General features: G+C 41.4%; 5 protein-coding genes across 6 annotated transcripts; 3 read left to right on the top strand and 2 right to left on the bottom strand.

The window, feature by feature from the left end:
* The first annotated feature begins 16,414 nt into the window (after positions 1 to 16,414).
* PRR5L (proline rich 5 like) lies at positions 16,415 to 44,413 on the top strand. The gene is made up of 8 exons (XM_054275425.1): positions 16,415 to 16,736; positions 18,085 to 18,165; positions 21,560 to 21,608; positions 30,448 to 30,505; positions 33,463 to 33,554; positions 36,866 to 37,006; positions 38,657 to 38,783; positions 42,419 to 44,413. Exons 1-8 carry the CDS (start codon positions 16,567 to 16,569, stop codon positions 42,742 to 42,744), a joined length of 1,044 nt encoding a protein of 347 aa, XP_054131400.1. The 5' UTR covers positions 16,415 to 16,566; the 3' UTR covers positions 42,745 to 44,413.
* A 12,605-nt stretch (positions 44,414 to 57,018) lies between these two features.
* On the bottom strand, positions 57,019 to 67,723 carry TRAF6 (TNF receptor associated factor 6). Its single transcript, XM_054275419.1, has 6 exons — positions 67,428 to 67,723; positions 62,907 to 63,057; positions 62,127 to 62,285; positions 61,093 to 61,164; positions 59,672 to 59,749; positions 57,019 to 58,310 (listed from the first exon to the last, which is right to left on the bottom strand). The coding sequence occupies exons 1-6, from the start codon at positions 67,721 to 67,723 to the stop codon at positions 57,432 to 57,434; spliced, it is 1,635 nt and encodes a 544-aa protein (XP_054131394.1). The 3' UTR covers positions 57,019 to 57,431.
* Positions 67,724 to 82,724: 15,001 nt separating this feature from the next.
* Positions 82,725 to 85,847, top strand: RAG1 (recombination activating 1). The gene has a single exon (XM_054275417.1). The coding sequence runs from the start codon at positions 82,725 to 82,727 to the stop codon at positions 85,845 to 85,847; it is 3,123 nt and encodes a 1,040-aa protein (XP_054131392.1).
* An 8,021-nt stretch (positions 85,848 to 93,868) lies between these two features.
* On the bottom strand, positions 93,869 to 95,473 carry RAG2 (recombination activating 2). The gene has a single exon (XM_054275420.1). It carries the CDS (start codon positions 95,471 to 95,473, stop codon positions 93,869 to 93,871), a length of 1,605 nt encoding a protein of 534 aa, XP_054131395.1.
* Positions 95,474 to 99,726: 4,253 nt separating this feature from the next.
* On the top strand, positions 99,727 to 135,804 carry IFTAP (intraflagellar transport associated protein). Of its 2 annotated transcripts, none has more exons than XM_054275422.1 (7): positions 99,727 to 100,050; positions 106,916 to 107,071; positions 118,764 to 118,921; positions 120,449 to 120,520; positions 121,449 to 121,503; positions 127,668 to 127,795; positions 134,310 to 135,804. In XM_054275422.1, the coding sequence occupies exons 1-7, from the start codon at positions 100,041 to 100,043 to the stop codon at positions 134,469 to 134,471; spliced, it is 741 nt and encodes a 246-aa protein (XP_054131397.1). In that variant the 5' UTR covers positions 99,727 to 100,040; the 3' UTR covers positions 134,472 to 135,804. The 2 variants fall into 2 exon arrangements, with proteins under 2 accessions (XP_054131397.1, XP_054131398.1); XM_054275423.1 differs by having other exon boundaries at positions 99,731 to 100,061; positions 127,665 to 127,795.
* The last annotated feature ends 8,051 nt before the right edge of the window (positions 135,805 to 143,855 follow it).

Raw genomic sequence — 143,855 nt, forward strand, 5'->3', positions numbered from 1 at the left:
CTTGTTTCCTCCTAGTTTCTCCCTCCTCACAATAAAAATGCTCTCACTTCTGTAAACCAAAATAGCTGTCTCCCACAACTGTGTTTATTTTTTTGCAGCGTTGTGTCGTACACACCGTGCACAGCTGTATTTAGTTCTTTCAACTCACATGACAGGGTCTCTAAATCAATCCTCATCACTTCTGCTTTTTAAAAAATAATTCATTTATGTTTACTGATGTCTTTTTGATGAGAAGATAGTCAGGACTGAATGCAGTATTCCAAAGAGTTTCCACAACACTACCAGTAACAGAGGCTTTTGTTACAGTTTCTGTTTATGAACTCTACCATCCCATTGTTTTCTTGTTTCTGGTTTTTTTTCCCCTCCCATCATCTCAAATTATGGGCCTGTCTAATTTACTGTCTGCTTTCCTGCTATTTTAGGTCTCTCTCAGCATTACAGCTTCTGAGAAATCATCTTCTCAATGAGTATTTGTGAGTTGAATTATTTTTTGACAGATGTAGTAGTATCCCCTGTGGAACTACATTTTGTTTCCTGAGTATCATTTATGCCAGAGCTTTGACTTGTAAAATTAATAGAATAGCATACCCTCAACCCCACAGCTTAGAGGTGTTTCCTTTCCTCCCCTTCCATCCCTAAGCTTGAAATCATAAAAATGAACATTAAATGGCAACTAAAGAAAAAATGTTTTTTTATTCTCTTTGAAAGAGTTGTTTAAGCTTCATGGCATCACTGATACATGAAATTTTCTCACTACAGTCCCAAGAGAAATATGAATTGCTTTGTTAAATGATTTCCAGTGCCACTGAGGATTACCAGACATGTCCTCACTGTCTGAGATGTGATTGGAGGTTGCTGCTCCCAGCTTATCCCCATTTGTCTGCCCCATACTGCTTGCAAGAATCTGCAAGGCAACTTCAAATGTAGCTATTGCCTAATCCTTTGTTGCCAAAATCATCTACTTTAGCTGAAGTAATTGGTTTTTTTTGCTGGCCCCTCCTCCCCACCACATATCGGACAGATGCAGGACCTGCTGTCCTTGCAGATGGAAAGGGCAAGAGATGCTTGTGGATAGGATAAGAATAAAATGTAGGTTGATGACTTCTTAGCCTGTTTTAGCTGCAACCCTCAGCTATTTGAAATTAGTGCCAGGATTGGTAATGCTCTTCAGAAATGATGACTCTCCTCACTGCCCTCCTCACAGACTACTCCGTGCGTCTTTTCCCAGGACTCTTTTCTGGGAAGCACATGATGCTGAGGACCTGCTGGATCACACAGCCAAAGCGAAGGCGATACATTGTGGGCTCATCCCATCATCAAGTGCATTATAAGCAAACCAATAAAAGGTCACATCTGTTAGTCACAACTCTTGTGGTTAGGCTCCTATTGAACAGCAGGCTGTGTGACAGCAGGGCGTGTGTGTGCTCAGTCCCGCTGTACAGCGTGCTGCAGAGAGGATGTGCGGTGTTAAGGCAGAGTGGCAAAACCAAAATTAAGGCTGTAGCTATTTTCCACATGGCTGTTCATTATAGAAATGTCTGTGGCAACATTGTTGATGCTGTCAGTTTGCCTGCTGTTCAGTTCTCTGAGACGATGCTGTAGGACGAGGCTGTAGAAGAGCCCGTTCCTCTCACAGAAGGCACACAGCAGTGCATCTGCACCACACATTGTCTTTGGGGAGGGAACAGACACCTGTGAATTAGCACTTGTCTGTGTAAGGCAAAGAGTTTTCTTTGAAAACCATATTCTTCTCTTCTTGCTCAAACCACAGCTAAAAGGGGAAAAGGAGCAATTCAATTTTCTCATCTGTCAACCTGAACACAAGTCTTTTGTCTTCAGATCCCTTTTACTGCTACCTTATTCCACTTGGGTAAGCTGTAGGGCAGGATTTACCTTATCTAATTTTGAAAGCTAGGTGTGTTTTGCATGGACTCAGATAGCTAAAGTTAGGTAAAATTAATCCCATCTAATTATTTTATCTCTTTCTGCTGGGCTAATATTTCTAGTTGTCTTTTTTTGCCTGCCCTTGCCATATATTAAAGTCTTCCCAGTAGCTGTGCTCCTGCATAACATATCTGGAGGCCTTCACTCTCAGAGACAAAGACTATTTTCTTTCCACAGAATCCTCACTTCGTCCTAATGAGGAAATTAAAGAGGACCTCCCCTTTCCTTCTGGTGTGGTGGCAGGGGTCTCTTCAGCTCTTTCCTTCCTCTCCTCCCACAAATGAGAGTCCAGCCGTACATCAGGATGGTCACAGTAAATCTGTGCTGTGGCAGTGATGTCCCTCAGTGGTAGTCCAGAAGCTAGAACCACATGGGTACGACAATGACCTTTTCTTTCAAAAACCTTATGCAGGAATTTGTCCCACACCTGAAATGTCTTGTCAAATTTCGATTCATAAGTATGTGAGTAAAAGTTTGGGGAAGGATGCCAGCTTGTAGGATAGTGTTTTGGTTTTTTTTAGAAAACCTGGGAATTTCTCTTAAATGGAGCATGCCACCTGAACAAATGTCAGGTCACCAGACCCTTCACCTGAAAATTCCTTAGGATTTTTGCTGGCCCATGGCAAACAGCTGAAGTACAGGAAGTCCGATCCTTGCTTTGCAGCCCATCTACCCACAGTGATGGTCACTGCCCAGCTGAACCATGAGTCACAGCTTGGGATCACCACTCAAACTCCACTTCAGCAATGCTCTCTCTGAAAAATAACTAACTGTTGGCTTGAAAAGCAGGTGCACAATGAATGACAATATGCACTTTTAATTATTCATAGATTAACCGATTTTATATTCTGGGTAGGTATCAACTCTCATCATGGGACACATGAGTCTGGGACAGGAAATATGTTTTTGTATGTGTTCATAAGCTTGCAGTAAAGTCTTGTCTGCAATCTCTAGGTAATGATTTCATGTTCGTAATAGTAAACCCTAACTAGTAGAAGCACTGGGCAGCAGGTAAGGCTCGCAGTACCCCAGTGAGCCTTTGTTTTAAAGATCTGGAGACAGAAAAAAAGAGACGTGAGAATACCTCTCCTACAAACACATATGGCAGCTGTTCTTATCTAAGCTTACTATGGATATTGACACAACTTAAAAGTGTTAAAGGATCCCAGCATACTGGTTTCGGAGTAGCATCAGCTTTTTCCATTCTGAGACCAGATGCAACTCAGTTGTAAAGTTACAATTTGAATTCTCTTAACAAGGAGTGCATCAGGTTACCAAGCTTCACCAGTATAGTGCATAATTCACAAAACGCTCTTAAACAGTTTAAGAAAATTTCACTATTTTACCAGTTTGGTTTGTCTCCTTTAAGCACTTAAAAGTCTCAAGTGTTTTCAATTAATGAGTAGCTCTCCAAAAGTCAGCGTAACTATTTGACTTACATCTTCCATGCGACTGCTCCCTGATTGCAACTAATTGCGGCTTTTAATGTCTTTAAGGACCCCGAATTACACGTGGTTTTGTTCAGCAGTTTCCTGTCTGATACCTGCTGTAGGCTGTGACAGCAGAACAGAGCAAACTGCACGGCGCTGCGGCTGCCAGAGGAACCTTGAATCATGAGATCAAAATAAAATAAACCCCAACTTTAACCGGCACATCCCTTCCCCCGTGCTACCCGACCCGTTGTTTTGGCTGGGTGCGCCCCGAGCCGGACCAGCGTCTCCCGGCCGAGCCGGGGCCGGGAGCGCCCCGCGGGACCCGCGCCGGCCGCCCGTCCCCAGCAAGGGCCTCCCGAGCTCCTCCATCCTCCCCATTGCCTTTCTTTCGCTCAAGGTCAGAAGAACTTAAACTTCCTGACTCCGTGGGACGGGAGGGGTACCCCCGGGCGGAGCGGGCCGGGAGCCGGGGAAGGCAGGAGGGCTGGCCCCGCTCCGCCCGGCCCGGCCCGGCCGGCTCTTGTCTCGGCGGGGAGGAGCCAGCCCGGGGCAGGCGGCAGCAGCAAGGGCTGGCCGGCCGCCAGGGAGTGTAAAATCCTGGCCGGTGGGTGGCAAATTTCGCCAGATCGCGGCGAGGAGACAGTGCGTCCGTGCGTCCGTCCGTGCGGGCAGCGGCAGCCCGGCAGCCCGGCCCGGGGTGAGTGCGAGCCGCGAGCTCGGGCGCCGGCCCCGCTCGGCCGGGGGGCTCGGGCCGGCGGCGGTGCCGCGGGGGAGGGATGTTTGCCGGGGGGCGGCTGCGGAAGGGAGCGGGCTGGGCCGGCTCCCCGCGCTCCGCCGTGCCTCCGGAGCGCAGTGCAGGCAGGAGACCTGGGTAAGTTCTCCATTTAAAAATATTAAAAATAGACCCTCCGGCTCCATAGCGCTGCCGAGTGAGTCATTTCCAAACCAAATGTCTTAGTCTAACCCTTCCCCCCAGGAGATGCAATAATTCTGAAACCGGGTGGAGGGAAAGAGATTCTTCTCCCGTCTCTCTCTAAATAAATTGAATTAGCGCATTGAGACAAAAGCCAAAAGAGTAGCTGGCCACCTGTTTAACAAAGTGAAGCGTAGCTCCATCCCTTTCTCTCTTCCCTTGTACCTCTGCCGTGCTGTCGCCGCCCATTTTTCCCCAACGTGCACTCGCAGCCCCTCTGCTCTAGGAATATTTACAGTGCTTTCCAATTTCGTGGGCATAATCTACTTTCCAGTTCCTTCCACTGCCAAACACATTCACTGCCGCCGTCTTCTCCACGGGACATCAGCCACAGCCTCGCATCATTCCAGCAGTCCCCCAGTCAGTGCAGCTCCTGGCTGTCTATGCTGAAGAGAGTAGTCCAAAGCACAGCTATTTTTTTCCGCCTTTTCCAGTCATATGATGATTTGTTCATGTAAGTGAGCTGTCTTGACTAGAGGGATGTTTCATTTGTCAAAAACAAGCGCTGAGCGTTTTTATAGGCAATGCTGCAATTTTGTGGTGTGAAAGACCTGGGTTATGCAGAACTCGCTGGTACCTGGATCAGCATGCAGGACCTGTTCACATCTTGCCTGTAGTGCTTTCTCTGTGTGCATATTTCATGTATATACCCACAGATCGTATTTCATGGTGAGGCAGCATGCACAAAACACAGGAACTGGCACACAGGTTGCATATTTCTTTTTCTTAAACAGATGCCACAGTCCAGCTGTGCAGTAGCTCCCGACCGTATAGCTCTAAATCAGAGGAGATGACACTGTGGTCTACTAATGAACTGACTGTCCTGAAAACCCCCTAGCTGCAAGTAAAATCCTATCCTCTTACCTCTGTGAAGAACTTTGTTAGCAAAAATTTTGACAACAAAAAATGACCTGCAGTTGAAAATCTGTGCAGTAAATTATGTTGGCTGTTTTACAGCCATGACAAGGATGTTAGATTTGAGAACGTGATCTGTGGCAGCAACCCAAAACTTAATGGCATGTCTGTGTAGGAGAATTGTGATGTAAAAGCACTGGCATTCTTTTTTTGCTGCTTAGATTAAAGTTCTCCTATTAAAGCTACGTATACCTTTTACAGCCAAGAGAGACCATTGTGATTGATGGACCTGTCACAAAGGTGAAGAGTGCTAAGAAATTCCTGCAGAAGGCATGCACCTTTTCTCTTAGCTGTAACATAGAAGAGATTCATTAACTTAGGGGTGCTACTGAAGCACTGAACTTAAAAAATGAAAGGATATTATCTTGTGCTCCAAAACACAAGAAGAAGTAGACTTCAAATCTCAAGTGAATGCAAATTTCACAGCAATCGAGGACGAGGTATGCTCTTCATGCACAATTCATTAGCATTCAGAATGGCATTCTTGCTAAGATACAGCATCTGAGGGAGCAAAGTTCTTGGGCTTGGGTCAAAAAACATGTGCATTTTGATGAAGCCAGGAAGAAACTTTTCCAGAGGTGGATTATTCTTGGTCGTCCATGAAGGGGGTATCCTAAATCTCTGGCTGAAGTAGCTGTGATGTCAGCTATTGTGTGCTGCACTGGGTTCTGCATGGATGGCACTGGCAAGCTGGAGTGACAGGGGTGGGCAGGGAAGTACGAGTGCACTCAGGCCCTTATTGGGAGTCTTTTTTGATATGTCAGCTTAATAGTAATATCTCCTTTTGGCAGTTTTACAGCACAGTTAAGGTGACAGTTTCGCATTTGTCTTCCACCTTCAAGATAAAATTCTTTGTAATAACTTCATGCAGTGTGTTTATGGTTGTCTGATATCACCTGAAACTCCGATAAGGCTTTCAACGTTCGCTTTCAAAGTTCAGCTGGAACACAGGTAGTGTTTACTGAGTCCTTACTCCCTTTTGGTGGAATTTCAATTCCTTAAATTTCCGGCAACCAAAGACAGAATAGGTGAGATATTTAACCTTCTCTTTGATGTAGCTTCCGTTCTTATGAAAAGAGTGGAGGGATGGGACTTGCATGCATCAGCAAGGATTTAAAAGTAGCACACACATAAGTACTAGAATTTTATCCTTCTTGTAACTCATATTCAGTGGGTTCAGTTTTCATGTGACTTTTTTAGGCACCTGTAGTATTTGTGGATTTTTTTGCCCATAATGTATGGCCTTTTGTACTCATTGTTTCTACTGATGTGAGTTCAAGCATAAATATACACTGACTAAATATGTGCTGTGTTCCAGGGCCTATTCAGTAGAGCATAACAACCTGTTTTTACTGCACAAGATGAGTTTAAGTGCAGCTCAGAAGATGGACTGAGGATTTTAGCAAAACCCCAGTTACACTACAGCTGGCTGAGGATGGGCTGGGATGTATAAGCAGCTGCTTAACTGCCACGTTTTGTAGCCCCAGGGTTAAAAATGAGGGGCATACTTAGGTTTTTAATAACAACAACAGGAATTTGAAAACAAAAATCAAACAAAAAGGAGTAAGAATGAAGTGCAAGAAAGCACAAAGATAATAGATACTCAGTCTAGTTGCAGTAGAGATAGTTCTGAAGTCATTTTGGTGGCTGACTTATTGTTTGATTAAAGTATATCTTGCATGCTTCTGATTAACATTCCTAGAAAATTAAACATGTCATGGCATTTAGAGTGATAATGACCTTTTTGCTTCTGAAATGACCTTTTTCGCTCACTCCATACTTTTGCCTGGCATACAATCATAGAAACATAGGATTAGAAACACTGGATTAGAAGGGGCCTTAAAGATGATCTAGTTCCAAGCCCCAGGCATGGGCAAGTATGCCTTACAGTAGACCAAGTTGCTCAGAGCGCTATGCAACCTGGCCTTGAACAATTCCAGCTTCTCTAGGCAACCTGTTCAGTGTTTCATCACCCTCACAGTACAAAGTTTCTTCCTAATGTCTAATCTAAAGCTATTTTCTTTAAAGCCGTTCCCCCTTCACCTATCACTGCAGGCCCTTGAGCACAGTTCCTCTCCAGCTCTCTTGTAAGGCCACCTTTAAGTTCTGGAAGGTGCTCTAGCTCTCCCTGGAGCCGTCTCTTCCCCAGGATGAACACCCCCAACTCTCCCTCATTGGTCCACTGCTCTGATCATCTTCATGGCCCTCCTCTGGATTCCTTCCAACAGGTTCTTATTGTGCTGGGGCTCCAGAGCTGGATGCAGCACTCCAGGAGGGTCTCAGGAGAACAGAGTGGAGCGGGAGAATCCCCCCCACCGGCCTGCAGGCCACGCTGCTTTGGGTGCAGCCCAGGATGTGGTTGTCTTTCCGGGCTGCAGCTGCACATTGCTGGTCATGTCAAGCTTCTGGTTCACCAGCACCCCCGAGTCCTTCTCCTCAGGGCTGCTCTCAATCCATCCCTGGCCCAGCCTGTATTTGTACCTGGGGTTGCTTTGACCCAGGTGTAGAACTCTGCACTTTGCCTTGTTCAACTTCATGCTCAGGATCTAAACCTGTCTAGGTCCCACTGGATGGCATCCCTTCCCTCCCTGTGGTGTTGATTGCACCACAGGCTTGGTGTCATCAGTGAAGTTGCTGAGGATGTGCCCAGTGCTGCTGTCCTTGTCACTGACAAAGATGTAAAACAGTGCCTGTCCCAGGACTGACCCCTGCTCTCCATTTGGATAATGAGCCATTCACTGCAACTCCTTGAGTGTGGCCACCTTTAAGAAAGCATCCTGTGGCTTGTCTGTTCCTCTCTTGGGAATTCCCTTAGGAATTTGTTTGTGAATTTCACCACATTTGACCAAGGAAGGAATGGTCTAAAAGGTCAAATGGTCTAAATGGTCAAAGTTTGTCTGAGATTTGTGAAAATATTTTTAGAGCCTGTGCTGAAGGAATGGCTCTTCACTTCCCACGTGGGTGAAATTCAGAAGGGAGAGCAATGCTAAGTTAGTTTCTGGGTTTGAAAACATATTTGTCAATTCAGTCCAAGGGCCTTTTCTACAGAAAGAGTTTGATAGCTTACTCATACTTGTGTCATTCAAGTGATACATTCTTGGGCTGTTTTCCTCCAGTAGGGGTGCATTTACTAGGGCATCTGTTGAATGCAGGAATACTGCCAGTGGAAGGAAACAACTGTGTGTGTTTCATCTTCCTTGTTTTCATATGTGTTCCCATTTAGCTGTATTCCTTGAAAATCACCTGCTAATCAAATTAGTTTAAGACTGGTAGGAACAGCATGAGGGGGCCTGAGATCCTTGGAGCACTGCTTTGCTATTAAATCAGCTGTGTTTTTTTGAGTGTTAACAGCTTGAGTAAAGCCTTGCTATAGAATTGGAGATGAAGCAGTGGTGATTTTACATTTGCCATGTGTTGGTGGGTGAAGCTCAAAAAACAGTTGCAGGTAAGTTTGGTGCTGTGGATTTCGATAGCACCGCAGTGATCCATTTTGAAAGGGTGGTTGCTCCAACTGTCACAGATGCAACTTAAAATACCCTAAAGCTTTCAGTTGATCAGAAAATGATGATAGATCTTATCTTTCCCCCTTCTTATCCATTCCTCCTCTCTGCTGGATTGTTTTTTCATTGTACCAAAGGGGTAAGTGTATTTTTTCATTCTCACACCACTCCAACAGTTTTATTTTTCTGAGCCTGTGTGGCATTTTTGCTTCTTGCCTTTCATAGCTAGGTTTTGGTGTCGTAATTGCTCATTAGGGAGATACAATTTATTTTAACCAGATTAAATAATCTGTTAGTGCATTTAATTCAAATTTGTCTCTACCTTCATTCTGGTCAGCTAAATGATTCTAATGAGCTCTTATTCTCACCCAGGCACGTCAGAGTGTTTTGCAACCATATTGTGCCTTTTAATAGCCATAAAAATTTGCTCCAATTTTTGAATGATGTAAGTCCTAGGAATTAAAAAGTTTGTTTGAAATAACAGAGAACACCTATGGTAGAAAGCAAAATGACTTTGTTGTCTTAGATGCTACTCCTATATAAGATATTTATTTTTCTGTGTGTTCTTTACTCTGTGCAGATCTCTTTAGTTCACATTGAACTGGCTTGCTCTGTGTTATTATTGATTTCTTACATTTTTAAATGAGTAGTTGTACTATCATGTATATAGGTGTGAAGTAGCAGTCTTGCTTTGAACTGGCTGTAAACTCCAAGGGGACTGCAGGGGTCTCTCTGCTACAGAGAAGGTTCTCAGACCATGGTGGGATATGCATAAAGGTTTTTTTCCCCTCCTCATATATTTACTCTCACTCTTAAGCAGAGTTTCACTTTGAGTTTCAGGTTTGATTTAACCTCAGAAACTCAGAGCACAACTGAGTGAATACCACTGAATTTCTTTATAAATGGTTCTGTTATCAAAGCCAAGTTAGATCTGTTTGTGAAGTTGTTTGAGATGTATGGTGAATGAAGGCATGGTGTGGGTCAGATTGGAAGAAGGAATATGCAAAAGGTGGGGATGGAAAAGAGGCATGCTGTTGTCTCTGTTGTGGAGATGGGTGTGTACTAGGAAGATAAGGAAGGGGAGATCTTGTTTTGGGTAGCCAGTGTTTTGTGCCAGTAAAATTGTTGATTATATGATTGCATACCAGAGTGTGAACTTTGTATCAAGAGGGCTGTTTTCCCCAGTTCTATTGATGTCACTTTGACAACATATTTAAGCTCAATAGTTAAAATCTGTCCATTTTAATTACAGATATATGAGGCTAGTGGAACAGCTCAGGACTATTTATGGGACATCAAGTTGCTGCCTTTCTGGTGGTGAAGCCAGGAAGAAAAATAAAAGACACCTTTTGGTATTCAATCAGCTTAGGAAGGGAGAGGTAAGGAGAGGTAGATCAGATTCATCCTTTTCTCTCCAACCCTGTCAAATAATTTGAAAGGTTCATTAAAGCAGCTTAGAGGGATATTTTTGTTTGATGAATAGGATCCTGGCTTGCAAGGTTGAAGACCAGGCTAAGTCACTTCACTGGCTTAGCAACTTTTATTTCCTCAGCCAGAAAATTGAGCTAATTATTTTTACTCTTATTAGCATGCCTCCAACAGCTCTTGATGAAAGGAGTGATTTGCAGGACTGAGTGGCCCATCTGCCTGGGGCTGAGCCTCCCTGGGATCCCTTAGGGTTTTCCCATGGTGCAGGGAGGGGTGATGATTTTTGGGATTCAGAAACAAATGCCATTAATTTATGGGTGGAAGAAGCTGTCTGTTAAAGTTAGTGACTTGGATCAATCCTATTGATGAGAGTGAAAGACCTGAAGGCTGGTCTCACACTCTTCCACTTACCTTTCTGAACTGGGAATGTCTCCTAGCATGGGCTGTGCTCCTGGTGCTGGCATGAGCACACCTGGACATAAACTTTTCCCTATTTGAGGAGCTGCTCACAAGGCAAATTGTCACCACTTTTCCATGCTGATTCAGGACTTGCTTCAAATCACATTAAGATCAATATTTAGTTCAATTCCTGTTGTTTTATGGGCTGTAGATTAAGCACAAAACTTTTCATGGGTCAGATGGCCAAAGATGTGAAGGCATGAAAGCATGAGGGTGTTGGAAGGAGTGTGTCTTGAAACTGGACCCTAGACTGCTTGAACATTTTTGAAACTCTTTCAATAGCTTCTGAGGTGTATCTAAGACATAGCTTCTGATCATTGTTGACCAGAAATAACCTCTGTTAGTTATTGAGTGAATCTCAATTTTATCATCTTCTCTCCTAAAAAGTAGGAGAGATGATGATCAAACCTTGTTTAAGAAACTGAGCAATTGGGAGCTATAAGAGGAGCTGAATGTGCTGTTAATGTAGCATTGGCAAATACTGCCTGTGTAAGAATATAAATGAAGTTCATGCATGTGCCATGTGTAATTATGATGAGCTACAAGGCTCCAAGTTACAGGTTGTGATCTGCTTTTCCACTTCTCATTGTGGCTGCATAGCAGGTAAATGAGGGATTTTTGTCAGAAGTGGTGTCTTCAGATCTTGTCAGTGGAACTCTCATCAAGGGTTTTGCCAATCACATACTTTGTTAAAGATTTATTGGGCTGGAAGAAGAATCAGCTAACAAGAATCTGGTTAGCTTTCTGCATACTTTTTGTGTCTGAGGCAGGATGGGACTGCTCATTAAGCACTGTAGGCTCAGTACAGTGGGGCATTTTTCTAAAGATTATGTGTCTTCTACACTCAAAATGATTACAAAACACTTAAGTGCATGTTGCAGTGTCCAGTTTGTGTATTTTATGATCACAGGTCATCAATGTCACAACTGCATGAAGCATATAAAAGGCAAATATAAGCAAGTGTGTATTTTTCTTCATGAAGGGGCTATTTTTAACACTAAAAATAATTAAATGGCAAAACATCAGTTATGTCAGGATAACCCATCATTCTCTATTGCTTTGTTTCGTTCTCCACTATTTCTTTCCCTCCTGTTTTAAAGTTACTTTTGGACCTGTGGCTTTTTGGTGTGAATTTGTTGTGGAGTAATATTGGTGAAAGTTTTCTTCTAAGAAGCAAAAACAGTTGTAGATTTTTCTGCCATGTCACTTCTGTTAGCAGTTGTTGCTCTGAGTTTCACAGAGAAGACATCAGAGGAATTTTAAAAGGTCCGTTCTGTTAAATCTCAGTTACTATGGGCCTTTTGTTTGTTTTGCCCAAGATTATCATGAAGATTCATAATTTGGAAACCTGGGTGCCAATTTTTACTTTGGGTTCTTCTTTCTTTAGTAGAGAGGGATGTTGAAGTAGGGGTGGCTCCTGATCTTGCTTTTCTTCCAGACAGTCAGATATATTATGGTCTGTTGGGAGGGAAAGGTCAGTTCATGAAATCATTTTATAATGATTTCTCTGTTGTTTTTCATGGCTAACAGAAAACAAATAATAAAAGTTTCCGAGCTTCATGACTGTACTGTTTTTATAAATGTCCACATCTATGTGTGTTGGAAAAGGATTTGTCTCGATGCTCAGTTATTTTCTTTGAAGATTCATATTAATCCTAAAAGTGTTTACTCAGATGTGATGAATTACAAGTGGATGAAATTACATTGTTGTCAGATTGACTCAGGGTCCTGCTGTGCTGCCTCAGTTGGGGACATTGACTTTCATCTTTGCAGAGTTAGCTCCCTTGGAGACCTGAGTTTTACACAGATGACATTTCTGCCGTGTTAGAGCTCTAGAGGGTTTTGGTAGCTGGACTTTGAGATGATAATCAAGGGTAAGGAAAACAAAAGAACTGGGGGATAGGACATCTGGAAGGGAAGGAAGAGCAATACCTATCTCTCTGACTTAGTCATGACAAGTGTCTTGCCAAAAAAGGCGTGCAGGGTCACTAAGCAAGATGGAGAGTGGGGAATGTTTTAGGACATATCAGCTGGCAAACAGTCTGAAATCCCCTGATGCCATGTAAAGCATTATCCCAGCAGCTGAACCACGTGGCAGTGAGAAATTATGTGGTGTGGCTGTATGTTTATGCAGCCACTGCACTTCAGTCTCTGACTCTTAATGTCTTTTATAGTTGATGGAGAGAATGTTGCTTGGTGCCTGGAACATGCTGCATCCTGGTGTCTCCTATCATTCTGTGTAAAAGGGGAAAAGTAATTGCTTCTCTGTAAAGCTTTTTCAAGTTCTGTGACTGCTAATAGGATTGTGATTATTAGAAGTTGTTTTATTTTGTAGCCTTCTAAACCACTTTAATCCCAGCAAGAAGAAAATGCATATGTGAAGGAGTTTATAGTGAAAGCCTCTAGAAGAACAGTGTGTTTCTGAACATTTCTGCATAATTCTATGAGAGTTTTCACAGCAAGATGAAATTGTTCCTTGCTCAGCATTTTGCTAAATGCTGTTTGTTCCCAATAGCTCAAATAGCCTGAATACCATGAGGGCTTCTCACTAACCTATAACTATGTTAATGCCTTTCTTGCCACAGGGGTAGTTTCTCCCAGTAAAAAGCCAAAAAATTGCACACTGCAGAATGCACACCAAAGATATTGCCAAGAAACTGCTGCTGCAAACTCCCTGTGAAAATGAAGCATTACTTACAAGGCTTCCTTGCTTTGGGGAAAACATTCAGTGGAAGCTAGTTGCTGTGACAGGAAAATCTGGAGTGATGGAAGTGTTTGGTTGGGTTCAGGTGCTTAGTTGTACCTTCAGGTAGGTGCACAGCATCTGCAGAGTACATGCTACAAAAGTCAGTTTTTTAGTAAACACTCTGTTACTTTGAGCTTTTTGTGCCTCTGAAAACAGTTTAAATGGGCTGTGGGCATGGGGAGAGAATGGTCCTTCTCACAGACTGGCATTTCCAGTTCTGGTAACACCAAGGTAGTTATGTTTGGACACCATTTAGGGTTAGCCTGCCTTCAGAGTAAGAGTTTGGTGTGCCTGCCATTTAATAGTTACTGGGTTTAGATAAGATAGGAGAGATTTGAGTCTTTGAGTCCTGAAGAAATAAGACCATGAATCAAGTCCTAAAGCCGAAGATCTTGCTTTAAATTCCCAATGAGATTCTAAAGTAAGGTTGACTTGACAGTAACACAGATTGCAGGCTGGGTTGGGAAAGGAAGGGTTGGGGTGTCTTATCTGCTCTTCCCAGGCAAGAGCTTGTTTTTATCTGTCCTGGTGACTTTTAACAGAGATTAAGGAAAACAGCATGTATGTTTCAATGAGTTTAAGCACATTCTCTAGGCAAGTAGTGCTCAGGAAATTCATCATGGGGCCCAGTGTAATGCCATGGTTCTGTAATGCAATGGTTCTGCTGTGTGGAATCAGTCTTGTAAATCCCTAGCCCAAGCTCAGAAGAGACCTTCCTCATCGTGCTGTTTTACTGTTTGCACAGAACAGGCCAAAGAATTTCCTACCCATACCTGAATTTATATATGTTAAGGCACAGAGGTTGTTACATTGTTTTACATTTCTGAATTTAAGCTTTCCCCTTGCAACTTAATTTAATTCAAATGAATGTGAATGCATCCTATAAAATGATTTCATTGTTGGGGAGAAGGGTGCTTGCATGCCTTTGTGGCACCTGGGGCAGTGGTAAGAGGAGGCTTGTGGGTTAGCACATCTTAACCACTGCTTTCTAGCCCTGTTAAATGCCTGCTAGAAATAATGCTTATATTGCATTTTATACCTCTGAAAGTGAAAGGTGTCTCTGCCTGTGGCAGGGGGGCTGGAACCAGATGGTCTCTAAGGTCTCTTCCAACCCAAATAATTTTGTGTTTCTATGTTTAAAGATTGTTAAGTGAGAATTTTTACAGTGCTGCCGGGAGAAGTGATCTGTCACTCATTCAGCTCCTCATGCTGTCAGCTTTGGAACTTGTAGACAAACATTGGCAGGAGCTCTTGTTTTGCAACAGAAGCAGCCTCTATACTTGGGCTTTGCCTTGTGGCCGCCCTTTGGTCTGCTATGAAAAGAACCTGCCTCGGCTCTCCAAGGTGCTGTAGCTTTTCCTCTGGTGCTTTCTGATGTGGTTACAGTTGTCAATGGAGAAATTGCTGGCAGATTGAAAATGTCTGGGCAATGTCAAATAAACTGGTGCTGCAAAATGCACACAAAAGATCCTGCTGATGTGGTTGTACTAGTTTACATTTAGTCTTACTATCTAAAAGTTATGACTTTGTTTTTGTTTTTATTTTAATTGTAACAGAGCAGGCAAAGAATCAACTGACTCCTGCCCTTTCAAGCAACAACAGTTAGGGCTAAGCTTATGTCACAAAAGACTGTCTGGGCTTTGTCGTCTCTGAAGACAGCCAGGAGCTATCTAAAGGCAGGAAAAAGTTGCACTTGTACCCATGTTCCAGTTCCTTAGAGATCTCTGCAAACTGTATTTAGCTTGTGAGGGTAAAACAATGGTATTTATTTCTTGAGTAGCACCAAGAATGATAGTACTGTGTGTTGCAGTGCCTAAAAAGTGGAGTGTTTTCTCCATTAGCTTCCTCATTGGCAGGGCATGGGGTGTCCATGGCACAGCAAAGGCCTTGCAAAGGCTTCATGGTGATTGATCAGAATCTGCCAAGGCTGTGCAGGACTGGGGTAGCAAAGTGAGCTCAGCATAAAATGGGGCTGGCCAGGTGGGAAGAAAGCTGTTTTCTTATATGTAAGAGTTAATTATAGTTTGGGCAGTGGAAAGATTTTCCTGGGGCTGCACACCAGTCAAATTAGTGCAGACACATAGCATTGTTTTTGTCTGACCATCTCTCTTTTCACCTCGTGCTGTAGATGTAGTAGAAAAGAGGTTTTGCTTTACATCTTTCATCTGCAGTTCAGTTACACAACTCTATTGTTTGTTTCTTTTCCCCTCTGCTCTCCTGTGTCCCACATCTCATTCTCAAAACTGCCAACTACATCTATTGCTTGTATTCATCTAAAGTGGGAGGATTTCAAAGTACAGAAGCTTTGCCAAAGTTTTTTTTGTGGCTTTTATTCAAGCTCGCTTCTTCTATTTCTGTGGTTTACTTGGGGCTACACAGTCATCTACACGGAGATGGTGATCAGAGTGGAAAATACGGGCATTTCGTAATTGGCCTAGCAATTACTTCTCATGCTGTAGAAAAACCAGAAACATAAAAGCCCTGCTCATGCTCAAAATATCTGCATGTTAGAACTCTTTTGAAGAAGCTCCTTATTATATTCTTGTTGTAGTGAACTGATAGCAAGTGGGTTTATTCCCTTGCACAACACTTCTCAAAAAAAAGCACTGTGTTAGTCTATTCATCTTTTTTTCTGTTGTTCAGCTTTTGTACCTCTCTAATTGAATAGTTTTCTCTTTCTCCAGTTCTACTATTTTATATACAAGCTGAGTGGCTAACTGTATTTAAAGGTATTTTCAAGTGCCTCTGGCAGAAGAGTTGAGGCCTCTTGCAGCTCTGCTAATTGAAGCTAAAAGAGAGACCATGCTTGCATTTCTGACTGGCCCTTTTGGGTCATTGTTTAAGGGGCAAGATGGGAAATAGGGCTCTTGAAGAACTCTGGAATTCCAGAGTCTTTCCAAAGCTGCTGTTAATGGCACAGGATATTTTCATCTCTCCCTTCTGTTCCTTACTCTTTTCTTTTCTCTTTGCATTGCAGGACTGCTTCAGTTCCTTCATCATGCAGCGCATGTCACAGCCTGGCACGGTGGGGAATTGCTAGTCCAGGGCTGACCCTTCGGTTTTGGCTGAGTCCTTGGGCTTGACGACTCATGGACATTGCTGAGATTGATGCTTGAACCTTGGAGAGAAGAGCCTTTCTGATGGTCCTGCTCCGCTGCACCTGACCCTATGAAAGGAGGGTTCACCGTAGCTCTGTCCTTGGCGCTGCAGTTCCACAGGATGGGCTCGTTCAGAAGGCCCCGGCCGCGCTTCATGAGCTCCCCTGTGCTCAGCGATCTGCCTCGCTTCCAGGCCGCCCGGCAGGCCATGCAGCTCAGCTCCAACTCTGCCTGGAACAGGTCAGCAGCACCCCCCTGCCTGGGCTCTCGCCCTGCAGCAGCTCCTCAGCGAGGGTTACGTGTATCTTACGCTTGTGCCTCACACCATTTAAGACTAAGCTCATCTGTTTTTAAGCATGCACAAATTTTTGGCATGTCCAGGCTTTGCTGGCATTGAAAGCATCTGTGGAGATGAAAAATTTAGACCTACTAGTGCTCAGTTGTTTTTCAGCCATACTGTCCTGAAAAGCAAAATTGCTTTTTGTAAACAGTTGCATCTTTTATGTACCATTTAGGAAAACATAATCCTAGTACTGTAATAAATGCCAGTTTATTAATTCACAAAGGCATGTATATTATGAAGCTTTTATCACAGTCAAGTTCCTCTGACAACTACTAAGTTCGTGGCTTCAATCAGCATTTCCTACTGATAGCTAAATCTTGTCTGCTGTGTGTGTCATGCAGCAATGGCAACTGGAAAAACAGTGTGAAAGGTAAAGAGTCCTGTGTCTTGATCTGCTGTAATGGTTTGCTGCTACCAGAAATGGGTGTTCCCACCTTCCCGTCTGCCACATGGCACCAGCTCTGTGCTCTGCAGACTGTTCTTGCTTGCTGACCTAGCTCAGTTTACCAATGTCACAGAAAAGTAGCCTGGCAAAAACACTGCAGTTTTGTGCCATGATAGTGAGCTGAGGTCTGTGAAGCATGCAGATGCCATAACTAGCCCACAGAAAGGAATGTCTGCTTAGTGAATGACATATGCCCTTGTTAGCCACGGCAAGATTTAGAACTGCTAAACCTTCTTGTCTGCTGTCACTTTATTACTTCTTCTGTGCTGATGAGAGAATTAGAAGATACTCCAGCAGCATCTTACAAGCATTAACAGTGCTCAAACTGGGATCTGACTGAGGTGATGCTGGCTGCAGAACATCTCCAGCATGGCCAGGGTCTTGCCAGATGCTGCAGTGTGGGTGGCTCATGGCAGGATCACTGGATAACGCAGTGTGATGTGTTTGGCAGATATGACCAAAAATCCTATGTCTCCTCATAGCAACTAGCCTGCAGCACCCAGCAAAGATCCCCCAAACTGTTGTGTTCAAGAGACATCTGGCACGAGCAGGACCCATGTGACAACTTTCCCTTGCTTACCCTATGCAGAACTTGAGGTTGGTCCTGCTCTGTCTCCCAGGGCAGATGTAGGTAATTAAAAGTAACAATTTCAAGGTGAGAAAGAGTGGAACTATTTCAGGGCAATTATCTCCACCTGGTTGTAATCTCTCTGCTTTTGGTGCCTTGTTCATGGTGTGCTGTGTGGTAAATCACACTGTTAGTCATGGATGTTGTCCTGTCTCATTTCTGTTTTTGGCAGTGTACAAACAGCAGTGATAAATGTGTTCAAAGGGGGAGGATTGCAGAACAATGAACTTTACACTCTCAATGAAAATATCAGGTAGGTTGCTGAAATGCATGAAAGTGGATTTTTGTTGCTGCTTGCTTGGTATTAGCTGGGATCTGTTGCCTTCAGAACCACAGTTAAAAGGTATTGGTGGGAGGAGAAGGGATGAAAGCAAATTTAAGCACATCTTTGGGATTTCTGGCTAAGTTACTTCTTTCTTGCTATCGAGTGACATGAATGGCATGGGATAATTTGGATAATTTTTCTCCAGCTTGTGTACTTTGATAAGGACAGGTTGTGTATTGGCTTGGATTATAAGGATTTTGTTCCCTCCTAGGAGCTCTACCTCTTTTGAATGTGTTTTATACATAATAATATTGGCATCTCTTTTCTTAAACCAAACTTCTCAGAACTGTGGAGTGTTTAAAGCAAACCCACAGCATTTTGTTTAAAGGCTTAATCTTCACATGATAATTGCAGAGCAAAACCTGAAAATATGAACAATAAAGATAAAAACAACTAAAAACCTAGCTAACATTTTTTGTCAGTGATGCTAGTGATGGTTAAAAGTATCGTTTTCTTTTAAAAGCATGTTTCATGATTATCTGTGGTTTCATTCTGATTAGTTGGAAAGTTTGATTAGCAATAGATAGGACTGTGGAGTAGATAAAGAACTATTTATTCTTGCCTTGGTTTCCAAGTGCTGCTGAGAGAAGTATTGTCAGGGCTAATGGATGTAGGTTCCTCCTCCTCTGTTTACCAGTGCATCCATATTAATTCATCAAGAGTGCTGTCACACATGTCTCTACTACTTCTTTTGTATGCCCTCCCCTCATTCCTATTGCATTTTTTTGAGCTCCAAAAGATTCAAATGACAGTTTGAGCTAAGTATGTACTAAACAGCAGTCTAAACTACCCCTTTCCCCACTTTCAAAATAAATGCAGCTATCAGGGCAGGAGACTCTGTCCAATTTGGTCTAGTCCCAAACCCAAAAAGTTTAATATAATTCCTTTTGAGAGTTGAGCAAGGGCAGCATCTTGCACTTTAATGATATTTTACTGTGTTCAGGTCAGAAGTCTTCAAGTTAGGTTTAAGCACTTGGAGCAGTCTTAATTCTCCACAGGATGAGTATTTGTGGACAAGAAAATAAAACCAGATGTCATAAGGCTTGGGAAATACCTAAAGCCCCAGCTTGTTAGCAGACTTGGGGAGTGGCTTTGGGCTTTGTGACTCGTCTGTTGCCCATGGCAGTGGCTGCATCCTGCTTTCCCCTGAAGTGCAAGCAGGTGCTCATTCCCACCCTTCCAGGGAGGCAGAACTGCTGTGGGGTCTGGGCTTGGCCCCAGAGGCTGGACCATGCTCTCTTCATGCTGGTTGCTGAAGCGAGCGCAGAGTGGTGAAAACCAGGCAAAGAACAGGAAATTCTTTATGTACTATGTGTGCTTTGAGGGCAGTGCTCATGGTGGGAGGGGAAATGCCCTTTTTCACAGACATGCACTGCCAGGCTGTACTTGGAAGCACTCACCTTGAATTACATGATTAATGTTCCTGCAGGTGCCCTGAGCATTGGTTACATCTCCAAATGTCACTCTTTAAATAGACCATTTCAGATCCACATTAATGCCCATCTAAGGAGCAAAGGACAGGCCTCTGCATGTGTCTGCATGAACACCTGCAGCCTCACACCTGTGGTTCTGGATGGAGCTCCCAGCACAGGGTGAGCTCTGTGCACAAGGGGAATCCCTAGCTTGACACTGGAGAAAAGCCAGACCTCTGAGACAGACGACTCTTGTGGGCCATGAAGTTGAGCTGGTGCATTTTCCTTGCCCCTGTTTGTAGTTCTCCACTCAGCTCCTGGGCTGTAGTTTGCAAATGCAGTGAGAGGCTCTCGGGTTCTGCAGTGTTTCATCATTTGGCAGAGGGGAAACATGGGACAGTTTTAAAGGAGGATGGTAATGACAGGACCAGGAGATGAGCAGGTGGTAACATTTTGTTCTGGATGGCTGCCACCTAGATTTTATCTTGCTGTGATTTGATACCATCTCACTGGCAAATTTTAATTTTTTTTTACCTGCTCTGAAAGTCAGTTGTCACAGCAAGAGGAAATGTAATAAATGCCTTTGGTAAATAGAATTTCTGTAAGTGGGAGATGACCTGGCCATGCTTAGGAAGAGACCCCTCCCTTGATTTTTTTCCTAAGGTGCAAGTGTCTGGTTGCTGGTCTTACCTGCATGAAGCCAAATCCCACTGGGCTTGTCAGGTCAGGTGGAGAGCCTGCTGGATTGGCTGAAGCCAGTGGAAAAGCTTCTGACAAATCAGTCCCCAAAGACTTACCTGATTTATTGATCTCATAGATATAGACATGGGCTTTGATTTGGGCGCGTGAATACAAACACTCAGAGAGAGAAAGAGTAAAGGCATATTGGCATGCAAATAAATGCAGAAGCATTGTAAAGTGGTTAGAGAGGAAGGCTGTCAAATTTGACTTTGAACAGAGATGAGGTAAAGTGGCATAGTTTGGTGGTAAAAACCCAGCCTAAGAACTGGATGGTTGCTGATTCAAATGCTGTTTTCAAGAACTCTTGACTGTACTTTACATTGGTAAAAAGCAACACTACTAGAACAGAAAATAAATTGCAGTGTTTGGCATTGGAAAATGTTGGGCAGCCTTTAAATTTTAGGCAGAATTTACTGCTACAGAATTTATTCTCAATCACTGAAAGCTTAAAGTGCAAATGCACTGAATATCCCGAGTTGTTTTTTTGATACTGCCTCTGATGTAAAACAATCCTGATTTTTATATATTTTTTTTAAAAACACAAATATGTATTAGAATTTAAAGCTTTTATCGTGGCCTAATTTAAAAGCCAACAATTTTCATCAGAAAGACTTCTTTAGAGTGGTGTTTGCCTGTATGTATTTAAAACACGTCTTGTTAAGTTTCTAGAATTTCTTCCTTGGAAAATATGCCTTGTTTCTTATTGTTTGAAATGTGGCAGTTAAAATGTGGGTGCAGCTTCTGTTTCATTTCTCCTCTCCTTCTACTTCCAAAAGAAAAGGAAGTACAATATTAGGGAGATATGCTGTCTTCAATGACATGAAAGGCATCTTTGTTTAAACAAGAAAGCAGAAAAAATTATGGATTTCAATCTAAATAACTCCAGATTTTCTTCCCAGCTTTCTGTTCATTCAGGGAGGTGATTTCTTTTTTCGCTTGTTCTAGGTGTATGGTTTATAATATCGAAGACTTCAGAGAAACTGTTTAATTCCTTTATAATTTGAGAATAGCCTTTGTAAAATACATATGTAAGAGAAAACTGTGTCCAAAAGGACCCATTCCCGTACATTGCTATATCTTTGGTATGCCTGGTAGTAAAGTGCAGATATAGCTGTAAGAAATGACCAGCAGTGGCTGCTACTTCATGGCTCCATTCCTTCTGTCTACAGACGGCTGCTGAAGAGTGAACTTGGATCCTTCATCACAGATTACTTTCAGGTATTGCATGACTTGCTTGCTTTATTTTGAAGTCTGCTCCCTTCAGCTTTTTAGCCTATAACAAAACTAGGATCCCTTTTTACATGTGTGTAGCCTACAAGTTTTGTTTTTGTTTTACTGAGGAAGATGATGGAGGTACTGGACTTTTAAGATGTGGGCCATATAGCCCTGGGAGTAAATATTTTTATCAATGTGAGTGTAGAATTAAGGATAATCTTCCTTTGCACTTAAGAAATGCTGCTAGTAGCCTGCCAAGATCAACAAGGAATTCACTTGAAGTTTTTAAAGAAGATGGGATGCCTTTTCTGGAGTGTAGAAAAATCAAAAGGTTTTCTGCAACAGGGGCCAGCAAAGGGAAAGAGGAGAGATAATGACAACTGCCTGGAGGCAGGAGGGGGCAAAGAGAAGGAAGTTTCTATCAGCAGGAAATCAACCTGGGTGCTGTTTGCCTTTTAGTCCCACAAATATAAACGCAGTTTCTGAAAAAGGAAAATGTGCAAGATGAAGTAACCATGACAGACCTGAACAATCACAAATGTGAATAAGTGTTGCTGTGTTTTATTGACACTGGTCAGATAGGCAGAGGTTCTTATGTAACCGTGTGAAAGCCTGCTGGATGATTTTTAGAAGGTACTGATGGTTTTCAGTGTTTTAATTTGTTCAGTTTAATTTGTTGACTGTTAAAAAAAAAAAAAGGGCTGCTGGAAACAAGAGGGTTTTCTTCCCTTTGAGTAAGGGAGAGAAAATTTCTGTACTTTCTGAAGCAGCTGATGCTGCTGTGTGCGTGCTAACAGCTTGAAAGAGGAAAAAGACTAGTGTTGTTTCCTATCAGATTACGTGATTTATTAGATTACATGCCTTTAAAAAATCCCCCTGCTGTGCTATCAAGTGAGAAGAAAACTCCTGCCCCAGGGGCAGTTGTGTTTCACTTCCCCAGCCCCTCTGTGCACAAGTTGTTTACTGCAGAGGCAGCTGCTGGCAGCACAAGGCAGGATGTTTCCTAGACCCTGAGTGGGGTGGCAGCCACCAGCACTCACATTTAATTTCTGGGGTATTTTTGCTCAGTGTCAAAAGGAGCTACTTGGCATCTGTCAGACTTAGCCTGAGGTAAAACTCTTGGTGCAGGCAAGTTGTGGGACAAAGTGTGAGATAAAGGCTATTGTTGGAAGTGAGGTTTTTCCCTCTGTGAGGTAAGATGCAGATTTATTTCTGATTCTAGACTAATGGTGTATGGCCATGATAAAAGTTACCACTCCCTCCTGAATGTCTTTCCTCAGAAATCCGTTTTCCTGAGAAATCCTAGGGCCACGGAGTGGGGAAAGACTGTTCATGTGCCAAAGAAGGGCTGACAGCATTATTTCATTTGTCTGTGGGTTCTGTTTCACTGCTGATGCCAGCTGAATTATGGCAGTACCGCTGCCACCAAGATGAGCGGAGTTGAATCAAGCTGCTGATTTGGCTGAAAAATAACCTTGAAAGAAAAAAACCAATGTTTCCAACTACTTCCTTTGACGTGTTGTGGTCATCACCTCTGACATGGGGGAGGTGCTGGGAGTGGGTCGCCAGGATGCGGAGCGGAGTGGAAGTGCATCTTTTGGCAGTGACTTCCTCTGACATCTGTTAAAGCCCACTGAAAACTATACCAAGAAGCACGTTTTCTGTCCTCCTGCACTGAAATGGACCCTGAAGAATATGCTCTCTGTGTAGCCAGGCAGTTTTAAATATCCTAGCAGCAATTAGAGCAACTAACGAGATCATGTAATATTTAGATGTGATGAACTGACTTGAACGTTTTCCATATCTTATGCCGTGGCACTTATAACTGGAGCCACTAAGAGGAACTTTAAAATCACATTTGTTTTAAGAGTTGGGGATTTTACATTATGTAAATTTTATACACTCACACATGCACATTTTTATAAGCATTGAATATTCAAGACTAAAATGGAACAGAGCTTTTATAGTGAGACAAAGCTACCTTTGTGATCAACTTGACTTAATTACTCACAAGTCCTTTTCATCAGCACTCATGCAAATTAACAGTTTTTAGCTCCTGAAATTGCTAAAGGAATGTTTAGGAAATGGTTGGAGTTTACGCAGTCTTTTTCTGCTACCAAGCCATCATCATACCAGAGTTAATGAGTCTGTTTTGTCTTTGAAAGAGAAATATAATTCCCATAAGGGCTGCAGTGCAAACTCAGATGTTTCATTCTGAAGGAAAGTTGTGTTTATAAATCTGCCGCTTTAGCAATCCTACTGTATATACAACCCCTCTCCTTGGATTGAAGCCTGAGGGAAAATGCCAGATAGTTGGGACTTGCAGCATTTGCTGCAGATCTTGCTAAAGCAGTGCTTCATGCTCAGGTTTTTCAGGACTGACTTTGCCCATGAACTGATTCTAGAATTTCCTGAAGAGGGGCATTTGTACCTACATCTCTGCTCAATAACCCAGCAGGGCACCATTTGCTCTCACTGCTGGGTTACTTTGTTGGTGGTCAGCAGAACTGCAATAGGTGGAAATCTTATGACCATGGAAGGTAAGAGGCTGGGATTTGGAGGAACAGGGTGTACTGGCAATTGGGATTTCTCTGGTGGAGCTGTGTGATTTTTCAGATAAGCTCCCTTCATTTTCTTACTGTCTGGCCCTTGTTTTGGTGGAGAAAAAATTTTAAATATAAAATCAGCAAGCGTTGATAAATTGATGCATTATCTGCCTCATTCTTCAACAGCCTGAAACAAAACCTCTGGAAGGGATGAATCGTGTCTTTTCACTCTGTATGGGCATGTTAATCTTGAAACTCATGGGGGACAAAATGGAAATGCATTTGTGTCTATTAACTCCAAACCGTCTCCTCCCAAGGCAGAGAGACCTGTTCCCTTCCCAGGCACTGTATCCTCTCCCAGAACCCATAGGCTGCAAATGCAGAAAGTCAAATGTCCAGAGCTGATGCCTGATGCCCACTCCCCGAGCTGGCAGAGCTGGTAGGTGAGGAATGGCAAGTGGACTATGTTTCCTCATATCTAATCCAATAAGATTTTTGATGTCTCAAAACCAGAGGCAAGGTGTTACATAATTTCCAGCCCGCTGCAGTGGAGAGGCGCCCGCAAGTCCTGACTCAGAATTAGACGCAGCTTGCTGTTCGTGCGAAGCTGCAGCGTGTGAGAGCGCACACTGCTGAGGTGTCAAGCAAAGTCCAGGCAGCAAGAGGATAATAAATAGCTGAAAAGCAAGTGGTGTCAGCAATGAGGCGAGCCTGGGTCCAAACCAAAACTGGTTTTATCTCTGCCTTTAGAGCAGTCAGTAGTGGTGCTGGTGAACCTTTCTGTGGTCAGAGTTTCTCTCGCTGTAGGCTCCACAGCTGTGCACGGTGGCTGCAGTGATAGGGGGAAACCTGCTCTCGTCCCTCTCTTGTGGCACCATAAAGATTTTTTTTAAGGTCCCCACTGCATGTTTTCCTGGAACTCCAGCCTGGAGAGATGACTCCAGCATCTCTCACGATGTTTGCTTGCTCCTTTGAAAGGCTGCTTTGTGAAGCGTAGCTAATAGCTGAAAAGGCCATGTGGCTGCTTAGCTAAAGAGAAAAATACAGGGGGTGTGATGCATCCTTCCTTGATGACAGGTTTCTGTGTCTACCTGTTTCACAGCAAGGCAAGGAAATAATTGTGTAGGCTATTGCAGAGATGGTTACTTCTGGATACAGCACCAGGAGTAACCATCTAGCCAAGTGCTGTCTTGTGCCTGCTGCCACGGCCTGCAGCAGGTCAGCTGCTGCACAAGGAACAGAATTCACACTTGTGTGATTTGCAGAGCTCAGCTGTGTGTCTGCTATACTCTTTTGGGTCAAGCTGGTCTTTATTGTTGTATTTGTCTGGGAACCTCTGTTCTTGCAGGTCTGCTAATTATTTCTGCTTCATCTGGCACTTTCTGGAGCAGCTTTGATGGAGCAGCTCCAGAGGCTCTATGGCAACTGCCCAGGTTCGTTATCGTGGATGGAATCCCCCGGCAGCTCAGCACTAGGCCTGGGTGGCAGCAGGGACGCCTCCTTTCAGGCCCCAGCACTCTGTAGGTGTGTGCGAGTCCTTCCAAAGGGAGCCAGGTTGCTCCCACTCAGAGCATGGCCAGGATGCCATGGCCTGGCTGAGCAGGATCCCCCCTGGAGCAGGGATAATCAGGGTGAATTCAGGGGCCCTGGCTGTGGGGTTTTCCCAGAGCTGCTCCCTGCCTCGCTGTGGTCTGGATCGTAGCAGTGCTGCCTACTTGGTCTGCCTGCTCTGCTCCACTTCTTACCCTCCTTGCCTCACTTTCATCTCTTCAAGTGGGCTTTCTTTTTTATCTGTTGTGAACAAAACCAGCTCTAGGAAGAGTCATTTTAGGATGTGATTTCATATTTATCTTGCAGTTTCTCCCCTATGTGGGATCGAAGTGATCTCTCTGCTTCTGTCAGTATTTCCCCTCTTGTTAAAGAAAAAAAGATGGGGGTGGGAGGATGCTCTAGATATGAGATACTGCAGCTCACACAAATTTGTATTTTGTGAAACACTGCCAAGAATTAGGTTTGTGTGCAGCTGGCAATAACTTTGTAGAAAATACTTGCCAAGTAAGTTTGAGTGATGCTTCTCTCAAATTTACATCAGATTATCCACAAAGCAGTGGCTATGTGCTTGTAGAGCCTGTAAAAGTGTGGTTTAGCACTAGAACACAAAGCCTCAGCTGCCTGTAAAACAGGGTGCATTTAAGAAATGCAGTAGTATTCTGTAGAAAAATTTTTTTTCCACCCAGCAAAATGAGGTCAATTAATTTGAGTATGTTCTGGATCAGTTTACTTCTGTTTCAAGCTTATGTTGTTTGATAAACTAATATTAATTTGTTAATATGAAGGTGGCTTTTGAAAGGCATACTAGCCATGTTTGGCTTGGAGACATTAAGGGAAAGCAGAATTTATCCGTAATTACATGGACGTTTGTGTAAGCCTTTTTCCCTCAAAGGTAATGACTGACTTGTTATTAGCAGGGGGATTCATTTGTACTTTGCTGTACTGCAGACATGGCATTCAGGCAAGATGTGAAGTTGCCTGGGATGGCTTGAGCCTCCTTGATGATTTCTGTGGAGCTGCAGCCAAAGCTGCTCGGCTGTTTTCCACCAGGCTTCTGCTTGCATGTAGCACTCACAGCAGAGCAAGCTGTGCTGGTGGCGGGGCTGTCACCCCAAATCCTTCCTGTTGGCTCTGTCTGGGGGCTGGCACCACACCCATGGTGCTGACTGCGTGCTTCTGACAGGCAGCGTCTGATCTGCCTCAGGCACAGTCCGAGGGCACCGTTCTGCCCAGGGTGTGCTGGGGCTGTGCACAGGAGGGGCCCCGCTGGGAATGCCCAGATCCTGCCGTGGCAGGGAGGGAGGGAGGGAGAAGGTGCTGCAGGCTCTGCTGCTTTGAGAGAGGAGCCCCAGCTGTTGTGCCTGGGACAGCTTTCACCTTCTGGGAGGATGGTGGCACTGGTATTACTGCATTGGGCGCGCATGGAGAAATTTGCCTCAATTTCTCTAACAGGGAAGGGAAAGACGAAAATATCTGTGCCAGAAAAAAGGAAGGAATTATCAGGAAAGTGTGTGGGTTTTATAAGGTGGTGGCTGACTGCCTTTAAATTTTTTTTTTATTCCAAATGGTTTGAGGATGACTTACTTTAAGGAGTAGCAATCACAGATATGTTGTGAGAGTCTCTTTACTGAGGAACAAATGAAAACTGATTATTTTCACTTTCAATCCTGTCTTTAAAAACTTAAGACATTTAAAAATTTACTTGAGAGCTTTCTTTTAGCTGCCCTTCTTACTGGTGTATCTGAGTCAGCTATTTTGGTTTACTGCTCTCAGAAAAGGAATCAGGCTGTGAGATTTCACAAGGTCACTTCTATCTGCTGCAAAATCTCTCTCCAGATTTCTCAACTGCACGTACATGTTTTGAAGCTGGGAGTTTGTTTCTCTGCACAGCAGAGAATGCAAAGAGTAAAGGCAGGTTTGTGCCTCCCTCAGTGAGCATGCAGCATCCCATGGTGTCCCAGCAGAGGGTGAGGAAAACACCCTGGGAAACCAGGAAAAGCTCATTTGGGGAGGGAAGGGAATCCCTGCTCCCCCAAGCTCCCATCCCTGTTCAGCTGTAATTGCAGAGAGATGGAAGGTGGCAGCTGAACTTTTTCAAATAAATGTACCTTTCAAGGTTACTTGGTATGAGTCTTTATCTGGTCTCGCTTTAAATAGAAGATTTATTTTTCCTCTTAGCTGTGTGCTTCTGGCAAGCAGGGAAGCAGCAGCAAAATGAGACTTGTAATCTAGACCAGGTCTGAAACAGACCTCCACTGCAGCTGGAGTAGCTTGTATTGATTTGTCAGCGGAGCCTGTGGGGTTTGGTAATGACAGTTTGCCTGTCTGGCTTGCTCTGAGGGATTAATGCTTGGATTGAATCAATTTCTAAGCCTGTGACTTCTTGCAGAAGAGAAGGAGAAGTAACATTGCCAGATACTTTCAGGACAGGGAGAAGGGAAATAAAGTGTGGGTTGATTTTACTTTTTTTTTTTTTTTTAAGTCTCTTCCAAGGAAAAGGAAAAATCTGAGAGGATAAGTAAAAAGTCTGCAGTAACTACAGTAACTATATAGCCCTAATCTCTTTTTAAAGGAAACCTTTCGAGTGAGATTATGCAATCTCTTTAGCACATGGAATTGCTAAAATACATTCATAGGGGCATTATAAATTTGTTACCACAGAGTAATGATTAATATATCTATTTTGCAATAGATACAGCTGTGCTGTTCATTAGCATGTACAAATGTGTTCTTTGGTTGCTGACATAGTTGCAAAAGAAAAAACAATCCTCCCTGGAAGCAAAAAATATCAATATTATTAACTTTTAGGCAAAGTATCTGGAAAATTGTATCCAGAGTGGGAAACATACATAAAGTGAAATCTAACGTTCTACGGCAGATAGAGAAGGAATTCATATTTCTTGAGAGAAACACAAGAAAATAAACATCACATCCTCATATGTGTGTATATATATACACACCTTTATATTATAAAGTAGTTTAAACTAATACAGTATTAAAGACCAGCTGTAAATTTCCCCTGCAGTATATGAGAATTGCCTTGAGCTACAGGTTGAAAAATAAAGAAGTTCAGTACTTTTTTTAACGAACTGAAAGCAGGATTAACATGCCATATCACTCCAACATCTATTGTTCAAGCAGAAAAATATTTCTAGTGTAATTGGGTTTCACTTTTTTCCCCTTATGGTTTTCTTCATTACAGATTTCTTTCTCCCTCCTTTTTCACACTGTTGGTTTTTCCTGGAAAGTTTTTTTGTTGTTGTCCAGATCAGGTTATGTGTAGCCATTTATTTCTGTTGAACAAATGTAAAATTTGAATGGACAGCCTGGCAACTTAGTATTTCCCTCCAAAGCCCATATTTCTGCTAGAGGATCTTCATAAAACTGTCACCTTCCACTCATTGCTAATGTTTGGAAATGTTGTAGGTTTTTTTTCATTATGTGACCATATTTATCCAGCTTGTTAATTCCTGTTGTCATTGCCCAAGCGAAAAACATCTCCCAGCCTGAGAATGTCACAGAGGATTGTTTCCTCTTTTTATACCCAGCTTTGTGATAGCTTCCTGTTGAAGGGAGGATGCAGAGGTGTGCTGCTCTCTTGGCTTGGGGTGTTCCACGGATGCCTGTTTCCGTGTCAGGGTGAGCCAGGCTGGTGTGTGGTTCCAGAGGCAGGTTTGCAGTGCAGAGCAGGATGCACTAAGGCAGCTCATCAGGAGGCTGTGGTGGTGTCCAGGCAGTGGGGTAACAGCAGTGTGCACTGGGAATGACAGGGATGTGCCTTGCTCCTTGGCTGGTGGAAGGTTCCAAAGTGCAGCCTTGACCTGGTTCCCATTAAAACCAGAGACTGAACAGTGGGGGAGTCATCTCTGACTGTTGTGGGCTACCCTGATACTGAATCCTTTTGGGGAGGCAGAAGGCCTATGTTCTCTATAAGTGTGATCTCTGTACCTTTTTTAGGATGCAGTAATAGTGTGTTATGTGGGATTGCAATGCCTTTCTCTGGCATTCTCAAAGCTTTTCAGAATAACTGATTCACCTGGTGCTGTTGGGAGAACAAAAAGATAGCTGTTGTTTTTGCACCATTCTTCTGTTTGGGGAAGTTGGAACAAAAAGCTAATCAGGTATTTGGATGTCCTGAACAGGCTTATTGATATCTTGATCTGTCTGGTCCATGAGAGTTAAGTTTATCTAGAAAGACAAGGTCCTGCCACTTCTGCAGCTTGACGCTGCACACTGAGATGATCCAACTTCTCAATACAAAAAGAATGGCCTCATGGAAAGACCATAGGTAGGAATAGAGAAGTGGATGCTAGGAGCTGAACTTGGCCTACTGTGCAGTTAGACAAGCAAGTGCAAAAAGCAAGTGCAGAAAAGAAGAAAAGAGTGGGACATTTTCATAGCATTTGACTCTTTGATCACCTCCATCCTGTAATTGAGTTATAGCTTATGTGGGTGCACCATTATGGTAAGAACTATTTTATTTTCTTGACTCCCTCCCTGTGACCCTTTCCATTTCTGGGAGATGTTTCATTCTCTTCTGTTGCATTCTCATGTCTAGCTGAACAAGAAGGGGTTAAAGAATGCCTAGCACTCACACTGAGACCAGTGCTGGAAGAAGTCACTGCAACATGACTAATCTTAAGATTAATGCATGCAGAGTGGGTAGTATCTGACAAAAGTGAATTCTTCCATGTTCATTATAAATAAATAAAAGGCAAATGCATATCTCTCTTTTCCCTTGGCAGAACCAGCTCCTTGCGAAAGGTTTGCTGTTCATGGAGGAGAGGGTCAAGCTGTGTGAAGGTAAGTATAGTAGGAAACCTGTTCTGGAAGGGAGTTGTGCTTTGATGTTTGGTCAGATGAGACGATTTGCATGTCTGGAAAGCAAACAGCCCTGTCTGGTGCTGTCCTGGGGTGTCACACAGCCCCTTGGCAGCCCTGTGGGGCTGAAGAGAGGGAGGGCTGTTTGAATTGCCCCAGAGCCACGACGCTCCCACCAGCCATAACTGCACCACAAAAACAGCAATGTGGCTCTCATGTGGCAGCTGAACCTGGGCTCATGGCAGTTCTGGTCTGGACATGGATCCTGTTGTGAAACTGCTTGGAGCTGCCTTCTGCCTTTCACTTCTCAATGTGATTTGCAGCTTGATGTAAGCATTATTTTGGTTTCTCTGTCATGCCTTTGAGAGCTGAACTATCATTCCTTGTGTAAATTTAAAGAAAAGAACAGTCTTTTGGGTGAGAATGAAATCCTTCAGGAAAGAAGTTGATCACATATGGAGCTGTGTTCAAACTACTGCTGCAGAGCCTGTGGGCCAAGGCAAGTGTGGTGTGGCCACTCAGCGCTGGACCTGTGGGGAGCTGCTCACATTCAGAAACTGTGTGCTCAAGCGAAGCCAGCACATCTTTATTCAAAACCAAGCTGCTGTTTGGTTTGACCCAGTTTTTTAGCCTGCAGGGAAGATCTCTTGCTAATCACCAGAGTGTTGTATGTGGGTCATTAAATGCCAAAAGATGCTTATAATCTCACGTCATTGCTGGGCCTGGATTCCTCTGCACCAGTCTTCACCAAGTGACCTCACCCAGCTGGCAGGCTGTAGGATTTGGGCCCCAAAGGAGTTAAGGGGTTGCCAGCCTCCTGCTTGGGGTGTGCTTCCTCAGCATTGACCCTGTGAGGGAGGAAAAAGGGCAGACTCCTGTATTTTCCAAGATATGGGAAAAAGGCAGACTCCTGCATTTCCAGATGTGGGTACCTGCCCTGCCACTGCCAGCTCTTCAGAATGAATGCTGCACAGCCTACCAGAGGCTTTGGTTTCTGTACTCATATAAAACTATTCCAGGGTCTGCTTTAGCATTATGAAAATTGAGCTTGACTCTGTAATAAGCTGAGAGCTGCCCCAGAGTATTTTGCATGTGCTCAGGTAGTTTGGGTCAGATGAAGTTTCCCAGGCAGAGAGCAAAACACCTTCTATGCCTCATTTTTCTGTCCCTAGCTTGAAGTGACACTGGAGCCAGTTTGCTGTGCAGGCTGGCATCCCTGCAGGAGATGACTCATGGGCACCTTTCTTTTATAATGTGTGGGCTTGTTACAGGTCTTGTGGTCACAGCAATGAGGATTTCTTGTACATGCTTCTTGGTTAGTTCTGTCTTCCTGGAAAGCTTACACTGCCCTGCACCCAGACAGAGTGGCTGCAGGGCATGGCAATGTTTCATCTGTGTCTATTTTTCAATCACACCCTCTTTAATGTGATTTTTCTTTATACAATCTGTCAGAATCTCTTTCAATGCCTGCAGGATTTATGATTTCTTGAAGAAACAAACCATTCCTGCTTCCCCTTCAGAAGGAGAAGTGATCTCTGACATTTCATTGTGTCTCCAGACAGCAAAGCATTGTAGTCCTGGGTAGGAGGCAGAGAAGGGAAAAATTTAAACATTCAATTAATCTGTTTCCTGTTGTCTTTTTCGCTTGCACTTGGCTGTTGTGGTCGTGGGTGGCTGTTGGGGGGGTTTTGGGTCGTTTGTTGTCTGCCTGCAGTTCCAGATTTGAAGCCATAGTCATACCTGACACAGTGAGGCATCTCTGAAATTTTCTGTGGTTGCTAGTGGGCTGGCTCTCTGCTCAAAGGGAAATGTCTGCAGGATCTAGTCCTGCTGGCTCTCTGCTCTCTGCCTGTGTCCTAAGCAGCACAAGCTGGGCAAGCAGAGTGAAAGTCTGTGTGGAAGTCTGCAGATGAGGAAAGCACTTCAGTACAGAGTCATAAGGCTCCTTTGAGTTGTGATTTTACATGTATTCCAGTTCCTCATGTTGGGCCTTTAGTGACCTTGAGGATGAGCCCTCAAACCTGTCATGAGTGACCATCTTCCATTACTGTTCCTTGAGTCTAGACTGCCTCTGAGGTCCTGAGAGGTATCCTGGAAAATCCTTTTGTCAGAAGCTTGTGGTTTTAACCCTGAGTCTGTTTGCACCTGAGATTCCAGGGATTTCTCTTAAACTTGAAATAAACATTGCAAACCTTAAGCTAAAAAACTGAGAGGCTTTGGGCCCATATGCTGAGGAGTGCCCAGCTCTGTAAGTCAAACCTATGGGCATAATTTGATCACAACTGTATTCCTATTATGGGAATCCCAAGATTCATAGCTTAGTCTGCCTTGGTTTTAAGTACCCAGTTACACTTGGGGATGTTTGAATTAGTCATATAAGGGTTGGCCACAAGTGGATTTCATTTGGGAACCTTCACAAGTGCCTTATTTGTCATTAGTACCTTTGTTGGGATCCCTGACAGGTACCTGACTGCTGCTTGGTACTGAGTGGGTGCTGGAGGGGGCTCGGCTCTTCCAAATGCTCTCCCTGACTTTGTTGCACGATGATGTTGGAGATCAGCTGATGTTGGCTGTGACCTGCTGGTTCTCAGATTCAGCTGGTTTTGTGTGGTCCCTCCTGGGCTAGTTGAGCATGTTAACTGTGAACTCTGCCATTGCACAATCCTGGGCTGTGGAGTTAAGGCCTCTGGTTCCAGAGGGGCTCCACTCTTTTGTTTGCATTGGGCTCATGTTTTGCCCAGACAAATGATGTCATGTTTGCACAGACAGCCTTGTGTCTCTGTTGGTTAAGGGGAAGCTTAGCTGGGTGATGTCCAGTTTTGGGCAGAAACTACAGAAATGAAGTCCCTTGCCTGGGGAATTAGGGAGTACTTGGAAAACCCAACTTGCTTTTAGTGTCCCTGTCACTCAAGCTCTTGCTCTGATCTCTGTTTTCACAGGTGAGGATCGCATTGACGTCCTGTCTGAAATCTGGGATCACTATTTTACAGAGACTCTTCCTACACTCCAGGCAATATTCTACCCAGTCCAGGTAATCCTAATTACAGTTCACTCAGGTGAAGCAAAGTGACTGCAATGCCTGCTAATGGCAGGTTATAACTTCTCTGCCAGCAGCACTGTTTGGCCAGTGGCTAAATATACGTCAAAACCTTTAAACTAAATATTGGAGAAAGTAGAGTTTATTCAAGTATTAACTATAAGAAGGGCTGCTAAAATCTACTGGACAAGCACAATGTTTTCGGCTCAATTTATTCCCAATTGTCTACTCTCTGTGCTTAGCTTAGCTTGCACACTGAAACTGTTGGACTATGCCTTGTCTAGACGGAAGCTCTGGGCTATTTGTATTTATCATTCCTTCTTTTTAAAATAGCTGTGACTGTTGGTGCAGATGACAACACTGACAGCTTGTCTTAGAGGTATAAATCTGAAGACTAGCTCAGGAGAAAATGTGATTACCTCACCCTAATGACTTTTGAAGGGCTATATCCCATTTGTGCCTTTGGGAAATCCTCAGTTAGGTTTTTTGAAGCTTCAGTAAGGGGATATGTAAGTCTATGGGTAGAGGAAGAATGAACACTTTATGTAAAACCTTTTTACACTGGGTATTTTGAAGGCTGAGTATCCCATCAGAAGTGTTGAGCTGTATCATTTTTTAATATAGTTTTACTCAGAGTTTCTATATGAGCAGTCTAATTACCTCCCCAGCCTATTTTGACTTTTCTGCCATCAGAGAAAAAGAAAAATGTACCTCATGTGGAGAATGACGTTCTTGGAAATGCTAGCCTCCTCCCCCTGACTTTTGCCTCTTCTGGAAGACATTATTTCCAGAGCCTTTTCAAATTATTTTTCCCTTGTATTATTTGAAAGGCAGCAGGTAAAGCTCAAAGCTTGCCCTTTTCCTCTAATCCTATTAAAGCTGGCATTTCCTAAAAGAGAAAGGACTTCTACAAAGACAGACACTAACCTTTCTACTGTGTTTATTTTTGTTCTTTCCTTGCTCCAGATGCTTGAAGGTAGGTGTTTGACAGGTAAAACTGTGCAACTATAATACCCTCCCCTTCTCTCCTTTTGCAGCTAACTCTCAGTGAGGGAGTGACCTGTTTAGGCAGGGGTTTGTCTGCACAGCAGCTACCTGTGTGCTGTGGAAACTGTGGGATGACTGTGTCATATCCACTGATGCTAATAATTCTGCCACTTACCAGAAAAATCTACTGCCCTGCTATTAAATGTCTGTGATGAAAAATGGGACAGAAGTTACAACACTGTGGGTAAAGCTTTTGGAATTAACTTAGTGGTGAAAGGATGACTATGGGATGTTGAGATTCTTTGAAAGCATAATTGTTTAGCTGTATTTGTCTTGTTGCAATATCTGAGTCACTCAAAATATATCAGCAAAGCTGTAAAATTTGGGAAGTATTGCCACATTCTGAATGAGGAACTGAAAGGTAAACAGGATATTTAAAGCTTTGTAGGCACCTAAGTACTACACTGTATGTATGGATAGGTTAAGCTGCCTAAATACATCCAAGAATTTAACTCAGAGTGAGCTGCTCTAGGCTACCACAGAGAGAACTGCTGGTGCAGCAAGAAATAGAAGTTGCTCTTATGCCAGGCCAGTGTCCTAATAACAAGATTGGGCTTTTCCTAGAAAAAGGGAACTGTATGTAACCACTTATGTGGTGTGTCACAACATGGGAGGAGAGCTCATCCAGCGAGTGCCTTCCATCACGCTGCAGTTCTTTGTCCACTGCCCTGGTAGATGGGAAAGTCAATTTGTTCTTGATTCCCTATCCTTTCCTGCAAATACCAGCAGGAGTTTTTAGTTGTGCTCTTCTGTGATCCCAGCAATTACCCATTCAGAATGAAACTGAGTCAGCCACAAGTGTGAGTGTATGTTACCAAAGGTAGTAACTCACACCAGCCTCGTGTGGCTGCTATCTCAGCTAAGTTTAACCCCAAGACTCATAGCTCTTGCAGAAATATGACCTTTAAGCAGCCAAGTTGGTTAAATTGCTGTGCAGAGGGAAACTATGTAAACAGGTCACTCACTGGCTTTCGTAGAGTTGCAGCTGTTGATGTGACTATTGGTGTGGAAAAAAGAATAGCAAATCTTGTTTTGCTTGGCACAGAAACATATTTGCATTTTGAAATGGGGTATGAAGTTAATGGGTCTAAACTGCATATTATAAATAAAAAGTTTGCAGCTGCTGAGATATAGTTTCAAGATAGGTACTGGTCTTTCCTGCACGTTTTTTCCCTACACAGTGATGGTTTAAAACAGCAAACTGCTTTTTTTTATGGCCAAGCTCCCCTCCATGCTATTGGTTTTAATTCATATTTACATATTGATAATGCTGTTAATTATGATCTGCAACCTGTTATGAATTAATGATTACCTGCTGGTAATTTCTTCTAGCTAAATATTTACTATGTTATGAGTGCTAGATATTTGCTATGTTATGAGTATGTTATGGAGATCATAAAATGATTCCCAAGCAGACCATGGGGCAGAGATTAACATACTCAGAAGAACAAAGCAAACTTTTCAGGCTGGAAAGTGCTAGGCAGAGCTGGGAGAAAAATTTCTGCTGCTGAGTTGCACTGGGGCAAGAGAAAGTCATGCAGATATTAAACATAGCAGAGGGAAGGTGGTAACACCAGAATGCCAAATGGAGTTAGACTGTGTTTAAAAATGTTGAGAAATATTATATCATCTGTTATGCCTGCTCACTTGTGTTGTTGATGTAAAATAGGAATGCCTTGCAGACGATATTAAAGCTGTTGCTTTTTAAAATTATGTTCGGTTCAAGCAGTCTTGCTAGCTTTGCTCCAGCCTAAATCCTAAAATCTGTAATGGAATTACTTGCAGATTTTTGTCATATCAGCAAGTGCAGATGTTGAGCAAAAAGAGGGTACAGTATAGGTCAGAGGTAGGTTTAGTTAAGAAATATTCTGAAACAACATCATTCCCTACAAAACCTTCTGTGCTTTTGCTCCAAGTGCCAGAAGCACAAGCTACATCCAGCCTGGGGTTTTTTGTGAACAAATTGGATGGCAAGTGGGTTTATGAATACATTCATAGTAATTTGGTGAACTACAGGCCCATTTCTGGCTTCGCTCCAAACCTAGTGGTGCCACAGATGAGACGGTGCCCACTTCAGAATTTGTGAGACTGAGAGGGAAGAAATTAAAGAGTATCATCAATCCTCAACATGAATGACCGGGGGTGTTCTGCCATCGCAGCAGTGGGCAGAATAAACCCTCCTATCTGTGTGCCCGTGTGCTGGTATGATGCTCGCACATCCTTTTATCTACGCTTGGATTTTGCCTTTGTTTTTTTAGGGTCAGGAGCTAACTATCCGTCAGATTGCTCTTCTTGGCTTCAGAGACTTGGTCTTGCTAAAAGTAAAGTTGGAAGAAATCCTCCCCCTGGTCCAGACAAAGGTTCCAGCTTCCATTGTCCAGATGCTGTTAATTCTGCAGGTGGGGAACCTCTGCTCTTCTTCATCTGACTCACTTGGTTATCTTGACCTCGTTGAAATCATACAAACACTGGAGGAAAAGTGGGGAGAGTGGAGGGTGTGATGAAGGGGGTGTGATGTGTGCTTATTTGGGAGTGGTCAGTGTTAAAATGAGAGCTGAATTTGGATGCCCTGAGCTTTCCTGGGAACAGGTAAAGATGTTGCCTTGAAAGAGCTGGGTTTTGTTGGTTTTTTTTTTTTTTGATACCTCTCCTTCCCATCTAGGAACAGTGTCAGTACTCCCTTTTTCACACAAATTTTCATCTTCTAGCTTGTCTGAATGCCTCTTTGTGCCCTAATTTTCATAATTTCTCAGCTTTGCAAGGACAGGGCAAGTCTTCATCACAGCAGATAATGGAATTTGAATGGACTGTGGCTCTAGTTGCTTGACATAAGCACCGTGGCTGGCTGGGATGCTGAGTAGTGCCCATTAGAGGAGAAATACCTTTTGACAGCAGGCAAAATGAGAGGCCATCTTTCAAAGGCCTCTCCCAAGAGATCTAGAGCATCTGTGGTAACTATCCTCTTTTTCCAGGTCTCAACAGAATACTTTCCAAGCATGTCAAATACAGCCAGTTTTGGTTTTTTCTCATATTGCCCAGCCTGACAGTCCTGAAAAATGCCATCTTACATGTTAGAGTTGACAGAATCATAGAATGGTTTGGGTTGGAGGGGATCATACAGTTCCAACCTCTCTGCCATGGGCAGGGACACCTTCCACTAGACCAGGCTGTTCAGAGCTCCATCCAGCCTTCCTCTGAGCCATGTGCAGGACCTTTCATTTGACCTTGTTGATTATCAGGAGGTTTGCACAGGCCCATATATTGAGCATTTCAAAGTCTCTCTTGATGGCATCCCTTCCCTCCAACATACCACACACCCTGGTGACTTTTATATCTTCTCTAACATAATGGGTGTCTGAGAATTAAACTTTATGAGGCACAACCAAAATTGCAAAGTGGCTAAGCTGGTAGTTCTGTATGAACTCTCACTGTTCTGATGTTCCAGTGACCCAGACTGGAACAGCAGGTGATACTAAAGTGCTACCTCAATTTCCCTGAATGTTTTTAATACAAGACTCTTGAGAGCAAAGAGATTCTCAAAGCAACGCATTTGAGGAAAAAAGCTTATTGAGGCTTTGCAGGAAGTTAAGTGTGAAAGGTTTCTGAAATTGCTGTTAAATTGGTTGGTGTTATCTACCATCTCCACAGCTGTGAGCTGAACCACAGAGGGTGCTTTGCCTGCAGTCCTGCCTAGGGAAAGAGCAGTGCTTTGCCCAGGGTGTGTTAAGGCTTTTCTACAAAGAGGTGTTTTCTGGTAGAACCACCCTGGCATGATGTCACTGCTGCAGTGCACTGTGCACATCCTCAGTGTGAGCACATTTTGTACCTTCCTGTCACTTGCTCAGAAAAAAGATCTGTCTGCTCAATGGCCACAGGGCGTGGCTGTAACTTCAACAAGGAGATTGACCTGAAAGGCACCCAAACCTCCATCAGCTCCAAAAGCTTCACTGACACAGTTGGGATATTCCAGCACACAGAGAATCGACAGACCCCAGGCTTTATTCCAAAATCTTTTAAAGGTGATTTGACCTTTTGTGTTTGATTTTCAGAGTGTCCATGAGCCTACTGGCCCCACTGAGGGCTATCTGCAGCTGGAAGAACTGGTCAAGCAGGTGGTATCACCATTCTTAGGTTTGTGTGAGGATCACAGCTCGTCTGGTAGCACCTGCTTGCTTGGTAAGACATGCACATTGTACTGGAGCTATTATTGGGGCGCACGGGTTGGGTAACGGGGGGCATTGGTGCTGGAAAAGGAAACAGTGCATGACTCCGTGAGAGACAGAAAACAAAGGCTAAAACACCCTTGAAAAGGCCCTGATTAATGTTTCTGGATACAAGTTTGTGTGACAGACTTTTTCTTGTCCATGACCTAATGAGCTATTAGTACTCTATCACTGCACACAGACCCCCACAATGTCTTCCCTCTCTCTGGACATGGACTGGATTTTAAAACCCCTTTGCCCATGCTTGGTGTACTGCTTTCACCACAGTGAGAGACCTGGTCCTTTGCTGCCTGCCTGCTAGCCTGCTTCAGCTGCTGAATCAATCAGCTTTTGCAAACAGCTGAACTGTTGCATATTAATTCTGAGGGATGACAGGGATTTTGCATAAAGTCTTCCTTCCATCTGAGGATTCTGTTTAAAAAAAAAAACCCAAATTAAAATTCTGTGTTTAAAGTGTGGATAAACATATCCAGGTGAGAGAATGGGCACCTCGCTTAAGGAAGAGCATGATCATTCTGGGAAACTTCTTCACATGATGCAGGAGCTCTGCTCACACGTGTGGCCAGCCAGAAGAGCTTGGCCAGCTAATGGGCATAGTGTTAACTGATTTGATGGTCAAGAAGTTTAAATAGAACAAGTGAAGAAAGCTCTAGTCTCCCTCTGTTTTTACTACCTTTAGCCTTTGATTTGATGCAAAATTGTAGCAAGCTGGAGACCCACAAGGTGCCTTGTAGTACACTTAGCAGCATATGGGCAGAGATAGTCTTGTGGTAGGAGAACTTAATTGGAACTCGGACAGTCTGTGCCTGTAATAAACCTATGGCATTGCTTTAGGAAAACTGTGACTCAAGATTTTTGTTTTTGTGGTTGTTGGGCAATCAGATATCTTCTGTGCAAGTGAGCATGGTTGTACAGTTCAGCATGGATTAAGCAGATCTGATCCTAGGGCTCAATCAGACCAAAATCCCCTGTATAAGTTGGACTTTGACAGATTTGATTGCTTTGCTGTTTATGGACAAGTGCATGGTGCTGGGATTGTTTGAAAGGCAGCTGCCTGACCTGTGCTGAAGTTTCTAGCCATCCTGGATTTCTGCCAGCTGAACAAAGCATTTGTGCCATTAAAAAAAAAATAAGAAAACCTATACAAGCTGGCCTTGTAGAGATTATATGCCTTAAAATAATTGAACTTACTTTGATTTTTAGCTTTCATTTATTTGTGTATATTTCCAAGGTGGCCTTTTACTCTTGCTCCACCCTTTGGTGATCATGAGGAGAGAAGGAATTTCTTTTTGCAGTACAAGACAGGGACTGCAAAACTGAACTTTTCTACAAATAATCTTGGTACTTTCACAGTGCTGCTATGGAGGGGGCTTCTCTTCCTTATCTTTCATTTGTAATCAGACTTCTTTCTCTTCCCTCTCCCTCTTTCAGTCATCATTTTGCTTTCTCAGAACCAGTTTCTTCTCTCGCTGGGCAGCCTGTAATGATGGTGAAGCCCAGTAGGTTCCCCACAGTAGCTTTTGGGAGGGGCTCTTGGGCATTGGGTGTGCTTGCATTGTACACTGCTGCTCTGGAGGCCAGACTTGCCCTCTGGACTGGAGCTTCAGGGTAAATGATTGTTGGGAAATGTGACTGAAGGTGTCTGCTCCCAGCTGGGACTATACATAAGGCTTCAGCCTGCAAGGCTGCTGTCTCTTAAGCTGATTTAAAGCAGAGAGGTGTGAAAGGGACAGGACCCCTCACAGAGGGGAGTTGTAGATGGCAGCATTTCCATCTGGTCTGTTAGCTTTTTGCCTTTTGCTTTGCCTGTGTGAATTAGCCATAACCTGCATGGTTAGGATGCAATATCCCAAAGGGATCCAGCTGGCCAAGAAACAGGGTTTGTATTGGGGATAGGAGAGAAGGTAAAACAGCCACACATCACTGCTGATCTGAGGTTGGTTACAAAAAAGTCCCAGAAAAACTCACTCCTCCCAGTTTATATTCCTGGTCATAAGGCACCAAAATAAAAATAAAATTTCTAGTTAAGCTATGCAGAACAACTCCCTTAAGAGACTGTCTTTTGTGGCCAAGAAAGTAAAGGGGGGAAAGTAAAGCAATAAATGCATTGCTTTACTTTTAGAGTTTAGACTAATTTCACCTAATTTTTTTTCTCAAAAGAGTCATATCCTAATGTCCTTTAACACTTCAACTTGCTCTGGCTTGAGCTGCAGATGAAACCTAAGAATGTATTTGCTGTAACCAGCCTCAGAAGTGATTTTTGCATACTCATAAGTGTGAATGAACCATTTTGAATTGATGTATTACTGGCAGTAACATGGTGAAGGCTGCTCACCTGTTCCTCCCTGCAGCAAATAGTTTGTTTTCTGCTTTTCTTCCTGATACAAGCTTCCAAAACTCTTATAACCTTCAGCGAGGAGTGCTTTGCTTTACATTTTGTTACTCTTATCTTCTGCAGTCTTGGTTGGAAGCCTTTTATATGGTTTAAAGGCTTTTGACTATGAAATGGGACCCTGCACTTCAGTGAAGTTTGTGAGAAACAGAGGGGCACATAGGGAATGGCTCCATCAGCTGCTGCAGGGATAGACCCACAGGAGGTGTCCAAAACCACCTGGAACATTGCAGGAGGTGGAAGCCAGCCGGGGAACAGTAACAGTGTCTGATTCAACCTGCTGGGGTGGGATTACAGTGAGCCAGGGCAAAACTCTGACCCCTGCCTTCCTTCAGGCTTTCAGTGTCAGAATTGTCATGTGCTTCATGGTACTGCACTGGGGACTGCACCTTGGGGCTGTGCTTTAGACCTGGCAATTTTCCTCCTTGACATTTTGCTGAGCAGACTGTGCAGCCCACACCCAGCCATTCCGTGCCACTGCCTCTCCTCCTCAGCACAAATCCTGCCTTTCCCTTGTGCCCCTCTTCCCAGGCTGCTGTGGACTGTTCCTGTGCACTCTTAGGTGTTTTCTGTGTCCAGCCTCCAAAACAGATGTGAGGCAAAGTGGATGAAATGTCCTTTTTCTGGCATGATCTTTAAAAAATATGGTGGGATAATGCCAACAGAATGGCCTGTTCCTAGGCAGATGTAGAGACAGTGCAATGTAAGCATCAGGAATTTCACATTGACAACAGCTAATGGCACGTCCTGAGAGAAATTCTTCAGAGACAGGCATGGCGATTCAAATCCACACTGAATGTTTTTTTGGAGACTTGTGCCACTTTAATGTCACTTATTTTAGTGACCCTGTGTGTGAGGTTCACTATCTACTTGGTTTTCACCCCTTGGTAAAAGAGAAGACTCTGAGGATGCTAGAGTTCCTTGGCTGCACTGGTGACATTTTGGCTCACTTCTCTTGCAGGCAGCAGCCCCTGCAGCAGGATGGGAGGTCTCTCCTCTCTGGGGCAGAGGCAGATTTCCTTTCCCAGCACCTAGCAGTATGAACTAGTGAGCTCCTGACTGCTTTCCAGTGGTAATGAAGTGGGCACTCTGTAGCTGCACGCTGAATTCTCTCTGTCCCCGAGGCCAGCCCAGCAGTGTGGGCAGCTCTCTGTTTGTATGCTGTTGACCATTCCTGCTGCCTCTTTCTCCTGCAGAGAGAAGGTACTCCAGATCCTGCCCTAAGGCCCTGACCCCGCTGACGGAGCAGGAGGGCGAGGCCTACCTGGAGAAGTGTGGGAGCATCCGTCGGCACACGGTGGCCAACGCTCACTCGGACCTCCAGCTGCTGGCCATGGCCTCCATGATGCACACGGGGATGGTGGTGGAGGAGCAGGACACTCCTGACAAGTGCCTGCTGCTGCAGCCCAGCTGCTTCGGGCCCCGGCAGTGCTCCAGCGAGCCCAGCATCGCCGACGGCCCCGAGGCAGCCGCAGCCGGCAGGCAGGACCCTGCTGAGCTCAACTGCACCTCTGTCTGCTAGGAGGAGGCTGCCTGAGGGGTGGAGAACTGTGTGCACCGAGCTGGACAAAGGGGTGTGTCATCCCTGCTGGGGAAAGAGGAGAAAAATAGGAATTGTGCTCATGTCATTGAAATGGGCCCGAGGGTTCATATGGCTGAGAATGGTATCTAGATAGGTTCTTTTGCCAGCCTGGGATCATTGCTGGTGGAGGTACCAGGCTGCTCCCAAGTGACCACTAAGGGCTGCAGAGGTTTTGCTGTTGAACAGCACAGTCTGCCTTCTGTAAGGTTTCTCTCTCTATTAGTATTAACTTCTTGGTGACACCTTTCCTTGTTTTTGTTTGGTATGATACAAATTGAGTTCTTTCTGCTTTTCTCCCTCTTTCCCAATTGTGCTTCTTCTTTGTTCTTTGTCCCTGCAGTGGAGGCCTCTGTGCTCAGTGTTCTCTTTGCTTCTGGTGCTTCGTGGTGAAGGCTGAGCACTTAATTTCTCTTTTAAAGTTGAACTCAGGGTTGAAGCCATTTGCATCCTGCAGAAAGATCTGCTGAGGTGGCTTGTGAGAGAAGATCCTTAATTTTGCTTCCCATGGGTATGGATGAAAAGTCCAAATCAGAATTGATCCGACTTGCTTTTTTCCCCAGGCCTGAAGAGAACCAAGTATATGTGGAATCTGAGCTGAGTACTTCATATGTAGTTTATTTGGTTCCAGTCATATCCTGGGGCTTCTGGTATAAATTGGGTGCAAAGGATGGCTGGGGTGTGTAAATTGGGTGCAAAATATACTGAACATCCTGGCATTTGGAATCAATTTGCTCTCAAAATTTCAGTGGTGATAGGGCTATGATGAAGGAGAAAATCAAATGGGTAGGATATGTAAAGGTGCTTCTCAGCACCGGGCCATCGTGACTGCAGATCAGGAGATGATGATCAGTATTTCATCCTGAGCCTACCCTGGTACTTTTAGCACTTGTGGATTTCATGAGACCGAGGATAATCAGTGGGTGTGGAAAGGAGTCCTGGCTCAGTGCATTCATGAAGTGCTCCTGACCTCCAGTGGTATCTGACTCAGTGCAGTATTGCTTTTAAGATAAAGTGAGGGCTCTTTGCTGTCTTTGGTTTTGTTTTTGTTGTGAAGATTAGGAGTGGGTCCAGTTTGCAGGTGTCTGTGTCAGGCACTGCAGCCTGCAGCGTCTGCTTTGTAGCATCACTTGGTACCCCAGTGCTGCTTCTGTGGGGACAGAGCCAATCTGTTTCAGCTGTCCCTGGGATGCTCTGCTGGTGTCTTGCTAAGCAGATTTGCAAGTGTTATCATAGGCTTAGAGGTGAACTGCAGTGCTACCTTAAATGTCAAACCCCATTGAAAATATGGACACAACACAACTACCACTTGATCTACTCCAAGTGGTACTTGGTAAATAAGTGTGTCTTGACAAGGAAACAGAAGGTTAGGATGAGCCTCTGGGATGTTTTTTTGCATGCTATGACATTAACTGCAGAATTTTCTATGCTTCTGTTAGGCATTAAACATCTTCTGCTTCACTGGCTGCGCTGGAGCACAGCTCTGACCTGCCAGGATTTGGCATTAGTAGCACATGCAGCAAAAGGAGAGCTGGTTATTATATGGCAGTAAAGCATCAGAAACACCAGCTATGAGCACAAGCCAGGCTGCCTTGGTAAATGAGGCTGTTGCTTTGTCTGCCTTTCCATGCCAGGAGAAGAGGTTCAGTGGTGCTGACTGCCTCCTCTTCCTCAGAGCACCCACATCCAGCAGAGGCCAGGGAGATGTGCCTTTAAGCAGCATTCCCTTCAGGTGGATTGTAGGGTAAATTTCTTTCTTGTTCATAAATTGGCCTGACCAGGCCAGCTTACTGCCACGTGCCCCAGGGCAGCCATGGATTGTGGTGGCAGCCACACTATGCAGGTCTCCCTTGGCACAGTTCCCCCAGCGTGGGGCAGATGATGGTGTCCTGCTCACAGTTAATTTCTTCAGCCCTTGCTATGGCTGAGTCTTCTCTTAGTCACACCGAGGTGTGTGGGGAAGTGGTCAGGTCACCCTGCAGCATTTCAGTTCACTCTCATGAATGCTTTTCTTCTTTCTGTTTTTCCTGTGGCCTAGTTGCCTTCTGTAAATACCCAAACCATTTCGATCAGAGAGCAGCACCCTCTTTTATGGTGAAAACTAGAACAATGTATTTATTTTCTGACATATTCTTGGATCATCTCTAGGGCTAATAGGAATTAGTCCTGGTTTTAACTTGAATTTCTTTTGTTTTACATGTATGTATGATTTTAATTATTTTGGTTTTGTATCTGTTACTTTGCAAAAATTTGCACCAAGCCCTCTGAATCATGCACTTGCCCCATTGTTTTGTTTTTATGGAGAATTAAAGCTGGTGGCTTTACTTTGTGAACTGAAGTAAACACAACCTGTTCTGTAAACCACACCGAGTGTATGGTCATGGCCACCACATTTACAGCCACGTGGGGTTGCACAAGCCTCTGCAAGTGCTCTTCTTTTCCAGGCTGGGTGAACCTGAAGGTGGCTGGAAAGCTGTGCCATGGTGTCAGTGTGAGGCTGGCCTGGAAGGGCCCTGGGAGCAGCTCTGAGGAGCAATGCTGAGCAGTGCTGAGGAAGCTTCCAGTCCTCTGGAAGCAAACACCCTGTCCCCATGCCAGAGCTGCAGCATGAGAAACACTTGCTTTTTGAATACAGGGTTCTGATTCGGGTTTGCACTGTGGTTGCTGACCATGTCACATGGCTGTGACAGGGCCACAGGGTGGGTCTTTTCTACCCTTGTGGTCACCAACCTGAGAAAACCTCCTGGAGGAGCTGTCAGAACGGGAAGAAGGAGTTTCTCTCACCACCTCCTGGAGTCTGCTGCCTTCTACCTCAGTAATGACCTAGACTGAGCCACTTCTCATCACACTGAATCTGTCTTCCCTTTTTACTCTGTCTCCATCTTAAGGTAAGTGATTTATTCTGTGTCCATGCAATTTTGTCATAAACTTATTGATGGGGCTATTCTTAGTACCACTGGCCTTTTTCCTGATATTCCCCATAGCCAAGCACATGTTTTTATTGCCAGGAAGCAGAGCTGCTTCTGGTCCTAGCCACGTGGACAGCAACTTGGTTTATGTTTTAATTTTTTATCAATCAGAGAACTTGCAGAATATCTTGCTGGCACTGATGGGAGCAGGGTGAACACTGCAGGGTTTGAGTTGCCTTTTATTTTTAGGTCCAGGTTCACCTGGAAGGCCTTTTGGCACTTGCCACTGAGTCAGCAGATGGAAAATATTTGGCTCTTAGAGGCAACCTGTGTCCTCCAGAGGAGAAACTGCAGGTCTAGTGAGAGACAAATTGTGGTATTTATGGTGTGCTTAGTTATGCAAACTTCTTAATTTTTCTGTAGTCTCAGAGTAGAAAACCTTCCTAACTGGATTCCCTGTTCCTTCCCAGCCTGGCTCCTTCCCCATGGCAGAGCAGGACTCCTGGGCCTGGCAGAGTGCAGCTCCCTCACCCTGAAGGAAGGTTGTGTGTTAGACAAAGCCACCAAATGGGTGTCTGAGCTCCTGAAAGAGGCCAGGCTGGCTGGCTTCCCTGGCTGCCCCTTCCCCGCTTGGGACAGGTCTGCGCAGAGCCAGCACCACTTGCCACTCAGGAAAGCAGGTGAGAAAGCAAGACCCACCCTGGCACAGATTCCCCACAGTGCCCAGGGAGTTTCCCAGGGGTACCTGAGCTGGAAATTCAGCCCACAGTCAACATTCTCTGTAGGAAAGTCACTGCAAATTTTCTTGTTAATTAAAAGTGTGAAGGGCAGGGTATTTGGTATTTCCCTGAGCAAAGAGGAGGTAATTAGTCATCCTGTTCATATTTCAAATATGGAAGGTGGACCTGGCAGGACAAAAATAGGTTAAATGGGATATTCTTGCTTGCCCACACGTTTGGAGAGGGCTTTCTCTTCCCCCTGCTATCCCAACAGCTCCAGGTAAGGGCACCAAGCATTCAGCTACATAAACAAAAGCTTTAAAACAGAAGTAGCAGCTTTTAAAGCAACTTTCCAGCAAAGGTACAGCTCATTCTCATCAATGTGGTGCTCAAAATGGCATGCTGTAAAATAAGTGCCACTTCCCACCTGAGAATTGGGTGCCTTTATTCATTACTTGCATCTGAAATTACCTGGAGTACCCTTGTTAGTTATTCCCACCTGGGAGAGCAAGTGCTGTATCATTGTTGTGCCAGTTTACATCTCTCCTATGTGTAAGTTCATCCTTCCAGGGGGCTAATCCTGCCCCAAGCCCTTCTTCAGGTCTTGTGAAAGCTGTCCTAAGTCCACAAGGAGTGGCAGCTCAGATGTTTGAGTAGTTTGGGTGCATTTCTCCAAGTGATGAAAAGAAGTGACAACTCCAGTGCAGAAGTAAGTGAGCTGAAAATTGTCATCATTTATCAACAGTTGCTTGCTGTGCATGGCCAGCACACTCTTGGGGCCACAAATATGGACTTGTGTATAGGAGACTCACCTGTATGGGAGAGAGCAGTAAAGAAGAGGTATATGCAGGTAAAGGAAATAGCTGGCTAAATTAATTTTCACCTGAATAATTGGTATAACAGAAGGTAGAGTCTTGATTGTAGTTTGATCACCAGACTTTGCAATGAGGAAAAGGAAAGCAAACTCCTTAAACAAAAAGATAATGGCTTGAAGGGTCCTACCTACCCTGAACTCCTGCCATAGCACAGAGCAGATTTTCAGTAGCTGTGAATTGCAAGGGTATTCAGGGAGTTGCTGTTTGAAGTGTCTCTCATTTGGCTTCAAAGCTAATTCCCACTTATGCCAAGAGCTAGTTGATAATTCTTGTGGCATAATTATTATGAACTGTGCAGTTAACAACCTCTGTTACATTGGAAAATAGATTGGAGTCAGAGAATCATTCTTTCTGACCTTGAAATTTATGAAGACAGCTGCATTGGCTCACAAACAGGACTTTTCTGTGGTTGTTGAGTTGTTTTTGTTTGTTGGGTTTTTTTAAAACTTTTTTAAAAACTTTTTTTTTTTTACATGAAAGAGTGAGTTCTGTTAGAATTGCTTGGGCTTCTCAAAGACAGACCAGTTACAAGACACTGAGTCCTCAAGTCAGTACTGCAATAGGACTACCTAGAAAGTGACAGAATTTATTTATATTAAATGTCAGTAAGAAACCACAGACTGTGCCACAAATCAGCTGCCCTGCAGGCCTCTGAAACTGATTTACACCCATCACTGGTAAGCCAGCCCTCTTTTTCACTGGGGATTTTTAATCCTCTTCACATGAAAGGCTTATTGACTAACATATCAATGGCTGTTAGAGTGGAAACTTGTTCACTCTTGTCCCCTGTGTATCTGTCTCATGGCTTCACTATGACAAGTGCTAAACCTGTCTTTCTTCAGGTACATCTCAGGCTGATGGATTGTGTATTTGCTGTGTGGTTGGATATAAGAGATGAGAGGGTGGGAGAAGCTGTTCTGCAGGAGAGAACTGACAGTATGTGTGAAAAGCACTTCTTAAGTGGTGTATGCACCACATCTACAAAAAACTCTCTTCTAATATTTTTTTTGTGGCAATGGGAGAAGAATTCTGATGTGCCTTTGGAACTTTGAATCTCAGAGATTCAGAACCACTGTCCAATAGAAGTTTGAGTGAATGCAGAGGATTTCTTGTGATTTTCCCCCATCTTGTTGCTTTTTTCAGAAGACAGCAGTGGATGGTGATTACGTGCTGGGCATGGCTGTGTTTGGTAGTGCAGATGGAGCTCCTCTGAGCTCTTCCATTCAGCCTGTCACTGACTGTCATCAGTCTCTTCTGGCTCTTAAATGTTCAGCACCTCTCTTCCCTGGAAGCCCTGCAGCAGGCTGGAGATGCTGCCTGCTGGACCCACAGTCCTGGGTAAATTCAGTGGCTCATCCTCAATAGCTCTGTGTTAAGGAACCTTTCCCATCCCACCATCCAGGAGCCGCTCTGGCAGTCACACTCCCACCCCCTGAGCTGTGGGAAACCCAGAGCTGAGCTGGTAAGGAACCCTTTTCTCTGACTCTGAGTGTGGGGTGGGCATCAAGCCAAGAGGGGCACCCATGGGATTACTGGAGCCACCCACTGTGAAGGGGCTTTGTTCCCAGCAGGGACAGTCTGGAGTGGTGGGAGTGACTGCCAGAGTGACTCCTGAGTGGTGAGACAGGAAAGTTTCCTTAACAACTTCAGGGAAAAGCAGTTGCCACCATCTAGCTATTCTCCTGTCTAAGAGTGTCCTGTAGTTGCTAAAAAAGTCCTGCTCTTTGAAATCAAAGTAAATGCTGCAGTAAATGAGACCTGAGAGCATTTGTCATGAGCCTCTTCTAGCTTATTGGAATGTATGAGCTGCTGTGAACAAGGCACCCATGCTTGTCAGGCAAACAAACAAGAAAGCTCATTTTCAAAAGCTTATTTCCTTGGCTTTATCCAATGCTTAATCTAATCCACTGTTTGTCTGCATCAACATAGCTGTCCTCCTTTGCCTGGGGTTTACAGTGTGGAGAGGAAATTGTTCAAGATCTGGACCTCTCTCATCCCTTTTCTTTTTTCCCTGATTAACTGTGGTGGTGAGCTGATTGACTCACAGAGCTGGTGATGCCTTCAGAGGGCAGCAGCAGCCTCTCTCCACTCCTCTGGCTTGGCAGTGCTTACAAAGACTCAGCTCTCTATGAAATAGTGAGGGTCTGTTGAGAAGCAGACACTGCTGTTTGTAGGGTTTGTGGAGAGACTAGTGGAGCAGGACTAGGCCTTTCAGGGAGTGACACTGCAGATGTGCTCTTCCTACATTGCTTGTTTGGGATTGTCCTTATTGGGGAAGCTTCCAATGGGCTTTTGAGAGTCCTAGAGGAAAGCAAATTCGTCCCTGTCTCTTACCCTCCAAGCCTGCCCTCCCTTCCCCAGGCTCTGCCTCTGTCCCTGCTGTGTGCACTAGGTGCTGTGGAGCCTCTGGCTCGGGTTGTACCTGGTGTTACTGCAGAAAATGTGGGTTTGGGAGGAGGAGGAGAGCAGAACTCATGAGCCAAGCCCTGAAAGTCTTTTTTGCAGTGAGGAGTCCAAAACTGAACATAGGATTAGAGATGCAGCTCAAAGGAACTATGAGTAAGTACAATTTCATGGGAGAAAGGCTTACCCACCCTTTTACCCTCTCTCATGCTGGTAAGGACATGTGATGGTGTTGGATGCACAGTTCTGGCTGAAAAACCTGAGGACAATTGGACTGGACTTGTGCAATTTTTGTTAGAATTTATTTTTCTTATCTTTGTATAGATACATTATGTATTATACATGATCTATTTATAGTATACATTTGTATATGTTTAATACAGTACATCAATATAATACTACATTTAATAATTTAAAACATGTCTCTTTATGTATATGTTTTTTATTTTTGTATTGAGTTTGTTATCTTTATAATTTTATTTATCTGAGACTATTACAACTGGACTGAGAATATACAGGAACCAGAAATAGGCAGAGGTTAAAGTATGGCTCCTTTGCATTCACACCTTGGTTTCCACTGCTGTTTGAAAGCAGCCAAGAAACCAAGAAATCCACTGTGGCTGTTCATTGCTGTCCTGGGTGTTTGGTGGCCTGACCTCCCTTTTCCCAACAGCACTGACTTACCTTTCAGGATAATTATATTCCAGGACAATTTTATTTCTACCTATATAAAGTCTAAATCCCTTCCATTCCCAGAAGATCCAAAAGCACACACTGAGATGAATTTAAAATATTCAGTCCCTGCATTTTATCTAGAAGAATGAGTACAGGCCCATGCCCATGTAAAGGATTTTTGCATGAAGAAACTCAAGCTCAGGGAGTTGTTTCTAGAAGGTGAATCACACTGGAGGCACTTGCTTAGGCAAGTCTAAACTCCACACTGTGAAGTTTATCACATCTGGGTGTGATACTGAAACTAGGAACACTTGTATGTGTCACTTTTCCCTGGCAGTACCTTCGCTCCTTAACACTGTTAGCAAAGGCCAAGGTCACACCTGGCTGAAACTATTTCTTTATTAAAGGCAGCAATAGAAACAAAATTAAATCTTGGAGAGAAGCAAGTCCATGAAGTCAGGAATACCAGAATGGAAATACAGGTGCTAACTCAAGCATACTATTGTAGGATTTAACTCCTGGACTTCACACCTTCACCTGACACCTGCTGTGCGAGCATGCAGAGAGAGGAGCAGCTGCTGCTGAAGGGGAAACCAGCAAGTTACTAATACTGGTCTGTAGCTCTGTAGCAGGAGTCAGGACTCTGCACATCAGGTGAGACAAGGAAAGGTTTGTGTTGTTGCCTTCCTCCCCCCCACCCCCCCTCCAGTGTGTCAATTATCAGCTGAGTTTCATGGAAATCAGGTTCTGTCTGAGAGGACTAAGAAACTGAAACCTCACATTTTTGGACAGTTTATCACAGGGCTAGAAAGATATCTGTCCTGCTTCTAATCAGCTAAGAGAATAGAGGGGGTTTTTTTCAAAATTGTCAGTACCAAACTGCTAAAACACTGCTCTGTTTATGCCTTGTTCCCTTCACTGCTGAGTGGGATAAGTCTCTGGACAAAAGCCATGGCCTCTGAATCCATTCTGCCCCAAGCCAACACCTGTCAAGTCTGGCCAAGTCAAGTCAAACCTGGTACCTCAGTGAGAAACTCTCAGCTGGAATCTCCAGGAGCAGGGGTAGACCAGAGCTTTTCCCCTGCTTCATCAGCAGGTGACTGGCTGCAATAACCACCCCCTGGTGTGGCAGAGCAGCCAGCTCCTGGAGGCAACAAAGGAGCAGTGTGAAATCACTGAGCTTGGGAACACTCGGGCTGCATGGCCTCAGAGCACAAACCAAAAGGAAAAGAAGGCTCATTAGTTCAGGCTGGGACTGTAGCTAATAAAGAAATTATTTTCCTATTGCACAATCTCCTCCTTGCACACAGTTTTCTATTCCATGGAAGAGGAAAACCCCCAGCCAAAATGCAGCTTTCAGAGCTGTGAAATGCAAGTGGTTGTGTCAGTGGAGCAAACGTTCAAAGAACATGATCACCAGAAGAGCAGCCAGGGAAGCAGGGCCCCAGCATTTGAGCAGAAAGATTATTTTCACTATGCTGTAGCTCAGTCTTTATTTGCTCTGCATTCAGCATGCACTAGCAAGGTAATTTTTTTTTTCAGGTTTTTTTTTTTTTTTTTTTTTTTTTTTTTTTTTTTTTTTGAAATAGAAAGAATTGCAGTCTTTTGGAAGTGTTGAGAAGTGGTGGCAACAAGTCCACTTGGGATAATACCTGGGTGAGGAGGGACTCAAGATATGACCACACTTCAGAATCTTTCTGCTTTTGTGCAGACAAGAGGAAATGAAAAAAAAGAGAGGACAGGAGAAACAAGGACAGCTCTGGCTGGGGGTTGGCTTTTCTAATGCTGTTGCAAACTGGAAAGGACTACAGAACTAGTGTGAGCTCTTCACCCATTCTGAGCCCTGACAAACTTAAAATAACTTAAGTACTTATCTGCCTGTGTGCTCAGAGACTTATATTTATCAAGATGGTTAGATTTAATTGTAAGAACTTAAAACCAGTAAAGGAAGAAGACCTGAAGGCCACAGCTCCTTACATTTGGTACTTCAAGGTCACTAAGACTGTCAGGTCCTGTGAAGGTGGTGATGGCACAAGGGTTGACTCAGTCCAGCTGGTCAAACTCTCCCTTGCAGATGGAGTGGACAAAGGCTCAGTGGTGGTAAATGATGAGGGTGAGACCAGTGCCAGGGGAATGTTTCCTTTGGTTAAGTTTTTGTGCTAGCATAAAAATTTCCTATTTCAGTGTTTTTGGTTTTTTTAATCCCAGATGAGTAATAGGCAGAATTCATCAGCCCTCTTACTCATTTCATCCAGACAGCCCTTAGATTCCCTCTGCACCATTTTTGGTCCAATAACCTCCCCTTGTATTGCTTTCTATCTGCTACATATGCCAATACCACACTTGACCTTTTTCAGGGCTAATTCAGGAAGTTTTGTTGACTTCTGTAAATGCTGTCTTGGAACAGATTCAATAAGTCATAGTTCCTAAATGAGTGACAGCACAGAAGAGCTGAAGTTTAGCACAAGGTAGTAAGGAATGGCACAGGGAGTTTCTCTTTCTTGCCAGAACAGCTGGAGTGTTGGGCTCCTGCTTTTTGGGGATGAGGAAGGGAGCAAAGCAACTGGTTTGGCACTAGTTAAAGATTTTAGCTAAAACACACTCTTCTTGTGAAGTTACTGCAATGAACTGGTATTTGTTCAGGAAAATATCCAGTCAGAGTATCCTGGTCCATATCTAGTTCAGCCATTCTTTTCAGAAATGTACAGGTACAAGTACATTTGTACTTACACAGGTGAGAACATGCTCCTGTATTGCTGCACTTCTGCTTCTGCACATGGACTTTCCATTCCTGAGGCAGCTGCAAATGCCAGCTTTTCCTGCTTAAAAAAAAGATTATTATTACTGCATCTCATCAAATGAAGATTTTAGTGCACCTAAAATATGGAACACTAAAAACAGATTAACACAACAGATAACCAATGTCTGAGCAAGCCTTCCTATCCATTACTGATGGAAGCTATTAGGACCAACCTGGATGAAAGACAAAGTCATAATTAACTTGACATTAACAGCACATTGCTGCAATACCAATAACGTTACTCAGAAGAATCTTAAGATTTTGAATATACCTTCCTGCAGATGCTATTAAAAACAGATCCAGACTGAGATAAATCAGAAATTGCAATAAAGACTGTCTGTACCTCTCTTACTGACAGAGGAATTCCCTCTAGTTTTTGATCTCAGTCTCTTGCACAGAGTTTCAGCTCATAGTTGCTTTTATGACAAATAAAACAAGCAAGCAGATATGGCCAGAGAGGTGAGAGTGTGCAGCTTTTTAGAGAGCTACATCTTAAATTACAGGATGATTATGAGAACACTTATTTTATTATCTATTACATGAGCTGTATCTTCTAGTAATGAATAAAACTATCAACACTCATTATAAATGCCAGAAGGTTTTTATAATGAAATATATTCTTTTCTTTCTTGATGCTATATGACACCACCCATCTCTAAAACCCACAAGACAGAGAAACTACCGGAGCAGTTCTGTACCAGTTAATATTTCTGAACAGCCCTCCATGTGAATAAAGATGCAACATGCAGTGCACAGTTTAATTAGTTTATTTTTTAAAATTCTGTCAGAAATAAAGGTGTGCATTAATTACAAAATATATTAAACTAGAAATCAATTCATCCAGGGGAACAGGAGTACTTTCATTTTGTTCAAATGCAAACCAATACAAACCTTTAACATTGACACAGAATAATCTTTTGTATCCCTCATCAATGTATCTGGTCTGCTGCCATCTCTAAACAACAACAGAAAGGTTGCCCTGATTTGATTTCATTAACAAGTTTAATCCCTTGATAGCAAACATGACCAGACACATCATAAGACTGCCTAAAAAACAACTCTATACATCTCACATTATCTGAGCTCCCACATATACATTACATACCAACATTTCTAACAAAATAATTTTCCCTGCCCTGCAGGGGAAGACATTCAGAGGCAAAGAGATAACACGTTCATAATATATTATAATTGGAAAATTTGTGCCATAGCAGCTTTGCAAATACACGTAGTAAGAGTTGGTGACTTAAACCATGTTAAAGACAACAGAAATTTGGAAGATAAAAGAAGCTAAGCCACTTTTTTAAACCACCTTGAGATCTAGTCATGCTGCAAAGCATTCATTTACAGAATGAAACCCCACTGCTGAACAAGTTACACAGGACATGGGTTCATCAAGTATTTCTTTGATTGAGAGACAACTCAATGCTGCAGACCTTTCTCCTTCCATTTAAATAGTTCTAGCAATTATACCTCAGTCCACCACAGAAAAACAAATTCTCAAAAGAAGATTTGAAGAAAGGGGAAAGAGGAGAATGGAACAAGTATATGAATAAATATTTCATAAACATTTATAATATTTTTATGACAGTAAGATTTAACTGATACTTAGAAAATTATCTCTGACAGTCTCCCGTGTAATACTCTGATATTACAGTAATTTGTCATCACTCAGAGTTCTAGTTGGTAGTATAAAAATATAAAACCAATAGAATAGCAGCAGTCAATAAAGAATCCATATTACTGTGGCCAGTACAGAATTATACATGCAGTAGCCTTCTATTCCCTATTGGCTTATGCTATTGTACAACTTTAACCTGAATCATTTAAATCCTGCCACCACAGGGAGTTTCCTCCTCAGAGGCAGAAGTACATCAGATCTAGCAGATAAGGCTCGAAGCAAAAATTCATTCAAACTCAAATCTTCAAAAGCAAAGAAAGTGTTAATGCATTTAGTGGGCCTTGGGTATAAATGATTTGAACAGAGAATAAGGACATTTTTCTTATTTCTAGGGTAGAGGAAGGACCTGGAGTAGGAAGAAGCTCTCAAAGTACGAGTGTTTGTTCTGCCTCCCCCTCCCTTCCCTCCTGCCCCCCCAAAAACAAGAAGAGAAACAAAAGAGAATGGCAGCTTTAGAGCATCTTGAAAAAACACGGATAGGTAGCACAGCCTGAAAATGGAGAACCTGTGTACAGTGCCTTCTGTGCAGAGTGGCTCTGTGCACTGCCATGGACATTGACAGCTCTTGGTTAAGAATGGCTTTACTGGGAGTGCTCCAACTGAAGACACTCCAGAACAATTCAGCTGATAGGATGAGGCTGTTCATTATAAAATCTACTTTGGTTTTAAACCTGAGATCTTTCTCTGTTTTGAGTAACATATGCTTACCTGTCCCCTAATGACAGAGAATTAACTAAGTCACCAACAACTAACTGCAATTACCATTAGCCAGGAAATTCATGTTTCAGTAGTGACAATACTCCATTGAACACAATCCCTCTTCCATCTAATACGTTCTACTAGCAGAAGAAATTTTACTCATCTGGATTTGATGAACAAAGTGGTAGGTTGGGTCCTGGAACTTTTACCTCTCATGCAGGCAGGCAGAGTATCCTCCCAAACCACTGAAGTATAGTAGTCTCTCTTTAGTCTTTTATATTAAGCAATGCACCCTTTCCCCACTGGTATTGCTTTGATGATGCCAAATAGTTGGAACACTCTTAAGTATCTCTTAAGCTGCAGTGTCTCCAGCCTTTAGGTTGTTCCACTAACTTGGATAAATAATACACATAAGCTCATGCATCTTTAGTTCTTTCTTCAGTATCTGGATATGTACTTAGGTTATGGGGTAAACAAAACTTTTTTCTTCCCTCCTTTTAAAGACAAGATTCAGGACTTTATCAGCACCATGAAAGTTAAAATTTTTAGCACCAGTGAACTTGAATTACTCAGCTTTGACTGGTCAAAACTAACATTTACATGGCATATAATCAGCACAGAAAACAATAATACACACAGCATTAGGAACCTCTTTGACAGTGAATCTAGTGTTTGATAAATAAGTAACTATGAAAGCCAGATTTTCTTCCTAAAAGCAAAGAGGATTATAATTTTTCCTCACACTGCTGAATTAACAGGCTTTCCTTACCATCCAATTGCTGAGTTGGCCCAGCTCCTATTGTCTAAAGGGACAGGAGATACCCACAGCAGTTGGATGCTGATATGGCCAGCTGCCCACAGAGAATTCACAGGGGATGACTTGGGTACATCACCCACAACACCAAGAGATCACTTAAACAGATGCAGGTCACAAGTTCAGCTTTGGTACAAATTCAGGTTTTGACAGTGAAACAAATTCTGCATCACCCTCTCTGTTCAGTACATCCCTTTGCTCATGTGTGCACTCACAACCTGAAACACGTCCAGCACTAGGAGATCCCACCAGCACAAAGGGATTTCATTCAAATGCTAAACTTTCATATCTCTTGATGATTGTGGTTGACATTCTGGGTCTAGAGCAAACACTTCTAGAAAGATTTATCAAAATAAAGAGAATTAGGGAGGCACCTTCAGACCACATTACAAATATTTCTTCAGTGAACTCAGCTCAGAGTCATTTAGCCTTCTCCACAACACTACTTCATATCTTTTGGAAATATCAACATCAACTCTGCATCAACATGCAACTTCCTGAAGGAGGAAAGGGTCAAAGCATCCCTGAACCCTTGGTGACATGAACAAAGTCTTAACCCTACCTTCAAACTTCAGGAGACACATAGCCAATTCAAAATTCTAGATAAGTCAATATAAAAACTTGCTCAACTTTCCCAAACAAAACAAAACAAAACGAAAAAATCCCTCATCTTTAATAATTTTGTTCCTTCCTTGCAACAGCATCTATTCCAAGGCACTGAGGTGAAAAGACTTACAGGTCTATTCGATATGACTAAAGTTTTACCAAGCTGAGATGCACAGGTTCTGCAATAGGATTTTCCTGTAGGCAGTTAAGTTTTGATTAACACTTCATTTATTTAGCTTGCTACAGAAGTAGCTTATTATTTTAAGAGAGAACCGTACCAAATATTTAAACGTATGAGCCCATATAGAGAAAAATACACCAGCAACAACAAAGTTCCACTGGCAACTATGATCTTGTACAAACCCAGCCTTTGTGGACAGTGAAGCTCTTTAGTGATCCATGTGGACAAACACGAGCAAGGCTCCGTTGCCGTGGTTAAGCCTTGCAGGCTACATGGCCCCGTCAGTGGTGCGGGCCTGGAAGCCTTCCCTGCGGACACTGCTCAAGTCCAGGCGCGTGAGCACCTCGCAGCGCACCAGCACCGTGTCGTCCTTGATGAAGCTTCTCTGCTTCAAGGTCTCCAGGTGCATGAAAGTCACATAACCAAAACCTTTCGGATTGCGGTGGATTGTCGGTCTCTGGAAGGCCAGTAGCTCTGGCTTGGTTTCCATCACCTCTTCGTGGTTCTGCCTTTCTGGGCCTTCTGATTGATCCAAAATAGAAAGTCGGATGGTGCCTTGGAAAGGCCAGGGCAGGTGGCTGTCATATTCTCCTTGCATAGTGTGCACAAACAGAGAGATATAATTAGCACAGCGCTGAGCAGTCGGTAACTGGATATGCAGGCGCAAGCACAGCTTGTAGCCAGGCTTCCCTGTATAGAAGCCAGGACTGTGCAGCACTACAGGTCTCTCTTCTTCCTGAGCTTTCTGATGTTCACTGAAGTTCTCAATCTTCCAGATATAAATACCATTACATTGTTGTGCCTCCATTTCGGTAATCTTTCCCTCCAAATTTCGTATAGTGCGTTTGAGTTCCGCCACGTGAGTGTTCTGAGTCTCCATTTTAGCAATGAGTTCCCTGATTTGGTGATCTTGTCTCACCAGACGACCTTCCAACTGCTGAATAGTTTCCTTGAAGTTTTCAACTTCTGGATTGCAGTTGTATGCAGCATGTGACATGTGTGAGAAGAGGGGCTCAAAGGGTAGGCCATTGATGAAGGGCACGGGATTTGCAGCAGTAACACTGATATTCTGAAAGCTCTGAGCCATCATCCTCATGTGAACCTGAGTGAACTCCTGCATATGCCGTGCCAGTTCATTCCTTTGCATCTAGGATTTAAGAGATGCAGCATTAGGAACACATCAAACATCTACAATCACATTATTAGGAAAAATGGAAAAAGAAGTTCAAATACCAGTGGGCAAATCACAGAATCATTTAGGTTGGAAAAGACCTTTAAGGTCTTTGTGTCTTTGGCTTGATGCTGATACAGCTGGGGTTCAAAAAACCATAGATATGAGGTGGTTTCAGCATAAAATTGTAAACCTGGGAAGTTAAGATAGAACTGACATAAATGACTGCAATATAAATCACATATGTGCATTTTTGGTTTTGTTGGCATGGGACTTTGGGATGTCACAAACATATTCTTTTAGAATAATTATCATTAGTAATAGCATATTGTATAGTTGCATAATTCTAGGTAATGCTTAATAAGGGAATCTTTGATTGTATTTTTTGCAGAAGCTGCAGCATCTCCAGGAAAACAACAAAATTTAAATTCTCTGGAAAAGACTGAGAACAACTTCTTATTAAAAGCCAACATCCACACTTCAAATGGAGGCAATTTTGAGTAAAAACATGAAGCCTTTCAGTATTACATACAGTGAAAAATAGGAACAGTATATATCAAACTGTGCACCTGAAAGTAAAAGCAAGATATGAAGAAATATGGAATATTTTATACTGAAAATATTCTTATCAAATATTCCAAAGGCAAGCGCTGTGTATTCAGGGTCACCTTCTTGTTAGTGAGCATTCATGACAAAAAAATTCAGGTTTTGTGAAAATGATAATAACCCTATGAATCCATCATTAATTATGGTGTACACTTTCAGTAACACTGTTCAACTCCAAACAAACACATGCTGAAATACTGTTAGCCACAAATATACTTAGAATTTTTCTGTGTTCTAAATTTGCTAAAATGTTCCATGGTACCAAATGGTGTATTAAAACTGCTGTGGAAATGAAGGGAAAGACCAAATTTTACCAAGAGGTATTAAAAACTAGAAATAAAAGTATTTAGAGTAATAATTTTAGAATTTAATAAAATTGATTTTCTTTATGGAACTCCAGGAGTCATAAGCGTATTTAGCCATATCTTTGAAAGAAATGCTAGAAGCTACTTTTTGACATGAAAGCTGAGAAAACATGAAATAATAAAAGCAAGGTCATCAAGCAAATTGTTCACAGAGCTTTTTAAATTTGAAAAAGCAATTTTGAAATGCAATGTATCAACGTGCACTGCTTTAGAATTAAGATACCTCTGAACAAAAAACCCAAAACCACAAATCACTGAGGATTTTGGGTTGGTGAATGAGACTAGACTAGGAAAACACATTACAAAAGTGACAGACAAAATCATGCAGAAAGTCTGCAATTCAGAAGGTAGTGATAAAAGTCTTACCTTTTCAGGACACCCAAAGGCACTGTAAAAACATGGCACTGGGGCAGTAGGACAATCATTGTTATAATGGTTAGGCATCTAAAACAAATGAGATTTGATATTACTTCTCCATCAAGAGTATTTTCTTATCCAGAAAGGATACAGCTGGATGGATTTTAAACAGAAAAGTTCAAAATGTACCCGAAGTCAGATCAGTTTATACCTACGTAAGTTCTTAAGGGAATATGGAAGTTTTGAACAGAAATGTTAGCTGATGATAGAAATTATACATTCCACTTGTATGTACTGTAACAATTCATTGACTTTGTTCCTATATTAGGCCTCAGAAAGCATTCAGGTTTCCTTGCTAGACCAAACACTTTTTGTTTCTAGCCTGTCCTCCAGCCAGGTCACATTCAATTCCTTCCCTTCTGAAGGACTACTTTCACAATGCTTATTGTGTCACTCTTTATTATCATCCTCAAAAAGTTCAAGTTTCTTCCATTTTTTTTGTGGTCCATTTTTTCCAGATCTAGATCAGTCATCTCACTGCTCTGGAGCCTGCCTATCCACCCTCTCTCAAAAGGACAACAACTTCAGCTGATGCCTTATGAGCCCTAAACAGAGCAAAGGATAATTCAGTGTTTCACAGGCAGAATCCCTGTTTATATAACCCTGGGTGTTTGCCTTGTTTAAATGTCACGATGAAGCACAAGGCTAATAAAGACCAGCTATTATTACAAATGTTTAACATTCTTTGTTCCCCACTTCTGCAATTCATTATTCTACCTAACAACAGACTTTTTCCTTTGTCATTACTAAGCTCAATCCTGTTTCTCAGAGCATTTTGCAATTTTACAAGATCATTATTTTAACCCAGGCCATCAACATAATTGCCATCCGAAATTAAACAAATCAATATTTATCATTTTTCTGCCAATGAAGTTGTTATTGAACAGAAGAAATAATAATGGTTATTACAGCAGTAATGGACAAATAGTAATGGACAAGCAGCATCTCAGTTTGGTAGTGAATTTACTTATAGCTACTTTCCAATAGTGGCTTTCCAAGTACAAAAACTCCCTCTCTCTGCCCAAATCAAAGCCTTTTCTTGTAATGTCAGCTATAACCACTGGCAGCTGATGGTATTTTTTCAACTCCATCCAAGATTAAAGATGTGCAGCATGCCCCCTGTCAAAAAGCAGTACAGCTGAACAATGTGATGTGCAGCCAAAATCCTACAGAGGTTTGCCAGACTGAAACTGCAAGCTGGAGCAGCATTTAAGGGACTATCACACCTGCACTGGACATTTTCAAAGAGGCAGATAGTGATTTAGCAGCTAGTAGACAAACTGTATCTCCACGTTTAATTTCAGATTAAGGAAGCAATGTAAAAACAAAGCATCTGAGTTGGAACAAACAGAGAAAAAGGAGTTTCTTACCTGCTCCCTGATGAGCACTGTGTTGCAATATTCACAATATATATTGGCAAGTGGACAGGTTTGGTCATGAAGCTTAAGTGATCAAACAGAAAAAAGAAAGGGGAGAAAACATCAGTAAAGTTGCCCAATTTAAGTGAGGGCTAATCACCCTTGATCAGACATTAGATTTTTTATCTATATACCTAATTTTGCATTTAGCTATATGCAACTGTGAAACAAAGAGAATCCCTTTACCCTAAACAGTATGTTTTACATTACTGCTTTATCCTGGACTTATACAAGAGATTCATGAAGTTGCAGATATTTTATTTCCTAAAGCTCTTATGCTTCAAAGAAATCTGATTTTAACCATAAGTTTCTAAAATTCATGTTCAATTGTACTGAAACTATATGAAAGCACTTGTTTGTTTTTTAATTGTATTGCTGGACTATATGAGGTACATTTGATTGACAATTCACAATATTAATATCCAAGAACATCAATAGTCCTTGAGATAAAACACATCCATATAGAAATAAATAAATGGTAACAGCAAAAGGAAAGTATTATCCTCAGTATCACCCAAGTGAAAAATGCATAGCCAGAAGAATTATTCAGAAATTATCTTGGTCTTGTACGGTAGCAGATATCCATAAAATAGTTATCTCCTGGTACATCCTCTCTCCCAGGCATAAAAACTGCACATGTAAATACTGCTTTTTGTGTTCCATGGGCAGGAGATACAGCCTGTCTGATGTAAGGTCAGAAATCAGTGGTTCTTACACAAGTCCACAGGTCTCCTCACACCACATGGCTCCACATAAGTTTGTACTTAAGGACAATCTCTCCCCAGCTTTTGCCTGTTCTAGGCTCATGTCCCGAGTTTGCAGCTTCTCAGCTGTGCAGCAGCACAAAGAGCTCTTCTAGACCAAAACCCTTCAGTTGTTTTTTTTTTTTTGTTTTTTTTTTTTGTTTTGTTTTTTTAAACTGCTGTTCCCTTTCCAAGCAAACCCATGTGAATGCAGGCTGACAAACTGAGACTCCTGCTAAATACCTCTTTATCTTCATAGGCCATGGACGTGGCACAGTTTGGGCAACACACTTGACGCCTCGGACACTCTTGGGTCATGTGCTCCTTCAGTCGGTTCTTCGGGAAGGTTCCTTGGCACTGCAGGCATTCCACAGTGGAAAAATCACACTGCAGCTGGTGCTCCTGCAGCAGGGCAGAAGAGGGATCTGATACTTCAAATCAGAACAATCATCCATTTTCAAGAGAAAGCACAGTGCAAGACAAATGAATCACAATCTTCCCTTCATGCAAGGAAATCCTTATACATTTAGGCTGACTCTACCAACAGCCTGTTACTGTCCCACTACTAAAGTCAAGGCTTCATGCATTCAGATCTTTAAGAAGATAGTAAAAATTTAGTTTTATATTTATCCTTTTAATGGCATATATTATTTTCCAAAATAGTTATTTCAAGTATTGTATGTAGCTACTTTGAGAGACTATTAAATAGCCTCTCAAAGTAGCTACCTATATTAGTTGAATATAATAAACTTGTGTGAAGCATGGACATAGTTGATCAAAAGACAAACATGAATGATCCTCAGCAGAAGGCTGCATTAGTACAATTGTCATGCACTGTGATGTTCACTTGAGAATCACCTAACTACAATTAAATACTCATTAAAAAACAATACGTGTAGTTATAATCTTGAAAGAAAAATGCATGGAATCTGCATAAATGAGTACCAGATATCTATTTAAGTAACTTCAAATTTTTACTTGTCCATGAAAGCAAGGTTCCATATTTTCAAAATGACTTCTCACCTCTAAGTGCCTGAGCTCCATCTTCATGCTGCAGCCCTTGTTGGGACATTTGACTGTTAATGAAAGGATTTCCCGTTTGGCGAAGTTGTCAGGAAAGAGTTGATTTTCAAGCAGAATTTCATTGTCCACAGGACATTTGTGACCTGCATCTCTACAATGCAGAAGAGCAAGGAAAGATATTCCAATATTACCAACAGATTTCCAAGCACTTAATTTAAAAGATACCAGCAAGACATTAATGGCCAAATAATAACACAGCAAGAACTTTAAAAACAATGGTATTTATGTGGCAATGACCAGAAAATATGATATGAATTTCAGAAAAATTGGAAACACAGTTTCACTGGAGGTGGCATGACTGGGGTTGTAGCACTTTTCAAACTCAAACACATTTTATTTACACAAATGGCATGTTAAGTACTCTCGAAACAAACTTGAGGAATATGTAAAGACACTAAGAACTTACAGTCCTGTTTCTGCAAGTACTTCACATAGCTCAAATATCAAAGAATATTTCACATACTACTTCAAAACAATTACTGAAACTTTCTTAGACCTCCTCTCATTTGTTTCTCATTTTATAAACAGCCAAGGTGATCACAGCTAAGAAAAAAAGCAAAATGGTCTTTTTTTCCAGACTGACTTCATCTGTTTGGCATTACATTACACACGGCTCAGTTTGTTGGTTTTGTTTTACAACCATTTGATCAGTTGGCCATCCGTCAATTTCATTATACAGGAAACAGGGTGAACACCTCCAGACACAAAAATTATTAGTAACTATGAAAATTACGCTGGACTTGGAATTGAGTGTTGCATCTGAAGCCATTTTAACAGCAAACAGACTGGAAATCAGTGCTAACTGGTGAAGGTTTGGAATCTGACAGAACATGGATGCCTGCAACCTGCACAAGGTAACTAACAGCCTGTTCCAGTTCATCAGGTTCTGCCCACCTGCATGTACATAGAAAAATCATTAGAAATAGAGTAAAAAAGGGAATCATCTCCATCAAACTTTCCAGTATCACCTCATTCTGAAAAAGGGGATCCCCTCCTTCAAACTTTCCAGTATCAGCTCATTCTGAAAGCAGTAGGCTAACATATTGATTCACAATTAAGTAATGCAGTTAAAGAGGCATGAGGGATCAAAGCTCCTGAGTGCTAATGGAAACACCAATAAAATGGAAAAATACATGGGGTGGAAAAATGTCAGAGAGCACTTGTGGTGCAAGGATCAAAGGCCAGATCATTGTCACTGCCTGCAAGCACAAGGGGAAGTAGAACCTAGTGGGCTATGGAGACCAGGAAGGAATTTATGTTCTTTGCTGGAAAAGGAAATAATTGCTCAGCAACTACATCAGCAACACTGCTAGGGGAAGTGGAGGTAAAGTTGCCACTTCAAAAAGAGGTAATGAACTTCCTTTCACAATTTTGCTTGCAGAGCAAGCTCACCACATGCCTGAGAAACATACTCCTAAACAAGCAGAAGAAAGAAAACAGCTAGCTTGCCTTGTTTCAGAGCTCCCTGAGCTATGACCAGTGTGATCTTTGTCACACGCTAGAAATGTTCCCTCACTTCACAACAGGAAATCAGTTTTCACAGGTATAGCTTGGTTACAAACACCCTGTTTAGTGGAGTATGAATACAGCTCAATAGGCCTGCTGATAAGACAGCAGCTTTATTTCTACAAAGAAAAGTTAATCATAAATAAGAGCAGCCAACAACAGATTAAAATGGAATAATGATTACCAAATCCCCAGTTTAAATAACGAGCAGATAAAGGGAAAAATACGAATGAAATGCAATTTTCCAAAATAGGAAAGTGTAGTAAGGAAAAAGCAGTAACTCATTTTAGGATATTAAACAGGCTTCAAATACTATTTACAAGGCTCAGATTTGTGTTTAAAACACTGCTAAGATCCATCTACAAAGATGTTGCTATATATTTCCTGTGACAGGATTGAGTTTATGCACCTCAGTTCTAGCTTACATTACAGTGAAGGCTTTCCTATGCTGGAATTATTTATCACAGTGCACTCTGCCACTCACAACAGTACCTGTGAAACAACAGCCATCTGCTACAAAGTACAATGAATATTCCTGTAAATTCCCTTGAGATTAAAATACAGGTATCAAGAGTAAAGCCAGAATAATTTTGAAACAAAAGCCTGCTCTGTGATTTCAACAAGTGAGTGGTTTAGCTGAGAAGCTGAGACAGTTGGCAGAGACTTTAACTGCAGCCATGCCAGCTGCTGGATGAACTGCCAGCACCCAAAGATGTCCCTGCTGCCCCTTGCTACCTCACAACTCTGCTTTTCCAATAAACAAAGGTTCTGATATTTGGCAAGCTCTACTACACACCCTAAGTCAGCTTTGCCCTAAGATACAGGAGAAGACTGGAGTGAAATTGAATTAGCTACTGCACCTGCAGTTAGTTCTTCTAAAATTTCCAGCAATATATTTTGTTGACAAGTAACATTCGTAAACACATTTGTAGTTACTTAGGTAGATAACCTTCTCCTCTTCCATGAATTATAGTACTTCAAAGCACTTCAGACAGCTTTATTTAAAAAGTTGCCAAGATTACCAAGATTTTCTGGGAGGCAAACATTTACTGTGATCAAATCTCATCTAATCATGTCCTTCACACTGTAAGATCGAAGAGTCCAGTCTTTAAAAGGTTTTCCAATTATTTTTTTCTAGTTGCAGCCACAACTTCTTCAACACAAACAACTACAATTGTTTGTGTAAGTCACAAGAAGCAATTACTCAAAAATGCTTGTCCATCCTTCATCATTTAAAATCCGTAACCTCTGTGTTCACTTGAGTTAAGACAGTGGGGAAATGAAGAATAAAGAGAAGCAATTTTTCCTGTCAAATGAAGGCTGTGACAATCACTCAGTGAAAAAAAAAGCAGTACTTAGAGAATGTAAAATATCTCTTTCTGTTTTCATTTTAGTTGTGTGGAAGCTTCTCAATACCTCAATCAATATGGTACTGTAGACAGTACAAACTGCAAATCAATACCACACTGCAGACACTACATAATCCAAATCAATAGCTTGATCTATGGATACCAATTAAGCATGCAGTTCAGCCCTTCAGGGATTCAGAGAGGTCTGGCACTTCAAGCAGTCCTCCCTGCTTTCAGAAACAGTCACTCAAATTGTCCTCCAAAGACAGAGTTCAGTGGGGAATGAGGGAAAACTTTTACTAGCAATGAAACATCTGAAATATTACACTGGTGGTCTACAGTCTCAAGAGCAAAAAATGCACTCTGCCACTCACAACAGTACCTGTGAAACAACAGCCTTGTTTAGTAGTCACTGAAACAGTCATCACTATTCATAGAAATTAAGTAAAATACAGAAAAGGTATAAAAGAAGCAGAAACTTCTGGTCATGGTCCTTTCCATGGAGAAATTCTTCCAGAGAATTTATGTAGCAGAAACTACAGAGAAGCCACAAAACTGTATTCAGAGAACATAACTCCTGGCATACTATTCATTTAGTGAGCTACAAATGATGGATAGGGAATAAAAATAAATGGAATACAACTATGGACAAATGGTATTAAAGATCAATCAAGAAAGCACTGTCCATTTTGCATGCTATAAGATAAATGCCAGGGAAAAACAGTAACACTGGAGACAGTTTAATGATCTTTACAAAAAGTGTGCAAAGTAAGGTTGAAATGAGCCAGTTCTACATATGGGTCACACAGAATATATAAATTCCTACCAAAGTGACATTTGAGCTATCTGAGCAATTGCTGAGAAAAAACTTTGGCTTATGCTGAAAAGGAAAAATCCTACAGCATAATATCTATCAATGTAATCCAATACTCACTCACATGTGTGGGACACTGATGACTTCACTCCAGGTTTAAGGCAAGTGCTCTCTAGAAGGTACTCTCTGCCCTTTCTTGCCTTTTCAATCATCTGTTTTTATAAGCCTAGTCTGCTCTTCCTTTGTTTCATATTCCCGGTCCCTCATATGCCACCTGGATTCCTCTCTCAGTGCTTTGTTCACAACTATTCCCTCATCACATTCTCTCTTCCAGCTCAAGAGGGAAGCAGCTAATTTCAAGAGAAGAACTAAAAGCATGAATTGCCTTATCTGCACAAAGAAATCAGGTTATCTGTAGTTTCCTGCAGTTATCAAGGGAAACAATCATAGGCAAAAGACAGGTAATTTTATAATCCTGAGCTGGAGATGGAATTTATTTGGGGGACTTGTCTACCTTTCATTTTTTAATTATTATTTGAAGTTTAATCAATTTTTTAGATTCATAACCTGGGCAAATTTGTGAAAACGGCATACCATCTAAAGCTCATAAAACTTCCAAACTTGGGACATTCTGGCCATATATAGCACTTTTAATGAATAATAAATTTCCAGAGTTCTATTAGCACTCACTGGTAATGCATCTTGGGCAGCTCTATTCGGTTTAGATTGACCTTAAACTGCTCTGCTACATTAATTTCTTCTTAAAAACAGCTTCCACAAGTTTTCCTTTACCTGATGGATTTGACAATGCACGCTTTGCAGAAACGGTGGCCACACGGCGTCTGCACCGCTTCCCGCAGAGCCATCAAGCAGATGGGGCACTCGTATTTGCTTTCCAGGGGCGGGTCGAACTCCACGTCGTAGCCCTGCGTCTCGTCGGAGAAGGAGGCGGGCGCGCTGCCGGCGCTGCTGCCGGCGCTGCAGCTCTCCTCCTTGGCGGCGGCGCTGCAGGCGCTGGCCATGGCGGCGCAGCAGCCGCTCTCCGCCTCACGGGCCCCGCAGCTGCCCTCGCTGTGCAGCAAGCTCATGGCACGGCGCGCACCTGCAGCGGGACACAAGGATGCGTCGGTTTCGAGTATTTCAAACCCTGCCTCCCTGGCGACAGCGACATTTATTTCCAACCAGAAATACTGGAACACATTGGGTTCTATTCAAAATCACTGCCTTTGTTTTGTCGCTATTATCTTTTTTTGCCTGTCCTCTGATATGTGGGGAAGGACACTGCATCCTGTCAGGGTAGTTCAAACACCTCCCCCCTCCTCCCCCCCCCATGCCTTTCTGTAATCTCTTTCATACGACTATCTGATTTCTGTAAAAAGAGGAATCATCCCTCTTTGTCCTTGCGATGTCTACTGAAGATGTTTCTTTATCCTTTCCATACTATTTACTTCTAACACATTCAAATAGATTTTGTGTGGGAAAAATGCCATACAGAATTATGTTTTCTTGGAGGACAACAGCTCAATTCCATAATCTCCTTGCAGTGTATATATGTTATTTAGCATTTTCTCTATCAAGCAATTCACAATATAGATTTCAAACTGACTTAGCTGCAAGAACACAAATAAAATATAAGTCCAAGTACCTAAACCAAGCAGCTGATGTGCTGTAAATGAAATTCAAATATACAGCATTGTTGATAACACTTTAGAAGTGCCAGTAGGACTTTAAATTGAGCAAGAAGCTCCACATGAGATAAGGACAATAATTCCACACCTCAAAAGCTATCTACAAATTAGTAGTACTCAAGTAGAGCTCTTGCTCTCCTTTCCCTCTTGCAGGCTAGCTGGCAGGGAAGACAAGGCACATGATTGTAAGAACAGAAGATAAAAGTCACCTTTCCCTGAAGAGTGGTCGTGGATGGCATACTAAAGCCTGCTTTTACAACAGTCCTCCAAAGCAGGGTGAAATTTCATAGGTATGAAATGAAAAAGTGCAGGTATTCCCAGATTGCTAGTGTTCCTACACAGAATGAGAGAACCTTAAAAAAAAGGTCTTAACAACAAATAGAAATTCTAAAGACCAAGAAACCTTCCTCTCCCATGATTTTTTTTAATGGTAACAATAATTTTCTTAGAATCCTGCTGTGGTTAGTTTTCTATAAATGACATTTCTTTGAAACACAGAGATTAGCACCAGGTGCAAGGCAGTATGAGTAGTCTGAGGGTATGGAGCCAGATATGCAAAACAAGCCCAATAAGCCCAGATTTGATAATCTTTTGCACAGCAGTACAGGCAAAAGTCTCTTGCAGTGTTCACCTAATGAATCCACTGTAATAGCATTGAGTCATTTAAAATATATTAGGGATGGAAATCCAATCAAGAGAGGAATCCTAAGAACTGTTTATCTGCATCACTACTGCAGATGCTGAAGGCAGAAGAATTAATAGGATCACCTTGACCATGAACTCACAAAACTGAACATTTTCTTGCCTATATCAGAATTTGAATATCACACTTATTTTTACAAAATGTTCACGGATAGGAGGATGACATACAGGTAGTTTTATTTGGGTACTTATTTTATGACATCTTTAGTGTCATAAAATCAACAGAAACACTAATCACACAAGGCCTCAACTAGTATTTATGGGAATATATATTTTGAACACATGCAAAAATCACAGGAATGTGCTTTAGGCCATCTACATGATAAACAAATGGCAATACTGCCCATGATAACACACTATGAGCTATTTTTTCCAGCTATCCAGACCAAAAAAAGTGGCATATCTATCCAAAGAAAAACAAAGTTACCATATTTTGGTTAGATATAGTTAGAATAATCAAACCAGAACGTTTATTCTGTTGTATAAATAGATGACTTTCCATCTTGTTGGGGTATGCAGGGGTATGAGAAGTATCTGAAGAGCAGCATTCTTGACATTTCCAAAATACCACTAAGGTGCAGAGGCTCAAAGCACAGGCTGACAGTTCTGAGCTGGCCAGCAGTGCTCCCTTTCTGCAGAAATAACTCTGGAGCAGAGCTGTCTGGAACTGCAGCCAGAGAGTGCTGCTCACTTCCACTCCTGTTTTCCACCCCAATGTATTGTCCCTATACATTATCCACCAAAACAGGCTTTATCACTGAGGCTCCTAAACACAACAGAAATGCAAATTAAACACAGAGCATGCTCCCAGCAGCTGCTCCAGCCATAGTCCAGACATGACCAGTTTAATCCCATAAAGGCACCAGTTCCCCCTGTGACTGAGAATGGATGCAGAGGAATCATGCTTAGAAAGATGCTCTGGTGACAGAGATTTATTTTTTAGACTGCCATCAGTAGATTTACTCTCTCCAGAGAAGAAATCCAGCTTGTTTCCACTGTTAAACTAACATAACTAATTTAACAACTGCAGCAGAGGATGATCAGTCCACGGGCCCATCTCATGAAAAATCACAGGAACTACATTGGGTCAATGGAGTGCGAATGTTGGTATGCAGGATATTAAAATCCACAGGCCAGCCTAGGACTGAAAAATTCACATTACTCTAAGCCACAGAGATATATTTAGTGAGACTAAGAAAGGGAAGAGGAACATACGTCCCTTTAATGTAATGTCACAAAGGAATTCAGGAAGTCCCAAGAAGAAATATAAAACAGCTTTAGTCAAATTCAGCTGTCACATTAATTGCAAAGAATTGCAATTACTATGAATTGCGTGACTCTTCTCTTGGGCTGTTCCAGGAAAAAAAATCCCACACTATTTACAATTCTGTTCTTATAAAGAAGAAGCCAGGATTTGACTTGGTATAATCTCACTAGTTGAACACTTTGTAGATTTAAGTGCTATGCAAGCAGTGTCTCTGGCCATGTGAATTGTTTCTACAGACATAGCAGGTATATATATTCAGTCTATAGAAACAAATTGCCATACTGGAGTCAGTTTAATGAATGAACCACTGCAATCAGTCAACATCCCAGTCTGACACAAACCCCCCTTATTCAGTGATATACTGCACTCCTACATGGAGCTCTTTATCTGCATATGACCAAGAGGTTCACAAAAAAAAGAAGTGCACATCTTTTTAGCTTGGGAAATTTAGACACAAAGAAGCAACTTAAGGTGATTAAGAGGCAGATTTTAAACTTTGTTAATATTCTTTCTAAGATAGAATTCCTCCTACTACTCTTATCTATTTCATCTTCTCTGTGAGCAAAATCCTCCTTCCTCCACACATATTTTAGGCGTGGGGCAAGGCACAATTTTCCAAATCAAAATCCACACTGCTGTTACTCAGACAATTAACCAAGGCCTTATTACTCCAGCATAGTTTAAACTAATTTCTCTATATGTTGTAACTCCTGTAGTAGGAATTAGACCTGTTTCTTGTGGAAATTCCTTTATCCTCCAAAGTAGAACATAGGTTTAATTTCTTGGACAGAGCAATGCTAGGACAAAACCAGCCACAGAAAAGCGTACTTTGAATGGTAATGACAAGTCTTTTCCCCAGTGAAGGTAGAGCAGACAATCTGTGAGCTTACTGTAGCAGTTTTTCACCTTCCTCTCCTGGGGAGTTCAAAAAATGCTTAGGCTGGAAAAGGATGGATTTTAAACCGCAAACTAGGATATATCCCAAAATTCAAATCAAGCTGCTACCCTTTCTTTTTGATTATGAAACAGGTTTCCAGTGAAAAAAAAACCACGATCTCCTAAAATCCACATCAGTTTTTCTTCTTATTGATAATAGTTGTTATTCTTCCTCTGTGCTGAACAAAACTAAGTCAAATGCAAGTACAAGAATAGCCAAATATTAATTTAAATACCCTGTGTACACCACAGCCTCAAGAATGTATCATTTTTTAAAAATGCTAGTTGTTTGACACATTAAAAACTTTTCTAGACTGCTTTCTGTACCTTTTTTGTTTCCACAACATCCAGCTCTCAGATCCAGGAACAGCAGCAATTAAACTGGATCATTACCTGGTAATTCTTGCTTTTGCTAGCATGAGGCAGAGAAAGTCTTAAACTACATTTGGTAATGTACCTGAAATGCTCTTTTCTAGAGCTAGGAAGTGCTGCCACACCTGCTGACTCTGGAGATAATGGGCTTTAGCCTGGGCACAGAGGTACTCAGGCCTTGGGCTGGCAAAGGTTGATTTCGCTCTCCAAGGCAACAGCCGTGTTGTTTGCCAACAGAAAGGAAGGTGCTTTCCATGCCAAGTGGTAATGGACAGAACTTGTTTGATCATTACCTCTGCTGCAGAAGCCTGGGAAGGCCCTAAGGATGAAACTTCCATGCCCCAGAAAAGACAGTTAAAGGACAGTTAAAAGAAAAGGAGTCCCCATCCCAGTCTTCCAGCTTTGAACCATAATGACACCTTTCTTCACGAAGTAACCTGTGCTCTGTTGCTGTTTACACTGCCACATTACACAGTGATTAGGCTGAGGTGAGATAGCACAGTCAGACCAGAAGAGCAAACTCCTGTGAGAATAATGCACCTTATGATGGACAAAAACTACTTCAAAGCAGAATTTAAACTGCTCATATTTTAAATTAATGCATGCAACAAAGCTCAGTACTCTGATTTTTCGACTCCTGTAGTATAATGAAGTTTAGGTAGGACTTATAGATTTTCAAATACCAAACTCCTTCAAAAAAAAAAAAAATCAAAAAAAAAATCACTGTTATCAGAAAATGTCTTCAGATTTCCTATAAAACCCCACTATCATTAAGAGTATTAGGGAGGAGTAAAAGTAGGCATTGTTAACACTGAAATATGGAATCATATTTTCAAGCACTAACTTAAGGAATACTGTGCAAGGAAGTATCAGTTGCTGTAAGAGAAATTTTTATTGTATAAAATCAGGAAGTGCTTATACAATTAATTTCCACATGACCTTTTCCGGAAAATTGACACTGACTACCCATATAAATAATGAATCAATACAGAGGATTATTCCAAATTCTTTTTCTTACTCAAAGTTCACAAATATAATGAATTTCCTTGCAGCCTGGCCAGCACACATCCAGCAGGGGAAATGCCTTTAGCACTGCATTGACAGAAAAACTGGCCAAATTTTTCTCTTTTCTTCAGCTGCCTTGCATATGTATGTATGCATAGATTTCTGGGTCATGAGACTGACAGACCAGTGGAGTGACTTTGGATAATTCATTTATGGAGTAATACTTGCAACACTTATTCCCAGGCACATTAATCAATAGTCTACTGATAACTGATAAGCACCATATGTTTCCACTAGGAGCTTTGTAGCTATCATCACTATGGCCTCATCCAGGCAGAACACATGGAATTATGCTAATGCCTTTTAATTAATACCTATAAAACACTTTCATTTCAAAGCTATCAAATGGCTAGACAAGCTGAAGCAATAGGAGATTCAGGCAGAACTTGTAACTGCAAAAACTAAATTCTAATTTCTTGTGAAAGTCCGCAAGCACGTTGCTTATTTTGTTGAGACACAACCTTTCTTTTTTTTCTAATAGCAGTAACCTTTCAGACATCCAAGTCTTTTGGGCAGCCGCCACACTCACAGCATTTTAACAGGTGAACCTAAAGACTTGAAAGAAGAATTTTTGTTTGAGGCAAAAACAAACAACATTCAGAGCTCAGTAGACTATAAAGAGCTCCTTACTAGAGCAGAGCAGCCCTTGGGGATTTCTGAAGACTTCCAGGTGATTTCTCTTTATTTGGAAAGAATGCTGTCAGGCTTTAATCACCTAAGTATTTTCATGCTTGAATGTTACTTAGGAGACTAGATGGTGGCACGCTCACAGTTACATTCATATTTTAACTTATTTAAGTATGTCAAAACAAATTTAATTTTAGTGAGCAGGGGAAACATTCTATACTGTATTTAAGACCAAGATATTCTATGGGTTTTTCCATAACAAAAAACCAAACCCAAGCCAAAATTCCCTGAAACTTTCTTCAGTTTATGAACTTTTGGACAGAATTTCCTGGGAAACGTTCAGAATAACAAATACAAGGAAAACACTGTCAGTGAGAAGAACAGTACTATTTAACTCTTTACTTTGGCAGTGACTGTGGTTTCTGCTCTCCCTTTGCACACTGAGATATGCATTATGCCTTTCTATACCCCTCAGTAGCTCTACAGAGAATGTAAGTTGTTGCCTAGTGGGGACAAAGTCAACACCCATAAAGCACTTAAAAACAGGGAGGGAGAGGTATGCTGTGAACAAATGTGATTCCACAAGGCACAGGCTCCAGGCTACACTTAATTACCACCTACCTCTACAGGCATGAGGCATTAGTAAAATGATCTGAGACCCTGGGAAAGCAAACAGTGAACTAAACACACATTCTGAAACAACTAAGACATTACTCCTTTTCACTCTATCTGACATTTACTTTTGTTTTCTTTTTGATATGCTTTATACCCAGAATATTTTATGGCCAGTTTTCACAGTTTGGATCTAAAACTTTTTTTTTTTTTTCATGTGCTTAGCTAATCTGTGCTACTGAGATACAAAAGTTTCTCTTCTTGACTCAGTAAACCCGAAAAAATCGAAATTCAATGGGTGAAGAAAAGAACGCACGTTCACCTCAGGTACATTTTCATGCTGAAGTTCTATCAGCATAGGTACCTGTTGTGTGTCTTGTGTAATACAGTAGCAGTTCTCTAAGACTGAAAGCAGTGCTGCAGTGTTGCAATACTACGAAACTTAAAAGCCATTTATGTCTTGACAAGTTCTCATTCAGCAGAGTCTGACTGAGCTCCATGAATCTTCACTCACTGGGAAAAGCTGTAGGTAATGCGGAATATGCAGAAGAATTATGCCCAGGATGACACCATTAAAACAATCCAAGTGCTTTCACCAGCATACTCCTGTAACTTTTTTTCCCCCCTTCTTGTACTAGAAGGACAAGTTTTATGGCTTTTTCATTCTACGGGAAGACAAAGCAGTTTCATGGCAAGTCACTTAACAGCTGGTGAACACAGTGCAGAATTCACCCAAAGCTTCAAATCAACACTTTATTAATCACTCACAGTGACACCACAAAATCCACAAAGCTGAGGGGTAGTGTGCAGAAGGTGTCAGAGGCAAACATGGGGGAATACTTTCGGCAAGCTTTAATGACTAGGTCGAAGGGATATAATTAGAACATTTTCCTCCCACCTACAGCTGATATTTCCGTTTAAGCACGAAAAGACAGCGTGACCTATCTCAGCCAGATGAAATTGATGGAAGTTACTAGTGAAGTAATAATTTATGACTAGTGAAGTAATAATTTCTAACTCATGCTAATAACGTTAGTGTAAGTATTAAATATTGCCAGTCTCTACTAGAAAATAAGGGCTATCGGGTTTAGGAACAGTAATTTATCTTGCAAATTACCCTTTAACGCGTTCCAGAATAATTTACTGAGTGTCCCTATTTCACAGCGGGGAATCCAGAGCCCAAGTTCAGCTGATGTGCTGGACACAAGCGGGAGCACAGCCCGAGAGCCCCCGCTGCTCACGCTCCCGCCGCTGTCCGACGGCTAGGGGCAGGGCAGAGGCAGGGCAGAGTCACTCCGGCCGGGTTCCCACCGCCGGGCCCCGGGCCGTGCCTGCGGGCCCCGGGCCGGCCGGGCTCAGCCCCGCTGCGCTGCCCGCGCCGCGCTTTCAATTCCGCAGCAGCGCAGCCGGCGCGCCCCAGCCCCACAGCGCGCAGCCCCGGCACTCCCAGCCCGGCCCGGCCATGCCCCGAGCTCGGTGGAAGGGGCCGCAGGGCTCCGCGGGGCAGGGCAGGAGGGGGCTCTGCTCCCAGCCGGCAGCCCCGGCGCGGGGGAAAAGCGCTCCGCGCCGGGCACCGCCGCACGCCCGCAGCGGCCCGAGTCCAGGCGGGCCCTCGTTCCCCGAGTCCGGAGTCCAGGCCCGCCGCAGCCCCCGCCCTCCCGGCCTCCCCGCGCGTTCCGCCGGACTCACCGCGACCCGCGGCCGCTCCCAGCCCGCCGCCGCTTCCGCTTCTGCTCGGGAAGCGCCGCAGCCGCCGCTCGCAGCCGGCGCGGCCTCCCGGGCTCCACGGCCGCTGCAGCGCCCTCTGCCGCCGCGGAGGGGCAGCGCCGCCGGGGCGGGGCGGGGCGGGAGCTCCGACATCACCGCCCCCCGCCCCGACACGCACGACGGTGTCACTGTCACTGTCCCCCCTTCCCCGACACGCACAAAGCTATCACTGTCCCCTTCCCCGACTCTCACAAAGCTGTCACTGTCCCCTTCCCCGACACGCACAAAGCTGACACCACCAGCGGCTGAATCCTCGTGCCGGGCCATGTTCGCTCCGCGCTGCTGGTGCTTCTATGGAGAGCCATTAGGATGCGCTCCGCTCCGCCCTGAGCGCTGTTAAAGACGAGGCGCTGAAAGCCGGGCGTGGTGGGGATTGTGATGTATGCTCACGGCTTGGGACTCGCCCAAAAGCCGCTTCTCAATGCAAACCCAAAGCCCCTGAGACACAGTTTCCTCGGCCCGCCCCGGCTGAGCCGCGGGGGCTCCTGCAGGCCCCGAGGCCGGGTGCGCTGCCTCCCGGGGCAGCGCGGAGCCAGTCCCGGTGGCCAGGAGAGCGGGCAACTGTAAGGAAGTGAAATACCGGGACAGTGCGAACACAGCCGGCTTCATTTCCCTAGGACCGAACCCGGGGAATTTGGTTGGTCGCATTAGGGAGTTTTCTTGGCAAGAATCTCTGATTAACACACATTTAAATCCAACAAACTCTTCCCATTGTTTGGGGGGATGTTAGCTGGGGACCAGAGTTTTCCGGGGATTTTCAGTGTTTCTGTGTGCCTGCCATGCTCCCTGGGAGCTGGAATCAGCGGATTGTTCCGTGGCTAGAGCGCTTGTCTCCCTCTGCAGGGCGCTGCTGCCGGAGGCAAGGCCATGCCAGACCCTAATGCACCCTCCGGGCACTGCTGGTGCCCAAAACACACATTTTTTGTTAGGACCTGCCAGGAAGCTAAAGAGTTAGGGGAGAGAAATAGCTGGGCCGTCAGAAAGGGCTCCAAAGAATCCCAATAAAGAAATAACAGCATTAAGGATAAATAAATATATTGAAACTTTGTGGACCTGCTGCTGGACAACTGGATGGATTTCAGAGCTACCCTTTTTCCCCTGCCAAGTGAACATACTGTGTGCTGCTTTCATGAGCTGTAAACGAGGAAATTTATTACTGCATGGTTTGTAAAACAGATATCCTTTGATGGAGGGTTTTCTATGTCTGAAAAATACTATTTTTCTTTAATCTGCAAGGTGTCAAGGGCACTGATGTCCAACCAATTTTAACTGAGAATTTAAGGAACTTATCTGGAGCTTTTATTCCAAGAATAAATGAATTATTTTATTCAGAAGGGTTTCCAAATCTGTAAGGCCTAGGCCCATTATCACGTATTAATTTCCATGCTGTAACAGAAACAAATGCAAAAATGCTTTTCTCCACTCGGTGGTGCCAGCTGCACAGGAAAAACATTTTCCAGTAGTGGCTCTGTGCAACTCAAACTGTTCAGCAGTTGTGCTCTTATGGACACAAAACACGCCCAAAGCTCTAGCAATTTGAGATCAATTAAAATCTTTAGCTGCCTGCTCCATCCCTACGAGACAATATTTTTCCAAGGTGATTTCCTGTGTACTTGGAAGAAAAGCAGTTGACTAGGCTTATGTATGCTGATGTTCCTTTGATAAGGAAGCTGATGCCTGTGCAGGGGGTTTTGCACGGGAGCTCAGGCTCCTGGGGGGACAGGACAGGCAGCCAGCCACCCGAGTGAAGTTTTGAATAAGCATCCCAGAGGGAGAGATCTGCTAAACTTCTCAAAGAGCCTCAAATTCCTCAATCCTAACAATGCACATTGTCAGGGAACCGTGCCTGCCATTTCAAGATAAGAGAGGAAATCAGTCTGTGACTGCAGAGAGTGATTTTGATTGATATCTGGCATTGCAGCTCGACCTGGTATTTTTTTTTTTAAGGTCTCTCCAAGTGCTAGGGAGTGAATAGTAAAATAGGTAGGTTGTTAGGAAGTTCAGGCAAAACAGCAGCATAGTGAGCTCAGGCCCTAGTCATCTAATGTTCTCAGATGTCCAGAAATGCCTCAGCCATGACATCCTTGTCCCACACTGCCTTGGCCTGGAATGACATCTAGGGCTTCTGTTCTACTTTAACCTGACATTCAGATGTTTGTAATTGGGATTTATTTCATATTAGGGTTTGTGTATGTCAGAATCTGAGTAAGGATATCAACATTTGTCTCTAAACCCTTTTACTTTTTCCATGCATTGCATAACCCATAAACACTTTGTTTCCTTTCTCCATACATTACTTGCTTCAACATGAATCTTAACACTGGTTTGCAGGTGCTGTTGGCCTCTCATGTGGCACAAAGACTCAGGACTAACTACTTCTCCAAGACATCATTTAACAAGAATAGCTTGAGTCAGAGTGGCTGCAAAAGGACCTGGAGGTGCTGGTTGACAGCTCAAAATGAGCCTGCAGTGTCCAGGTGGCCAAGAAGGCCAATGGTATCCTGGCCTGAGTCAGCAGTAGTGTGGCCAGCAGGATCAGGACAGGGATTGTTGCTGTGTACTGAGCACTGGTGAGGCTGCCCCTTGAATCCTGTGTTTGGTTTTGGACCTCTCACTACAGGAAAGACATGGCTGGGGCAATGAGACTGGTGAAGGGTCTAGAAAACAGGTCTTATAAGGAACAGCTGATGCAGCTGGGGTTGTTTAGCTTGCAGAAAAGGAGGCTCAGGGGAAACCTTATTGCTCTCTCCAACTGCCTTTCTTTCAAGGACTTTGTACCAAGGTGGGCTCGGGCTATTTTCCAAGTAACAAGTGACAGGACAAGAGGAAATGGCCTCAAGTTGCACGAGGAGAGGTTTAAATTGGATATTAGGAAAAAGTTCTTCACCAAAAGGGTTGAAGAGTACTGGAACAGGCTGGCAACAGAAGTTGTTGAGTCACCATCCCAAGGGGACACGTAAAACACATGCAGATGTGTCACTTAGGGAAAAGATTTAGTGGTGGACTCGGCTGTGTTAGGTTTGTGGTTAGACCTGATGATCTTAAGAGCCTTTTCCAGCCTAGAGGCTTCTGTGATTCTAGGAACTGAAAGTGTTGTAAGATCAGAGTAGATAAAAGAGTGTGAGTCCTCTCACCTATTTTAGCTATAGCAAATATCAAGTATTACAACTTTTGCTGATTTTTCTTCTGGCTGACATCAGATGCTGTCAGGTAAGGGATGCATTAACTGGGAGATCCTGAGCCACCCCCAGCCTCTGTGACCTCCCTCAGCCACCTTCTCAGGGAAAAATGTGCAAATCAGAAATGAATTTTGAATCCTGCAGGACCATAAAGTCTCTGGAAAAAGGGAGATGCCTGGGTGTTTATGTAGTTTTTCTGCTATTGCAAATTCCTACTTCTGGAGCGTGAACTTACATTCATGTTTGAAAGGACCTGATGGATCACTAGAATTTTTGCACAATGTTGTGTGTGGAGTCTGAAACCTTTCAGAGTTCTGTTATAGGACAGCATCTTTCCACTTTGAGTCAGTTTTTGAGATAGTTACTTCGTGGAAACTAAGCATAGGTTTTCTTCTTGGGCTTTCAGGAAAAACTCTACTGGCCACTGTTTGTGGTCACGTATGGCCCATGCCTGATGTAATACCTGCCAGTTAATCAATAAGTATGTAACTAACTTTTATATTGATGATTTGTCCTGCTGCTTAGGGCCTTCAAGACCCCAGATACATATTACATGGTAAAATCCATGAAAATTAAATGCTGGTATCAGAAGCACAGACATTTTGTGATCCCTGTTGTCATTCACCCAAACTGCAGAAGGTTGGCTGGGGAAGCGAGACATTGGCCTTCAATGAAATAGCTTTGATGTGGAACACCAGGGTGACCAAGACTAGGTTCTCCTCTCAGAGAGTGAACAGTGAAGAAACCAGTTATGAAACTATAAAGAAGAAAGCTAAATGCAAACTTTGTGTTAAAAAACAGTGCAGGTGCTCCTCAGAGAAAGTCTGCATACTTATCTCAGAGCCCAGGAGTCTCACACGAGACGACCTTGTTTATATGAATTTTGTGGTTAAGCCTCATAAATTGCCAGGTGCCACCTGGATTTGAGAGTTCTGTATTGTGTTCAGTTCAAATGAACTGTGGTTAGCAGCAGTGTTGTACGGGGAACTCAGAGGGAGAAGGATAAGCGAGATAAACAGCACTGCAGTGTCTTTAAAAAGCAGAGGGAACACAGAAGGAGTGAGAGCACACATGAGTGACAGCAAACAAGTCTGACATTTGGAGCAAACTGAGCAGGCACAGCAGCAGCTCTACAAACCGACAGCGAGCTGAAGGTAGGCTAGCAGTATTAATGAGAGCATCCCACATGCTTGTAGGACATCCCAGTGTTGGCTCCTTGTCCTGGTTTAATGGGCAGGTCAGTGATTTTATATCTGCTTCCTCACTCCAGAGGTTGTTCTGTTCATTTTGGTGAGCCTTTTTATAAAGCAAAGTCTTCCTTGATGTGAAGAAAAATATTGCAATCTTGCTTGTCTTCAGAAATGTATGAAATATTGTGATCTGGTGGAAAACAGGGATTTCTTTTCCCTTGTCAAGAAAAAAAGGTGGTACTGAACACAGCTGTTTGAGTTGATTAAATAACCATGGCTGGAGATTCATGCCTGGGGTTCCCTCTGTAAGAATCTGAGTGGGGTAGGCAAGGTGAAAAAAGCATGACCCCCAACTAAAATAACAGAACACAGGCACATTTTGAGTACCGGGAAATATTCCTAGCACTGGGAAAATTTCTTGCTCTCCTAAGAGAGCTGCTGTAATCTCCATGCCTGGGAGCTAGACAATTCAAAAGCATTTGATGAGTAGTCAGTTGGCAACAATTAACCACTGCAGAAGGTGAAGGTCTGGTAACCTGAGAGGGCATCTTTGTCATTCATTTCTTCCAGGACATGTTCAATGAAAGAGGAAAAGAAAAAACTGCTTGAACTTTCCTTTAGCATGGGTAAACCCTGTCAGATTAATTTGAGCTGGTGATTAGTAGCAAGAGTCAGGTCATGGCTTTGGAGATGAGTATGACACTGCAGTGGCACTTACTCAAAGGGTCAGAAGAGCAGAGAAAGTATTAAATATTTTGCATTAAATGTGCGCTGTGCTAGCTGTTTCTTTACAATGACTTTGATGTCATCCTGAAGAGGCATTACTCATGGTTTAAGAGATTCTGAAAGTGCTGCTGGTGATGGTGAAATTGCACAAAATTGCATAGGGTGTTATGTAGAAGAGAAGGATCTGTGGGCAGTATAGGGCAACTAGGTATTCAATTACTCTGCAGGTGGCAGGAACACAGAACTATTCAGGGGAAATGGGTTACTGCTCAGAGCATAAATTTCACCAAGTCTGTCACAAGATGCAGACAAGAGAGTGAGACAGTAGTAATGCTCTGGATACATCTGTGCACAGCTGCACCTCACAGATCTGTGAACAGCAGAATACAAGCACGCTCCTTGCCAGGCTGGATCAGCAATGGGCAGCAGGGGACTGCAGTGCAGACAGATATTTAGGAGTACAGCAGCTGGACAGAGCAATGTGGGCAGATGGGGACAGTGGTATGGGCAGCTTGCTCTCGGTGGGATGGAGCGGAGAGAAGCTGGGATGAAAACAAACCTAAACTTTAGTTGCCAAGCCTAATGAATGATTTTAAAGTAAAACTCAGTTCTTTGGGAAGGAGATAATAAGACTGGTTTGTTATTCTGGATGTGAAACTTATTTAATGCATACAGTCCTTTCCCAACAGACTGTGAAGGGCTGTACTGAAATGAGACTTTATTGAAAGGTTATAGATGAAATAATCCCAGAAACACTGGGCATCATCACTTTGAACCATGAATTGGATGTATTACCTAATGAAGCACAGCCTCTGAAAAGACACCAAACTGAGATTTCTAGTAAGTTATGTGGATTACTAAGTGATTATAAGATCAGTAAAAGAAATCACAGCTATGTAATTTCTAGTTCTAGTGCATTGTCTTAAGGCACAGTCTTCCGCATTTTTAGTACTCACACCAAGCAGAGAGTAAAACCAAAATAGGTCAGAAAACATAACTGAATTTTCTCTATACTGTTTGTTTACCTTGTGCACTTCTCATAGCCAGGTAATGAAAAATAGGTTAGTCACTCTTGTTGTTTCTATACAATTTTATTTTCTGGGTCTGATGCAGTAGCAAAAAGTTTCTCTATTTGAGGTGAAAGTCTTGTATTTATTTTTATACACACCATATTTTCATGGAAACCACATTGATATTACTTTTGGCTGCACATCTATGAAAGCTAAAATTAGGGTCAAATTTACACACACATTTTCAGATTTCCAGTACCAGTAACCCTTACAGAGAGATCTCAGCAAGGTACTTAAATGAATGACTAATATACAATGTATAAATATTCTCCCAGGATCAAATCTGAAGCCAGTATGCATTGCTGTATCCCCTTTGGAGTTCAGGGAACTGTAGTGCTTTGCATCAACAGAGAACGCAGTCCTCCTGCTTTAATGGAACTACTCATTAAGCACACGCTAAAGTACCTTACAAAACTGAGGCCTGAATAAAGTCTAGGCTGGGATTAAGTGGTATGTGCTGCTCTGCCCATGTGGAATGCTGTGTATGAAACACTTCTGACCAGATTCAGAAATAAAAAGGAACATGAGAGCAGTGGGTTTGCTGATTTAGATAACCTAGCATGAACACACAAAATTCTACCTTTCAGACATCAGTTGAGTCCAGTTTCACATTAAAAGAATCACCAACTTTTAGAATGTAATGCTGTTGTCTATAGTAGCTTTACTTATGGTAAGCTCCATCAAGCAAAAGAAGGACGGGGCAGATTTTGATGTTTACTTCATGTAAGGTGCACAGGTGAGCAAATAGACATGTGATGCCTCAGGATCCAAGTCAAAATAAATTTGGGAATTTATCTTATATATTGAGTGGACAGCCTTTTAATTTGGGAATTAAGCTAACTTACATATTTCTATTTCTCAGGTGACCTGGTTTCTGTGAGACTGCAGATGTCAGTAGCATCACAAATGGACCTACCTGAAGAACTTCAGCATACATACACAAAATTTTCTGAATGGAAATTCAAGCTCTTTAAATTGCGATCATTTGAAAAAACAGCCTCTGATGACAGCCAGCACATACACAAAGATCAGGCAGAAGAGGTTGTTTCTTCAAACAAAGAAATCATCCTGCATGAAGGTGAAGCAGTGCCAAGAGGAGAAAAGATGGAGTTAACGGGCAATAGGCAGGGACTTGAGAAAGATGCCCATGCCATGGAAACACAAGACAATAGAGCTCATCAGAACAATCTGAAGCAACTCTGCCGCATCTGTGGGGTTTCATTTAAAACTGATTGTTCCAAGACAACTTACCCAGTGCATGGGCCAGTGGATGATGAAACTCTTTGGCTTCTGAGAAAGAAAGAAAAAACAGCAACTTCTTGGCCAGATCTTATTGCTAAGGTTTTCAAGATTGATGTGCGAGGGGATGTTGACACTATCCATCCCACTCGATTTTGTCACAACTGTTGGAGTATTATACATAGAAAATTCAGTAATACTCTATGTGAAGTGTATTTTCCTAGAAACAGCACAATGGAGTGGCAGCCCCATTCCCCAAACTGTGATGTCTGCCACACTACCAGACGAGGAGTCAAGAGAAAAAGCCAGCCCCTAAGCGTGCAACGTGGCAAACGTGTCAAAACCACTGGGGAACGTGCTCAGCTAAACAGAGGTGTAAAGAACCAACATCTCAAACAAGCACAGATAAACAACAAAAATTTAATGAAAGAGATTGTCAATTGCAAGGATATACATCTCAGCACCAAGCTGCTTGTAGTTGATTACCCAGTAGATTTCATTAAATCCATTTCTTGCCAGATTTGTGATCATATTTTGGCAGATCCAGTGGAAACAACATGCAGGCACCTGTTTTGCAGAACTTGCATCCTTAAATGTATCAGGGTTATGGGCAGCTATTGCCCCTCCTGCTGGTATCCTTGCTTTCCTACTGATCTGGTAACACCAGTGAAATCCTTCCTGAACATCCTTGATAATCTGAGTATAAGATGCCCTGTAAAGGAATGTGATGAAGAGATCTCACATGGAAAATATGGCCAACACCTTTCTGGCCACAAGGAGATGAAAGAAGGAGAGCTCTATAGCTACATCAATAAAGGTGGCCGACCGAGGCAGCACCTCCTGTCTTTGACGAGGAGAGCCCAGAAACATCGTCTGAGGGAGCTGAAACGTCAAGTCAAGGCTTTTGCTGAGAAAGAAGAGGGTGGGGATATAAAGGCGGTATGCATGACTTTGTTCCTGCTAGCTCTGAGAGCAAAAAATGAGCACAAACAAGCAGATGAACTGGAGGCTATAATGCAAGGGAGGGGATCTGGACTTCATCCTGCTGTCTGTCTGGCCATCCGAATCAACACGTTTCTCAGCTGTAGTCAGTATCATAAAATGTACAGAACAGTAAAAGCTGTCACTGGGAGGCAGATCTTCCAGCCTTTGCACGCTCTTCGCACTGCTGAGAAAGCCCTCCTACCGGGTTATCACCCATTTGAGTGGAAACCTCCCCTGAAAAATGTATCCACTAACACAGAAGTGGGAATTATAGATGGACTATCAGGACTGCCACTCTCAATTGATGATTACCCAGTAGACACAATTGCAAAGAGATTCCGATATGATGCGGCCTTGGTTTGTGCCTTAAAGGACATGGAGGAGGAGATCTTGGAAGGCATGAAAGCAAAAAACTTGGATGACTATTTGAATGGCCCCTTCACTGTGGTAGTAAAAGAGTCCTGTGATGGAATGGGAGATGTCAGTGAGAAGCATGGAAGTGGGCCTGCTGTCCCAGAGAAGGCTGTTCGCTTTTCCTTCACAGTCATGAACATTTCTATAGCACATGGGAATGAAAGCAAGAGGATCTTTGAGGAAGTAAAGCCCAATTCAGAGTTGTGCTGTAAGCCCTTGTGCCTTATGCTGGCTGATGAATCAGATCATGAAACCCTGACAGCAATCCTGAGCCCCCTCATTGCAGAAAGAGAGGCTATGAAAAACAGTGAACTGCTGCTTGAAATGGGAGGCATCCTGAGAACATTTAGATTCGTCTTTAGGGGTACAGGATATGATGAGAAACTCTTGCGGGAAGTGGAAGGGCTGGAGGCCTCAGGTTCCACTTATATTTGTACCCTGTGCGATGCAACGCGCCTGGAGGCATCCCAGAATCTGGTCTTCCACTCCATAACCAGGAGCCATGCTGAAAATCTGGAGCGATATGAAATATGGAGGTCCAACCCCTATCACGAGTCTGTAGATGAGCTCCGTGACAGAGTGAAGGGTGTTTCAGCCAAACCTTTTATTGAGACTGTTCCCTCCATAGATGCATTGCACTGCGACATTGGCAATGCAACAGAATTCTACAGGATCTTCCAGATGGAGATTGGTGAACTGTACAAGAATCCTGATGTGTCTAAAGAGGAGAGGAAGAGGTGGCAGTTGACTCTTGACAAACACCTCAGGAAGAAGATGAACTTGAAGCCTATGCTGAAGATGAGTGGAAATTTTGCTAGAAAGCTCATGTCCAAAGAGACTGTAGAGGCAGTATGTGAATTAATTAAGTGTGAGGAAAGGCATGAAGCCCTAAAAGAACTAATGGACCTTTATCTGAAGATGAAGCCAGTGTGGCGATCCTCATGCCCTGCCAAGGAGTGCCCAGAACTGCTGTGCCAGTATAGCTTCAATTCACAGCGTTTTGCAGAGCTCTTATCTACAAAGTTCAAGTACAGATATGAGGGCAAGATTACAAATTATTTCCACAAAACGCTTGCTCATGTTCCTGAAATCATTGAAAGAGATGGGTCCATTGGGGCCTGGGCAAGCGAAGGAAATGAGTCTGGAAACAAACTGTTTAGGAGGTTCCGAAAAATGAATGCCAGGCAGTCCAAGGTCTATGAGATGGAGGATGTCTTGAAGCACCACTGGCTATATACCTCCAAGTACCTCCAGAAGTTCATGAATGCTCATAAAACATTAAAAAGCCAGAACTTCACCATTGATTCAGAGGGCAGTTTAGGTGATTCTTTGCCACTGGAGGTGTTGGAAAACAATGATTCAGCAGAACTCTAAATGTACAGCACCTTTGGTGTTGGGTTTGTGATGGTGTCTCCCTGCAAGGAATCAGATTCTTCTTTGAACCTGCAGAGGTACAGAGAAGTCTGAGATTTACACTCTCTCTTAAGGTGCTGAGAGGAGTTCATTTAATAAAATGTGTGTGTTGGGCATTTCCAAGAGGCAATGCACTGGTGCATTTACCAGTTGTTATATGAGATGAAAGCAGAAAAAAATCACAAAGAAGGGTCTTTGTTTTGTTCTGGTCATATTGTTTCTAAGGGACAAAATCAAAGTTAACAAGGCTTTATGGCAAGTTTTAGCTGGGAGGGAATATGATTGTGGAAAGTTGTGACAGTTGCTGCAAAGGAGCATTGCTGTTTGTTTGCATCCTGTTGAATATTTTGCTGTTTACTTTTTAAGAGGGCTTGATTATTTTCTTGATGGTTCTTTGGGTTTTATAAGTAAAGATTCATCAGTGAGAGAGTTGGATAATTGTTTTGGATAAAGTTCAGTTATTTTTGTAGAAAATACTTACTAAAAATGCAAACTTTGATGTCACATACTGTAGAAATATTATTATTTAACATATATATTGTAGTACTGCTTAGGAGCAGATGATGGTATCATCATGCTAATTTACTATATGAAGATATAGGAAAGGTAGCTGAAGTATTTAGAAGATATTTTTATCATAGCTTGTTTACTCTGAAAGGCAAACTTGTGCTCCTAAATCAGGATTTACAGTACCTTGTGGTTATCTCATTATATAAAGTACATTCAAGCTCTGCTGTGTAGCTTGTTGCTTCATGAGCATTTTAGACTTCTATGGTAACTTCAGTATATAGTACAATTTGCATGTGTACAGTTTTATTGAATGAATTCCTGGCCTCACTGAAGTCACCAGTAAATCCTCATTAATACCAGTAGGTGCACATTTTCACCAGGTGACTTTAGTCACAGCAGTCCCATTTCTCAGGAGATGGTTATTACCTTGATCAGATACACGCTAGCAGGGTATTTCCCTGACTGCTGCTGCTGTACTCTGCCTGTATCTGATACCAAACTTTTTCTCACTGCCTCATTTTCCAAATCTGTAAAAGAGGGATAATATTTATTAACCTCAAAGATAGCTGCTTACATGACTAGTTAAAAAGCAATAAACTCCCTTGAAACTTCTGCATGCCATATTTTTCACTATTATAGCAGTGTTTAGTTGGTATTTGTCTTTCTGAAGTGATATTTAGTATAGTCATAATTCATAAAATTATGACTTTAATTCACTGACATGTTCATGAAACATACTCAAGTACCTGAAATGCCTCCAAATCATCCAGCCTTTCACAGATCTGCATCTGTGGCTAGGGTGTGACTGTGTTTGCAGTAATGTTTCTGAAACAAGGTTAAATGCGGAAACAATCAAAGCACGGATCTAAAAGAATTCACTTTTTTTTTTCATTTTGATGTGGCAGAAGTTGGTTTCTGAGTGTAAGTGAACAATGAATTTAAAAGAATTAATGGTCTGTGGTTTGTTTTGTAGTATCTCGTTCATGGTGTTTATCTTTAAGGATCTGGCATTTACCATTTATGGACAATTAAAAAATAGAATTAAGAGCTAATTATGCCTTTCTTTTGGTTTCAACTAATTAAATTACTGTTTTTAAAATAGTCTAATTTAGGATTTTAGTTTAACATTATTTCTTTAAACAGAGTTTAACACAATGTCAAAATCTGCAGTTGGAAAGAGTCTTTTTTCTAAGCAGTCATGAGGGCTACAGAAATTTCTGTATGATGCATCATTTATATCTGCACTTCCTGAGTGTTCATTTCTGGATTAATTTTTTTTTAATTTCTTTGAAAACAAGTATTTCCTATAAAGCATAAAAATAGTTTTGCATAACTATAAATGCATACCACAAATAGACCTGTTTCCTAGGGAGTACAAACAGCAGTTATAAAGAACATTCTCTAGCAGTTATAGTTTTGCAGATATAGTTTTCATATTTGGTCAGCATATATTTAATTATACAAATAGTTGCACACTTTTATTTTTTCTCTGTATGTATATTTGGGACAGCTGTTTTACCTTGTTTTGTATCCTTGAGTTTGCTTGAATGAATTAGGGGTTTGTTTAACAATCTTGGCTCATCTCATGGTGATCTTCACTCCACTTAAGTGGTATATACTTAAGGCATTGCCTTTGCAAAGGAGTGAATTTCAAGTAATGCAAAGTCATCCATGGCAATGCATTGATACTGATACGAATTTGTGGCATGGAGTGAGGGACCAGACTTTGTTAATTTTGCATATTTTATTTCAGTGACTGTAACTGAAACATGGTCAAATTCCCAATTCAATTTAACAGACTGCTGATACAGCAAGTGATTGGTCTCACTGTCTGTGAAAGGGCTGAGTAAGTTTGATCCTTGCACACATGGTTTCTTAAGACAAGCCTTACATCCTGGGGTAACTCATAAAAGTGAACAAAATGTGAGTGGGGACAGAGGAATGCAGTGCCATGTGGCAATACTCTTTTGTGAGATATTTTAAGCTATAAAGTCACATTCCACACTCTACCAGCTCTGGGCAGGATAAACAATACAGAGAAGTACTACTATTTTTTTCCCTTTTCTGTTTTTTCAGACTTGAATCTAGTTTAATCTTCTATTTCCCCATTGTTGACATCTTTCTGTCAATCAGCTGAGAATTTTGAGCTCATTAGAACAAACACCTAAAGGGTAGGTACCTGCAAGTGAAGATTTTGTAAACAGAGCTGAAATAATGATGCTGCATGCACCCAGCCATGCACTGGAAGGCCAACAAATCCTGACTGCAGGCAGGTGCATCATTTGGTTATGCAGCCTGTTGTCAAGCCTTCTGACTTTGAAGAGGCTTTAGAAATATGGAGAGACTTCTATTCATGGTACTCTTTCAAACCTTCACATTCTGTTTTTTACTGGTACAAATCCTTCAGTAATTACAGTAAATAATTACCACCTTGTTCTGAAATTGTATTGACTATAGTTTTCATACAATCACATTATGTAACTTGTTTTGCTTGGTTTTGTTTGGTTTTGTTTTCTTCCAGGGTTTGGTATTGTGAATTGCCATAAATTATATGAACTATGTTAGAAGCCACAATTCTGCTACCACATGTTTTTCTTCCTCACAGGAATAATTATATTGTCTTTACACAAATTAGCTTTGATTTTTAATCAGGTAGCTCAGAAACAAACTTCAGATATTTACAAGATCTTAATTTCTGACTACACTGAGTTGTTTGCTTTGTTTCACTGCATGGCTTTATAATTTTACCTTTTCTTACTGTATTACAGTTTCTTATTTCATTAAACCACTTTAAAATAAAAGCCTTATAAATATTTAAGTTTCTGACTTTTTATTTCTCACAGTTTTTCAATGATGCACATAATTTCCTAGTGGTAGTCTTAGTTTTCATTTAAATTGTGGAAGCTTTTCACAGTTAGGGTGTTCTAATACCCAGAGGCAGCTGTAATTCCAGCCCTCTTCTGGAAGTCACTAATTTAACACAAATGAAGATTACTCTGTGAATCTCAGCAGTCCTTTCAACACCCTTCCTCACAGGCAGCTTTTTGACAGTTAAATAAACTGATATAAATAAACTGATATAAAACCAGTTTTATTTAGTCTGTAAATGTCTTTTGGTTAATTTACAAATACCATCCCAGATTTTATGTAAAATCAGCCTTGCACTTTTATCATCATGCTAATACATTAAGTATCTTTTGCATCAAAGTTTGGCTCCTCATTAGAGGTTAAGCTGTAAAGATTAGTTCCAATCTACCACTATTTGTAGCTTAGCTTTATTCTACTTCAGAAAAATCTTTCTTTCTTCCTTACAATGATATCTACAGGTTAAGAGATTTATGTGAACCAACTGGTTTGAATGGAACCAATGATAAGCAAATTAAGCTACATGATTTCCTGTGTAATCAGACAACCAGAGATCTAATATCTGTACTTTATATCACCAACTTAGCTTTTCCATCTGGCCTCAAGTAAAAAAATTGTTGGATAGAAAAAATCAGAGCCCATATAAAGCAAAAACCTAAGCCTCAGACAGTTTTCTGGTAAATGAGGATGATGTAACTCCTTAACTCCTAAATCTGTAATAACTGACTGAATTTTACTTGCCATGTAGTCCTGTGGAGATAAGATGAAGAATAATGAGGTCTGTCACACCTCCTCAGAGTGCTTCTTTAGGGGACTGAATATGGTGTGATTGTCAAGCAGCTGACCAGCTACAGGTACTGTTTCCTTAAGTATTTAAGGAGCTTTTGTACCTTTTTCATCAAGCTTAATATTGTCCATGATACAAAAAGAAACATTAGAGACGATTTAATTAGCAGCTTTTCTAGCAGCATCAGGAGAGAGGTCAAGAGGTGCATTTTTAATACTCCTCCTCTGGAGATGGGCATTCTGAGCAAGTGGACAAGTAACCACCATCTCTACAAAGGTGTCCTGCACATCTGTGGAATGGCCAGAGCCCAGTTGTTCCTGTACATGTTTATGTATTGAGAAACTGCAGAGTTTATGAGGTTATTCTCTTGCCTTTTTTCCAAAGCAAAAATGTGCTCCACAGTGCCACAGTTTTCAATGTAGAGACAACAAATTGGAGTTTGATTTTCAAAGGCTCAAGCCTTTCCCAAAAGTTAGTCATGTTTGAAATGGAATAGGGTAGGAAATAAAATACAGAGGGAACTGAAGTCACCAATCATGAAAAAGAAGTAAGCCAGTCCTTCTGTCTTTATTACATAGGGTTCAGCAGTAAATAACAAATTCCTTTTCAATCTGAATTCAATATTTTCCTTCTGCTTTTGGCTCCCACTTGCATTATTTCCACTCCTTTCAAAGGTCCATTGGTGCAATGAGTCACTCTGAACGACAACACATGCTTTAGTGCTACCAGTAAAGTTTGTGCTGTGCTTTTCCTGTAAATTAATCAGGTACTTCAAGGTCCAAGCACCTTTCAATAGCAGTAAAGTCCATATACTCTTCTCATAGAAGCTGATAATAGCAATACAGTGTTACTAAAATGTGTCTGGGAACCATGATGCTGCTTACTGCAATTACAAAACACACAGGTCAATTGGATGCAGATACAATAGAGATTTACTTCTGCACTTAAATCTACTTCATCTTATCTGTTAATTCTAACCTGCCTGAGCAAGAAACATCTTGTATTGATTAGCTGGTTTTGAAGACAATGAATGCTTTTGGAGTACCTGGCTCAGGAAATTAGGTGCTTTCTGCAGTCTTGAGTGCTGTGTCAAGTGTCTTCTTCACAGGCTGAAGTTTGTGTATCTCTTTATGTTCAAGTCCTTTCAAATATTTTCTGTTTTACTTACAACTTCTTTCTCCTGCAGTAGCTACAGCCTCTGAGATGTGATTTAATGCTGCTGGTACAGCCTTTCACTGTGAAGCTGGGACATGCTTTAACCAAGCAATTTTCCCCTCCTACTCAAATAAACCATACATTTAAAAAAAAACAGCTCAAATACACAGTACACTTATGTTATGGGCCCAGTGAGGTATAACATAAAGTCTGACTGTGAATTGCTTTTTTCATAGCCACAGTGTTAAGTAAGGAACAACAGCTCAGGTAAGAACCACAATGTGTGCTTGTGCTCCCAGGGATTCAGGGAGTCACTGCAGCTGCAGGAGTCAGTTCTGGAAATTCAGAGTTGCTCCCAGCATGCTGCAACCACACCACCAGCGCCTGAGCCACAAGGCTTTATCCCAGGCCACATGTCACTTTTGCTAGGCCAGCGTTGAGCTTTCCCATCACAAAATATTTCCATTTTTTTTATTTGTCTGCACTAGCAGACAAATTTGTCATACAGTGTGCTGTCCAAGGAACTTGAGGTAATGACAGTAACTGAGAGAGGTAACAGGCAAAAACTCAGACTGGGTATTGCCAGGGAACTCAATAATTATGGGCAGCCCAGTAATTGTGGGGATCCCTTTGTTGTTGCAAAATGGCAAGGGGGGAGGTTTTTTGTGTGAGTATATTGTCCCTTTATGTAGGTGCTGAGATGATGTGGCTTTAATGTAGGTGTGGATTTTTTTGGTTGATGTAAATAAGTGCATGATGAAGATACATTTTAATGACAATTCAGCTCTCTAAGACCTATGACTAACCTTCAAAAGGGGACATTGACTATTAAATAACATCAGTTTGAAGGGACTTTGCATGATATTAACTTACTCTTTGGAAAAACATACAGCACTACATACTCTGAGCTTACATAAACTAACATAACAAAGGAAAAGGGAAGCTGGCATTGAAATCCATGAATTTATACCCATATACAGGCTGTAGAGAGGGCAGTCAGGGTGATATACTTCCCCTTTAGAAGCTCAATCCAAACTTTAAGCTCCCTCAGCACATGAAAAGTTTGTAAAAGAAAACTTTGTACAGTTGCCCTTTACTCTTCTTTGCTGTTCACTTGGGGTGCTAAGGTTTTAAGGGGAGTACTGTGCAGACACGTCTGTGTTGACAGGAATTCTGTGCTCCAAACATTGCTTTGTAAAGGAGTGGCTGCTCAGGGTCTGCACATAGTGATCAAATAGCTGACAGCTGCTCCTGTTTTTCTTTTTTATTCAGGGATCCAGCATGAGAGTTGGACTGTGAATACTGAGCTATTATTGTTGGCTCACAAATGTTGAGCTGCTGGTATTGATTTTCTGAAAAGCTGTTTAGAGCAGAAACAAAAATAAAAAATAATGCCAAGAATGATGAGGCTTCACAAATAGCCAATAAAAGAATCCACAAAAATCTTAGTAAACTCTTGGGCTATTCAACCTTGACACTGTCCTTTCCAATCTGAATCCAATCTTCTCCTCATGTTTTGAGAAGCCAACTGCATTTGTTCCTACCCTCACAATGCTCCACTGGCTCAATGAATCCCTCTGAGCTACAGTTTGCACTTCTAAGCTTTCATACTCTACACAGTCACCCTGGGAAAGCTGAGAAAGAAATGGGCAGTGAAGGACCTGGAGTCCTGGATAAAAGTCCTGCTCATCAGAAGGAATTTTTTCTGAAGTCAATGGGAGCTCAGCATGGGGTGGCTGTCAAGCTAGATCCCTCATCAGGCCTCATATGGACCTCCCAAGCATGTTTGCTGTCTTTTTGTAAACTTTAGGATTTACAGCATTTGATTTACCCATGAATCAATGAAAAAAACTGCAGTAATTTTCATTATAAACTTTATTATCTTACTAAATTTAAAAAAATACAAACATAAAGAGCAGTTGATGAACACAGTAGTTTAAAAAAAGCAATTTAATTTTTACTGTGGGATGATATTCCTCAACTGTAGCCAAAATTGACATATAATCATTCCATAACTCTCAAAATAAAAAATTAATTATCCAGAATTAAATTCTCCATATGTAAGCCTTCCATAATGGAAGTCCCTGAAGAAAACTGACCCTCAGTATCTGAATATTTCATTATTTCTGACACAAGGGACTTAAAACCACTACTTTTGTTTAAAACCAGAATAATTAGTCTCATTTTATTTCATTACACCAACATAAAACTAGAGTAATGCAGCTATAAATTAGGTCAAATATTTCTAGAACTACTGACTAAGATAAAAAATTTAAATGGGCAATATAATGTTCTTAAGGGACAGATGGTAACAGCACTGACTACATGGGACAATGTCTTACCCTACCAGCAATTCCATTAAACTTACTGGGGAGTAAGTTCTAGCATAAAATTCAGTTATAGCACAAAATTCAGCACACAGTTTACCAGTGTCTGGCTGTGTGTTTGCACAGTGCTCTCCAAGATGGGGTCCCTGTCTGGGTATTACAAAAATACACATAAGAGACAGAAAAAATTTCATGTGCTTTGAAATGTAACAAAAACATTGAGATAACTGAAGTAAGAAGATCTCTTCAAGCTCCAATAACCCACATTGCTTCAACCATTGTTGCCTTTGCCTGTGATTTCATTTCCTCCCAGGTGAATACAAATCAGCAGTGTAAACCTATTCAAAGAGTCTCCGAAGGAAGGACTTTTTCGCTGATGTTGATAACTTCAGGGGTTTCTTTTTGCGCAATGGTTTCATGGGTGGCTTCTTCAGGCACGCCACCTTTTGGGGAGTTTGTAGCCCTCTATTAAGGTCAATGTGCTTGTTGCAGAAATACTTGACATTTGCTTCTGAGAGACGTAGAAGCATGGTCTCTGAGAGATCCATACACTGTGCGTGGACCCAGTGGCCAGCCCCACTGGAGCACAGGATCATTGCAGGCTTGTTGAGCTCTGTCGAATAGAAAGGGACCCAGGTGTTGATGTCAATATTGCAACTGGCACAGCAGGTGATCCAGTAGCCTGTTTCTGACTCATCTTCTTCATCATCTTCATTGTAAGTATCAGCATCGTCAGCATCAAAGCTATTGGCTTCAGCACTAAAACAAAACTCCTCCGAATCTTCAAATGGAGTGGAGTCTCCAGGGTCTTCACTTGATGTCTGACTGCAAGTTTGTGTCATCACTTCTTCCTTGTCCTCTTCTGCTCCTTTGCATCTCAAAATGTAGAAGTAGTTTGCATCTGGGATTATTTGTTTGTTGGCCCCTGGAATGCCCAGCAAAACAGACCCTTCACCCATATCACAGCCAAACCACATTCTGCAGTGTTTAATATCTGGTGTCCACTCTGGGCCCACGCTTTCAACAATCTCTATCTTATTATCCTCCAGAACTACGGTGTTACATGCCAGCCGTTTCTGGCTGTCTGAGAGGTAGCCACCAACAAGGACAAATTCAGTGTCACTGATCTGGGTCACTATAGCACTTGACACTGATATCCCCCCTGGCAGGATGGTGCAGGTCACAGCCGGGCTGCCCAGGGGCAGATCAATTTTTAGCTTGTACAAGTTGGGGGGCCTGGTGTTATTTTGAAGTGAGTGGCCTCCCAAGATGTAGATTGTATCATCTTTGGCAATTGAAACGTGGAAAGAAAGTCCATCTTGAAGCTCTGGAAGTATGTATGATGTACAGCATCCAAACTCAAAATCAATGAGAAACACAGATGGCAAACAGTCGACTACACTGTTCCATGTTTCAGTGGTTCTCTGTGCAAGAGGAGTATACGACCTCCCTCCAAAGAGAACACTCATGCTTTTCCCTCGACTGTGAACTACGTTAATTGTATGCCCATATCTAGCTTCAGGCACATCTCCACCCAGGTCCTTCTCAATGCATTGGAATGTCATTTTCTTGCTAGTTTTGCTAACCAAACTTATAAAGTAAATCTTATCAGAAAGGTCATTGTTAGGTGTTTTACCACCATGGATGATGTACTGGTACTCATCAGCCCTTGCACCATTTCTGAGCGAGCAAAGAGCAGGGTAGCGGAGAGGGGGAAGGTAACATGAGTCTTTGGAGAAGAAGACAGGTTTCATTTTGAGCTCATTCTGCTTTATATCGAGAAGGAAAACACCAGTGGGGCAGGATCTCTTTGGCCATCCTTTCTGACCAAAAAAGCAAACATGCCCATCAAAATTCAGGAGAGAGAAGCCCGGCTGAAGCAAGGATGAGTTACTGACGGTGGATACCATCTGCAGGGACATTCTGTCTGTTGACTGGGCCATATTGTGGCTGAGAAAATAAAAGAAACAAAACAGATCAATTAGATCCTATCACAATTACGGTGATTAGATCCTATCACAATTATTTAACACAGCTTGAATAAATCCTGTGGAAGTTGCGCTGCAGTTCACTTCTGAAACCCACACAGACACGCTTTTCTGCGTCTCGAGACGTGAGTCAAGCACGAGGCGTGCACCATTTCCGCGGTATTTTGGGGATTTTGTGCTCAACACGGGCTGTCGGCACACGGAGCCCGCACACGGCGCTGCGCTGGGGCGGCTTCCCGGGGCGGGCGCGGCCGCTCCCAGGGGAACGCGGGCCCGCGGGCTGCTGGGGCCGGTAGTTCCCGCTCGGTGCCCGGGCCGGTAGTTCCCGCCGGGTGTCCGGCCCGGCCCGGCCCGGCCGCCGCTTCCTTGTCGCGGCCGTGGGGAATCAGGACCGGCGGGCTCAGCGAGCGGGCGGCGGTGAGTGCGGCCGCGGGGCCGGGCCGGTGTGCTGCCGGCGGGGCCCGGCCCGGGCACGCCCGGGGCGGAGGGAGCGGCGCCGGAGATGCCGCAAGCCGGGATTTCCTGCCCGAGGCGGCCGGGGATGCCGGGCTGGAGCCTCCCGGCAGCCGCAGCTCCGGGCCCCCCAGTGCGGGAGCCTCGTCCGGCGGGGCTCGGGCTCCCCCGGGGCGGCAGGAGGCTCCGGGCCGGGAGCCTGCCCCAGGCCCCGCAGCCAGCGGGCTGGAGGAGCGGCGTGCACGGAAACTTGAGACTGCATGTTTTGTTTACGAGGAAAACGTCAGGATTTGTTGATTGCATTTAGAAGGGGAGGTGCCCGCTGTGTGTGCAGCCATGCAGGGCTGGCTGGGGCGGCAGGGCCGAGGTGAATCTCAGCTTGTGCTGAGCTGCCCGGTCGGGGTCTCGGCATTGCGAGTCCCGCTGGGGCTTCGGGGGGCGCGAATCCTCTGCCTGTCATCGGTGCGCTGTGCTCAGGCTTTCATGAGTGGGCTTCAAGGGGTGTCTCTTGCTCTCATAAACCTGTTTGTTTGAAGACTGAAAGGAGTTTATGTAATCAGCCTGGATATTGACTGTGAAAGAGCTTTGGAGAGCACACACCAGGGAAGGAAATAACTGGCCGATTCATTGGCAGTGTCCTTTGGTGGCAGCAGACTGATGCTCTTTAGTAAATGTTCAAGTTCTCTGTCCCAATCTTTTCCAAATCCCCAGAATTTACGGATGTGAGCAAAATATTAGAAAAATCTCCCACTAAATCTTACATTTAAAAATGTAATTCCTCTTTTTTTTGAAAGTTTTGGGATTTGTATTTTCCTTGTTGCTTTTCATTTTTCTGTGACAATAAAAACAGGACACATAGGGTTTCTTTTTTAAGGAAGGATTGATATCTTCTAGTTACGTGACATCAAAACCTGGGGGGATCTGAACAACGTTGTGTAGAAGAAGAGTTGCTGTAAAAACACAGGAACTGATGACACTGCATCAATTGCCATGTCGTACCATATTGCTGCACTGCCTGCCTGCATTCCCTGGTATGGGAACTGCTGTGCTAAAATAGGGACCTACCATGGAATGTTCTTCAAGGGTGAGGTGTTTTCAGGCCAGAGCACACAGACAGGGTAGGCATAGCCATTCCCGAGTCTGTTTGAAAAACAATCAGTGGAATGGCTGTCTTACCTTGTGGAATCGTCCAGAGATCATGGTTGAGTTCTGTTCACTGTATAGCCTAATGCCTCTGCCCTGAAGGTGCTAGTTTTTTCTACATTTAGATTTCTTTTCAGAAGTACTGCACTGTGGGTGAGGTTCGGTTATAAGTTAATTAAATTAGTGAACCCTTTTCTGAGCATGTCGGTATACACAGCAGGTTGTGTCCTTATTATGCATAAAGAAAGACTTATGAATTTATTTACCTTTAGGTGATATGCTAAATAGGAATCTGCTGCTTGTTTCTTGCAAGCATTCAAAAATGGCATCATCAGAGGAGCTTGCACTAAGCTAGGTTTACTTGATTAGATGTCATTTATCTCTTCTTCCTTACTGTCTGGTTACTTAGCTTCTTTGGTTTTACAGGATCTTTAGAAAAGTAAAATGTCTTCCATACTGAAGATGCCATAAGAAAATTTCTGTTCTATATGAGAAAATTAGACTTCTTTATCTTCTACCTCTCCTGTTCTACATTTGACTGCTGGTTTATATTTGAAGTCTAACGAGAGTATCAAAAGTGGCCAACAATTTAATTGACATATTGATACACATATTACATTTTTACATATACTTTTAAGAATCTCCATGTAGGGCAACTGTTAGTGTCCACAATGTCACAAACTATTTCCCAGATATTGAGCAGCACTCACTTCTGAAGAGTTCTCTGTCTAAAGAGTCTGCAGATACAGAGTGGAGAAAAGATCAGTGAAAATTATTTGATTGATAGACATACAGAACATACTGGTTAAGAACACTTCAACACATTTCCTTGTCTCTCATATTTCTTGAACTTTACATGAGCAAACAGTTCAGTAGGTAATAGAAGGAAGGTTTATCTGAGATTTTTGGACAGAAGTAGCTCTTAGACACTGCCTGGAATTGCTCTGGTTTTCCATGTGTTTTCCTGCTAATTACAGTGTGTCAATACAGTGTGGTTGCTCTCTGGCTATGCTGACCTCCAACTCTAACCTACCAATACCACTGATTCCTTTGGGCCATGGCTCATCTAACCCTGAACAGCTTTGGGGAACCCAAAAGATCTAACCTTATAAACAAAGAGTTTAAAGTGCTTTTTTGTGGCTTTATGCTCAAAACTGAAGTTGGATTAGCATTACAGCTGGTGCAGAGATAAACAGACAAATGCTTTGTTGTGGTCCAACACAGGATACTGAGAGAGAAACACTACAAGGAGTAGAGACAAATAAGAAAGGAGGGGGAGTTACATAAACAATTGCCAGTTATGATGACTTGAGTCATACTTCATCATATTTGGTGTTTTTATAGAAGGTTAAGCTCTAAGGATTATACAAATAAATGAGAATATCAGCATTACTTTTATAAGCCCCCTATTTGGGAAGCAGTAGACACCCGAGCTAGAAACTAAGTGAACAGAAAGAGAAAAACTAATATTCTCCCTGTGTATTTTAAAATCAAACAGTATTTTGAGCAGACTTTTCAGATAAGAGTTGTTTATATGGCAAGAAGAGATCATAAGGAATTCAGATGTTGATGGATGCATTGGGAAATACATTTATAGAAGGATCAGATGAAGACAGAAGGTGTTTTTTAAAAACAGTAGCTAATGTAGTTTGAAATGTGCTTACTGTGGAAATAGATGGACATAGTTACAATTTTGGGTGATGTACCATTTCAGAAACCCTATTAGGTGCTCACAGAGAAGTACAGGAGGAACATCTTTTAGAGGCAAGTGGTAGCATGAGTTACCTAAACAGCAGCTGACATTTCATATACCTTTGGATAGTCTTCCTTGTCTTCAGCCTTCTCCTATGGAAGCAAGTCTGCCATTGTTCTGTGTCCTAGATCCTGGTAAATCTAGGGTTTATGAAATGTCTCTAGATGACCGTGTTTAGGCACTGAGTCACTCACAGACTGTGTTTATTAGTTACTGTCCTCTTTGACCCTACCCAGAAATGGTTTGTTCACCTAAGGGCTTTGCCTGTTACCTGTTAGTTAGGCAACAAAAACATTCTAATCAGGAGAACAATGACTAATCAGTGCTACTGTTTAGTGTGACATCTCATATTTTTCAGCATTGAAAGTATTATTTATAGTAATTTCACAGTAATTTGAATGCTGCAAAATAATGAATGACTAATGAGTTGATCTTATGAACTGTAGCAAACACAAAGAACCTTTTTTCATTTATACAAAAATAAGATGTTTGAGCTGTACTGATTGGACACTGAGAGAATGAAATGCAGGATATAATGGAGTCTTAGCTGGTAAACACCCATTGCTGACCATTAATAAGTTTGCAGTTATTTTGATGAGAACACAGGTACCTAGTATAGAATTAAATTGATTTTGCAGTGTTGTGGTTCTTCCCTTTGATAGATCTGTTTTTTCATTTCCAAAATGGAAAAGCGTACCCCTGAAAAGCAAGTGCTGTTTCCAAATTGTCCACAATCAAAATCATATCCAGACACGCACAGAAGTTTGAAGTCCTCCATAAAGAAGCTTAAGGAAGGAAATTTTTTATATAGCATTTCTCAAAACATTTTCTAAGTGTACCAACCAAGTTTGCTTTGAGCAAAGCAGTAATTCAGACGTACCTGGCTGCTAGCAGTTTTTTGCGTCCTCCGTAATCTTTCTGTGTAATTGGGATTCAAATGTGAGCAGTGTGAGGAATCTTCTGTGACAGCCCAGGGGGCTCGTGGCATGCAGTGACAGCCTGATGGAGGGGATTCTATCTGCTTAATTTGCAGATGTGCTCTGAGAACTCGATCTGCTGTGGCTAACTGGCTGTGACTGGGTTGTTTCCTTTCCTCTCCTGTCTTCAGATGGCACAACAAGAAACCCACCAGTCTCCAGAAGCTTTAACTCTTTGCTGTGGAAGAAGCTCAGAATGACAGCAGGTGCCTCTTAGGTTGTAAATATCTGCAGCATACGCTTGTTTAGGGTTGAGTTTTTTTACTCTGTTACACCTATCAACCTTGTGATCACCTTCAGAATTTTTCAGTGCCATTTAAAAATGTAATTTAAAATAAATGTTGAGTTAAAAAATAATTTCAATAGGTAGTAAAAGAAAACAGTTCTTGCTGGTTGGCATACTACTTTCCCCAGGAGTGCTCTGCTGCAAGCAGGCAATGACATTGAAACGGAGCAAAGGAAATGACAAATGCATGCAGTTCACTGAGTGAAGGCTGACTAAAAAGTCCAACTCAAAGTCCACTAGAGTAATTAGAAATGTCTTTTTTTCTCCTTCGGTGGCCTTCTGATCAGACCTTGAAAGACTAATAAAACTTTGCACCCTTCTGTGGCATTTTTCATCAGTTTCACAGTGCTTTTCTCCAACACCAAATAAATAATGAGAGGCTGGGAAGTCCACTGGGAACATATCCTTTCAACAGCTAGCAGTGCTGGGGCACAGAGGATAAGCCACTTGCATAACACAGCACAACAAATAAACAGAAAAACCTGGAAAACAATTTACTCTTCATAGCTCCCTGCTTTTGTTTTCCTGGCCCTACCTCACCCACTGCTGAGTTACAACATCTGCTGCACAGTATTTTAGAAATATCTCAACTCCCATTTGAAACTGCTGTGAGAATAGAAATAGAAAGAACTTGAAATGGAATTTGATTAGTACAGCAAAGCAAACACACCAAATGTTTGCGAAAATTGTCTTGAGACACTGAATAACTGTAATGCAGATAGGATGTGGTGGTGTTTTTCATCTGAAATAGGAGTGCTAAGGCAGTGCTAAGGCACTGTGCCCTGTAGCATCCATATGGGCCTTTTCTTCTGAAACAAAGATAAAAGGAAATTGTAGTGCAGAGTTGAATGCTGAAGAACTTTCCCCAAAGTTGAGGGCTTTCAGATCACATTTGTTTGTATTTTCAGTAGGGCCTGGATAATACTCAACAGCTTTTTATCTAAGTGTTTGATGTATTTTGACCCTTGTTTGGGTCTGTGGTCAAAGATCTACCAGCAAAAAAAAAAAAAACAAACCCAAAACTCAACAAACATTTAAGTGAAAAATCTAGTCCCCAGTTGTGTCACTTTAATATTTTACATTAATTTTATACTTTTTCTACCAGTTGACATGCCTTATCTTTAGAAATTGTTTTTCCAGTTACTGTGGTTGAGAAGATGGAGAAATTAAATTTTTTTTGGTGACAACAGCATGCCATTGTTGGATGAGGACATGGTCTGTCCAAGCTGGTCTCTGACTGTCAGTGACAAAATGCTTTGGAGAAGCTGCAGCAAATAGCTTCAGATTAATGTAACTACATGGTAGGCAAATTATGTTGAAAACTGTCCTGGTCATAGCAAGAAGACTTCCATCCTGAATTTAACTGGCAAAGAACCCATGTGAATAGGAATAAATAGACTTTTCCTTCACAATTTCTGTTTTAATAACACAGACAGAGCTAGTATATTTTCAGCAGATTGCTCACTGTTATGGAAATGCTTTATTTCACTTGATTTTCTTCTTCTACAATTAATTTCTTAAAATAATTTGTTGTTTGTGTCTTCTTCATCCCAAATCATTCCAAATTGCATTGAGATATTTCCAGGCTTTTCAGCATATTTTCTGCCAGTAAAACACAGTCATCTCTGAGCTGAAATGTAGCTGGCTTCCTGTGGGTTGCAGTAATGCACTCCAGCTCAGCAGGGAAGGGGAAAGCTGCCTTACTCATTTGTGTAGGGTTTGCCAGCCAGAATGCAAATGTGCTGGATACTTAGCCAGGACCCACAGGCTGAAACCTGTAAAAAAAGGGCACAGGGAGTCCAGCATCCTACAGTCTTCAATTTTCTGTCTCATCTAAAACTGACCGTAAACAGTATTTAACTTGTGAGGGAGAGGGCTTTATTTGGAGGGCTTATCTAAAATATGTGATTGAATCCAGCTGTGCTTTGACTGTCAGATCCTGGACAATCACATTCCAGGGGGCAGTGGCTGCTGCAGTTTGGATGAAGTGTTACCCTTGCCTTGGGCTTCCAGGTTATCTTTAAAGGGAGCAGTACTCTTGAAGCCATTGGAAATTCATGAAAAAAAATTGTGCTCAGGTATGGCACTGGCATAATAGCACTGAAATCCAAAAGGATCAATATGCTTGCTTGCAATTAAAGCCCATGGATATATCCTTTAAAAGCTCATATGAGCTGGGCATGAGAGGCACATGTTTTTGTCCATCTAGAGGTCAGCTCTCAGGCTCAGTAATGCACTCAGGCAAGCAGATGCAGCTCCCATCCCCACAAATTGCTGATGCATTAAGTGTGTGCCCTTAAGGCCTCCTGCTGAAGGCAATGGCAAACATCCAGTTGATTTTAACAGGATTAGCTGTGTAGATCACATTGAATTGAGAGATGTTGGAAGGAACTTCATCTGAAAGTTTTTGTCCTTCATAACTTTCAGTTTTTTCCTCCAGCTGGGTTGACCTGCACCTGCTTGTGGCCAGAACTCGGTGCCTCTGTGTTTGCTCCTGGAGCTCTGCCTCCCCACAGGTGGTGGTAGCAGGGAGGAGGAGGGAGAAAAGTAGGGCAGGACAGTAGAGCAGGGAGGGCTTTCTTCTGCAAGTGTAGGTTTGCAGATGTCTAGACAAGAAGGAGGCACTTTTCTGCCTGCAGGAAAATGGGTAACTGCTTGACTCAAAATGTTTTATGTCTTTCTCAGGCAGGAATTCCCAGAGTCACACCTTTCACCTGGCCTACTTTTAAAGCACCATCCTGGGATGTTTGTTAAGGTAGAAACCACAGTGCATAGCTAAAAGCAAGCATTTGTTAAGGACAGGCTTGAGTTCCAGCTTTGCCTGCCTCTTAGCACCGTGGGGGCTGATGATGTGCACTGCAGGCTCCAGCTCGGCGCGGTGGGTGTAGGAGTGCCCTGCTGGCAGCTGCTTTTGCAGCATGGAGGAGGCACAGCTTTCTGGGCCACTTGTGAGGGTGTTCCTGAGGAGGCTGTGCTTTCTGGGTTGCATAACCAGCTATGACAGGCTGCCAAAGGGCAATCCTGCATCCTTCCCTTGCTCACGCTGTCCCCTCGTATAGGCAATCGTGATCGTACAGCTGAAAGGCAGAGCGGAGAATATATCTTTAAAACAGAATATTATACGCATTTGCTCTGTTTACTCCCAGGTTTTGTGTTGGTGGTTTATTTTGTATTGGTGGTTGATTTTGTCTGCCCAAGAGATGGACTGGAGTGGTAGACCAGGAGGTGAAGAGGAAGTGAGGGTGGTGGTGGCCTTTTTGGGAGCAGCCAGAACTTAGATAGATAGACTTAAATTGATTCTGAGTGCACTTGTCTGCTAAAATCTCATTCTTTTTGCAATGCTGCTCCCTCATTCTTCATTGCTGCAACAATTTTGTTAAAAGTGTAGTTACTGTGATAGCTCTGTAGGGAAAAAAGATGCGGCATTTTCCAGTGGCAAAAGAGTATAAGATTTAAAAATAGTGTATTTATGTTCAATCTGATTTTTGTAGACATAATTATAAAATCCTGATAACAGATGTACCTAGTGGATATTTTTTCTGAATCTATGGGTGAACTATTAAAAAACCCCATTTATTAATCAGCCTTTTTTTGAAATTGAGAATGACTTCTAGGAGGGCAAATCCATATTGTGAAAATCTGACTTGAACCTATGCCAGAAGTGCTAGTGAAGTTGGTTCTTTTTCCCTGAAAAATTACATTACATAAGATTTTATTATGTTTGTAGAGACAATAGCTTTACTGCTCTTTCCTTAAAAAATTCATAATCTTGATTTTTCTTTCATTGCTTCTATTGTATTTTAAACAAACATAAAACACTTAAAAATGCAACATAAACCAGGAAGTTTATATTCCAGCACATTTTGTGTTAATAGAATTAATCACTGTGTAATTGAAATCATGCTAATACTCACTTGACCTGCCTCTTTGATTCAATGCAGAGATTTCTGATTTGTCTTAAACTGCTTGGAAGAAGACTGTGTTTTGAGAAATAAAATTGATTTTGCACAATCTGCTAATGATCAGCAAGGCTTAATGAGTGATCGCCTCAAGAAACCTCATTAAAGTAATTTGGATGGATGAGCAGGAGTGAAATGCAAAAAGAAGAAAGCATAGTTGTTGCTTGAATGCATCACTTACTGATATTTGATTCTAAAAGTATCCAAAGCCAGCACAAGGAAAGGATCAGATACCCTTGCTTTACTTTCCTTGACACTTCCAAGTTAGTTTGATTCCTTTGGGAAAAAAAGAAGATAAGTTTTTGATTTTAGTAGTATATGTTCTTTACCAGAACAATGCAGTAATTTCATTCCTTGAAGTGTCATTGTATCAACTTTTTAAATTGTGGAGGATTCCAATCCATTACTGTGTATTTTTTCATTTTTTTAGGATAGTTTAAAGGAGTCATTGCCTTGAGGCTGTGAATTGGGTGTTTGCTGAAGCCTTTTAATTTTGTAGAAACTACTGGTTGGCTCCTTAGCAAAGGTGAGAGCCTTCTGGTCAGCCTGGTTTCAGCTGTTCACCTCACAAAACTTTTCTGTGGCTGACACAGTGTGGTGATCATTTAAGAGAGACTCTGGAATAAAGTAGGTGGGAAGCAGCAGAAAACAAAGTGGAATGAAAATGAAAAAAACACCAAAGCCTTGATGGGTTGAGATAAATTTTTGAACACCTTTCTTGTACCATCCATCCTAAGCACATGTTCAGTTTCAGGGATAGTAGATATTCCCCCCATACAGTCATCTGCACTTGCTGTTATTTAGGGCCATGCTACAGCACCAGGCAGTTCTGGAAAATGATTGCAAGCAGGGAACAGGTAGTTCTGGCTGCCAGTCTCTCCTCTGTTGTCTGGGAAAGTGGCTGTTTTTCTGACAGAACCTAGGCTTTCATTAGGACCTGGCTGGTTTTTGCTCTCCATGAGGAGATGATTCTGTAGACCTCAATAACAGCTGTGCAAGGGAATATCTGAAGTTTCCCACATTCTGTAGGAAGTAGAAGCTGCACAGCAGAGTAAGAATTGAAATACATGATTTTGGATGCTGAATCTCAGGCTGATGATCTGGTGGCTGCAGAGCATGGCTTTCACAGAGAAAGCTGCCATGCAGGTGGTTAAGGATATGATTATGCCCCCAAAATGCATATTAATTTTCTAGTTTCCTGGAGCATTTTAGAGTGAATTAATGTAAGCTTGGCTGTCAGCCCTCCACTAACTTGTTTTTAAATAATTTAAATTCCTGGTGACTCGTTTTTTAAATCTGTTATTGGAAATAGTATTTGTTTTCTCTTCCTTATGGGAATGTTTTTAAGTTTATTTTGTTAGTGTTTGTAAGGGAGCTGGAGATCCTAGACACCAGGCTTAAAAGAAGAACAAAGTTACTAACTTTTTATTGATTAGATATATACATTTTTTCTTTTACAATAGCCTTGCAAATCACAGCACTATTTCAGGTAATGATTTTAATAACCATAATGAGGAATAGAAGGCACTGCTTGCCTCTCAAAGCCCTGTAATAGACATAAACAACTTTGAGAGTCTGCTGAGTTATATTCTGCTTTGTCAGTCCACAGATAGATTAATAATGGTTGGATTTTGTAAAACATTAGAAAACTTAAACTTTAGGTCGTGTGGGTGTGTGTGTATTTTGATATCTTCAGAACATTAGTTTTCCTTGGAAGCAGGCAACACAACAAAATTAGAGCTTTATGATGGAAGTCATGCTTTATTTTCTTTCTGGTCTCCAAACAATTATTTTTCAATCTTATTTAACTTCAATATCGGGTTGGCAGCCTTTCCTTAGTATTACTGAAGTTTTACTAAAGAATTAAGCTTTCTTTCCCAAAATCCACCTCTTAGTGTTGTGGTAAATCAGGAGAGGAGACAGAGGAGCACATGCAAATCAAGCATTTTGTGTATAATGCGTTCCTGCATCTTGATCAGGTTTATGTGTGCAAACTGGTTCTATTAGTGTGGACCCATGTGTATGAAAAATGAGTAATATGGGTGAGTGTTGAGTGTCATGCAGCTGTTGAAATGCCTTTACACAGATTTTGTGAGTTAGGAGCAAGGTTAACTTCAGCATGCTTCCCTGAGGGCTGTTCAGGACCCGCAGAGTCTGGTTAAGTGATGAAGGTGGGCTGCAAAGCTGTTGCTGTGTGACTGGAGAGTGGAGCTCCCTTCCTTCAGCTCTCAGCATTTGTTCCCTTCTCAAGAGTGATCCTCACGTTCCTGCATGGCTGTCTGGCTCCAGCATGCTCTCCCTGTCCTGTGTCCTGCCTCAGCATACACACACACACACACACACACACACAGAGATGTGTGTCATTGTCATTTTATGTGTGGTCCAAAATCTGAGTTTGTGGCTTTGATGGTACAGTGAGCAGTGCACCTGAAGGTGATGGACTCAGTCCAACATTTGAATGTACAGCTGTGTCCTGGTTGTTAAATACAACATGCTGTTTGTGTCACTGTTTCTGCAAAGAAGGCGGGGTTTGAAAGACTGAACAACTTACGGGAGTGAACAGCCAAGGCTCTTTTGTGGCCCATGTTACACAAGGTCATAAATTTCAAGGATAAATGATCACAATTTCTCCTTTTATACTTAAAATTTCTATGTCCATGTGAATTTTGGGAGAAGTGTTGAGTAAAGTTCCACTGACAAGATAGAACTACACAAGGAGAAAAGAAAAAAGTATACTTTCTAGTGCCCATCTATGTGTACTAGGGACTTTTCTGTTGATTTGTTGTCTGCCTCCAGGTATATATAGCTCTTTTCTTTCTGTTGCAGGAGCAGCCTACAAAACCAGATATACCTACTGGACTCTCAAGGTGTGGATGATCATGGGAGAACAACTGTTAAAGAACAGCATCCTTGATCAATTTATTAATAGCCATGAGCAGTCATATGAGGAGTTTCTGAATACGTTCACATATCTTTTGAAAGGTATGTAATTTCCCAAATCTCCTGTTAGATACCACAGACAGAAGGAAAGATAAAAAGACAAGCAGTGGTATTTACTCACCTGCTTTGTGACTTTAGGCAAATCCTTGTGATGCTTTTGTTTTTCCTCTCAGCAGTGGGAACCCTAAGAACAACTTTCTACAGATTGTTTCCCAGGCTGCTGTGTCTCTAAGGTGGTTAGCCATTTATGCTTGCTTTGGGGAGGAGAGGGGAACATGCACTGTCTGGAAGGATAGATGTTTCCTAAGTACATCTTGCATTGTTTTGCTTGAGAAGTCTCCATAAAAGAAGAGCCTAAGGAAAGTACTTAATAGTGTGAGATGGCCTGAGATTAGAAGTGTGCAATTTGGGTACTTTTACCGCTTTACTGACACTAGATGACTGTGCTGTGCCTGTAGTTGTGCCTTCTAAAAAGTGATTGCATTCTGTGATGAAACAGTTACCTGGAGGGATGTGGATATTGTCTAAATTGATTTCAGCAAGGCTTTCAACACTGTCTCCCACAACATCCTTGTAGGCAAACTCTGGAATTGTGAGCTGGATTAATGGACAGTGAGGTGGGCTGAGAACTGGCTGAGTGGCAAATCCCTGAGGGTCATGATCAGCTCACAGGGTCTGGTTGGGGCCCTGTCACTGGTGGTGTCCCCCAGGGTTCAATGCTGGGCCCAGTCTGGTTTACCCAATTCATCACTGACTTGGAGGAAGGGGCAGAGGCCTCCTCAGCAAGTTCCTGCAGACACAAAGCCAGGAGCAGTGGCCCATACCCCAGAGGACTGTGCAACCCTACAGAATGGCCTGGACAGGCTGGAGAGAAGGGCAGAGAGGGACCTTCTGAAATTGAACAAGGGCAGGTGCAGGTCCTGCTCCTGGGGAGGAACAACCCCCTGCAGCAGCACAGGCTGGGGGCTGAGCTCTTGGAAAGCAGCTCTGTGGAGAAGGACCCGGGGGTCCTGGTGGAACACAAGCTGTCCATGAGCAGCAGTGGCCAAGAAGGCCAATGGGATCCTGGGGTGCATTTGGAGCAGCATTGCCAGCAGGCCGAGGGAAACGATCCTGCCCCTCTGCTCAGCCCTGGTGAGGCACATCTGGAATTCTGTGTCCAGATCTGGGCTCCTCAGAACAAGAGAGACTTGGAGCTCCTCAAGCGGGTCCAGCAGAGAGCTACAGAGATTATTGAGGAGCTGGAGCATCTCAGCTGGGAGGAAAGGCTGAGGCAGTCTGGCCTGTTCAGCCTCGAGAAGAGATGAATTAAAGGGACCTTATCAATACTGTAGGTGTGTGACAGGAGGGTGTCAGAGGATGGAGCCAGGCCTTTCTCAGTGGTGCCAAGCAGTAGGAAAAGAGGCAATGGGTAGAAACTGATGCACAGAAGTTCCACCTGAACATGTGGAAGAACATTGTTGCTTTGCAGGTGACTGAGCACTGGAAGAGATTGCCCAGAAAGGGTGTGGAGTCTCCCTTAGTGGACATTCTCAAGATCTCTCTGGATACAATCCTGTGCAAGGTGCTCTTGGATGACCCTGCTTTGGAAGGGAGGTTGGACCAGGTGACCTACTGGTCACCTGGTTGGACCTACTGACCTACCAGGTGACCTTCCAACCTGGCCCATCCTGTGCCAAGCTAACAGGTAACTTGCATGAAGGTGCAGCAGGACATCAGATTCATGATTAGGCTGAAAAGATCTCATGCTCTGCAGATGAAATAAAAAGTGGAGCTTAACCTTGATCTGAGCATTGCTGAGATACAGAATTCCAATTCTGTAGCTCAGGTTCACATTTTTTAACCATGTTCAGACAGGTGCCATAAAAATAAGTGCAAGCTACATATTACTCACAGTTCTCTTTACCACTGCTTTGCACTAGAGGTGATGTCCTCATACTATTGCAGAAGCACTGTATTTTTCAATTACAGCATGTGGCATGCCCCATTGATTGGTACTCAGAAGTCTGTCCTGTCCTTATCCTTCAGGCAGAACTAAGTGCCAGTCACAAGCATTGAGCAGGAAACCAGTGGGGAACCTGAAGCTGCCACAGGAACAATCTTGTGGCAACTTTCTGTCTCTCCTGCCTATAAAATATAGAAGAGAAAGGAGACACTGGGGGATGAGATAAGAGGATTGAAAATCCGGTTCTGGTCTTCTTATGTATGATTGATACACTGGGGATAGCTCCTATCATAGAAGCATGCTACATATCATGATGCTACTTGCAAAAAGCCTCAGCGTGTATTTCAGTCACTTTCACTGTCACTGTAGGCATTTGCCACTAAAATCATATAAAAGGTAGAGCTTTACCTGAATCACATGCTTAGAAATGCAGGTTCTTACGATGGTATGAACTGAACAGCTCAACTTGTTTTCCTCCCACTTTCATTTTCCTTTAAAAGTACCCAACATGCTGGTTTGCATTATAAACTAGTGACCTGCAAAAATTCTACTTAAAGCATAAAACATACATTGTCATCTGATAGATTTTTGTCTGTCATAATGTTGGAAACAGAAAACATACAAAACTAATTGGATCCCATTGATTTCACAGAGTAACATATTTACAGATGGTGATTTTCACTTGTGCATGAATTTATCCTAGATGTGCAGTTGCATTGCAAGGATATTTTCAGCTGAAGTTTCTATGTTATTCTTGAAAGCCTCTCATAAGAATCTGATGCCCTAGTGATTTTTAAATTTTCATTCATATGTTAAATTTACACACAGTGAAGCTGTAAAGAACATACCTTGAGTAGAAGGACCCAAACATCCTTGGCTGTTCTAGCCTAGCTAAAAAGAACTTCTGAGGCTATAAATAGCCTGGAGTGACTCCCTGTGAACACATTAGGACCTTCTGCTTTGAGTATAGTTTCATTCTTATAAATGTGGGAAACAGGATTAATGAACTTTTACATTCCTGACTTCAATTTGGCTTTTTGAAAATTGCTTATATCCTAATCAAGAAAATCACATTTTTAGAATGTTGTCTTTTTATTGTATCTGAATGTTGATATTACCTTTGATTGTTTCTCTTCTTCCTTCTGCAATTTGGAAAGATACTCTCTTAGTTCACATAGAACAAGATCTGGAGTCTTTCTAAATTCTGTGTAATTGGTTTCATGATGTGTGTTTGGTTTAACTAGCACAGAGATATGTTATAACTTAGCTGGACCATAAAACTATTATGTTTGATACCGAAGTTTAATCTTCCAGATTTTAGTATTCCTAAAAATCCCAGTGGCTCTGCTTTTTAAAATGTGTTTGGTGCAGTGAGAAAATGAGAGTTCATAGACTAATTGACAAGTAAATCCTACAGTAAGACTATTTATTCACATCTACAAATCTGATGGAAAATGGATAAACATACATGAATATATTTTTGAAACCCTGACCTCAGCATACAAAACATACTGCTCCAACAGAACATGACCTATATAGCTTAAATAAATAAAATTTTAAAATTATAGGAGTACTTCCTCCGTAAGTAGTTTTTTTTTAAAACCTTTTTTATTGGTTCTGTAATGGATGGGCATTTGAGGGCTAGGTCAAGATTCTAGTAAGTCACTTTATTTTTCCTATTTAGAGCATCCAAAGTGTGTTTTTTGTCACAGGGATAATATTAACAAGATGAATATATGGGCAAAAGTGCTGGTGAACCCATGGGAATGCAATTTAGTAAATTAGAGCACGAGTCCAGGAAGATGGAATCTTTCATACTCACTGTAAAGCTTTGCAGTTGCAGGAGCCTCAGAAGAGCTGAATTTACAAAGGAGTGGATGATACAGATTTCTGCAGATGTGGTCAATGAGTGGTATATTCAAAGCTACACACGTTCTAGAAAAACTTTGGGCAAAGTCTCATGGAAATCCATCCAACTCCACTTTTGAAAAAATTGCCACAGAGGACAAAAGCCTCTTTCAAATCTTAGGGAGAGTGTTTGAAATCTGGTGCAAAGCTTTGATGCTCACAATCAGAAGGCAGCATCTGCTCATATTTTAAAACTCAGAGGAAGAATGGGAAATTCACTGGAGCATAAAATATATCATTTGACCTTGTACAAAAAATACAGAAAAAAAACCCCAAATGGTCCAAGCTTCAAAATTTTCATATAGATTTTAAATTACTCCTCTCTCGCTTCTAAAAATACAGGATTAGGGGTCATTCAGCTGGATAGGAAAATGCTGCCATGAACAAAATTCTTACCCAAATCCAAGTTAAGATTTGCATTTTTTCCATGGTTCTGGGCATTTGACCACTAGGATTAAATTAATTTCATTCCTGCTGATAATTTTGCTGTATTTCATATACCTCCCACTGCCTGGCAGTGTGTTGAAGTCCAGGGAACTTGATTAGACCCATCTAAGCAAGCCACAGCTTGGATTGAAACATCTTAGCCCTGGTGCTATTGTTTTGATGCTTTTGTGCTGAACAAACTGTCAAGTGGAGGAAGTTTGGAAGTTACTGATCACTTCTGTGCTTACAGGTGGCATGTCAGGGCCATATTCTGTGTTGTGCTCAGATTAATTTAATTCCCCTGTGAAAGCTGGGCAAGATATTCAGTTCACAGTCCATTTGACTGTGGCTGTCTACTTCCTTTTTACATTAACCACATTTAGGAAAAACAACAGCTTTAAACTTCCCATATAAGTGTCAGTGGGGGCACTTTACAAATGTCAGTCTTCACAGCAGAAAGCATAGCAGAGAACTATATGAGAAGTGACAGTGAATGCACTTTTATTTTAAAAATGGACCAGTAGGACAATGCTAACCCCAAGAGAAATTTCAACCTATGAGTAGATTTGCCAATAAAAGCAACTAGACAGTTCAGTAAAACGAATTAAATTAATCTGTCATCCCCAGGGAACTTAAACAGGGCATGAAATAGGGAAACAGCGTCAATTCAGAGCTTTTTATTGATGTGTTGTGCTGGATCATTTGATAGAATTGGCTGGGAGACAAAATTTGCAGTTTTCTATTGATCATAAATTCAGTAGCTATCTCTGGGTAGCTTTTATTCAATATAGTATAAAACCAAATACAATACAGAGCCTCTAAATGTAGAAAAAATACTAGACATAGAAATGCAAACATAATAGATTATTTTTGAAATAATAATAACTGATTTGTTTTATGAATATTTGTTGTCCTGGTATTTGCTCTGAAAGATACTTCATCTCAATTGTATGGACAGAAAAAAATAGGCTGAAAGAAGGGAGGTGACTTGTGCATTTGCACAGTAGCTCAGTGGCAGCACCAGATAAGTACAGGGGCACTCAGACTCCTGGAAACTTGAACAGCTCTTGAACAGTAGTGCTGCCCTAACAGCAATTCTTTGTTTTCTGTGGTGCCTTTATTACTAAAGAATTTATGAAGAGTATTTCAGATTTAAAAAAAAATATTTTCATTCTCTTGCATAACTGAGATTTTTTAGAACACAGAAAGGGAAATATTTAGTAATTTTGCTGTTGATACTTTGGTAGAGGTTCTGTCCTGTAGTGGCATATTGGCAGTGATTGAATTCTGGTAATATGAAAAGCAGTAACACAGAGTGAATTCTGCTGTACCTCATCACCTTGTCTAGAAAGGCATCAAAGTGCACTAAATGCAGCTGTTGGCTTAGTTTCATGTGTTGCAGTGAGCTGAGGAAGCCCATGTGGAAACATGTGGAAATGACACAAAGCAAATAATGTCAGAGATCAGAGCTTTGTATGAGTGACTCAACAGGACAATCAGAAGTCGAGTGACCTCACTTCCGATTTAGTGCTGAACTCTTTGTAGAATTGGGTACTTTTCAGTGTTCAGTATAAAATTAAATAGAAGTACCTAATTTCAAGAAAGTAGGCTTTTCCCTTAAAGAAATAAGTCAGGCCTTTTAGGGATGCCTTATTGTTGTGATAATAATATCCAAATTCCAGCATTTTCAAAACTCTTGGGCCTTCTGACATTTTATTTTGTTCCCACATGCTGTCATCTTTTTTTATGTTATTTGTTAAGAAATGAATACTTTATATGAAAATGTCAGATGCTTTTAATTATATACAATTTGCTTGTTTCTTTCAGCGCTTACCTATTCGCCTATTAGTGCTGAATTCTTCTAGGATGCAAGCATACTGAAAGACTTCAAGATTGATCCTGCCCTGATTTATTAGTACATCACATTCTTTTAAAAGTACATTCTTTAAAAGCACATCACTGTTCTTTTAAAGTGCTCCCAACATATGTATTTAATGTAGTTTCCTTGTGCTGAGGAGATCTTTAAACAAATTTGCAGTTTCTTTGACTGTAAAAAAACAAAAACCAACAAAAAACCCCAAGTATTTAAGAAATAAACTCCAAAGGTTCAAAGCATGGCTTAGTATAACCCAAACTCAGAAAGAAGCCTGGAGTTCTTGCACATCTGTTGAAAGAAATAGGATTTTGCTTGTACAAGCTACTGAAATGGTGTAGGGCACATTTGCCTTGTTATTTCACTGACAGCATTAGTATTCAAATGGAGAAGGTATCCAGCAACAACACTGCTGAGCTGTGAAAGAATCATATGAATTTTTAAATGATCAGATGGGGTGAATGAGGAATAAACAGGAAATACTGCCCTTTTTCTAACACTAAGACTATCAAAAGCACAACAGAGACATATATATTGATACAGATAAACACTACATAAAACCAGAACACATATGTTCCATTAAGTACAAAGGAAGAGATACTGATACAATAAAAAGCCAGCTAAATTTTTGAAAATTAGGAGCTCAGTTGGTTTTAGAGAAGTATTGCTGTACATTAAGCTAGAGCAGGTCTGTGAGAGTAGCTGAAAATATACTTGAGACTAGCAGTCATTCATCTTTCCCCTGAAGGAACACATAAAAAAGTCCTTTCCTGACTTACTTTTAAACATACTACAATAAGTATCCAAAAATGGCAGTCAAAAGTAACTATCAGGACTGAAGAGTTTATGCTTTTAGGTTAGAGTTAGTCCCACTGAAATTACTTGTCCCAGTCCACAGAATAGGTATTATCCTAGCTGAGGAAGTAATACAGTGGAATTTCCTTAAGAAATGGGTAAATTTAAATTAAAAAATCAAGCCCATATTACTGATTATAGTAAAACCTGACCTTTTCTGAAGGAGGAAGAAAAAAACTCTAGACAATACTTTGTGCTGACTGTCATTTAATCAGGATAAGATCAAAGACGTTAGGGGAAAAGGCTGCACCAGCTGAATTTTTGTGTTACAAATATTAATTTGCACACTGAGGTAAATGTTTTAGGCAAGGTCTTTGCTGTAAAGGAGTTCTGCTTGCTCAGTACTACTGTGAGATCACTGCCATTGAAATTAGTGCACATTTTGATGGAGTGAGATTGGAATAGACCTTACATGAGTTCAGGTAGTAATGGGATAGACACTGCAGATGCTCAGTGTGGGCAGATGTGGCCCAATATCTGTAAAACATCCACTGCCTTTTTAGGTGGCATCAGGAGGCTAAGCCCTTAGACTCCTAAAGGAGCGCTACATGATGATGTTTAGGTGCCTGAATTACACCTGAATTGCTCTTAATTTTAGACAGGCATGTAGGACTGAAGTACTGAAATCCTCCAGCTACATACAATATGGGATAATTCTTCTGTTGAAAAGTCAGTCAAACTGCATTGGCATACAGCAATTTATACATAAAAATACATGGAGACAGAAAGGTATCTGGTTACCATAAATCAGAATGGCATTTTTAGGCTAAGTAACTTTGAAACACTATATTCTGTTCCCAGCAGGACAATATACAAGTGTAGGGAGTCTGCAAATTTTGGTAGGGTTACTGTGTCATAGGGGTACTGCAGGAAATGTGGGAATTGCTTTGATTGAGTTAACAAAAATAAAGAAAAGGTTCTAAAAATTATCTTCTCAGCAAACTGGATTTGTAGCCTTGAAATTTCTTGAATTTTCCTCTTATAGCTTGTAATTTAGGGTAAACGAATGCAGTGCTGCACAATGGTTTACCTGGTTACAAATAGTTAAATACAGGTAGTTTAAGAGTGTGCTACAACCTTGTGGACATGTCAAAGTGGTATTTTATGGAAACATTTCAATGACAGCCTTTTTTTCTTGTTTTAAAATGTTTGCTGATGGTGTGTTTGAAGACTGGAGAAAGTGAATGAACATGACATTTGTATTTGTTATCTCTGCTCAAGACAGTTATTATAGTACTGTGAGTAAAATTGGGGTTTTTTTTGTTTTTTTGTTCAGGAGTCCTGCAGAAAGTCACTGTAATATTTGAATTCCAGGTTTTCCATTAAAGCATATTTTAGAAGAGATGTAAGGAATTTATAGGCCTTCTGCTGGCCCTCAGTCCAGGATTTGAGGACAAAAAGTAAATTGGAACTAAAATTTTAGCTTTGCTGTATGAGTTTTTTTTTTTGTTATTGTTGCTGTTTTATAGCTAAAGGAGCCTGTTTCTAAATCTCAACAAGTTTTTGGTTTTGAAATGAATTAATCCAATTGAAAAAAGTGGGAAGTAGCTGTTAGTTTGAATTGTTTTGTCCAGTGTATTCTGTGGTGTGTTATTGATTGTTCTGTCTGGTCTGGCTTTGAAATGCTTCAGACCATGAGAATTTTATCATTCTTCTGGGGCTACTATGTCATCTGAGAGATTTCACTGACAGTAAGTTTTTCCTGATAATACAGGTAGCTCTCTTCTCTGGTTTTGTGATAAGTGACTCCATTATTCTTTGAAATATGTGGGTAATCACTAGACATTCTCAAAAAATTCCTGTCCAAATTGGAAGACAAAGAGAATTGTAGGCAATATAGAGGATAGATAGCAGGAGAGAAAAAAATTTATCAAGTTGGATATCCTTTTTGATTGAAACATGTTTCTGAACTCATAGTGACACACAATTATGATGGATACAGCTCTTGAGAGACTGAGATGTACTTTTCTAGAGATCTAAGTTGGCTTGTTATTTCATTTTTAAGATACTGACAGTGAAATGACTAAAAAGTGAGACAGAATCTGTCTGCAGAATAAATATGTGAATCTTTATATAATTTCAACTTTCTTCCTCTTCTACATTTTGTTGTGTTTGTATCCCTTATTTTTGATTTTTATCACATATTGTGAAGGCCAGTGTTCTACAACAGGATCTTGGCAGGTTGAGAGCTGTGACTGTGAATAATGAGTCAATTATCACTTAGTCAGGGGACAGGCAGTGATCCTCTTGCTGGCTTGAATGCCATCCTTCCTTCTTCCCCTTCTCTTCAAAAAGTAAGAACAGAAATGGTTGAAATTCAGAACACTATCAAAGAAATACACCTGTGATGCTTGTCTTCAGATTGTAGTTTTTTTAACTTCAAAACGACTTCTGTGTGGTTTTTTAAATAATATTTTTTAAGTTCATTACAGTTAGTGTTTCAGAGGGGCCAGTTATGTGGTGCATACATTGGGAGGCTGTAGGTGTCAGGAGTTGCTTTGGGCAGCTGAAGTTGGCTCTTACTGGTCCTGAGGGACTGTGCTCCAGGCTGGCAACATAATGTTTAAATCACCTGTCCCCCTTTAATTTATATGGCATGGCCTCATTATGCACATGGTTGCATAGTAGATTCTCTGTCCACAGAATTGCATTTAACAACTGCTTTGGCTTGCTTAGACATTTTTATTCTGAATTTTTCTTCACAAGCAGTCATGAATCTAGTATCACATTGCACTGCTGAATGTTTCATCAAATGTATTGTTTAATATTCTCTAACCCAATAACTTTGCAATGGTCTTTACCAGAAAAAGGTTTCTGTCAAAAGTTTATGACTGATCTCTTAGGAAAAGGGATAGTGCTTCTAAGCTGTAGTCTGGGGTTGGTAAATGGCACATAAATACTCTGAATGCACTTGATTTCTTACTAGCTCATTTAATCTTTGTAGCTTTTTAGCTGTGACAGTAGCTCAGGTGTCCAGAAAATATATAACCTAATAAAGCAAGTTTGTCAGCTCGTATGCGTGCCTAATTATAACTGCCCAACTAGGTGTCATAGGTCTTTTGATGCTAAAAGTGGTATTATTTTCTCTGGAGAACTCAGAACCTATATTTTTGAGAAGGATGATCTGACTTATAGCCCAGAAGAGTGACCACAGTGGTATGCAAGAAAAGCATGGGCTAGTGCAGGAATGTCATGTTTACCCAGAGTCTGTTGGCTCTATGAATTATGCTTCTGATCTTTCCAGTGATGATTTATTTTGTCTCTCTGTTGGTCTGGTGAGAAAAGTATATGGCTTCCATAATCTTTTTATCACTTCTCATACAGAAATGCTCCTGATGTGCAGAGGGAGGACCCTGGGTTCCTCCTCAGGCCCTGTTGGTACTCAGCTGGTCTGCAGATGTTCAGCTGCATTATTTGCCAGTACACATTTGTCCCAAAATACATTAATATTCTTTTGTGCCTTGTCAGTATTTAAGTTAAAACTGGCGAGTTCCTAGGATAAATCAGGAAGCCTGTCCTGTTTTACTGCTAAAGTAAAAAAAGAAGGAAGTTTTTTTAGCTAGCCATCTAGTTCTTGCTTAAAGTAGGGTGACAGTAAAATTATCTTCAAATAGTGGGTGACCATTTTACCAGTCAAGAGTTTAAAATAGATTTTCATGTCTAATACTGCTTCATTTCCATGGCTTAAGAAGAAAATGTGTTGGAAAACGTGATGGCTCATATGTACTGCTGTATCCAAATACTGTTTTAGGAAAGTTCTTGCAAAAGAGGCAGGGAGAAGCAAGATGTTACAGAGACCTGGGATTTAGGAATTATTCACGAGATCCATCTGTTATTTCAATAAACATTGAAACCTGTTTACTAGATTGCTCTGGTGTGGTTTGGTTTGTATGAACCCTGACTCTTGTAAGTGTGGACTTCAGGTTATGCCCAGGCTGCCAGCCCTTTCTGCATGTCACAGTAACTGCAGCACAGAGCTGTCCCAGGGGATTAATAATTCTTTGCTGTATGGCTCAACGTAGCAACCCCAAAGGCATCATTAAAACTCTACACAAGAGTTACTTCAATGCTTATAATACATAATTATGCTTTAGAAATGCAGTGCAGTGTTTCTTATTGTTGCAAAGTAAGTTTTTCAAACTAAACCCAAAAAGCTTAATTAAATGAGCATTTATTTTTCATTAGGAACATGTGGTGTGAACTTCATTTTAATTGATTGACCTATAACTGCTCCTTATTTGATAATGGGACTTTTGAAATAATAAGTGCTGCATTTTTATTTTGGCTATGATTACTTTATTTTTTGCCAGGTTGAAGGAAAAAAACCCAGCTATTCAGTGTGGGTTTGGAAATCCCTACTTCCATGCACATAGTAGTCAGCTTCTAGATGCAGTAAGATGTAACCTTACTGTCTTGCTTTTTTGGGTATTTATATTCTTGGTTGATTTTATGAAGTTTTCTGTATCTTGCATAAGCTTTTGTGATAATGAATTCTTCAGTATTGAGGAATAGGTAGGACTGAAGTTCAAACTGCATATTCAGTTTTATGGTAAAGTCTGGTAAGGTTTTATGCTGAAGTTTTATTTTATACTTTAAATACATGGAAGCTTTCATGAGAGGAAAAAGGAATGTGTAAAAAAGTCACTATTAAATGTAATTAAACACATACTTTTCTTTTTCTTGGATAATGCATTGTGTTATCTGATCTGGTGTGATTCTGCTTGCAGAGAAAGAGGGAAAGACAATTCAGGAAAGTAAAGTGGACTCCTTAAGAAAAAAATGTTCTACTTCTGAATTACCAAACAGAAATAAACAGGATGGCTCACCTGAAAGAAGCAAAGAAATGTGGGTGTCACTTCCACCCCGGATGCCAAATGAGAATGAGGTAATGAGTTAACATTTGTCCATGTGGAAAAGCACCACATTTAAACAGATGAAAATATGGAGAGATACTCTGTCCAAATGTTAGAGGCTAGTGGTATTTATCCTATGGAGGCAAATATTTAAAATACTACCTAAGTGTTAAATGCTTAGAGAGGCACCTGCAGAGATCGTGTTTGGCAGTGGCATTTGCCCTGCTGAAGAGCTGCCATAATCTGACTAACAAATAAGGCACCCTGCAATGAGCTAAGTAATGCTTTCACTGAGACTGCAGCTTGTGGTAGAGGTTGGCAAAAAGGAAAAAAAAATCCTGAGAGTATGGATGCCACCAGCATGGACAGATTCATTTTGTTTCTTGTAGATTTTAGGAAGTACAGAGTTGTGTTCCTGAAGCTATGTTACTGCCTGAAGTAAACAGTAGGCAGGCCAGGGGCATTTTTGATCTTCTGAAACATAAGGGATTAGGGATTTAATGTGTAGGGACAAGAAAACAACAGACATCATCTGGAAGGAAGGGAGATGGGAATTGGAGTCAACTTGTTAAGAACTTCTGCCTTCCTGCCTGAATAACAAATAATTAGGCTGTGATCTAGTCTGTAAAAATCTCAAAATTGCCCTTCATTAAATTTTATTAAAAAAGAAGTAGCAGGTCCTTTTGTGTCTGTGGAGTAACACACTAAAGTGCTTTCAAATGATGGGCCTGCCAGGCCTCAGAGCAGAAGCTGCCACTTTCCTCCTTGCTAAGACATGTCTTTGAAGTAGAATCAAGCAGGGCTTTTAAAACAATGATGTTCTGTCTGTTGATTGTGTAATAATAATGACAATATTTTTTTGCGATTTTTTTCATAAGAAGTATTGGTTCCTCATTGGTATAATTTGTCCCTGTGTCTCTTACTTTAGCCACATTGAATTGTCTTTCTGCCACATAAAGCAGTGTACAACTTCCGTTATCCTTTATGCAATGGAACTTCCATAAACCTTTATGTATGTTTTTGTTTCTAAAAAAGAAAAAGGTTCATGCCTGCATATTTTTGTCACATTAGCAGTTTAAGAAACAAATACAGTAATAGTAGAATGCAGCAGAAAAATTGCAATGTAGTAGCAGGAAGAGGCCGTAGTACATGAAGTTGACCACTGTAACCTTTAAGCCCGCCCTGGGTAAAGAAAATGGGGAAAACAGTGCTATTGAAAACAGTGCTACTGTTCTAAATGCTGCTTTTTAGGCATGCTATGAATTACTTGCACTGTTGTTCCATTTGATTCAGTCTGGTCCCATGTAGGTTTTCAGAGAATTACCTGTACCTGTTCTATTTTCAGGAGCATTCCATTCACTTCTTAAAAGTTTTTATATACAACATCTATAAAGCTGAGTAATGTGTTCTAGGGGAGCCTTCTTGTTCAAGGTGACCTGCAGTGGTGCCTTCCAACCTTACCTATTCTGTGATTCTGTAAACTGTGTATAAATCAGTAGGAGCTTTGTGATTTTGATTCTGTTTCATGCATGTAAGTATTTCTGCCTATCTATCTACAGGCAGTGATGAGTGAGTGCTCAACAGCTGGTGTCTCTGTTGGAAATGATCTCAGTCTGTCTGAAAAAGTGAAGGTGAGGTTTTCTTCAAAATGGGGATTATGAGCAGAACATGACTGATTTTTCATGTATTAATTTACAAATTACTTGCAATTTGCTGATGTATTTCCCATCTGTGGGAAAGAAGAATGAGACCAGTCCATAATTTTTTCTGATCTTAGTGAGTATGTACTTTTGAAGTGTAAAGGTTATGTAAGTCTTGAGAGTTTTCAAACCAGATTGAAAAAAAAAATTATCTGAGAGCATCTTTAATTACTTCATGGAAACACAGAAGAAAATCCAGGGCATGTAGTCAATCCTCCATGGTAACACTCTTTGCAGATAGGCTGGCAAAAACCTTTCATTCTCACCCTGTGCATCTATTCAGAGTGGTACCTGAAATGAGAAATGTCTTGTCTTTGGGTATGTTTTAAATAGTTTAGATTGTTCAAAGGACATTAGCCTGAGAAAACAGTAGAGTAAAGCCCCAGGTGAAATACTAGAAATGTAATAATTCTTAGGGTTTTTTTTTTCCTAATCAATTTACCATTAGTGTCAAAACAGAAGGATCAAGCTCTAGTTTGCCTACAGCATGTATTCTCTTTGTGTCATATGAAATGAGCTTGCAAAATTGCATAGTAACTTATCATGCATCATTTTCTTATGATAATATTTTACTTCTCCATCTTCCCACTAAGTTCCTGAGAAACTTACTGTACAGCTTGAGCTTCCTTTCCATCACTTATGTGGCAATTTTGGCAGTAAATCTTTGACTATACCTAAAACTACTTCCTTTGGGTTACACATTTCGAAGAAAACTCATATGCTTTCTTGGAAAAACACAGGGGAAAATGGAGAAGATGAAGTAGACAATTTAATGCATTTTTGCTTTGCTCTAGATTGTACTATAAGGAATAAAATTGATACATTTTTATCTGTTTTCCGATTTGGGTTTTCTTGGCAGGTGGACAAGTACTTACACTTGGAAGATGTAGACACAGATGAAGAGACATGCAGTGGTAGGTTTCGCCCCTTCGTATTCACCATTGTTTTCTGTCTTCGAATGCAAGTGTGTGAACATTGATTAAAAAACTGCTTCTCCCCTAAAAGAGATGATCTTGCTCAGTTCTTCTATTGCTAGAAAATTCCCCACATTGCCCCAGTTCCCCAAACTGAGGTACCAATTTCCCCAGTCTAAGAGGTAATGAAATAATAAATTAAGAGGAATATTTATTGTACTTTGTCCTGGTGCAGTTTATTTTTTTTCCCAAGCTTTTCTAGAAGTGCAGAGTGCTTCTTGTTAGCAAAATCTCTCCATATTCATGCATTTCTATTGTGTATTGAAATTACAGTCATTACAAAAGTTTTTTTTGTAAAGTAATGTGGGTGCTAAGAGACAGTGCTGTAAAGTGGAAATATTTAATGAAAATGCTGTCCCTACCTATTAAAACAATATCATCCTGGGCTTCAAATAGATTAGACTGATTCTGAATTCACAGCGAACTTCATTAAAAATTCCAATTAGGAGCATTTTGAGTTGTGTTGAACTCTTCTATACGTCTATAATAATTTTAACTCTCCCACCTCCAAAAAGTAAATGGAATGCTAATGTCTATAGTTAGTTGTCTGTCATAGGTCCTTCTTTGGTCTTTACACACAGAAGTGACAACCTTTTAGTGTTTAAATTCATTTTCCTCATCTATACCTGTGACTGTACAAGGAAACCAGGCCACACAGATTAAGGGATTTGCCTCAGGTCACAGACAGAAGCTGCAGGGCTTTGATGCTTGGTTTCTTAGCTATTGCCACTTGATTGATCTCTCCACTCTTACAGTGAATTTTTGATTAGTCTTTCCTTTCTGTGTGTCCTGAATTCCTGTGAAGTCTGAGGGCTTAGAGACTTCCAGTATCTCACAAGAAAATAATAAACCAATGTAAGTCAGGTTCACAGCAAATATTTTTTCTCCAACCTTTCAGAAAGGAGGGAGTAAAACAGCAGTCCCAGATCAGGTACAAATGTCAAAGATTTTTTTTTTTTGAGTGCAGTGTTCATATGTGCCCATTTTTCCCTTTGTAGAGCATTGTTCTGTGTTTATGTCTTAAATTCTGGCATTATCTATTAAAAAGGCCCTGGAGTTTACTGGTGGAAGCACAAACCCACATTTCATTTGTGTTATAATGAAAGGAGAAATGCCTGTAGCCAGTTCATTAAAGTATTGTTAGATATTCATTATTCCAAACAGGCCACAAAGTGGTTGATGAGAATTAAGCCCAATGCTAAAATACCAAGCAGAACAGTGAGGAAGAACAGCTCTGCTGAAACTTAGTGCATTCAGTACTGTGACAGACCTTGTCTCTCTCCATCTTTTGGGTCATTTCTGTGTATTTGTGTGTGTCCAAGGGTAAATGTTAATCACATACATATGAAAAACCCTGGTAAAACACATTTCATTTCAGGCAGATTGCCTCAGTGAAGATTGAGATTGTATCAACAATGCTCACTAACTACGTTAGGCTTTTAGATTGTATTTTATAACATTGAAACTCTGCCTAGCCAGAAATTAATTGTTCCTTCTAAATGCTTCAAGGAAAGTGAACAACATCCAAACTTATACCTGGGGAACCCTGGTCTTTGAAGATAGTTGTTGAGTCATCCTAAAAAATTTCTCCTTGACTCCTGAGTGCAGAAAATAGCACTTATGGTTTGATAGCTGTCTTACACATCAAAATCCACTCAATAGCTTCATAGTAAGAGAGGTAAAATCTTAGTCCTGTAGAAACCATAGCAACAAAATGCAATTTAAAATACAAAATTATGTCCCTTGTATTGCTTGTAATGTTAAGGTAATCTAGAATAATATCACTAGTGAATACCTTAATGAAAGATTAATTCTATAGCATTACAGTTAGTTTATAAATGAGGTAAATTGTGACACAAATTAGACATTCTGTTGTTGACCTTTGTAAATGCTGCCACCTTATATCAGAACAAATGATTGATTTAAGACTTCATATTGTCAAAACAAGCTTAAAAATATCATAGCTTATTTTACCCAGTAAAAAATACCATACCTTGCTAGTAATTGCAACAAGCCTTTATCTCTCCTTGTTCTTGGCAGCAGTTCAATATTTCTGTGCTTCACTTAGCTTTAAAAGGCAGATCAGTTAGCTGAGTTAGCAACTGTACATTAGTACAGTAAATATTCGCATTTAAGGGCAACTGACTTAAAGCTGACTGTATGGGAAGCGCGATAGAAAATAGGTGTTAAAACATCCCATGTAACCAGTGCTGTTTGGCAGATGTCCTGGAAGAGTCATTCTAGTGATGGTTTTTTTTGTTTTTTACCAATTTATCTAGCAAAGTTCAGTGTCCTTTAAGGTGTGAATGAATGTGACTGCTTCTTAGGAGTAGGAAAAGCAGCCCACAGATTTGGCCAGCATGCAAATTCGTTGTAGCTGCTTTTGTTTGACAGCACTGGGCTGAAAGCTTGAAACAGGGGCAATGCTTGGCATTGTGGGACTTTGGCACCATAAACCATGATTGGCAAAGCGAAATTGCTGCCCTAAACCACAGCCTTAATGCATTGTATAGAGACAGCATGGGCATGGTGTACTGTAATCACTCTTTCTCCCTGAATTTAATCTCTAACTGTAAGGAGCTTAAGGCAACAATAGAGATGATCAGGCTCTCTCCAGGGCTGGATGGATGCTGCCTATGTTTTGGCAACAAGACCTTCCAGGACTGCTTACAAACTTCTAGATGCGGAGTTTGGGGGATATCTTGGTAATAATAGGTAATACTTGAATAAAGTACCAAACATGTTAAAGAATATCTGGAGATTTTGAGTGCTATTGTTTAAATGCAAGAGAAAATTAAAACAGGACTAATTAAATGTGTGGGTGAGGCTTCATAGGCAAGGATATAATTGTCTCATCCTAATCCAGCTTGGAGCACTGAAGTGCTGCAAACTTGTCTTTTCAAGGTCCCAGTTGTCTGTAACACTGCAGAGGCTGAGGAAAACCTGATTGACTCAGTTACTTTGAAGCTGAGGCCAAGCATAACTATTGATTATTTCAATAGTTTTTTTGGCAAATTATATCAACATCTGTTATTTTTCATAATCTGTGCCTCTCCATTTATGTTTTGAGCCTATCCTTACATCCAGAAAAATCATGTTGAGAAAGAGGATTCAGAGTTAAATGAGGTGGATTTTTTAAAGTATGGGGCTCCCCCCCAGCTGGTGAATCCCTTTCTTGTTTTTCTTCTCCAGTCTCTGCAATCCATTTAACACTGCCTTGAGATGATTTCACACTAGGCAGCTCTTTGGGACTAACAGCCTGAAGCATGAGAATTAGAGGAGACTGCAAAATTTAGCTTTTAAGCTTTTTTTTGTTATCACTCTCTTCTCAACTCCCCATCAACAGCATTTTTGTGAAATGTAGTGTCTGAAAGTGGTAAAACCTGTGTCAGTGTATATATAGCTGTCAGTGTATATATAGATGGGCATCATTTGGCTACAGTAAAGTTATAGACAAAACTTTGAACTTCCTCAGTCTTGAAAGTTAAAAGCAGACTTGTGCCAGGAGATTATTTTTTTCTATACTCACAATTGATGTCTATGATACAGAATAAGCAAAAAACTCCCAATTCAGCAGTATTGACAGATTTAGTAATCACTTTCTGGGATGTGGTAGGGAGGGACTAAAGAGTGTTATTGTTCACTTTCCAAATATGCTGTTATTTTTAAAGTATTCTGGACTTCAGTAAAATTGTCAGCCATATCATCCAGGGAGTTGATTCTTCATGGTATGAGAGGTGCATTTCAAAATGTCTTCTCAGGTTTTTGGTATCACTGCCTGTTCAGCTGTCTCTATATATGGTGCTGTTGGCAGTATCCAAGGCTTTCCTGTTGCTAATTAATCACCTCCACAGAGAACATAATTAGCAGCTTAATTAGGATCATCATCCAGTAGTGCTGTAGCAGCAGCTTAAACAAGCTGTGAGGTACTGGCTAGAACTTACAATGGCCTGGAGTTCCTTTGGGTGCTCCCACTGAGAAGGACGACTGTCAGAACTCTCTAATTTTTCCTCTCTGAAGGGGTTTCTTTATTAAACATTATCAGGGAAAGCAGCGTTTACCAATTAGACTTTCATATGCTGTCACACAGCCAGGATAGAGAGAGACAAAGCTCATTTCTGGCATGTCTACTGGCAAACAAAGGTTGATTACATTCTTACAGGGTGATTGAAGGGAAATTGAAACATTGTTTGCATTACTAACAAGCCTTAAAAAGTGGAATTGACATTCTGAGTATGACAAGCACTTCTTGCTAAAAGCAAAAATAAATTTCCTTCTGTTGTCCCAATTCTTAAGAGTTATCTTTCTGAGCCATTGCCAGGCTGTTGCATAACAGTGCTTCCTCCTCATCTTCTCTCTGCAGATTGGTCTGTTGAGGGGGAGAAGCTCTTAGTGCAGAAATAATCAGTGTTTATATCAGTAGGTGATAAAAACCTCCCGTGTCCAGACTTCCCTTACTTTAGTAAGGGTATAGAGCTAGGTTGCAAGTTTGAAGCAATAGTGGAAGATGCCATTGTCTTTAAATGAGCGTTCACATCTTCCTTCTGTCCTATAAATACTTTTGACCCAAATGATGATAAAAGCAGCTGCAGAACATGTGTAGACTTAGCCTAGATACCTGTGGACTGTGCTGTCCTTTTCAGAAAGTTTTTTCATGTAACTGGTGCAGAATCAGAACAGATGCTATGCTGAGAGCAAGGACTGAAAGCACTTACATGGCTGGAGATAGACATAAGCAACTGAAAGAATAGGGTGAAAACAAACTCACTTATCACGAAACAAGAGATAAAAATCCAGAAATGAAATACCCAAGGGAATTAATGCAACTTTTTCTAAAAGAGCACACTAAATAGTACACTATTCCCACAAGAAAACTAAATGAAGAATTTGATCATGGATTTTTTATGGAGACCTAGGAAATCTTTATTTCCAAATGCAAGTTCACAGGGGAATGAGAGGTGTGGAACTCCACTACTGTGGTAAAATTGTGCAGGTAGAGATAAGTAGACACTTCATCCGTTTCACCCTGGATCTATGTACTCTCTTGTTGCTTCCATTAAGTAACATTTAAGCAGTGCTTTGAAAATTTATTCTGAGATTACAAGATAAATGTAAATGTAGTATAAAACTGTAAAGAAACTTGTGTATCAGTTGAAAAAATAGTAGGTAGATTTACATAATCCTTTGACTAAATTGCAAGACATATGGTCCCCTTAAGTTCTTTCATAAAAACATTACTGAGACATGATGGACACATCTGTGCTGTGGCAGAGCTGAGATCGATTCATGTTAGAAGATATTTCTAAACCTAAGGCATATCCTTCTGATCTGTCACAGAATGCAAACCCACTGGTCCTGGTATGAATGTTTTGCTGAAATTTGCAAAAGAAAAGTGATTCAGAAAAGCTGTTCATTTGTGAACTGTGGAACAAATCCTGCCTGTATGGAAAGGTTACATGTCACTCCATCCCAGATAGGGGGAAGTCCTCTCAAGTACCTCTTTTTGGAAAGCTCAGGGAAAAACAAACATCTGTGAAATACCCTTAGAGAAGAGAGTCATCTGGCAGTGCAGTGGGGAATATTAGTAGTTCTACCAGATATTTTTACTTAATGTTCTGTGAGAAGCATACTAAGATGCTTTACAATGATTCTTTATGCCCAATGTACAGGTGGTGAAGCTCTAGCTAAAGAGAAATGAATCACCCTGCTCCGCTCATCAGTGGCAGACAATGTGTTTTATAACTTCTACTGCAGGTGTCTCTGCTGAGGACCTTCATCTTTGTTCTGAAAGAAAGGAATGTAATACCAGGTGCTCTCTGAGTTTAAGAGCATCTGCATCCAGATTTTAATTCAGCACCCTTAGGAAAGAAGAGCTACCTATCTGTTTTCAGACAAGTTTGATTTTTCCTTAGTTCAGTATTACTACCTAGATTTTAGCTCAGGACTGCGTGGCTCTGTTTTAATGATAGATTATGCAACAATAACTGCATCACACTCTGACTAACAAGCTACTGCCCATGTCTGAGCACTAAAGGATTCTAGCAGTATTTTGCTAATTTATGCATTGAGTGGAAGGTTAATGTTGACTCCTTTTTATTCAGCAGGGTCATTAGTTCTTCCTGGAGAGGTGGAAGAGACAGTGAGTTGCTGTACACCCTTCTTTGATAAACCTATTCAGCCAAAGTTCAGAGCCTGGTCAGTTCCCCAGCCATCAGACAGCAAAGCCCAAGAGGTATGAGGTCAGATGTATTCATTCAGACTTTGGGGGTTTGGGGTATTTTTATTTTTCCTGTTGGCTTCTACTGTTATTTCCACAAGAACAGAGGGATGTAGATGTAGTATGTGAAACTGCAGTGAGTTAAAAAGGCATATTATTAATTTTTAAATGAATAATGAATTCTTAAATATGTTAAGAATTGAAATAAACACTATTTTATCTTGCACACTGCTGCTATATAATCTTACATTTTCAAAATGTGCACTTCAATACTTCAAGTGGTATGTGGGCTTTTTAATGTTTAATTTGTGTAACTCACAGAATGTTCAAGTAAGCCTTTGCCCTTTAAGCCTTTTAGCTACCCTTGCTTATGTAGAATGATGGACCATTTAATTTTCCAGTGATCTCATGATCTTATGGCATACTCATTGGCTTAATATAGGAGCCAGTTTTTGCAGCAGGGAGGTAGGAAATGATCCCTTGAACATGACACTTAAAAGAAAAAAAGAGATTTTAGAATATATTGTGGTCAGAATTAAGATCTGGTCCCTTGGAACTGAGTAGTAGCAAGATGCTGCTGAGAAACTGCATTGTCAGGGTCTGGTGTGGAGAGGTTTGCTTTATGGCCTCTGAGCCTTTTAATCAGACACAGTCAGTGCAGACTAATTTAGAATTGCTGTCTTCCTTCAGAAATTCAGTTCTTCTCAAACTGCAACAGAAGGTATGGATTGCTCACAGGCTTATTTTAAGTCATTAAGCTTCCGATCCAAACAGTCAGCGTGAGCATTAACTTTGGGGGTGTTTCTATTGCAGAGAATTCCTCATTGCTCTTTTCCCCTGCCTGATCATTGCAGTAGAAGCTGAAGTTAGCTTCCAGCTAAAGTGGGCCAGTTTTGATAGCTTCATATGGTTATTGATGCTCCCATGAGGCTTAAATCAAGTTTATAAATGACGCGTGACCAATGAAGGTTTGGTGTTACAGCACTGCATATGGTGCCTCCTTTCCTGGGCTCAGTTGTGTTTAGTTCCTCGCAATAAACTCTTTACTATAAGGAACAAGTCTGCTTTGGGAAAAAGTAGACGTTCTAAAATGACCTTTCAAGCTTTAATACCTACCATTCTGTGAATAAAAATACTCACTCTTTTCCCTAAGGATTGACATAATTCAAGGTTTTGCCTTTAGATATATCCATTGGACACAAAATAACACCCAAAAAACTAGAATGAGGCTTTATAACTTTCTTGTTTCATAACTTCTGTAGAGAAGATGGAGGGTTGTAGCAGCCTGGAGTGTTCATAAAGGACTGCATATGATTCTTTAAACTATAGTTCATGAAAAATAGATAAAGATCCGACTGCATGCAAAATTCATTTCCATTTGAGGGAAATTTGGGTTATGAAAGAAACTGAGTATTATTACATTGGCTATGAGTTGCTGCATTTTTCAAGAAGAAAGACAATTTCCACAACCATTTGGTTGGTGCCAGGCTACTTAAAATGAAGGCAGCCTTTCCCCTAAATTATAAACATATTCTTGCCTTCATTTAGATAATATAACTGTGGCCTGATTTTTAGAAGAGTCAAGACTGAACAGGTCCATTTTAAAGTCCCTCAGTGGTTCAAATTGTCATTGCCTTGAAAATTAAGTCTTGCATTGCTTATGGGAGGACTAGTTTAGAAAGAGAAAAAGATTTTCCCTGCAGACATCTCTGCTTTAAAATGAGACTGTTCTCTGTCCATCAAAACAAATCTGTTAGGGAAGGGCAACATAATGTGGCTGCCTAATTGGTTTTCTTAGAGAATGGAAGACCATTCTGTATGAAAAATAACAGGATGAGAAATGTGTATGCTATGGAAACACTTGTGAGGCACTGTAGGGTAAATTGTGTATCTCTCAACATATTGCTAGGGAAAGTTTAAAAAAAGAAGCTCAGCTAAGACCCAGTTTATAACTTGGATAATTGTTAAAGAACATCTTGTCTCCCTGAAAATGTTTTTCTGTCAAAAGGTGCTAGGAAGTGGCTTAGTGAATGACATAGCAAATTATTTGTATGGTCCACCAGTGTTGCTTCATCTTTCTTTCCTCCCTTTAGACATAAATGTATTTCAGGATTTCAGTTCAACAGTGGAGCATACATGACCTCCCACAGGCCACTGCAAATTGAACCAGCATTCATTATGTCTTTGAAGTAAATCATCACAGAACATTTCCCTCCCATACCCAGAAATTTATTTTCTCCTTTATTTCTACTTAATATATTTTTCAATATAAGATATGGATTTTTATTAATATCTTTATGTATTTTTATGTCTTAATTCCTGCTTCCTTGTGTCTTTATTAATTCTTATTTCCTTTTCTGGGTACACATGAGTGCACTTGCATAGTTTTCATCCACTTGCTACAATTATGCATTCAAAGTGGGATTCATCTCACCTAACTTGAGTTTTTAATGTAGTTTTAGTCCTCCAGTCACCAAGAGGTAGAAATAAGAAACTGCAGAAAGTGATTAATCCCCCTTGCTGTAGGAATTTGTTGCAAAATGTAATATATTTCCATCCACAAGCTTGGCCTGGGCTATTTTTGGCTAATTGACTACCTTAGTCTAGAAACCTAATTTTTGTATGGCTTGGATTAAGAAAGAAGAAATCGGCCCTTCTATTCTTCTTTATTTGTCTGTAGTTTGAGCATTCAAAAAAGTACTTAGCATGTCTGTCATTTTATCTTAATCTGTGGCATGGCAGCTTTTATCCCCTAAAATACAACTTCCACTGAGATCCATTGGTTAAAGTTTTACTGCTCGGCCTCAGCTGAGGTTTGTTTCTGCTACGTGCTATGCATAAATGCAACAGGAGCATGGAAGAACTTAAAGACAGGATTGACTAAGTCAAAGAAGATGGAAGAGTTATATCTTCTCAGAGGCCAGTAAAGACACAGAGATTGAATGACTTGTCCAGAATGATGAAGCAGAAGTGGAAAATTGGCCAAGATTTATTGACTTCTAGTCCGGTGCCCCAAGCTCAAACAAGCTTTTTTCTCCCAGGTATTCCAGGCTGTACTAAGCTTATATGAGATCACAGCATATATGCCTTCCCCCCCACTTCTTTTTTTTATTTATTTATTGTTAGTGAACTAGAAAGCTTTCCCTTGAGCATGCAATGAAATCACTGGTGAGTGTACGTGCAAGCTTTACATAATTTGAACAAGTGAATCATAGAGTGCCATAATTACATAGAAATACAAGTTTTAGAAGGACAGAGACAAGATGTTCTGCTAAGTTTAACTCCTCACAGATTAATAAAAGAACTGAGTTGCCAATTATTAATAGACTTCTGAAAATGTCAACTTCAAGGTATTTTATTTACAATATTACTTGGTAAAACAACCTCTAGCAAAATATTTCAGTTAATAGGAATATTACATTCTTTCCTTCCTTTAATTTGGATATGCAGGAACTGTAAATGAAAGTGATTTTTTTCTTCAGAGAGTAAATCACAGAAGCAATCTTAAGCAAACTGGCAGTTTTCTAATAGAGCAGGAGTCTATTCCCAGAGAGCTCTCAAAAAGATTTCAATTAGATGTTAAATTAGACACCTGAAATTCACATATTTCTCTCAGTTCCTTAGGCAAAAATAACAAGGTAATAACTTGATCAGCTCGGAGAATTCAGTGTTCTCTGGTAAAATATCTTCCTTTTGACACAGAACAAAATTGCAGTTTGCAGTTTATAAGTTTTAGATTGCTTGTCTTCATCGAAGTTTGAAGTCAATGGCTTCATGGAACAAGAAGAAAAAAAAGGAATCCCTAATTTGAGTATTCATTTGAGAGATGAAGCACACTGATAAATATGCAGTGTGAATAAACTTTTCAAATGTGCAGTGAGTGGGTAACAGAGAAATTGTTAACAGAGTGAAGTGGGGTATGTTTTATTTTGGCATCTTATTTCAGTTACCATTGTGGGGTCAAGTTTTGTAAACAAAAGTTTTTCCAGTATTATGCTGTGTCTGCATAAAATGTTCCTGGAATGACATGAATGCCAAGACAAGGTCAGAGTGGATGTGTATACTTTCTTTTGGCAGGGGAAAATAGATTTGCTTTTGTAAAATCCCTATAAAGGCTTACTGTAGTTTGAACTCTTCTTAGCTCAGTTACCTTAGATGTGTGTCGTGGTGTAACCCTGGCAGACACCAAGCCCCACAGCCACTCACTTGCCCTCCACCAGCAGGGCTGGGAGTGAATCACAAGGGTAAACTGAAAACCTCATGGGTTGAGATAAAGACAGTTTAATAGGGGAAGTAAAAGCCTCACACACAAGCAAAGGAGTTAATTCATTGCTTCCTACGGGTGGTGCTCAGCCACCTCCAGGAGAGTAGGGCCCCACCACGTGTGACAGTCACTTGGGTAGACAAAGGACATCCCTCCAAACTCCCCCTTTCTCCTTCTTCCTCCCCCTTTATGCACTGATGATTCCACACACATGTGGTGTGGAATGTCCCTTTGATCAGCTGGGGTCACCTGTGCCAGCTGTGCCTCCTCGCTCCCTCACCACCCTGGTGGTAGCATGGAAAGCAGAAAATGCCTTGGCTCTGTGTGAGCCCTGCTCAGCAATAACAAAAACATCTCTGCATTATCAACCCTGTGCTCAGCACAAATCCAAAACACCAAACCCCCATACCAGCCACTGTGAAGGAAATTAATTATACTCCAGCCAAAACTAGCGCAAGATTGTAAAAAAATATTGTTACAACCAAAATAACTGAAAAATATTAATTCCTTGCATTGTATTTTAGAAGAGTGCTTTGGATTTCTGCCAGTGAAAGACAGGTAGTAGAACCCTGGTTGCTGCTACCATTTGTTACACAGTTGCTGGTAATCTTACTGATGAGGAATTCTACTAGGCTCTGGTTGTGGAAAAGATGGAAATGAACATGAATATGCTGAGGAGGTCAAGGAGTTGGCTTTATCTCTAATGGGAATGAGAGTTTGTGTGCAGGCTTTGTCTCCTGTTAACATCTTTCAAGTGGGCTATTTATAAAAGTTACTGATGGTTTAGCTGAAGTAGTCTATGGACATAAGCAAGATAATCTTTGTGTGCAGAATGAATAGTGCTTTCTAGACCAACTCTATCTACAAAGTTCTCCCCATTTATAAATGCCCATGGTCTACTCATCTGTATCCAGGATTATTTGGCAGCTCCAGCATGTAAGCCAGATCCCTAGAAAACTGAGCAGTAGAGATGATTAATAGAGTTATATAACCCCAGAAAAACTATTTCCTGATTATTCATGCAAATTACAGTTTATTAAGAAAGAGCATAGAGACTACCCAGATGCTTTCTGCCATGTCTGTCAAGTACTCGGCCACCAGAGAGGAATCCAGCAACCAATTCTCTGACTTATTAGATGGCATTAACTGTGTCAATGCTTCTTCTTACCATAATGTCACATCAAATTGTGCAGGATTGTGCCTTCTAAACTGAGCAGTGATCATGGGATGCTGAGTGTTCTTCCTGCTTTTCAGCAAGTACATGTGTATTCTTAATTTCATATATATCAGTAGTCACTGGATTCATTGAGGACTTGTCAAAAGCTTGAAAAAATAAGCATGTGTTTAAACATTTTGCTTATGTGGTGCTGAAGTACTTAAATATTTGAAATATATTTCTAGACAATTTATATTAACTTCTCAAGGGATAGGGAGCATTCCTACATAGTTTTAATACCGAAGATGTGTCTCCTGTGTTGCCCTGGAATTCATTTTATGTAACTGCTTAGCATAAACCTTTCTTGTCATGGCCCCCTGCAGTTTCTTATCAGCATGGAGCCTGCCATAGTTATTTGTTTTCATTGTTTTATTTTATAGGCAGAGTGTTTATTCTAAGATATTTCAACCAGAAGCAATGCAGAAATGCAATACAGTATGTCAACAAAGCACATATTGGCAAATGCAGTAAGATTCTTATGTTCATCATGCAAGAAATGCAAGCTCACATATCTCTGAGATGGTGGAAAAATTATTGGAGTCTGAAAATTGATTAGGTGTCATTTTGCTCATTGCAGGCCTTTCCTTCACTGAAACTGAGTTCTGGGAAGCATGTTACATTAGTATCAGATGCATGTATGCTGCAGCTTTATGTAATACTAACCCAAATTTTGACAATATGGAATTTGTCTTTGAAATTTAACATAGCTGCATATAACATGTCCATATCCCCCCCAGCCTTGCTGCTGCAAGTGGCAGGAATATAATAGATGTGTGCAAGGGAGGTTTTTAGATTCCTTGCCTTGAGCAAAATTAGTTAATGATATTCATTCAGATACAGTACAGTACAAATGGGGCACATTAAATGGCTTAAATTAGGTCAAATTGAATAATTGAATTTATTCTTTTACTTAAAAAGAGCTTAATCAGCTGAGAGTGTTAGAGTTAGAAAAAATAGTTTAATTAAATATTAATTAGAAGTTTATTTTTGAGCTTCCTTATTATCACCTTCAGCAATATTATTTATGTATCTGTTTTTCCTCATTACAGCTACTGGGCGATGATGTTCAGCCATTCTCCCTTGATGAAGAATTTGATTATGACAATGTGGCACTGACCCCTAAGTTCTCTGAAGCTGAGCTGAAGGCCCTTACAGAGTTGTCTGAACAGAAAAGTGGTACACATGTCAAATCAGCACCAGCTGAAGACTGAGTCAAAGGTGTTGTGTGCAGGGCTGTTGGAATGACCTTTTCATGGGATGAATGTAGCTCCCTGTTGTACCCTTATTTAGTGTTCTTATCTGCGTGGCCAGTGAATGGCATCCCTGAGATTTGTCATTTTTCTGTCAAGGTGCCTTGGATCCTGTACTGGCTCAGGGTAGGTGTGCTGGAGTGACTTCTCCATAGGAGCAAAACAAGCTGGTGGAATTCAGAATAACATCGTGGCTACTCGTGCTTATATCTGGTACTGATTTGGTTCCTGAGTAGTACAAAGCTGGTCCTAAAGCTGCCTTTTACCTCGTTCTTTCAGTAATGCAATTAAGAGCTTTTTAACAGCTGACAAATCAGTCTATGAGCTCTTTAAATGTATAGAGATATATGAGTGAATAAATCTGGGAATATTTTTTTTCTCTGTCTTTTGAGTTACTTCAGTTCTGCAAAAAATAAATATTCCTGTTTCCAACAAAGTTCTTGTATTGATCAAAATTGATGTGGTACAACTCCTAAAATTAAAACAGTAACTGCTCAAACCACCCCCCCCCCACCTTCCACACAGAGGAAAAAATAGCAATCTCATCCATTAAAGGAATTGGCATTGAAAGGCTGTCAGATTTTAGATTTTTTCACAGGAGATGATTCCAAATAACAGCTTATAGCTTACACTCTGCGTCACTGAAATTTAGCAAGCTGGAGTTGAGTAAAAGTCAGCTATATGGGTGGGAGAGAAGAGAGTGCACCTCTGATACAAGGTAGTATGTACTCCTTCTCTGAAGAGTTCAGAATCTTTTGTTTTCAGTGACTGTAGAAGCTTTGCCATTGAGGTTTGGTTTAACATCACAATGCTGCATTGCATTTTTGGTCGTTTTCTGGTGTAACTGCATTCACTAAACCTTGCTGACCAACATTTTGTCCTTGACCTCTCTCTATTATTTCTGAAGTGGGAGATTAGCATGATAAATGCTAATTTATCTGCCTGAGCAGAGTGACAGGGCACCAAACCATAGGTTTGTGTAACGGTTGTGGATGAATTTTCTGTGACTGGTTGGCTGCTTCATTGTCAGTAATTTATAAAAGCAAAGAAAGGTCTTCTGATGTTCCAGAGGAGATTTTCAGGATTAGTGATTTTGTAAGCCATAATCATGCTCCACTGAAATCTGAGTAGCATTGGTTTTGAGGAATGGTATTTACCTTGATTAGGGGATATAATTTAAGAGTGAGATTTGAAAAAAAAAAAAAAACAAAAACAAACCACCAGAAAAGAAAGAGCTCTCTCAGAAGATATTTAAGGAGACTGATACAGAATTACAAGTATGTCCTATAGAAAAACTGGTTTGTACAGGACCTTGCTTGTAGAAGGTAATGAGAATTTTTTTAACACCCACACTCAAAAAAATGCCTGTGCTGTAGTTAAAATGTTTTTTAAAATGTAATTGGCTGTGTAGCAATTCTGCTGGGTTTTCTGAAGCTTTCTTTATATGTGAATTTATTTTAATTCAATAAACAGTTTTGTTGGACCCAAGGTATTTTAAATTAAATGGTTTAGATCCAACTGGAATTTTCCACTGAAATCCTAAAGTTAAACATTTCTGAACAGATCTGATTATTAATTCATCTTCTTCTGAAGGATACAGATAATGTGTATAAATCAGAAGGATAAGAAGTAAGTTCTGGAAGAGCTCCATAACAAATCTGGGAGAAAAAAATGGAGAAGTGCTGCATAGTGATAGCAAGGTCAGCCTTTGAAAGCCTCAACAGAAAAATAAGGGAGACAACCTCATTAACATATGTATGCATAGGAAAGATAAAGTAAGGAGCCTTCTGTCTGAGAGACCTCTCTGTACAGGGTTTGCTATCCTGCAGGCAGAGAATCAGCCATGAAGCTGAGCATTTGTGGCTTTGTGGAATGGTGAATTAGGTGCTTCTTGCGTGTGGTTTTTTAGAAAGGCATGAGTCACACGAACTAGAGATCAGTCTTGTGGGAATCCTATTGCCTGTAGAGTTGATGAGAAAACTTGTCGAGGGGTTTATAATATTCTTCAGGCCACATCAGCTCTGGAATCTCTTAAGTGCCTTTTCTATTCATTTCATTATCAATTTTTCACTGTACATTAGGGATACATCCAGCCATTCAGTTCCTTCTCTCATAAGCAGATGATTCTTACCAAATGTTCAGGGTGCCTACTCTGCTCCATAAGTGTCATTCAGTATAGTCATTATATGGTTTCCTTTGATATAAAGAAACACTTTGCTGCAGAATACCCAACAAAATTGGAACTCTTTAGTGACATTCATCTTACACAGAGAAATGGGAGTAATTCACTTACATTTACACCACTCAGGAGTTAGATTTTTACTCTTTGTTAACAGGCATGAATATCACAGTGAAGATTAGGCAATGTAGGCTATTTTCTGTACATGACATTTTATTGGCCTGCCCCTGTGGTTGTTTTTGGCTTGTACCTTTCATTTGATTACCTTTCACAGAGGAGGCATATTTTCCTCTTAGCCATTACCAGGTTGTCATTTTTAAGAACATACTTTATGTGCATGTTAAATTTTATACTTGCTCATGGAGTTAGTTACCTGGAATTGTTTTAGTGTTTGTGAGGTGGTTTGAAGTCTGAATAATATATATCTTTTCCTCTTGGTAGCTTGTATTCTGTTTAATATTTAATATTTTCAGCAGGGGTTGGCAAGGGACATTAATCTTTTCTATTTATGGCCTTTTCTAAACATTTTTCCTGTTTTCCCAAAGAATTAAAGGTAAAACGCTCACATGGAGCAGGAAATTTGGAGTGCTACTTGGGATTGACTTAGGGGTTGCTGCAGTAGGGAACAGCTTTCTCCCTATCACACTGACAGTGATTTTGAACTGCAAATCTCTGACATTGAGTGAACCCATGGGAGATGAAGGCTGTGTGATGCATCTCCCCAGTCCCTTTGTATTAATGATTTCATTGATGTCCAAAGTGCAGCAGAGATGTGCATCCTTATCAGTCAGTGAGCTTATCTGTGTTGAACCTGTGACTGCCTTTGGTGTTGCCAGAAGGATGCTGAGTGTTTCTCTCCACAGTCTTGATGGATCCTCAGTTATAGGGAGGGACCATTTGTTTTAGGAACTCTTTGAGTTTTGTGAGGAGTAAAATAGTTCTTCCACTGGGGATGGAAACGGAAGGGTTGTTTCCTTGGCTGACTGAGGTGAAAGTTTGGATATTGCTAATGTTCGGGGTTAATGTTCACTTCTCATGACTGTGAAGGGAACAGTAATTATCTGTTGAGATAATGGTTTTGGAAGAATGAGATGAAGACTGAAGAAATTAAAAGATGTGCAGGCAAATCTGACTCAGACAGTTATGGGTATATTTCTATTAATGCCCAGAGGTATCCTGGTATACACTTGTATACACACAGTGCCACTGAAGGAAAATAATTTTGGTATGGAGAGTACCCACCAGATAATTCAGAACCTTATGAAGAAGATGGCATGGGAACAAATCCTTGCACTTATGGAAAAGACTGATCCTCTGGCCTTCATTTTCTCTGCTATAAGCTGGCAGAACTCCACTGAGGCCATTTGTATTCATACAGAGCAGACAGGAGTCTGGTATTTACAGTCTTAGCTGAAAGAATATGGAGCCAAATCAATTCCTGATTTAACTGCGCTGAATATATAGTTATGTATACGACCCATTATCATTATGGGAAAAGATTTAAATGAAGAGCCAATGCAAATGAAATGTAAAAAACATATCTTGTAACTGTTCAAATACTACACAGGTTCTTTTGAAGTTTCTGTAGTTGTGGGTGCTTAGAACATTGCTTTTTGCTTTAACAAAAATATCTCATATATTTTGAAGTCCTGTGCAAATCATGAAACTTGCTTACACACCTAACTACTGAAGGTTCTGATCTCCATTAACGTGGCTTTTCCCCCTCTGCATATTGACAAGGATTGGAAGTGGACTTTGCTTTATCTTGGAATTGCTTTTGAAATATCTGATGTCCTTTGTGAAAACATACACATTTGTATAAAGGTAGACTCTGAGTTAGTGATGCTACTCTAAATGCAGAAGTAAAAATGGGGCCAAATTCCTGGTTGCTCAGCAACTTCATTTACATCACAGTGTGGGTAAACACACATTTGGTGCAAAAGTGTCTGCTTGGATAGCAGGCTGATTTATATCCTGTTGTCCTCTACCTTGAACTTTCCGTAAGAGCCTCAGCAGTATCTCGGTCCCAGCAGGGTCTGAGTGTTCCCAGGACACTGTGAGACAGGTCAGTCACACCGACCGAAGCAGCTGAAGCACGGCCTTGTGCTGGGGCTCCCTGCATGCTCCGGGGCACTTCAGCCAGGTGTGGCTGTTCTCCCCTGCTCAGCGGAGATGTGTGTTGCTGCAGCTCCTGAGGACAAGGCTTGGCTCAGGGATTCCTCGGGCTCCGTTCCCTTTCTGGGCCGTGCTGAGCAGGCAGCTCGCTGCCCTCCATGCCGGGCTGCCGCTCAGCCCCTGCCTTTCCCAGCGCCCGAGTGGGGCTGGGCCGTACTCAGCGTTCCGCTGGCCGCGGGAAGGGGCTCCTTGCCCGCAGAGCCGGCGCTGCTGGCAGCCGCGGGCATTCCCACCGCGCGGCGCTTTCTTGTGGCAGCTGTCGGTTGGCACAGCTGGCCCCAGGGCCACATCTGTCCCGGGCCCCAGGGCCACATCTGTCCCGGGCCCCGGCTGGGAGCCGCCTGCCTCTGCCCATCCCGGGCACACACACCCATCCCAGGTGCTCCGTGCCTGCATATCCCTGGGGAAAACGCTGCGCGCAGTTTTCTCTGCCGTGGTGCTGAGTTGTAGAACATCTCAAAAACGGCGAGTTTGGTGAGTTTGTGATTGCTGGTGGCACCTTGTGTTTTGCTGGCAAGATACTGTAAGCCAGCGTTGCAGGTGTATGGGCTGTGAAATACCGCAAATTAGACTGAAAATGGTTTTAGTGCTTGGCTGTGACAAGTTTCTAAGAAGAACAGCAAGTGCTAAAAGGTACTGTCATTTTTATAGACAAGCTGCTTTATTTGCAATTGCAGTGCCCCACAGTTAAAATGAAAATCAATTTTAATGCCTTTTGACAATGCAGAAATATTTGTCTCATTTACAGCACTTCCAAAAAGGACAGATAATAAAATTCCCCTGATTTATGATCTATAATTTTATGTACTCTGTGGTATCTTCTTCAGTACATCTCTCCACATAAACATTCCAAAAGAATGAGGAAAGATGGATCTGAACAACATTCCTGAATCTAACTTCACACTGAATTTCAGATTGTAGAAACTCTATATTCAAAGCTCTCTTTGATCTGAATATTCCTAGACTTTGGGGAAATAGATGCTTAACTTTAAAAATCACTAATCAAACATTTCTCTAGCAACCACATAGTTGCTAGAGATCTAGATCTGGACTAAAAAACCCAAAGCAGTAAGAGACCTGTTTATATAAAAAGAACCAATGAAATGTGAAAATTGGCATAATGCACTCGGTATGAAGATAGTGGATAAAAGGACTCTAAAGATAGTAGAATTAAATGAAAAATGTTATTTTTCTGGAGAGTGAACCATACTAAAATATTCTGTTGACTTCATGCAATTCTTGAAAGCCTTTCAATGCCCAACTGAAAAATTAGTGTAAACATTTTGTAATTCATGTGGATATACAACAGTTATCTCTTGAGCCATTAAAATGAGATTAAAATTTGTGTGAAATTCTTCAGTATATTTTGTGGCAGTGCTGGCACCATAAATTAAGGCTTTAGCCTCATTCTATCATATGTTACAACAAAGTTTGTTCTTCTGTGGCTGTTGTGGTTGAGGATTCTTGTGGCAGTTTCTGAAGAGCAGGTGTGAACTTGTAGCAAGTAAGCTCTGTTTTCTTGAATCCATCTGCTTTTATGTCCAGGTGTATAAGAACTTGAAAGGTGCAATATGATGTGCCTGTTTCTTAGAAAGAAGCAAGTGTCATTTATGATCTTGCTTATGCTCCTCAGAATAACTTAGCAAGAGGAAAAATTCTACTGATTACCTAAAGTCTTGATTGTGCCATTTAGATTTGCTGCAGATTGTACATTTGGTGTTTGAGAGAAAAATGCTGGAGCGCATTTTTCATCCTCTTTTCCTTATATTTGATTTTGTCTTTTCTATGTCAGTTTTGCTACTAGCTTTCCAGAAGTTGACACTACATTAATCCAATGAGCTACTTTCCTGCTGGATAAAATTTTAAAGTAAAAAAGATGGAAGGCTGGTGTGTGGGCCAGGAAACATCAAAGCATGGTTAGCATTTCATACTCATGCTTGGAATTTGCAAAGCTGTCAAAACAATCAGGAAAATACAAATAATGGTCAGCCTACTTATTGGATGAAAGTTTAATTCCAAATTGCCTTTGTTTAAATCAGCTGCCTACACTTTGTCTCCTCTGCTCACCAAGGATTCTGTTAACTAATATATTTCAAAATCCAGACTGCCAAAAATACTGACAGCTTTCAATGGCTGAACAACATTTCCCACAACAAAATTGTGATCCGTTTAAGGCTCTTTGCTTCGGGTTGTGACACATTGCCTGAATCCCATGGATTTATTCCCCATTCATGAACATTAGTGATGTAAACTGTACAAACCCCAATGGCCCAGTGGATATCCTTCTGCTGACAGCAGGGAGAAGAGATGCAGTGGGAAGAGGGGTTGGCTGAGCAGCCAAACGTTCGTTGCTTGTGCTCCGAATGCGATGCTTGATGTTTTGCTTTTGATTCTTTTGCAATGTGTGTGTGAGAAGCTTGGTTGTCAAAAGCCAGCTGAATAACACCCTCCCCACTGCCCCCGCAAGCCCCCAGTATGAAGGTGCTGGCAAGCAGGCTAACCAAATTCAGCTGGCCACTGTTTCAAGGGAAATAGGGTTACCTACATTACAGGGTGTGTTTTACAAGGTGCTGCCAACTGATAGCATTTCCCAGCTGACAGGATTGGGCTCTGCTCACAAGTGTGCTAATGAGTGTTTATCTGGCATTGCTTGTAATCTCATACTTCCCAAAATTTAATTTTTGAAATGTATATTTTTTTGATACTTTTGACTCACTGCTTGAGAGTCAACAGATCAAGGACATCCTTCAAAGATGATACTAAAAAATCATGACTTTGAGTGTTCTGAAGCGATGAAATTAAGAATGAAATAAAATTAAGTAATGTTAAATTTAGGAAAAACATCATGCTGAAATTCAGGTTCACTAGACTCTGCAAGTACCACAAAGAGAAGTTGCTGGAGCTGTTTTGCTAAGGTCGATTAAAAGAAATCTGGAAATAAACATTGGAGAATGTGCTATAGGGACACGGTGGTGCATCAGACAGGAGCTGGATTTCAGTAATATTTTTCCTCTAAGATTAAGGTACATGAGAATGAATGGTTGAGGTTTGAAGAATTTTGCTTGTTAAGGTTGTTTTGTCTTGAGTTCCAATTCCTGTAATGGAAAAAGGATGGTTTAGTTTAGTGAAGCAGGTTCAGTCTGATTGTTTTAGTTCCGGAGCATCTCTACCAACTCTTGATTTGTACACAGGCTGGCAGCCCATTTGTGAAGCATCACTGCCAGCATTTGCAGAAACGAGCAATGATATATTATTTAAATATTCTGCTTTTTTCGAACAGTCTCACTGCATTACAATTGCACAGTAAGATAGGAGATGGCCTTTTTATTTATGTTCTTAAAAAGGTAACTTAGATTAGAATTTGGAAATGGAATGCTGGATCACAACCCCATCAGGGCTTCGTGAAAACCTGTGTCTATATGTAATCTTTGGTTCATGACTGCATGGCTCAGCCTCGAGCTCTTTGCTGAAGTAAATGACATCACATTTGATCTTACTTTGGAATAAGTGAAGTTTGTTTTTTTTTTTTCCAGAATCCAAAAGGTCTGTCCAATCTATATTTGCAGGGCATTCTTCTTTTACTATTTTCTCTTCTTGCCTTTATTGGCCTCAGCTGCTACTATACAGCAATCAGTATAATATAGGGTACAGAGAACCAGCCATGACATTGCTACATTTTTCAGTAGGAAAAGGGAATCTTCTCCATATTGAGAGCTGAAGAAGCTGTTGAAACCCTTTGGCTGACCATCTGTAAATTTGAATAGATGCATATTGGGCTAAGCTGGTATTTTTGTGAAGCATGTGTTCTGCCCAAATCAGGGAGGTGCTGCTGGTTAAAATAATTCAGAGCAACATTCAGGTCCATCAGCTTCAAAATTGTCTTTTGGCCATTACAAATTCCTCTTGGTACTCCCATTCCACTCTAGCTCTATCAGAATCAACACAGCAAACACATGGACACTCCCTGTCTTTTTCAGTTGGGCTCTTGTACAATGCTGCCAATTCTCTGGGAGCTCCAGCTTACCACGACACTCCCCAGAGGAGCATGGAGTTTTTATTTCTTTTCTGTTTCAAAAAGCTTCCATGTAATCCTGCTTCACCCTGCCCTCCCTGAAGGAATGACTAGGGGAGAATACCAGCATCTGGATTGATTACTATTTGTTGGTGTAACAGTGTTCAATTTTGTTTTTCAGTTCACCTTCCCCAACCTTTCCTTTCCAGATAGAATTTTTCCTCTGGTGCCAAGTGTTTTGGAAACAAAAAATGTGTGTTTCTTCAAGCCACCCCTCTATTATTAAGATTCAGAAGGATGTTTGCTGATGTATTCAACAGGAGAGGAAACTGATTGCTACCTCACAGTAAAATTTCTCTGTTATAAATGTTAATTGTTTTAAGCACTCTGGAGTTTTCTGTGACCTCTAGGCATTTTTTTTTAATGATTGTTGATACAATGTCTCAGAAGAAGGGGAGAAAAGAAGTACTTTGCTGGCCTAGTTTCAGGTAAGCTCTAAAAGTTCAAGTAGACCAATTACATGCAAAAGAGCAACAACTTCTGTAAAGCTTCATTTGAATCCCAAAGGGGAAAAATTATAGAAAATCAATTAAATTTCTACATGAAAAAATAGCTCATATTGCAAAGCTTTCCTTGCATAGTTTTCTGATTATGTTTGGAAGAAAATTGCCTTGATTATACCTTTGATGGGAAGGAAAGTCTTTTAATTAATTTAATACATGCTATAGCAGTGCTAAATTGTATCATGGAACAGTTAAGTGGGTCTACACTGATATTTTTTCCCTGTTGAAAATGGATATTGCTCACTTAGTGAGTCATGCTCTTGCTGGGTTGACGCAATTATCCATTCATTGCAGAGCATGTGACTAAAAAGTTATTAGGCCCTTTTATACAGGAGAGAGGCTGAATGGAGTAAACAAAAAATCCATTTCAGTGAAGAGTCAGGGAAAGTTCAGAGCCTGTACCCGCACTGGAAGCT

The sequence above is a fragment of the Melozone crissalis genome, unplaced genomic scaffold (genome assembly GCF_028551555.1).
Source record: "Melozone crissalis strain CALT ecotype California unplaced genomic scaffold, PUWL_Pcris_2 ptg000018l_1, whole genome shotgun sequence".
Taxonomy (NCBI): domain Eukaryota; kingdom Metazoa; phylum Chordata; class Aves; order Passeriformes; family Passerellidae; genus Melozone; species Melozone crissalis.

Bases quoted from the DNA above. Each gene is read 5' to 3' on its own strand.
- RAG2 (XM_054275420.1), bottom strand. From the start codon at position 95,473: ATGGCCCAGTCAACAGACAGAATGTCCCTGCAGATGGTATCCACCGTC.
- RAG1 (XM_054275417.1), top strand. From the start codon at position 82,725: ATGTCAGTAGCATCACAAATGGACCTACCTGAAGAACTTCAGCATACA.
- PRR5L (XM_054275425.1), top strand. From the start codon at position 16,567: ATGAAAGGAGGGTTCACCGTAGCTCTGTCCTTGGCGCTGCAGTTCCAC. The intron at 37,007-38,656 runs GTGGGGAACCTC...TTTGATTTTCAG, and splicing joins AGATGCTGTTAATTCTGCAG to AGTGTCCATGAGCCTACTGG. The intron at 38,784-42,418 runs GTAAGACATGCA...TTTCTCCTGCAG, and splicing joins TGGTAGCACCTGCTTGCTTG to AGAGAAGGTACTCCAGATCC.
- IFTAP (XM_054275422.1), top strand. The intron at 118,922-120,448 runs GTAATGAGTTAA...ATCTATCTACAG, and splicing joins GGATGCCAAATGAGAATGAG to GCAGTGATGAGTGAGTGCTC. The intron at 121,504-127,667 runs GTAGGTTTCGCC...TTTATTCAGCAG, and splicing joins AGATGAAGAGACATGCAGTG to GGTCATTAGTTCTTCCTGGA.
- TRAF6 (XM_054275419.1), bottom strand. From the start codon at position 67,723: ATGAGCTTGCTGCACAGCGAGGGCAGCTGCGGGGCCCGTGAGGCGGAG. The intron at 63,058-67,427 runs GTAAAGGAAAAC...TCTGCATTGTAG, and splicing joins TGCATTGTCAAATCCATCAG to AGATGCAGGTCACAAATGTC. The intron at 61,165-62,126 runs GTATTTAGCAGG...TGATCACTTAAG, and splicing joins TGGCCTATGAAGATAAAGAG to CTTCATGACCAAACCTGTCC.